Source organism: Diospyros lotus, chromosome 5 (genome assembly GCF_014633365.1).
Source record: "Diospyros lotus cultivar Yz01 chromosome 5, ASM1463336v1, whole genome shotgun sequence".
NCBI lineage: Eukaryota > Viridiplantae > Streptophyta > Magnoliopsida > Ericales > Ebenaceae > Diospyros > Diospyros lotus.
In genome coordinates, this window is record NC_068342.1 from 2396868 (window position 1) to 2523943 (window position 127076).

At 34.3% G+C, this 127076-nt stretch overlaps 10 protein-coding genes across 19 annotated transcripts; 5 read left to right on the plus strand and 5 right to left on the minus strand.

Annotated features, from left to right (window-relative positions):
• The first annotated feature begins 7652 nt into the window (after positions 1-7652).
• LOC127802852 (leucine-rich repeat receptor-like serine/threonine-protein kinase BAM1) lies at positions 7653-11319 on the plus strand. The gene is made up of 3 exons (XM_052338905.1): positions 7653-10165; positions 10239-10652; positions 10764-11319. The coding sequence occupies exons 1-3, from the start codon at positions 8008-8010 to the stop codon at positions 11138-11140; spliced, it is 2949 nt and encodes a 982-aa protein (XP_052194865.1). The 5' UTR covers positions 7653-8007; the 3' UTR covers positions 11141-11319.
• Positions 11320-24878: 13559 nt separating this feature from the next.
• LOC127802594 (YTH domain-containing protein ECT1) lies at positions 24879-40511 on the plus strand. Its single transcript, XM_052338489.1, has 10 exons — positions 24879-24952; positions 25995-26049; positions 26732-26790; positions 27813-27954; positions 30347-30414; positions 30661-31059; positions 38135-38632; positions 38802-39014; positions 39488-39661; positions 39788-40511. Exons 2-10 carry the CDS (start codon positions 26022-26024, stop codon positions 39917-39919), a joined length of 1713 nt encoding a protein of 570 aa, XP_052194449.1. The 5' UTR covers positions 24879-24952; positions 25995-26021; the 3' UTR covers positions 39920-40511.
• Positions 40512-42046: 1535 nt separating this feature from the next.
• Positions 42047-49277, plus strand: LOC127801803 (uncharacterized). The gene is made up of 10 exons (XM_052337213.1): positions 42047-42454; positions 43019-43075; positions 43595-43672; positions 44675-44728; positions 45842-45924; positions 46387-46486; positions 46585-46647; positions 47468-47749; positions 48754-48814; positions 48908-49277. The coding sequence occupies exons 1-10, from the start codon at positions 42167-42169 to the stop codon at positions 49012-49014; spliced, it is 1173 nt and encodes a 390-aa protein (XP_052193173.1). The 5' UTR covers positions 42047-42166; the 3' UTR covers positions 49015-49277.
• A 188-nt stretch (positions 49278-49465) lies between these two features.
• Positions 49466-72492, minus strand: LOC127801802 (uncharacterized). The gene is made up of 8 exons (XM_052337212.1): positions 72348-72492; positions 70859-71604; positions 70682-70759; positions 69561-69804; positions 62404-62503; positions 57497-57635; positions 51172-51540; positions 49466-50067 (listed from the first exon to the last, which is right to left on the minus strand). Exons 2-8 carry the CDS (start codon positions 71474-71476, stop codon positions 49867-49869), a joined length of 1749 nt encoding a protein of 582 aa, XP_052193172.1. The 5' UTR covers positions 71477-71604; positions 72348-72492; the 3' UTR covers positions 49466-49866.
• Positions 72493-73782: 1290 nt separating this feature from the next.
• LOC127802577 (uncharacterized) lies at positions 73783-84202 on the minus strand. Of its 2 annotated transcripts, none has more exons than XM_052338460.1 (15): positions 84065-84202; positions 82342-82987; positions 82115-82192; positions 81169-81415; positions 79935-80087; positions 79143-79382; positions 76858-77118; positions 76282-76515; positions 75932-76170; positions 75653-75856; positions 75421-75513; positions 75221-75328; positions 74783-75098; positions 74551-74598; positions 73783-74064 (listed from the first exon to the last, which is right to left on the minus strand). In XM_052338460.1, the coding sequence occupies exons 2-15, from the start codon at positions 82798-82800 to the stop codon at positions 74033-74035; spliced, it is 2712 nt and encodes a 903-aa protein (XP_052194420.1). In that variant the 5' UTR covers positions 82801-82987; positions 84065-84202; the 3' UTR covers positions 73783-74032. The 2 variants fall into 2 exon arrangements, with proteins under 2 accessions (XP_052194420.1, XP_052194419.1); XM_052338459.1 differs by having other exon boundaries at positions 74724-75098.
• A 3443-nt stretch (positions 84203-87645) lies between these two features.
• LOC127801190 (protein DMP5-like) lies at positions 87646-88485 on the minus strand. Its single transcript, XM_052336097.1, has one exon. The coding sequence runs from the start codon at positions 88400-88402 to the stop codon at positions 87743-87745; it is 660 nt and encodes a 219-aa protein (XP_052192057.1). The 5' UTR covers positions 88403-88485; the 3' UTR covers positions 87646-87742.
• A 1659-nt stretch (positions 88486-90144) lies between these two features.
• LOC127800972 (probable sodium/metabolite cotransporter BASS2, chloroplastic) lies at positions 90145-94726 on the plus strand. 5 transcript variants are annotated; one of them, XR_008022915.1, is made up of 9 exons: positions 90148-90659; positions 91066-91206; positions 91826-91981; positions 92063-92184; positions 92271-92432; positions 93404-93464; positions 93634-93899; positions 94279-94309; positions 94388-94722. XR_008022915.1 is itself a non-coding variant. In XM_052335690.1 (7 exons), the coding sequence occupies exons 1-7, from the start codon at positions 90240-90242 to the stop codon at positions 93835-93837; spliced, it is 1266 nt and encodes a 421-aa protein (XP_052191650.1). In that variant the 5' UTR covers positions 90149-90239; the 3' UTR covers positions 93838-94381. The 5 variants fall into 5 exon arrangements, 1 of the variants encoding a protein (XP_052191650.1); XR_008022913.1 differs by having other exon boundaries at positions 90149-90659; positions 93634-94309; positions 94388-94724; XR_008022914.1 differs by lacking the exon at positions 94279-94309 and having other exon boundaries at positions 90149-90659.
• A 1867-nt stretch (positions 94727-96593) lies between these two features.
• Positions 96594-105511, plus strand: LOC127801123 (protein TIFY 10b-like). Of its 4 annotated transcripts, none has more exons than XM_052335990.1 (7): positions 96594-96756; positions 99795-100127; positions 100355-100454; positions 100633-100765; positions 100939-100999; positions 101434-101520; positions 105277-105511. In XM_052335990.1, the coding sequence occupies exons 2-7, from the start codon at positions 99808-99810 to the stop codon at positions 105338-105340; spliced, it is 765 nt and encodes a 254-aa protein (XP_052191950.1). In that variant the 5' UTR covers positions 96594-96756; positions 99795-99807; the 3' UTR covers positions 105341-105511. The 4 variants fall into 4 exon arrangements, with proteins under 4 accessions (XP_052191950.1, XP_052191951.1, XP_052191952.1 ...); XM_052335992.1 differs by lacking the exon at positions 105277-105511 and adding an exon at positions 102761-102868 and having other exon boundaries at positions 96596-96756; XM_052335991.1 differs by lacking the exon at positions 105277-105511 and having other exon boundaries at positions 99851-100127; positions 101434-101779.
• A 128-nt stretch (positions 105512-105639) lies between these two features.
• Positions 105640-106982, minus strand: LOC127801124 (glyoxylase I 4-like). Of its 2 annotated transcripts, XR_008022959.1 has the most exons (4): positions 106734-106982; positions 106253-106624; positions 105806-105971; positions 105640-105755 (listed from the first exon to the last, which is right to left on the minus strand). XR_008022959.1 is itself a non-coding variant. In XM_052335993.1 (3 exons), exons 1-3 carry the CDS (start codon positions 106910-106912, stop codon positions 105929-105931), a joined length of 594 nt encoding a protein of 197 aa, XP_052191953.1. In that variant the 5' UTR covers positions 106913-106982; the 3' UTR covers positions 105640-105928. The 2 variants fall into 2 exon arrangements, 1 of the variants encoding a protein (XP_052191953.1); XM_052335993.1 differs by having other exon boundaries at positions 105640-105971.
• Positions 106983-112887: 5905 nt separating this feature from the next.
• Positions 112888-114035, minus strand: LOC127801166 (glyoxylase I 4-like). Its single transcript, XM_052336054.1, has 3 exons — positions 113746-114035; positions 113303-113649; positions 112888-113200 (listed from the first exon to the last, which is right to left on the minus strand). The coding sequence occupies exons 1-3, from the start codon at positions 113973-113975 to the stop codon at positions 113106-113108; spliced, it is 672 nt and encodes a 223-aa protein (XP_052192014.1). The 5' UTR covers positions 113976-114035; the 3' UTR covers positions 112888-113105.
• Positions 114036-127076: the final 13041 nt, after the last annotated feature.

The window sequence follows — 127076 nt, forward strand, 5'->3', positions numbered from 1 at the left end:
TAGTAGTAAATTATTTTAATAAGAGGATTTCATAATACAAAAACATGGTATTTGTTTTTTGTATAATATATTAGAGAGGCTTATGATACGCAGAAACATCTTAGGAGTGTTGTTTTAGAGTTTTGAAAAACGAAACTTTTTCGAAACATTAAAAAGGTCAAAAAATATTTTCGGGCTATTTATGTAATTTTTTTTAAAAATTGAAGATTATTTTAAAATATTTTTTCTGAAAAATATATTTTCGAATTAAAAATGCGTTTTCATCCATGAACAGGTTAAAGATGAAAAAAAATATGTTTCTAACTAGGTCTCTAACCTAAATTTTTTAATTTTTTTTTTTGAAATTTGTTTGAATGAATTATAAAATTTATATTTATTTTTAGATTGAATAATTATTTTTTATATTAAAAATTATATTTATGAAAAAACCTCTATAATTTTTTTTATTTATGCGCTTTTCCACATATCTATTTCCTACTTTTTTTAAAAATATCATTTTTTCATTTTCATTTCATATCGTATCAGTTTCTCACTTTCATTTCCATGCAATTTAAAGAGGTGGCTTATAGCCTTATACTATGCACGTGAAAAAAAAAACTTTAAATAAAATAAATTGTCATAGTGATAAAATAATTTCAAAAATTAATTATTATTGTCATGAGTTTGAATTTTTGTTAATATAGTTAATTTTTTATTTTTAAGGGTAATATATAAAGGTTTTCAAAAAAAATAATTTATTAATAAAATTTTATAACATGATAATCTAATGTTTACTTATATAATAGTATAAATATGAATTATATAATAATATAATAATAGAGATATAGATATGCATCACGTCACGCTTTGATTCAAAATTGAACTACTAAATACTATGGGTTGGATGGGAATTTCACCCTTAATTAAGCAAATGCATTACTTTATTGGAAAGCTTTAGGAGACTCTTTATTTTCTCTGATTCCTTTTAATTTCTTATTTATATCAACTATTTTAATCATGAATTGTCACCTTTTTGTCTTTACCAAAACTGGGTTGAACAGCAGAACCATTGGGCATTGGCCAGCTTCCAAAGATGCTTCCAATGACCTTTAGACGGTCATCTTTTTGAACAGCCATATAGCTAGCTTGCCCTTAATTAGGGCACCCAAGAAAAGTTGTTGAATGGCCTTTAATTAATTAGAGGTGAGAGAGAGCGCTTTATTAATTAATTTTTTTTTTATTTTGAAATAATCACCCTTTTACAATATTTCTCATTTTAACAAAAAAGATAAATTACAAATATAAGACTTTACCTTGCTGCACAAGACCAAAATCGAACTCATAACCCACCTACTGTTAAAAATTTGATATATCACTCGTTTGATCGCTCGACCGACAAAATTTCTTTTATCTTGTTTTAGGCTCAAAGCAATTATGCTTCTATGTAGTCAAGCAACGATAATGCCCTTTTTGTTACAAAAGAAAGCCATTATAAGCATTAGATGTGATCATTTTGTCCCTCTTTTAAAGTACCCTTAACTCAATCCATAGAGGCGGACACTCACTCACATATGTACATGGTTATATGATTTTGTTTCTCTTTTCATAATTGAAGGGTTGACCCCTTTGTGAAATTTCTTGCCATGCCCTTTGCTTTCATCATTTTTCTTAGTCTTGAAGTTAAAATGTATCGAAAATACTATTTCCACACTCAATAATAATATTTTAATAACACTTATATAATAATATATTGTATATTTATATTAATGTGACATGAAATATCTTATCTAATAATATTTAATAAATTTCCCTTTTATGTTAAATTTTAATAAAAAAACATATATATGTAAAAAGATAACATAACATCATATATAATAATAATAATAATAAAAAATATATCTCCATAATATAAGTCAAGTGACGGGCAAGTGATATGCTGAGTTAGTATCAGTAGGTCACAAGTTCGATACTTGATTTAGGCAAATGACAAAGGCTTGCTACGATTTATCTCTTATGCCGAAATCGATGACACAAGTAATTGGAGACCACGCAAGGCCAATCATCCTAAAAAGATAAAAATGTACTTCACTTATTAAAAATGACGTAATTTTTTTCCTATAAATAAGAATTTTATTAAATAAAAATTTACAAAAGTGTCTATATCTGACTACTGTGACATATTCCGAGCATCACAATAAAAGATTAAACAAGTAAATAACGAAAATCTTTCAAACAAATAAATAAGAAAAAGAAAACTATATTACTATATACAAGAGTCCGTCTTTAAAAGTCTGCAATGAGAAAGTTAACTCCCAATCATTTCCCGACAAATCTTTCTAAGAATTTAAACTGCGAATGTCAATATCATATATTTTAAACGAATGACAAAATAAAGGAGAGAGAGAGAGCATATGTGTATACAGAGAAGAAACAAGAAGATCGGTTGCTTCTTTGGCAGGGGAGGTTCTGATGATCTGATCAAATCAATGATGCATGCAATTATTTATTTTGGGGTTAATCTACAATTGGTGTGTACAGTATATATATATATATTGTAGTTCCCAAGAAGAGAGAACACATGTGAGGCTGAATGAATAGAGAGATGTTGGTAGCTCAGATATGTGAATACAGATAGATAGATTACTTGTGGGTTAATTAGTTTGAATTAGGATCATTAATGAGTAATAACCCAGAAAAAGGTCTTAATTTAGGATCATAATTGAGTTTTTAGATTCAATTCAGATGTTATATTTTAATAAATGTTAATGTTTAAGTGAATTTAGAAACTCAGTTTTAATTTATGGGATTTTTGCAGGGCATGAAGAGGAGGGAGTGCTGAGGGGGCTGCAGCAAGATAATGACAGTTCAAAAGGAGGGGAGAAGGGTAGGGTCTGAGCATCAAAGAAGCCCAGACAAAGACACCTCAAAAGCAATGAAATAGTCTCTCTACTGCTTTCCCCATTTCATCATATATATACCCATCTTATATAGCTTTTATATAATTAATGTATCTACATATATGTGCCCATTAATGTTTAGAAATTTATAATAAAATTTTAGTAGGCCAAGAGAAGAATCTCTTTAATTTCTCGGGAACTTGAAAGAAAACCCAAAAATTTTTGACGAAGAAAGAAGACCCTAATTGATGGGTTCTTCCATTGTTGGGTCTGTGGCAACAGTTAGCGACAGACTATCACTAGCAATTGCACTTAATTAATACCTCTTTAAATGCCAACCAAACCATTGTAGAGAGAGAGAGAGAGAGAGAGTGCCATTTGAAGCCATGCATGTTGATACAAGAGCACTCTTTCCCATGTAAGGGGGGTCATCAACTTTTCTCTCTTTTCTTATTGTCAATATATGCCACAATACTTTATAGGAATCATATTATAAAGATGATATATAATATAATGTCATTTGTTCAATATTTTTGGCTCATTTTAATATATGATCTAGCTAGGTATATATATATATATATATCTTTTCTTTTATCTTAAAAAATAAAAACTATCTATCTTAATAAATTTTAAAACAATAATGGATTTTTGAAACAATTTTATCATTACATGGAGGTTGGTTTCATTTAAAATTTTATTTAAAAAACTCAAAATTTAAATAGATATACATGTGGCAGGTTAATTACACCAATAATCACTCAATTTTGTATTTTGTTACTATTTAGTTACTGGACTTTAAATTATTATCCATTAGTCACTTATATTTCAAATCTGTTATTATTTAGTTATTGAACTTTAAAGTATTATCTATTAGTCATTAATATTTCAAAACTGCTTCTCATCCATTAGTCGTGAACTTAAAGTTCAATGACAACGAGTGACGGGTGAGAAGCGATTTTGAAATATTAATGACTAGCATGTAACATTTTAAAGTTCAGTGACTAAGTAATAACAGTTTTAAAATATTAGTGACTAACAAATAATATTTCAAAGTTCAATGACCAAACAGTAACAGAATATAAAGTTAAGTGATTATTGGTATAATTAACCCTACATGTGACACAATGAACTTTTATTTAATTTTTTTTACATATATAATATGAATTCCCTCTTCAATATATATATATATATATATATAAAGATATACGTGTGAATGATGGACTAAATTGATACAAGAATACTCTTTTTCACATGAAGATAGGGGGTATCGATCATCAATCATGGAATAGGATTCATGGATGATGGATCTTTCTTTGCTTTCCTTTTTGAAGGTGGGAAGATCAAAAGCAAGACCAAGAGTGTGTGTGTGTGTGTTCATATGCATGCATATATATTTAAGGTCTGCTTTTACTTTTCAGCCCTCTCTTTTAGACTATTCCATCTTCTAATAAAGCTCAAAGAACGCACATTTACACAAACAAGATCAGAGAGTTGGTCCCAGCAGGCCTGTAGGGCAAGCAAGGAGAAGGAATAAAGCAAATGCTGCCGCTGGCTGCTGCTGGCTGCTGCTAGCTAGCTAGCTCATCTTCAATAAATTAGCTTTGCCCTGCCCTGCCCTACTTGGTTCCTTCCTAGCTTCCATGTACATAACTAACATAAGGTAAGGTATACTCCAAGCTCAACATAATGTTTGATTATGGGATATTCAGTTTCAGTGATAAATACGAGAACGTCCCTTTTGAAAATCAAAAACTTAAATTCACACTAGTATTGATTTAATCTAAGAGACTTAACAAAATGAGACTTAACAAAATGAGACTTAAAGAGTTGGGTTTACCTTAAAATTTGACTCAATACTATCCAAACAAGAAGTACAACAGAAGGCCCGACCCCAAGCCTAATTCACCAATTGGATCAAATCCGACAATTCATGTGGTATTATCCTAGTCTCTATTGATTTTTCAACCAATTTACATAAAGAAATATTTTTTCCACGAGTCAGAGTAGACATTTATTGTGCATTTATTATATCATTCTTGAATATTATGACTAACTTAAGAGTTAGATGATCCACCGAAAGACAGAGTCCCACCATCTTTTTGTAGATAAAGACAATTCAAATAAGCTCAAACTCAAGTTTAAGAATAATTAATAAAACTTTAGAATTGAGAAAAATTAATAAAAAAAACATAATTATTATAAGACTTGAGTGATAATCGACTTCGAAACCTTCATTAATATTAAATCAAAACCAACTAGATATTTGATCACTTAACAATAGAAAACATAAAGACAATGCACCAAAGGAGGTCCAGTAAAGGAGGAGGAAGCTTGGTCTATGTATTATTCTATGTAAGTATATGTGGTTGCAGAGATGATCATTTACAAGATCATGGTAATGATATATTAATAATCACCATCTTTTTTACCGCCGGCTCCTATTGCCTTGCGTTGTTGCAGGGCACATGTTTCCAACCCCAAGAAAGTGAAAGAGATCATAATGGGTAATACAAAATTACCCATTAATTGGTGTACCGTACCGCCCCAATTTTTGTGCATCAAAGTACACAATCAACTATTAGTTGCTTGACATGTGCTATGGTCACCAAAGTTGCTAGAATCTAGCTCCAAAGATAAAATAACAATTAGTCAAAGTTATCCTCCTACAAGGTCATATTAAGTTGTCTTCAAACATAGATCGAGCTGTCAGATAAGCAATATATCAGTGTCAATTCGATAAGTTGCAATTTTGATTATTACCCTACATAAAAATCAAAGGCCGAACCTGCGATTTATCTCTTCTGATGTAATCAAGAACATGAGTATCAGGGACACGCAAGGACAATCATCCCAAGAACATATTAAGCTTGAAAATGTTATTTAAATATTTAGTTTCACATTTTGATTGATATTTTGTATTAATGTATTGTTTATTTATATTGATATAACATAAAATATAACTCATTAATATACAGTTAAACTTTAATCATCTCAGTTAGTCTTTGACAGTCAAGTTAATATTTGAGAAAGAGTTAAAAGTGAATACTAAAGTCTTTGTATAGATTAGCATATGTATTGTCCCTTATTTGGTAAGACTTTACCATTTACATATATATCAAATCTCTAACGAGTAAGCAAAATCCTCAACTCAATTGTCTTTCGAGATTGTGGACGAGATACTCTATCACATTATTCTTGAGATTTCCAAGATACGATGTACGGTGTTTTAGGCATGGGTGAATTTTACAGGCAAAGATGAAGAAACGTGACACGTGGCACTTTTTAAATCCCAAAATTAATTAACATTTTCTTGAGAGATGCATTAAACATAGATTCATAACTAAAGACCTCTCATCATGTTTCACTATTTAGATCCCAAAATAACAATAAAACTCTACTCAATAAATGAAAATATGATATTTTAAATAAAAAAATTGTAAATTGAAGACTACTACAACTCTACAACTCTAAACATTCAATTAACTAGCCAATCAATGTAATTTTCATTATTCATGTGGATTTAGGTTTGTCGAGGCTAATTTTTGTTCTAATTAGAGATTTGAAGAGTTAGTCGGACAATGTGACGACATCATTGCACTTTTTTGTGGGACCTAAATGCATCATTAGGATATTTAAATTATGTTTTTTTACTTATAACACCTTGTTTGATGCCATGAAATATAATAGGAATATGCTAGTTGTGCAAATAATGAATGATGCATATAAAATATACTTTTAATCCAATGTCATGACTCATGATCGATCTTTCACAAGCCAATGTTGCTATTTTGAGGCTCAATCTCAAGTCATTTTCAAACTTTCCCTTAAAGACATGGCAATAGTGCCATGCATTGATCATCTACCTAGCTTTCCCTCAATGACATGGCAATAGTGCCATGCATTGATCATATACCTACTCTCATAAATCTTTATTTTATCTTATTTTTATTTTTTTATTATCTTTTTTCATAACACAAAATCCACACCAATACCGTATTATAAGTAAATTTAAGGTATACATAATAACTCATAGATTATACACATTAAAAAATTAACGAGTTCATAACTATAACGATATTTGATCCCTTATAGTCAATGTGAAAAACATACTATCTGACCACCAAATCAAATTTTATACCCATATTTAAATAGTGGTATAGAGAATAATCGAAAGGAAAGGGAAACCCTTTCAATTGTTTGGACAAGATAGTTTTTCGTTATATTCTGTATCTTTATTTTGCTTACATTATAATTTGATGTGTAAGAAAAAAGAAAGAAATATATATATAGTTATTAATTTTACTATCTTACCCTTATTATTTCTATACTCATTTATTTATTTTGGAAGTAAAGAAGTATATCTATAACTTTACTTTATTTTAGATAATTATATTCGGTTTCATTTTGTATTCAAACAAAATAAAGTTACATTATATTCATTTACGTTTCATTTTTTAAATGTTACATTTCACTCGTTTGCGATTCCAGCCCTTTACGTTCAACTTTATTTTGTATTATTCAGTTTTCTACCACACTTTTCTCACAAGTATAACGTAATAGCCTGGAACGAGTATCATAATGTCATTTATCTAAACTACAAGGACTCTTTAGCAAATCCAGTACGAGAAAGAAAGTAAAGCAAGGCCCTCCTTTGATTAAAGCTAAAGGGCATTTTTGTCATCTCATAAAAGAAAAAGAGAGAGAGAGAGAGAATCAACTTTACTTTCTTCCTCCCTAATCTCAACTTTAAATTTCTGTTATCCAACGGCTGTTTTTTAATTCCTCTTCCCACTAAACCATCTTTCCTTCTTCACACTCCGAGCTTTGCTTAAAGCCTCTCTCATGGAAGATATACACAAACGCAGCTCACTGTAATCCCAGTTTCGAAGCAGTTTCTCGCTCTTCGTCTCTCTCTTTCTTCGAAAAGCAGAGGCTCAGCTTCTTCCTTGAGCTTGAAGTCTCTTTCATTGAAGATGATTGATTCTTTAAATTTTCACAAACTTGAAGCGTCTGTTTCTCAGATTCCCTTCGCTTTTCCTTCCTTTTCCGGGACATCCATTGCCCTTAAAATCCTCGGCCTCTTCGTCCGCTTCTTCCAGTTCCAGTTTCTGTGAAACTTTCCCAGGAAAATATGCCCCCACTCGTTCTTCTTACACTCTTCCTTCTCGTTGGCGCCTCCGCTTCGTCTTCTTCTCCCGTTACTGAGTTCCGTGCCCTAATTGAGCTGAAACTAGGGTTTGAGTTCGCCGAACCGGGATTGAGCTCTTGGAATTCTTCGAATCCAGCTTCGGTTTGTTCGTGGATTGGAATCAAATGCTTCAGAGGCAGAGTTGTTACCCTGGATTTAACCGATATGAATCTCGGCGGCTCTGTTTATTCCCCTGTTTTCTCGAGCCTGGATCAGCTCGTCGAGCTCTCTCTCGCCGGGAATAACTTCTCCGGTGAAATCAGTATAGCACATTTGGGCAGTCTCCGATCACTCAACATATCGAACAACCAGTTCGGCGGGAATTTGGACTGGAACTACTCGAGCATGGAGAATTTGGAGGTCTTTGATGCATATAACAACAACTTCACTGCCCTGCTTCCTCTTGGGATTACCAGCTTGAAGAAGCTCAGGTACTTGGACTTGGGAGGAAACTATTTTTCCGGGAAAATCCCGGAAAGTTACGGGAGTTTGATTGTGTTGGAGAGCTTGTCGCTGGCTGGAAATGATCTGCAGGGAGGAATTCCTGGCGAGCTGGGAAATCTCACAAGCTTGAGAAAACTTGAGTTGGGATATTTCAATGTGTTTGAAGGTGGGATTCCAAGGGAGTTTGGGAGGCTGGAAAATCTTGTTCACTTGGATCTTTCACAGTGTGGACTGGAGGGATCAATTCCTCATGATTTGGGGAATTTGAAGGCTTTGGATACTCTCTATTTGCACACGAACGTGCTCTCCGGCGCCATCCCCAGGCAGCTGGGCAACCTCACAGGACTAGTGAATCTTGATCTTTCCAACAATGCATTAAGCGGGGAAGTCCCATTTGAGCTTGTGAATCTCAGAGAGCTCAAGCTTTTGAACCTCTTCATGAACAGGTTGCATGGGTCTATACCTGAGTTCATCGCGAATTTGCCTAATTTGGAAACTCTGCAGCTGTGGATGAACAACTTCACCGGCATAATCCCCACAAATCTCGGCCAGAATGGCAGGCTGCAGAACCTCGATTTGTCCTCCAACAAGCTCACCGGTACAATCCCTCCAAACTTATGCCCTTTGGGCCGGCTCAGGATCCTAATTCTGCTCAGAAACTTCATGTTTGGGCCAATTCCAGAGAGCCTGGGGGCATGCTCAAGCCTGGTGAGGGTGAGGTTGGGGCAGAACTACTTGAATGGAACTATTCCAAACGGCTTCATCTACTTGCCGGAGCTCAATTTGGTTGAGCTTCAAGACAACAATTTGTCTGGGAATTTGGCTGAGAATGGGAATAGTTCTTCAAAGCCTGGTAAACTGGGCCAGGTAAATTTGTCAAACAATCAGCTTTCCGGCTCTTTGCCCTTCTCCATTTCGAATTTCTCTTCCCTCCAAATCCTTTTGCTCGGTGGGAACCAGTTCTCCGGCCCAATTCCGCCTTCCATAGGAGAGCTCCGGCAAGTCCTGAAGCTGGACCTCCGAGGAAACTCACTCTCCGGCCAAATCCCGCCGGAAATTGGAAGCTGCAGCCACTTGACCTACCTGGACTTGAGCAAGAACAGCCTCTCTGGCTCAATCCCACTCCAAATTTCCAACATCCGAATCTTGAATTACCTCAACTTGTCAAGAAACCACTTGAACGAGGCCATACCCAGATCAATAGGTTCCATGAAAAGCCTCACGATTGCCGACTTCTCCTTCAATGATCTCGCCGGAAAGCTGCCGGAATCCGGCCAATTCGCCTTCTTCAACGCCTCATCATTCGCCGGCAACCCTCGGCTCTGCGGAACACTCCTGAACAATCCCTGCAATCTCACCGCCGTCACCAAATCATCCAACAAGGCCTCGGGCGACTTCAAGCTGATCTTCGCCCTTGGGTTGTTGATATGCTCTCTGGTCTTCACTGCCGCAGCTGTAATCAAGGCTAAATCGTTCAAGAAAAGCGGTTCATCTTCCTGGAAAATGACGGCATTCCAGAAGCTCGAGTTCTCGGTCTCCGATGTCCTCGAGTGCATGAAAGACGGCAATGTGATCGGCCGAGGCGGCGCCGGGATCGTCTACCACGGCAAAATGCCTAATGGAACCGAAATTGCAGTCAAAAAACTTCTGGGTTTTGGTATGTATCCCCCATCGATCCCTTCATTTTCTGTTAGTTTGATTCAGCTTGAACTGACTTGAATTGTTAACAGGGAACAACAGCCACGACCATGGATTTCGAGCGGAGATCCGAACGCTGGGCAACATCAGGCACCGGAACATCGTGAAGCTGCTGGCGTTCTGCTCGAACAAGGAGACGAACTTGCTGGTTTACGAATACATGAGAAACGGGAGCTTGGGAGAGGCCCTGCACGGCAAGAAAGGCGGATTTCTGGGATGGAATCTCAGGTACAAGATCGCAGGGGAGGCGGCCAGGGGCTTGTGCTATCTGCACCACGATTGCTCGCCGTTGATCGTTCACCGGGACGTCAAATCCAACAACATTCTGCTGAATTCCAACTTCGAGGCTCACGTCGCCGATTTCGGCCTCGCCAAGTTCTTGGTCGACGGCGGCGCTTCTCAGTGCATGTCCGCCATTGCCGGTTCTTATGGCTACATTGCTCCCGGTAAGTGCCCTGTATATTCTCGCGGTATTGCAATCATTTTCATTCTTTCTATGCATTATCACATATGCATATGTGTGCGTGTAAATTCATTGGGGTTTCTTTCTATGACAGAATATGCATACACCTTGAGAGTAGATGAAAAGAGCGACGTCTACAGCTTCGGGGTAGTGTTGCTAGAGCTTATCACGGGCCGGCGTCCGGTGGGGGATTTCGGCGATGGCGTAGACATTGTGCAATGGGCAAAAAGAGCCAGCAATTGCCGACGAGAGGAAGTGAACAGCATCGTGGATCCAAGGCTGTTAGCCACAGTCCCCCAAGACGAAGCCATGCACTTGTTCTTCATCGCCATGATGTGCATCCAGGACAACAGCGTCGAACGCCCCACCATGAGGGAGGTGGTTCAGATGCTCTCGGAATTCCCTCGTCGGCAATCTCCGTCGCCCCACCACCACCCGGGTTCGTCGTCAAAGCTTCCCAATGCTGTCTAGGTTTAAGCCACTTCGGGTGTTTTTTGGGTGATTTATTGCTAGCTTCTTTATTTATTTTTGTGGTGACTTACTTAGAATGGATTGAATTTGTTAATTTGTTTACTCTTTTTTGATGAATAGTTTCTTGTTAAGTTAGGAGGATAGTAATATAGAGGACACTAATTTGGTGTTGGATAGAAGGAGAGGTAATATTTATTAATTGATGATTACACGTCATTATTGTAAGGGGGTGCATTTGAGTATAAGATTTAATTAGATATCTCACCAATTAATTTAATGAAGTTGTGCATGCTTTTAATTTGTGCAATTACACTGTATCTATACATATGTGCATATTTGATTGGGATAAATCCATATTTCTCACTTTTAACTTCAAATACAACATATTAAATACTTAACTTTTATAATTTATACTTATTAACTATTCTTGTTTAAACTAATATATGGATTACACATAAAATGAATTGAAAATAAGAAAAATGAATAATAGAAGAAGAATCGATTGGATCAATATTTCCTTCCTTCCTTCCTTCCTCTTTGTCTTTGACGGTCGTTTTTCTTCCAATCTCCTGTCAATACGAATAAAAGAATGAAGTCTCCCGTCGATTGTTACCGTCTCAACCAATCTCAATAATTACATATGAGGTGAGTTTGAAAGAATAAAAATATAAAATAACATAAAAATAATTAACCAAATTAATCATTCCACAATCAATACTGACTAGATAATTAGATACTCAATAGGTGTAAATTGTAAAGATTAAGTATTTAATTAGTCAGCCCCTAAGACACAAATCAAGTGGTTGGGATACGATAAGTTATGATTCAAACTAATAAGTTGTGGATTCGATTTTTTGCCCTGCGTAATGAGACAAAGTTTCTACCTGAGATTTAACTCTTCTACCAAAATTGAGGGCATAACCAGGATGATAGGATTTTCATGTAAATTTAAGAGAGAAAAATATGGATTTGGCTTATTTGATTGCTTTAATTTAAAATTTATGTTTCTATTATATATAATAATTTATAAATCACATATATTTTATTTGAATATATATAAATATAGATATACAAATACCTTCTTTTTCCATCAAATCTATTTATTTCGAACATCTATACTATTATACGAGTAAATACGCACTTTGTTTTACAAAACTCAGTAAACAAAATTATTTTTTATATATCTTGCATTAAAGTAAAAACTAATTACACTAACTAAATTTGAACTCATAACTTATACTTGATTTCTCGAACTACTTTACCGGTAAATTAATAATTATTTTGTTTAAAAATTTATTTAAAAAATAAAAATAAACTACAATTATCAAACGCTCTCTAATGAACTTTCATTTATTTTATTTTTTTACACAACTAGACGCAAACTCCCTAGTAAAGTAAAAATTAAGAGAACTATGAACAAAATTAATTTATAATAAACCAAGACAAGAAAGAAAAGTGTGGATCCAACTAGTTACGGATGATAAACGGCCCGGCCCACGGCCCACGGCCTCCAATTGACGCAAATGCAGCTGTGTTGGGCCCACCTTGATGAAAATTGAATGATGTGTCATGATTATGTTAGTTATTTTATTTGCCGATATTTCATTATATTTTTTCATATGAAAATGGTGTCAGAATTTATCTTATATTTCTTTCCTGAATGGTTGTGTCAAGAAGCATATTTTATGTAAAATTTTGTCACATTGTTATTTTTTATAAATTTTTGATTTAATTAGGGGAAAAAATATCGAGTACATCAAGTGTTAGACCTTTAAAAAAGTAAAACTTTATTAAAATAATTTATGACGATCAAATTTCTATTTGCAAAAGAGTTAAGATGGATACTAGAATGTTTGTGTAGGTTAGAGAATGTGTATCGTGTATTACATATTGAGACTTTTAACATTTGTATGAGTTGAATCTCAAACGAATAAGTAAAATCTTTAGTTTAATCATTCTCTTAGATTGTCAGACGAGATCCTCATTAACATTATCCTCGAGTTTACTAGGTTATGAAATAGGGAATCTTAGATGCGAGCAACTTTTTTGAACAATTGAATAATGAGCATGACACATGACACTCTTTGATACATGTCACACAATAATAAAATGTGGATTAAAGTTCAAATTAGCCCGTGACGTCTTCAATTGTGATCAATCCGACAAAGGCATGAACTCTCCCTTAGATGATAGCTTGATACTTCATCCCAACTTGCTGACCGAGTTTCTTGCTTTACTCTATCTCAACTTGGACTTCTCGCTCTATAAATTTTAATTACTGTATTTATAGCAACAACACAATATATTTTATTTTTCAATAATAAAATAATTTTATTAATTAATAATAAATATATCATATTTTAAATAATTATTCATATAATACAATGATTAAAATGAGTAACTCCATATTGTTTCAAACAATGCGCAATCATTTCATACTATTTTCAATCTTCAAACAATTTTATTAGTTTATGATAAATGAATTATATTCTAAAACATTTAATCAATCAATAGAATTGTTGGAAAGTTAAAAATAATGTAAAATTTAGCAAGGCAAGAACAATTGCCTGCAATAATATAAAAATTAAATAATAATACAAATAATATTAAAATTAAATAATACAAATAGTATAAATTAAATAATACAGATAAATTTATATTATCTGTATTATTTAGTCCATTAGTTTTTGGTTAGCTTTTGTCTAGTCTAGACCGGTTCAAACCTAAAATTTTACATATATATATATATATTCATATATAATATAGATATACATATGCATAATAAATGATATAAAATGCTCTGGAGTGCCTAATTATGAGTTGAAATTGAAAATTGATATTTCAATTATATTATTAAAAAATATTAATCATTTTGTTGGGTTGTGTAATTGAACTATATTATCACTACAAGGTTTGAAAATCATGTTTTGGAAATAGGGTTCTGATCAGGTCGAGCCGAATCGAGCTTTGAAAAGATCAAACTTGACTCATTTATAAATGAGCTTATTAATTTATAATCAAGTTGAGTATTTTGTGGCTCGCATAAAGCTTGCGAGTTTAAACGAGCCTTATCGAGATTCAATTTTATTTAATAAAATAAATAATAAATTAAACTAATAATAAATTTATTCAATAATTTCAATATTTAGTATATAATTATATAAATTCATGAAGTATTATAACTTTTCTATACATATTTTTCAATAAAATTACTTAAAATATACGATTTTGTAAATATTCTAAATAAAAATATAAAAAAATTGAAGTATATATTAAATTATTTATTAATTTTTATATGAGTTAACTCACGAACCTATAATCGAGCAGCTCGCAAGTCTTATCGAGTTAAACTTTGCCTAGCTCAGGTTTGACTCATTTATTAAACAAGCTATGAAAAACGAGCTTGAACAAGCTTTTATTGAGTCGAATCCTAAGTAGCTCACGAGCGACTTAGTTTATTTACAACCCTATTTGGAAGCCAACAAAATTTCAGAAAATAATGCTGGTGTTGCCCAGAAAAATACCCAAGATGGGGAGTGAATTAGGTTTTTTAAAAATAATTAATAATTTTAATTTTTTTAAAAACTCTTAAATTTATGATCTTAATATGTGGTAATTGCAGTATGATTAATAACAATAAAATCACACAACCACAAGGAACAAAATAAATTTATAAAGGTTCGACTCTAAAGAGCCTAATTCTATCTCTCAAAACTTAACTTGAGGTTCCACTAGGAAAAATCAACACTAACTTTTAATTAGAAGTAGAACCAACATACAATCCATTGCCTAAGCAAGAACCACTAACATACTATTAGTAAATATAATCCCCTCACATAACAAGTGAGTAAAAATAACAAACTTACAACCAGAAACAATTGCAAACAAGTCACCAACGGTTGAGAATCCACCAACCAGTACACTTCTAACACTTCGAATCTTCTCTCTTGTTTGAATGCTCTATCAAGTTTGTTCTACCTTGAGCTTCCATACTTATCATGTATATATACATCTTTCAAACACACTAGTTATTAAATAAAGAGTTAATATGAAGTTTGAAATTCAAAAAATATTTAGTTTTTCTCAAATAATAAGAAAACATGTCTCACATTTAATTTAAAATAAATTTACTTTTTACATGAGAAATCAAGATTTGAAAATTCAAATATAAGCTTTTAAGACATAAATAAATTACTTTTTGTATGAGTAAGAGAAAACATGTCTAAAAATAATTATTCTTTAATTTAAAATTTAAAAAATCAAATATAAAATTTTGAAACATAAATTATTAAAACAATAAAACATGTCTAAAAGTAATTATCTTTTAATTCAAAATAAATTTATTTTTTTACATGAGTAAGAAAAAATATTTATATCATAAAAATATTTTTATTAATAATCAAAACTTAATTAATATGAGCGAGTTGGCTCAACAGCTGGGCATAAAGTTTTTATTCCAATAATTATTTTAACTCCATTAGATCCAAGATTACCGTTCAAATTTCAACGAAAGCAATGCTCTTTGGTTGTATTATATGCTGTGTCTATTAATAAGAGTCAAGGTTAATATCTCTCTCGCATGTTGGAATTTATATGAAAAAATAAGTTTTTAGTATCGAAAATTATTAAAGATATAAATTTGTGATAAAGATGGAGAACCAACCAATTCAACCACAAATGTGGTATTTAAATAAGTTTTTCAAAATTTGAATTAAATATGTTATTTTTGAAAGTTTCGCAACAATCTTTAATAAAATGTTGTTTATATCATGTTTTAGTATTTGATTTGATTATAATTAATTAACTTTCATAGATGACTTTCAAAATCATATATTGCAATTACACATTTGGTTTAAATTTTTCAAAATTTGGATTAGCTATGTTGTTTTTTTTGTCAAGTGACAATAAATGATTAATTTTTTTTTTCAAAACTTACATTATATTAAAGATAGTGATTAATTAAAACTTCTAAATACGATGAAACATTGGGTTTTCAATACTAATTACTATTGAAATTTAATTTTTACAATAATAATAAAAACTTTGAAAATATGGATTTTGACTATTTTTCTCACTATGCATTAATTTTCTTCGCTAGTCTTGACTATTTAATTAACATGATATATTAAATCTTAATTAGCATTGAAAAACCCATGCATTTGATTACCTTAAAGAATTTTTATAAATTTGTTATTTTGCGAAGTGACAATCAACGGTGAACTGTTTTCCCTCCAAAATTTGCATAAAATTAAAGGTAGTGATTAATTAATTATTAAACTAAAAATATTTATTATATTATAATTTTGAAAATGTGATATTTTAAATCTTAATTAGTATTGGAAAACCCCTGCAAATGAAGCATGAGTTTTTCAATGCTAATTAAAAATTCTTAACATATTTTTTATAATGCTCTCCCCGTTTCTCTAAATGAGAATGAATAATGCTCTTGGAATTTGATTTTTGCAAAAATAATAAAACTTTGAAAATATGAATTTTTAAAATATGATATCTTAAATCTTAATTAATATTAAAAAATTAAAGCGATATTCCACAAGTGCATGGACTGCACAAGTAATAAAATAGTGAGTAAGAGTATCGTTCCCACAAGAATCGAGTGATAATTATTAAAATTATATCAAGCTAAATGTTATTTAAATAATTAATTAAGTGATGAATTAATTAATTTAAGAAAATAAAATAAAATAATAACATAAAAAATAAAAATGAAGAAGTTCAAATTTTGGAGAGCACTAGGCTATTTTAATTTCACCTAAATAATCTAATCTAATTTAAATAGTTAACAATCTAAATTTAATTATTTATGCAAATATAATTAACCACTCAAGTCGAAATTTTATTTCCGTTCTAATTATATTCTTGTTGTGTTTATTATCTAGATTAAGTTATAGATTTGTTCTTCCGGTCTAAATCTATATCAACATATCAATCAAATATTGATCAACTATTTGAGAGCATTAAATACAATAATAAAAACTTGTATCAAAAAAGAAAACCAATCTATGAAAATCAAATTATCATATTTAAGTTGCATCAAAATACTCTAATTATAGAGTTAGTTCATAATACAAATGATAAAATCCATAACAAAACAAATTGTTGAGCCAACTTACTCATATTAATTAACTTTTGATGATTAATAAAAAAAAAAATTATGATATAAATGTTTTCTCTTAATTATACAAAAAGTAAATTTATTTTAAATTAAAATCTAATTACTTTTAGACATGTTTTCTTGTTTTAATAATTTGTGTCTCAAAAACTTATATTTGAATTTTTAAATTTTGAATTAAATGAATATTATTTTTAGACATATTTTTTCTTATTCATACAAATAGTAAATTTATTTTAAATTAAAAAAGATTATTTTTAGATTTATTTTCTTGTTTCTGTAATGACCCTAAATTGGGCCTAGGTGTTTTTCATATTTAATTTTAACTCAAGGGCATTCTAAATGTGGGTCGAAGTATTTTAACAATTCATTTTGATGGCATCAAATGATTTTAGATTAATATGAAATTTTCTTGGTGCATGTGATCATGAATTTAAGTATATGGGTCTAATTTCTAAGAATTTGAGAAATTAATGTTTTGGACTCCATTTAAATAATTAAATGTGTTCATGGGTTTATCAAGTGGGTTAAATAAATTGTTGGGTTGGGCTTGGGCTCAATGATAAAAGAGATTTAAATTTTTTTTTATGTGAAAAAAAAAAGAGAAGAAAAATAAATTAAAATAAAAATAATTGTTAAATGTCAAAAATGCCCCAAAAAGCTTGTCTGTTACAAAAAAAAAGAGGGGCAAATCAGTCTTTTGGGAGGGGGAACAATGCAGTCTAGCAGCCTTTTCTGCCGCATCTTTTATTTTTTTCAGATACCATATCCCTACTTTTCAGCACCTATAATATACCCATGTTGCCCACTGTTGCATTGCATCTTCTTATTCACTCATTGCTGTGTGTTTTCTGTTGCTGGGGAGTTTTTGCACCTCATCAGGCAAGTTTCTCCTGTATTTCTATTACATTCTCAAGTTCAAATTTCTATCCATACACTCCTTATGCATTACGTGAAATATGATAATCTGTTGTTTTGTTTCACTATATTTCAACTATGGCTCTGTTTCTCTATTCCCTGTGAGTCTCTTTGATGTATCCAAATGGGGTTTGATTTACTCCAAGGTTTACTTCTGGAATGGCCACTTCTATTAGAGGTTTTATTCTTTTGTGGGGGGTAAATAAAGATTATATATATATATACCTATATACTCGCGCGGAGAAGCTGCAAGTTTGAAGTAGCAAGTCTGGGCGCTCTTCCCTGTTCCAAGCAAAACACACACACATCTATATATATATATATATAACAACCACCATTGTTGTACCAGTTGAGTGACCCATTAGTATTTCCATCCATATATATATATATATATATATATATATATATGCTAACAGCCCTTGTATATACATGTACGCACGCCCCTATTTCTGTCCCAACCAATCCATCCATATATATATATATATATATAAGCACGACAGTGTAATCCCGCTACTTATTCGGATACCCCCATGCTTTATTCAAATCGTATAGATATATATATATATTATGCAACCATCTTAATGTCTCCCTGTCCCAGCCGACCCACCCCATTACATTCTCATACATATACATATATATGTGCAGTAGTGTAATTGCTTGATTGGAAGCGCTATTTCTCTCTCTTAAGCCTCTGTTATGTTAATAGTCTTATGTTAACAAAAAGTAAACCCACTGAAAGCAAGGCACCCAAATAGTATAAATAATATATATATACACATTTTAAGCATCCAAATAAATAATATATATATAAACGTATACACACCCACTACAAATTAAAGGCACCCAAGTAAGTAATATATATATATATATATATGTGTGTGTAAACACATGCACCCACGCACCCTCTGAAATTTAAAGTCCCACCTAGAAATATATATATAAATATATATATAAAATGATTCTCTCTCATAATTATTTTTGTAAAGGAGAATTTTTGGGTCCAGAAGTCTTTTTTGATTTTTTCTTTAATTATATATATATATATATTAGAATACATTCTACCTAATTTTGATGTCTTAAATTGAATAATTCAAATTATATGTAAAGAAAAATACATATATAAATGTTTGGTATGCATACAAATAAATTGCAACGAATTCATTAGTAAATTGATTAAACTAATTCATGAGTAAATTATTATATTTGGTGTGCATATTTGATATAAGTGGAAAAGCTATTTAGTATTGTGAGATGGGTATAAAATATATATATATATATATAGCTATGGCATCGGTTTGTGAGATGAAATTCATGATGTTTATATAGATGTGGAAGTAAATGCGTGACGCATTTCACACACATTCAATATGATCATATTATATGGCACAATATTATTTATCTTTGCGCACCTAATATTTTGCGCGGAGGGAAAGGGTACCCTAGAGCACCTGGCGCGGGACGAGGTGGCCATAGCCCGGCAGGTTGGCTCCATATTTATTTGTGAGGTTTATGAAACTTATACACTCTCACATGCATTGATTTATGGCTTGAGAGCCAGGGATATTGATATTGGTAATGAAATAATGCACTATTGCATGTATTGATTGATGGCTTGCGAGCCTGTGAGAATGAATAATGACATTGAAATTTTATACACATTTGCATAGTGATACATGGTGACATGATATATTGAGTTGAATTAATAAATTCATGAATTACGAATCTTGTATATAATTATGGAGTCCTTGATTACTCTTCTTGGTGTCATCATGTTCTTGGATCCTATATATTGTTCCTTGTTTCTCGAATTTGTTGAGCTTTGTGGCTCACTTAATCTTTTTTGCCATTCCAGGTAAAAGAAAGACGGTTATTGGGGGCAAGTCCAAAAGGACTGCAACCTAGAGTTAGTGGTGTATAGAGACGCGTCCTAACTTTTAAGATCCTAGTTAGTGATTTGGTGAGATTTGTAATAATGAGAATTTATTATGTATGGGCATTTGAGCCTCTTATTATTTTAATGGCTATTGAGCCTAGAGTTACGAGATATTGGGAATGTAAATAAATCTTATTTAAATTTTCGCTGCTAGAAATGAAATGAGTTGAGTTCATTTTTGTTCTATATCATCTATGTAAGGACCTTCTTTCAGGTATTCAGAAGCGGGCCTTACATTTCAATCATTTATGTCTCAAAAGCTTTAGCTGCGTTCTCTTTACTTTTCAATTTTTAGTTTTAAGTTTTGAATTCATTTTTGATTTTTTGTTTTGGTAGTATGTGTTTAGAAAATTGAAAACACATTCTCTTTGTCATTTTAAAAAACTATTTCTCAAAATAGAAAATTAGAAAACGTGTTTTCTTTTAAATTTTGAAAATAATTTTTTAATAATAATTTTTTCAATAAATTATAAATATTTAATGTTAATATATTATTAAAAATATATATAGATTTTAAAGTTAATGAATTTTATAATATTTTTTCTCATTACAATAATAAAATATAAATAAATAAATATGTTTTGAGTTTAAAGTTTGTTTTGGATAAAAACACTCAAAACAACTTTTTGTTGTTTTGAGTTTTTTTTTTTTTTCAAAAATGCATTTTTAAAAACAACAAAGAGAATGCATTTTTATTATTTTAGAAAATTGAAAACTAAAAATGACTTGAAAACAGTAAAGAGAACGCAGTCTTAAATTTGAATTTTCAAATCTTGATTTCTCATGCTAAAAGTAATTTATTTTGAATTAAATATGAGACATGTTTTTTTATTGTTTGAAAGACTCTAAATGTTTTTTGAATTTCAAATTTTATATTAACCATTTTTTTAGTGGCTAAAATGCTTAAAAATACTAGCAAAACTCATTTTTTGAGCATCCAAGTACTTCCATTGTATATTCAAAACACTCAAAAGCTCTCAAGTGCTCTCAAGCAAAGCATTCAAACAATTCGAGATTCTTGAAATTTTAGTGCACATCCATCAAAGAGCCACAAGGTAAAGGGAGAAAAGTTCTTTTAAGTCTTTTACGACAAATCCAAATTTCTCCATTTAAGGTTACAAATTTATTTATTTATTTATTTATTTATTTAAATATTATTATCTTATATAATTTGTTCTTAATTGCTTATTTGTGTCAAAGTGTGGATAAATTATTTCTAACATTTAAAATACTATTGTGAATTGTATAAGTTTCCTATAACCATTAAAATCTAGGTAAATCTAGTTTATAAGGTAAGATATGAATAAAACCTTGCTGTAGTAGTTGCTTATAACCCATTGTAATCTACGTGTGTATCTAGTTTTTAAGATAAACTAATGTGAAAATTTTTGTGATTTTGATTTGGTGGAATCTCAAGAGTGGTTAGACTTTAGAATAGTGGATTATGTGTGTGTGTAACACCGAACCATTATAAATTGTGTTGTACCTTATATTGTTTATTCTTATTATATTTTGTGGCTTGCATTAATTATTAATCTTAAATATAATTTATTATATTTATCAAATATATATTCTTAAATAATTATTAATTAAAAATATTTATTAAAAGGGAAAAAAAATGTAAACACTCAATTCTTCCCTCTCTTGAGTTGCCATATCTTAAGGGACCAACACAAATAAATGTAAATATAGAATTTAAAAGAAATGGAATAAGGGAAAAAAAACTCTTTTAACATGCATAATTTCTTTATCCAAAAACACTGTCACAAATTTTTGAAGAGAATACAAGAAATCATCCACCAATAATGCTCCAAGTTATCTCACCTTCAACTTCTCCAATTTCCCAGCATTCATTCTCTTTTTATACTTATCATTTTCTTATTTTCCTTAATTTTCTCATTAAAACATGGATCAAACCATACATTACTTCTCTAATTTTTTCCTCCATGTTTTACTCCCTAATTTTCTCTCCATGTTTCATGCTAGCCATGCCCACTCAAAATTTTAGGCCCCATGCTAAAGGAAAAATACAAAATAATATTTCAAAATATAAAGAATTATAATTTAGGAATTTTTGTAACATATGAGTTTAATTTGATTAGATTTTTGGGATAGATTTATTTGGTTAATTTGGGCCTAATTCTTCGTGAAATATGCAACTCAAATAACCTTTAAAAGCCCCCTTAATCCGTTTACAACTCAACCCAACTTATTGAAAATGAAATGAAAAATTCATAAGTAATGCTATTTTTTTAATAGGTTTGACCTTTTGTCACTCCAATAACCATAAATTTTTATAGAAAATTTGGATTTATGCACCATTTGAAGCGTATAAAAATAGACATATAGAGATTTTACATATATTTTTTAAAATTCTAATTAGTTCAATTTTTATTTTTAATTGAACTCTTGAGCAGTGAAAATCCATAATTTTTGCTCTTTTTTCTCTCTTTTAATTCAAATCATGTCAATATGATAAATTACCTAAAATTAATATAAAAAACATATAAAAGTATGAGAATTAAACATAAAATTAAGTAAGAATGATATAAAAAATATGTAAAAACTATTAGCATATAAAAAAACCCATGCATTTGATTACCTTAAAAAAAATTATGGATTTATTTGGTATTCACGGGTTTTCAATACTAATGAATATTTAAAACATTACATTTTTAAGACTATAAAAAAAATAATATATAGTTATTGATTCAGTTAACTATGTAAGTTTCCATACGAAATTAATACCATGCAATGCATGGGGTAAAACCATTTATTTATTAAATCATGACCCATCATATTTGCAGGAAATAAGCATATTTGCTCCAACTCTTGAAGTCATTGAATTAGTAAATTAATACATGGTTTCCTTTATCCAAGTGAGGAACAAACATATTTAAGTTCTAATGGAGCTTGCAAATCATATTCCAATATTGATTAACTAGAAGATCTTCATGCTCCATAATTTTTAAATGGTATCAAATGCTTTGAGGTGTCTAAAATGAGTTAAAATTGAAAGTTGATATTCATGTTATGTTATTCTGCTAGATTGTATAATGGGATTAGATTAGTCATTAGAACGTTTGGAAATTATGTCTTTGAAGCCAAGATTATTTCGGGAAATAATGTAGGGTATAAAGTTTTCATTCCAATAATGATTTTAATTCTATTAGATACAAGATTACCTTTCAAGTTTTAACGAAGGCAATACATTTTTGTTATATCGTATATTCATATATTGTGTTTATTAGTAAGAGTCAAGGTCAATCTCCCTCGCATGTCATACTTTATTTGAAAAAATCAATTTTTAGTTATGGACAACTTTATGTTGCAGTCTCCAGAGTTACAAATAAGAAATAATTAAAAATATTAATTTGTGATAAAGATAAAAAACCAACCAATTCAAACACAAACTTGGTATTTAAAGAATTTTTTCAAAATTTGGATTAAATATGTTGTTTTTGAAAGTTTCAACAACAATCTCTAATAAAATATTATTTATATAATGTTTTAGTATTTGATTTGATTATAATTAATTGATGACTATTAAAATCATTTATTGTGATTACATATCTGGTTTAAGTTTTCCAAAATTTAGATGAACTATGTTGTTTTTGAAAATTTTTGATAATAATCTCTAATAAAAAACTATTTATATGAAGCTTTAGATTTTGATTTGATTATAATCAATTAACTTTCATAGAAGAGTATCAAAATCATATATTGCAATTACACCTTTTGCACAGGTTTAAGTTTTCCAAAATTTTGATTAGTTATGTGGGTTTTGAAAGTTTCACTAACAATTTATAATAAAATATTATTTATATGATATTTTAGTATTTGATTTGATTATAATCAATTAACTTTCATAATTGATTATTGAAATCATCTATTATGATTATATTTTTGGCGTATCGACGAGATTAATCGTAGTTGTTTATAATAATATAAAAATTAAATAATTACAGATAATATAAATTAAATGTATATTATATGTATTATTTAGTCCATAAGTTTTCCGATTAGGTCCTATTTAGTTTGAATTATGTTACATGTACATTATTTTTGTACATTTTGACCTACACAATGGGTATTATGATCAAAATACCCTGCGCCTCTTCATGTGCCTCATGAGAGATATTTTTGTCATTGATACACTTTTGTGTAGCCCAAGACATATACAAAAATATATCAATAACATTATTCATTTAGTTTAGACCAGTCCAAGAGCTAAAATTTGACGCGCGCATATATATATATATACATATGGTAAAAGCTTTGTAATCGTTACAATATAGTAAAAGCTTTGTAATCGTTACAATAAAACATGACATTTCGTATTATATGTTTTTAGCGCGCGTACGTTCCCCTTTTTTTATTTAAATTAAAAATGTACGTTTTTGTCGTATTACTGGGAATTGGACCATTTTCAAAAACTCCGAGCCCTCGGCGCACGGAATTCCTTTGATCCCAATCCGACGGTCCACATTTCTCCTCACCGGTGAAGGGGCCAACGCAGCCCGTTCGATTCACATTCCTCCGCAACACCAGCCGTCCGATTCGAGTCAAGGGGTTCTTCTTCCTTCGCCCAACCTCCACCAACGCTCCTCTCTCTCTCTCTCTCTCCCCACTGTGACACTCTGTGATTCACTTCACCTCTCACTCTCATTCTCTCTCTCTCTCTCTCTCTCTCACACACACACACGTACGTTTTGCAGCCACTGCTGAAACGGTGTTCAGAATTAGGGTTTGAAAGCGGGGGGATCGGAATCGGCTGTCTTGGCCCGTTGTTTCGGCCGTTGCGGCTCGATTTCGTGTGTTTTTTCGACTCGTATGATTCTTGTCCTTTTCTTCTTCTGTTGGCTGTTGTAGAGATCGCGGCCGCGCTTCTATACTACGTTCCAAGAACGTTGGAGATTTGCTACTTACAAGTGCTGCTTTTTCACACTGTTTATGGAACGAACGTACATAATGAATATGGACATTTAATCATTTTAATGTGTATATTTTGCCATAATTTTTGAATCCAAGTTCCTTCGTTCTGCAAATCATTGATTACTCGTTTTTGGTTCAGTGTTTCTTCTTCAGCGCTGTCTTCCCCGAGTCGGGGGAAATATAATTTTTTAGTCACTATCACTGTAGCTCTACTCTATTTTTGGAATTATCTTTTTTGTCTATACTTTCCCATGCTGTTTATCTTCCCTCTCTTTCGTTGCTAATAAAAAAGTGAAAAAAACTAGGCACTTGGCTATGTTTGAAGTCATAGTTCTCAAATTCCTGAAGTTTCTTTTCTTTTTATTTTACAGGCCACCCATTCCGGATCATTTAAAAAAATCAAATGTTTACGTAGGTCCAATCTGTACTAAAAGATTTTCATATTTCTTGGGTTTGTGAATTTTCTTGGCGTGAGAAAAAATATATTTCGATCTTTATATAAAATCCCATTAATAACTTTTATTCTTTATTGGTGTGGAAATTTGTGGTTTTCTTTGTCAATGTTTAAATGGGTGCATACAACTGTGCCAACCATCCCTGATATCATTTGTCGAGTTATATCTCAATGTGTATAATGGGAAAGAGAGAAAACTTGAAGAATCTTGTTCTTTCTGTCCATAATGGAAGAACAGAATCTCCTTTTTGATGGATAATGCGCGCTTGGTACATGATGGAACCTGCTTTGTTTGTTTTTTTGTTTTTTTCGTTTGTTTCTATATTTTGTTTCAATTATTTGGAGAAAGTATCTTATGGTGCTTAAGTTGATATCAATTGTAGAATTTTCTTTGCAAATTTTCCAATTGGAAGAGTGATGAACTACTTGATTAGCTTTCTTCTTGCTTAACACATACTTCTCATATTCTCCTGTCTGATCCTAGGGAGGAACTGCCTCTGGAAGATTGACAATGGCTGGTGAGAAAGAAATTGAGAAATGTATCCTTGTTTTTGGGGCGGTTGAGACCTTTCTCTGAATTCCTTTATTCAATTGTTAAGTATTACAAGCTCCCACACTCATAAATTACATGAAACACAATTGAATGCAGCCATATAAATTGTGAGTTTTTGCACAATTTCCATGCTTTGTGTGTCTAAAACGCTAATTTTGCTATCTTCATCAAAGCTCCAAATTATTAAGGCCTTACATATTCGTATTTATGCACATATATGCACGCATATTAAGTGGAAAATTTTTTGGATTATTTTATTTATGCTATTATTTATTTATTTTCTTGTGGTGGGGGTTGGGGAGGAAGGGAATAGGGTGGTGACAATGAAGATTGTTAAGTGGTCAAGTTCCTTGACTTCTTCTTGTTCCGGACTAAATAATTTTGAGTTATATTCTATGCAAGAAGTTGACTTGAATCTGTTTGGTTATGTAATGTCTGGGTGCCTTGCAATTGGTATCTTGGTGTACATCCAGAACTCTAACGATTCTTCTAGCATATGAAGTTGGTTTCTGCTAACATCTGTTGAATTGCAAGGGAATTTATCTGTATGTTTATTTATTCTGTATTGCTTGAATAGAAGCTTCTCATTTTGGTACAAGATGTGACGGGCTCCATGTAATTATGTAATAAACATTTATGCATTGTTATTTCTTAATTCTATGATTCAGCTGAAGCAGTGGCTGCTGAATTGAAGTCAGACACCTCTAAATTAGCTGAGCAAACTGTGGTAAGCCAAAAATGACAGAATTGTTCTCCACTGTCTCTCGTTTAGGTTTTTTGCTTTATTCTTTTTCTTTTCTTCGTTCTATTTATTGAATGATGACTTCTGCTCTTCCCTGCAAGTATTTTGCCTTGTGGAACTGAATACTTTTTTATTTTGTGACTCTTTGGTTACCCTTTGAATCTAGAAGGAAGACATAAACAGAATAAATATGCGTGTTGTTTAGAATCCATAATTTAAGATTTGATGATCTTAACATTGACTATCGTTTACTTAACACTACGCTCCTTTATCGAGCTTGGTATTGGCCTTGATTGGGAGAAGTGTTGGAGGGGATTACTCAATCCTCTGGTGATGAGATTCTGGCAAATTATTATTGTTTAACCTTGGTTGTGCACATCTTTGATTAGTTCTGATTCTGTTGTTTCTTCTTGTGATCTTAATTTGGTAATTTTACTTTATTAGTGTGGGTGAGGTATAGCTTGTAGGTTGTCATTGCAGTTACAAAACAATAAATGTGGTGGTGGATCAAGAGGTTCCTACTTATTTTATGCTCTTTATAGCTTCTTAATATAGAAGAATTACACAGAAATAGAATCTAATGCTCAGAATTATTGGATTCATCAAAATCTAATGCTCAGAATTATAGGATTCATCAAGTTTGTTTGTTGCTTTGGCAACTTGTTGAAACCAAGAGTCTCTTTAATTATTCATTGTTTGCACTTGGTTAAGAAAAAACCATTTTGCACAGAGCGCTGGCTCTAATCTGGACCAAGGTAGGAATTTATGTTAGCCTTTGGTTTGATAAGTCTGGGGGTTGTAGTTATCCATCTCATCCCTTTGTTAGCATACTGCAACAAGCTGCTCTGGCATTATCCATTTTTGGTTAAAAAGTTTTTTAGCTGGTGTTGGATTAATTTACCTTCACTCAAACTGATACTTGTAGAACTTAACTTTTTCTAGCATCATGGGCACTGCATGCAACTATTTTTGGCTTATCCTGCTGTTTTGCGATGATTTTCTGTCAGGCTTCTCGAAAAGATGGAACATCATCTATTTCGTCCTCAGTGGGTGCTACATCTAGCATTAATGGTGAGACAGCTCAAGAGTTAGTAGCAGAACACGATGTTCATTATCCACCTACAAGCTGTTATGACTATTATTACCCAGGTTAGAAGGATTGGTTCTATCCTTTAGTGTTTAAGTCTGATTTTCATTAAAGTTGTCAAACTCCATTAAAGATAATAACATGGATGTTATTTCTTCATTTTATTGTCTTTGCAAGCTCTGTATCTGCTGCGTTATATTTTTTTATGAGCAGGCCCTTTTTTTTTTTTTTTCTTTCTATGCTTGTGGAAAGAGGAGAATAGGTGGATGTACATTCTGGACGTTAAGGTACCTACCCAATGTTATCTAGTGTTTACTTCGTCTTCTTTCACTTTTAGTTTGAACAGAGGTTCTTTGAAAATTGCCAAAAAAAAGCCTACCTTTACTTTTGGTTTCAATTTAGGACTGACATTTTAGTTTTTTCAATAGTAGCATCCAACTCTCATTTTGTGAACCAGTAGAGGAAGAGCATGCATGGCAGATGTGAAAAGGTTGCTTTCTCCATTGTTGAACAGAGATAAGAGGGATTGCAAAGAGAGAGATTTTTGTTAAGATGGGAGTTTTGGGAAGAGAACAAAAAAGGAAGCCTCCACCACTCTGGTGGTTTTCCAGCAGCGGGAAGTCTGTGTTGAAAACCCCCACCATGGCAGGGGGTTTCCTTCACTGCTGCTGGGGATAGACAGAGATGAGAAGGGGGGGGGGGGGGGAAGACATGATGGTGTGGCAGCCACTTCAATTCAAAAATCCACATCAGTGCTCCACATCATCAAATAATGATTGGAGTTAATGGACTTTAACGGTGGTATACAATTGAATAAATTAAAAGTTTGATACCTCCATTGAGGAAAATCAAAATTTTAAGTTTAAATTTGAAAATAAAGTCAAGGTTGAGTATTTTTTTAGGTAATTTACCCTTTTTTTTAATATTTGCCCTTAAAAATAGTTATAAAGCTATATATATGAGATGCAGAAAGGTTTGCAGATTTCCGTATTAGTTAGGGAGTGCTTATACATGAGATTATTATTAGTCAAGGCTTATACATGAGTCTGGTGATGATGTTAGTATATGGTATGCTTGATGTATAATTTGGCAAAAGGAAAATGAATAAATTTTTTACTTAGGATATTCTATGTGGAAACTGTGAACTGATCTTCAAGAAATAAATTTCCATTTCTTATTTATCCAAATGGGCAAAAGGTATTTGTTTTCTAGGGGACTCACACAAAACAGTATTGAACCTCTAATTGCATTTTTCTGTAGGAGCACAATGAAACTTGTGAAAATTGTGCAAAATATTTCGGGAAACACAACAAGAATTGGAATATCTGACAATTTTTAGAAGAAAGGGTGCCTTCAGTACAGTAGGCTGAGGTTCGTTTTTGACAATAAATTTATTCTAGAGCAGAAATAATAAGCAGTCAATGTGGCTACCGGCTAGTCACTTTTTCTATAGCTTTACCCTCCATGTTTTCATTTCATAAAATATTTGCCATCACATGCTTTTTTTCTCCATGTACTAGTATTATCTATGAACCATTCTCCCCTAATTAATCTTTTAAAATCTTCATCTCTGAGTGTCTAATATATAATGTTTTTTATCAATATATTCTATAAAAGGAAGAATAGTATTTTGGTATTCCTGCTTTTGAAGCTGTTTGTAAGATTCATATATATTCTCTTATGTATGCTTCTGTTTTAAGTACTTTTTAATTATTTATTTGGGTAGTTATTAAAATTTGTGCATATTAGTTATAAGTTATATGGTTAACTGTATTACTTCCTGTGGTAACCTTAATTGCAAACAGGCATTGTGTGCGTTTAATCACTTGTAATGAAAATCGAGGAAAAAGAGGGTTTGAAATGTTCACACTAAAGAGCTGCTACACTTGAATCGGTTGACTTTGTTTTTATAATACTAATTGTTATGACACACAATAACTTTTTAAAATTCATTTTATTGAACCTTGTGCATATTTAGAATCATGCATACTTGATTGATTTGTTTGTTATGAATTATAATTTTGTAGTGTATATTCTTTCAAATTGTTACTTATACCCTTGCGTAAAAAATTGTGTAGATCTCAAGCATGTTGATTTTTTAATCACTCAGTTTGGATGAAAATTTTATAGGTCTTAGTTTTGACAGGTACATCCTAGTATCCTTTGTTGTTTCCCTAATTCACAAAAATGTTTCCGTAGTATTTTTATTTAGAAGCTGACTAAGGACAACTCTAATCAGTGGCAATTTACTTGCAAATTGGTACAAATAGCGTTCTTAACCAAACTTTCTAAATGAAATGTTAATCCTAGCCTATTTCAATGCTTCGCTGTTGCTTTTTAAAATTATATCACTTACCGAAATACAGACAACTCACATATCAATTGGTTTCAGATTTTCAAATTCCCAATGCATGAATTTCATAGTATTTTGGAAATGTTATTTTGTTTCTGTAGGGTATAACGGGACCTTTTCTCAAGTGGACAACCATAATTATTTTAATGCTGGAGCTGGTTCTTATACGGTATCTTCTCTTAAGTTATTTCCTTTTATTGGTTGGTTCTTTTGTGTGGCTAATTCTATTTTTTCCTGCTAAAGAAGCACATAAGAGTTGTACTATGCACAAATTACTTGTAGGAATAGGTAATTGCATAATTTACTGCTAGAGTACCTATGCAACAAAGAAAATAATGTTTACCATTTACTGTGTCAGTTGTATTATCAATTCCAGTTGGTTTACCTTTTAACCTAGGTGCGTTCTTCCATGCAGGGTTTCCAATCAGACAATGGTTCACTTGTTTATTATCTGCCTGGTTACAATCCTTATGGTACAGGTTCTTTTGTGGGTGCTGATGGGCAACAGCAATACTATTCTTCACAAGGGTATCTTCAGCACCCTGTTTCTCATGGGTCAGAAGCAATGTCATGTTATTCAGGGGATTCTACATATGTTGGAAATGTAGGCAATGGGACCACTGGTTCATCTGGGAAGGCCAAACCTATTCATGGTTCTAGTGCTTCAATGAAGGCTGATAGTTGTAACTCCAAAAAATTAAGTAGCACAATTGCTGGAAAGTATTCAACAATGTCATTTGATTCAAAACCAAGAAAATCTACCATGCAATCTATGCCTGTCCTTGAAGGTCAAAATCTTAAAACATTTGGCAAGGTATGTGTTGCTTGGAAGCCGCAACGTTCATCTGAAGGCCATTTTAGTTTTTTTCCCCTCATAGACATCACTGCTATTACAGAACTTACAGTAGGAAAACTGGATTTCTTTATTCGTTGTTCATAATGTGTTCTAACTGTTTCTGCTCAGATTTTTGATAACTTAGTTTCTGACTGATAAACTAGAAACTGGTATTATTTCTGTCTCATGGTATTCATTCAGTTGTTAATTCAAGGAGTTAACTAGTATTTGATTGGAGTTTTTACCAATGTCTGTCTTATTTGAATGCTTTTTGATATCTTATCATTTATTGATGTGTACATTGAAATTTTTTAACTCTTTAGAGCATGGTTTTCGTTTCTCATCATGTTAAACTTTTCATACTGCCTGTACATTGCATTGCCAAAAGTGATTTGTGCTAGTAGCATAGTTTTTGGTGATTATTGTATTAAATAATCTTTTAAGGGTGAATTGCCCTGACATCCTGTGTGGTTTGGGCTTTTTGTTCGGACACCTCTTGGGGTTTGTTTTTAGATATAGAGGTCCCTGTACCTTTTTTTATTTCCAAGACATCCCTCTGTTAGTTTTTATCATCAATGATGTTAATTAAAATATAATTAAATCAAAATTAATAGAAATTTCTCTAATCTTTGTTTAATTATAAAAAAAAATTTAAAAAGAAGAAACAGTGGCTGTGGCTATGGCACTGCTGCCAACAGCAATTGCTGACAGGGAGGGAGGGAGGCAGGCTAGCCCAGCAATGGAAGAACACATCTGGGTTCCATCGCTGGGCTGGAAAACCCGGAGGGGTGAGGGTTTTGATGTCTTCTCACAGCAGTGTTGCTTTTCTCCCAAATATGTCGAATCTACATAAAACAATCTGTAAAAAGAACTACTCTCTCTCCCTATGTATATACACATCCATGTAAATTGTTAAATTACTGGTTGCTTCAGCTTTGTAATGTGAAGAACTTGCTTGGTGTTGGACTCTTGCTCTTCTATGTTGATATGTATAACATTATATATGCTTGTCCTCTTGTTATCTTATTCAGTTAGGGCTCTCTCTAGCTTCTAAGCTTAAGCACAGAGGGGTTTCGGGAATCAGATCAGAACCTGCTCATGAAATCAGAAAGAGATGCCATATACCAAGTTGTGTTTCTTTTTTGTTCTTTAATATGGGTGATTATTTTCAGCCAGAAAAACCTTCGGAAAGGAACCCTCCATTGCTAGGTTTGCTGGCCTGCAAATCAGAAGAATCCCAATAATGGTCTCTCTCTCTCTCTCCTCAGTTGTCGGCGCAGCCGCCGGCAGTAACTGCTTCTTCTTCCTTCTCTTTTGTTTATCTTTTTTTTTTTTTTGTAATTAAACAGAGATTAATTTTTTTTGTTAATTTTGATTTTGATTGGATTTTAATTAACACCATCAGTGATAAAAACTAACGGAAAGGGTGTTGTGGCAATAAGTAAAAGTACAGGGACTTCTATGGCTAAAAACAAACCGTAAGAGGGGTGGTTCAACAAAAGACCCAACCAGAAGGGGTGTCGAGGCAGTTTACCCTCTTTTATATTATGTTTATGCATGCCAATAATGTGTTATGAGTAGGTTAAGTGAAATCATAAATTGATTTTTTTAATTGACAACTTTTATTTGAATACAATAGATGTATGAAGATTTTTTTAGTTACAAGTTTAATGAATTTACTTCTAATGATAGGATTACCTTTGTATTTCAGATTGTTTTATTGGTTCCAGTTGGGGAACTCAACTGGATACTTTATAAGTAAACTGTGTCAGCCTATAACCAATTTTTTTATCAGGTGAATTTTCATGTCAAATATTTTTATTAGGTTTTTTGGGTCAATTTACTGCCTGCCTTTGCAGGGTAGTGTTTTTTCAAGCAATATAATGCCATTGAGCCTTAAGTGGGCGTTTCTCCTCTGACTTACTAGTAAGGGAGAACTATAGCTTCTAGTTTTTTGTGTTATTATATGGCTCAGTGATAAGTTTCTAATGATCTTAGAGTGTTGGCTAATAAAACAGAGCAGTATCTTCTTAATTAAACTAAGGGAATTTAGTCCCTCTCTAGTTAATTTTTATGTTGTTAGGGTTGTACAGACACCCCTTGAGGTTTAGTGAAATGCAAGGGACACCCCCTTGATTTTGAGAAATTACAATCTACCATGCGGGAAAATTTCAGAGCAATTTAGTTCTTGCCTTTAGATAACTGCCATTAAATTGTGTAATGCCCTAAATATCCTCACCTTTTTTCTGTCCCCTATCGCTCTCCATCTTCTCTTCTTCTCTGGTGCTGCTGGCTTCCCATCCCCCAGTGTCCTGTCTCTTTCTTTCCTTCCCTCTCTCCTGGAGCATCAACCCAGCAATGGACCTAACCATTCAAGGTTTTCCAAACCCAGTGACAGCTGTGATTAATACCTGGCCACTGCTGGTTGTTGAGAGCAATGGCTTGGTTTCATTCCCAACCATCATTGTCTCTCTTTCTCTTTCTCTCTCTCCCCGCCCCCACCCTAAAAAAAAAAAAAATCTAGTGTGAAAATTCCAAAATAAAAAAAAAACAAAAAACTTGGTGGTGGCCTGCGATCCACTACTAGTGTCGGAATAACCCCAGCAACATTCATCATTGGCTGTGTTTTCCTGTGATGAAGATTGTGAGGTGCTGGGATAGGTTGCATGGAAATGGAAATGGAAACGGAAACGGGAAATGTTTTCGATACGAAATGGAGACGAAGAAATTACATTTTTCAAAACTAGAAAATGAAAACACTGGGTGAAAGCGTAAATAAAAAAATACCTTTTGTAAATATAATTAGTATAAAAAATAGTTATTCAATCTAAAAATAAACATAAATTCTGTAATGCATTAAAACAAATATAAACATAAATTCCATAATGCATTCAAACAAGTGCAATATGAGAACTTTATATATGCTTGTCCTCTGGTTATCTTCTATTCTTTAAAAATACAAAAAAAAAAAAAAAAAAAAAAAAACCTATAACAAATTCAAACCGGCCTCACTCTAGATTTTAGATTATAGAAAACCCCGAGACAACAAACAATTCATTAATGTTCCTATGGAAGACCACTGCTGTAATGGCTCTCAACTATACCAAAATTGCAGGAACCAACTTAATTAAGTAGTGCTTATTCTCTTTTGAGTTTCCAAGAAATCGAGAGTTACTAGAAATAAGACCAAGAAACAGGCAAAAGAAGAAAAACAAAAGAAATCGTATCCTTTAAGCTAAATCAACGATTCGTGTTGCACGAAAACGATGAAACTAAGCAATTAGAGATGTGACGTACTATTGCACGGAAATGGCAGCATTGAGCGGCGACATTGAGCACAAAAATGTCAATTTGTGTTTGTGAATCGACAACGGCTTAGTTCAATTTGTGTTTGTGAATCAATGACGGTTCAACCCAGTTTGTGTTTGTGAATCGATGGTAGCACTAAGCAATTGGAGTTTTGAATTGATTCATGTTGGACGTAAACGGTGGCACCAAGTACGGAAATGTTGATTCGTATAGATGTGACACCAAGCAATCAGCGACGAGGGGGTACCGAGCAATTAGAGTTGGAAATGTGAGCAATTGAGCATCGAGCAATTGGAGTTGTGAATTGACGGCGACACCAAGCATTGAGCACCGAGAAACCGGGCAGCAAGGGGGAACGATGATAAAGGGATGGTTAGAGAATCGAGAGTCAAAGAGGGACTAGGGTAATTCAGGCCTTGAATGAGAATTAATATGTGCTAGTTAGAGACGAAATTCCATCTCTAACCAGTGTTTGTGGATAGAAACATGTTTCCAAATTAGAAATGCATTTTCAATATTTTCAGCTTATTGCGAAATGGCCTCGAAACATTTTCGAAATTACAAAAACGACCCAAAAATGTTTTTGGACCTTTTGAAGTTTCAAAAACGTGAAATGTTTTGGAAATGCTAGAACATTGTCTTTGAGCTGTTTTCATGCATCACATGTGTTGGGTATTGGTGCCACCACCAATTTTTTTTTTTTTTTGCTTTCTTTTTTATTTTCTCTTTAAGGTAGTGTTTGTTAAAATGAGTAAGATAATGCTCTATAAGATAAGTTATCTGTAAAGTTTAAGATAAGTTATCCAAAGAGGGGAAGGGATAAATTTATTTTGAACGTTCAAGATAAGAAGTCATGTGACTTCCTTTTAGAAAATTTAACAAACACAATGGAAAATACTTTTGTTCAGGATGCTTTCCATATCCCATTTTTTTCGGTCTATATTTTGGTTAACAAACGCTATCTAAGTAGATAGATGACATAAATAGGGGTAGAGGAGAGAGAAAAAGTTACGGGTATGATCGACCTCATTTTTTAACGGTAGGGGGAGGTCATATTTTTTCAAACTTGAGTAGGTATCCCTTGAATTTCACAAAACCTCAAGGAGTGTCAGTACCATTTTACCCTTTATGGTAATATGGGAAAGTATCTACATGCTCTTGTTAAAATCTAATGGGTGATGATTCCTGACTTCTAAAGGGCCATTTCATAAGGCTATGAACTTGCAATTTTATGTTCTTGCTTTTACTTTTATTTCTCTTTCTATGCTTTGTGACTAAGATGAAAAGCAAATATGTTGTTTATTACTTGTGTCGTTCTGTTTTAATTTTGAAAATAAAAGTAAAGTTTTTTAAATATTTTGTTTATTTTATGTAGTGGTTAATATATGTAATATTTCATTTAATTTGGAAGAAATGCTATTGGCCAAGAATTTTTTTTTATCTTTCCTTTTCTCTTTTTATGTGGAGTGTTTACTTTTATTTTTCTCTTTTTTATTTCATTTTCTGTCTTTTTCAGTCTGTGGGTCCGCTAGCTTCTAGTCGAAACCTAGATCTAGGTTTGAACATGAACTCAAACCGGCTAGCTATTCTTTTTCATTTTTCTCCCTTGCTGCCCTCATCTTCTTCTTGTGTGGGCGGAGGTGGGTTGGTTGAATCCTGATCTTGTTTGCTGGTGTTCGATGATGAAGAAGAAAAGGTAAGGTTTGTGTTTGAAAATGTTTCCATTTCAATAATTCTGTTCATTTACATTTCTGAAAGCGCAGACCACAGCAACCGCGTCCCTGTGTGTGTGTGTGTGTAGGCTCCCTAGCAAGCACAGCAAACCTAGATCGAGGTTTGTCAAGCCCCGATCTGGGTTTGGCAACATATGTATGGTATGTACTCTGTGAAATCAAACGACAATTACAAACGAATATGATGGCCCCAGATCTGGGCTGCTGAGCCAAGATAGGTTCAACGACCCTTGATATGTTCTGTGTGGGTGTGCGTATAGTCTTTGCTAATTGAACATGGCAGCCCCAGAATTGAATCATCAAACCCAGATCTGGAGTTAATGACCCCTGATCTAGTGTATCTCCCGTGTATATATACACACACACCGCGCACACACACATGGTGAAATGGAGGGAGAAAGGGCATATTTCAGATTTTTTTTTTAATTTTTTCAAGAATTTAATAATCTACATTTTTGATAAATTCAATTCTGGGATTTTCTGATGTTTTGCTGAAATTTTGTAGGTGAGAACACATTAATAAAATAAAAAATTTAATTCTATAATGTTTTTGAGAAATAGTCATGTTTCCATATTGTACAGGTTGGTTTCACAATATCAACTATGTGATGAAACACCATCATATTAATTATCTTTATTCTCTGCTATGACCTGAAACTTCTATATAAAAGTGGTCTTGGAGCTTTATCTCATCACTCCCTCGCTAAAGGGGTTGGGTTAGGAAGGGCATTTGGCATAAAATTTTGCCGTATTTCTCTTTTGCATGGATTTGTATTGTGAGTTTGACCTTTAGGAGTTTCATTTCTCTTTTGCATGTAATTGAACACCAACTAAGAAAATTAAGCAAAGTTTTCAGTTTTTCTTTCATTTCTCTTTTCAGTTTCTTTGGCAATTGACTGGTAAATCAAACAATAGGTTTAGTTTCTATTTTTTCTTACTCAAATGAACACAACATGGATGAAATGAAACCCAGCAGTGACAATGAGCACCCAAAAAAAAAGAAAGAAAAAGAAACTGACATTATTTTCAAATGGCTCCCAAGGAGTTGACTAGTGGGGAGAAGGTCGAGGGTGGCCTTCAGTTGCATTGGGAGAGGAAGAAGAAGATGGGTAGCTGAAGGTTGGGGAAGAATAAGGGAATATGAATAAGTTGGGGTGCAGAAATGGGAAAGGGGGAGCAGCTGCTAAATGTGGTTGTACCTCATTTCACTTGTTATTAAGTTTTGAATGGCTCAACCCTGTATATGAAATTTACAGTTTTTAATGATAAATCTCAAATTAGACATTTCTGGGGTCTATTCACTTGTCAGTTCTAGTACAGTAGTGAATTCTTTTACCTTGGTATCTCTTGACTGGAGGGCACTCGACTTGACTTACATTTTCTTACGAAACTGTTTTTATCTTTGTTTGGCTTATTGTCATGAGTAGTTGGTAGGTGCCTTATACTGTACTTTTGATTTGTGATTGATAAAGAAATAGAGGGTAGAAGAGAGAATCTGGAATAGGTGGTATGAATTTGAGAATGACTATAGGCTTAGGATGAACATCCATAAGCTTAGGTGAATATCGAAATTATGCTACCCTGACAGGGTAAAATAGTATTACTGGATTTTTCTGTTACCAAGTTAAGCTATTTCAGCAGTTCCTCTTTGAGATGGAAAGATAGGTCTATTTTTCAAACCCTTTACCTTTCCACCAACTAAATATGTTGGTCTTTTTTACCTTTATATTTATTTTTTCTGATATCACTTTTGTAAACATATATGTCCACTTCTGAGGTGTTAAGGGCCAACTTTTATTGGAGTTAAAATATAAATATGATTGTTTTTTGTATGTGTTTCTCTTTCTCGCATGTGTTTAAGGACTCCCCCACCTCCCTCCCTATTTTTACAAATTGCATACATCATATTCAGTATCTCTGATTACTTGATAATTGGAATTAATTATATAATTGAAATACACATTCTCTCTAGTGAGGTTTTTGACTTCTAGTAATTTTTCCATGTTTTGCAGTTAGGCGGTGGTTATCAATCGGCCAGTGTTGGGAAGGGGTACAACCCTGTTGGTAAATTCTCATCATATATGAATCAAAATCCGGGCTTTTTTATGCACAATAGTCCAATGAATCACCGAGCTTATGGTAGGGGATGGAGTGGGAACAACAGAACAAGAGACAGACGTGGAGAGTTTAATGCTTCGTCTGAGCTAACGCGTGGTCCAAGGGCCCAGAGTGGGTCTAATCTTTCAAATTCTTCAGCAGGTCAAGAACTGCTGAGGGAGACCACTGTTTGGGGGGATCAATATAACCTAGAAGAATTCCAAACTGAGTATGAAAATGCAAAGTTTTTTGTCATAAAGTCATATAGTGAAGATGATGTGCATAAGTCCATTAAGTATGACGTTTGGTCAAGCACTCCAAACGGTAATAGGAAATTAGATGCTGCTTTCCATGATGCAAAAGGAAAAGCAAGTGAAACAGGCACACAATGTCCAGTCTTCCTCTTTTTTTCAGTTAAGTTATATTCTCTTCCAAGAGGTGAACATTATTTGCTTTGTTGTTTTTTTCCAGGACAATCACAGGCTGCGGCTTCTTCAATAGGCTTGAGCACATTACTTTTTTCCATCTTACATTGTGGTTGGTATTAATTGTTTTCTATAATCCCTCGTATTGGAATTTCAGGTGAATGCAAGTGGACAATTTGTTGGTGTTGCTGAGATGGTTGGGCCAGTGGACTTCAATAAAGATATGGATTTTTGGCAGCTTGACAAGTGGAATGGTTTCTTCCCGGTGAAGTGGCATATAGTTAAGGATGTCCCAAATACTCAGCTGCTGCACATTATCCTTGAAAACAATGAGAACAAGCCTGTCACTCATAGCAGGGACACTCAGGAGGTACCTTTTCTGCTCGCTTTCTGATTTTAATTAATTTAAAATTGCCTTGAGATTTTTAAGGCGAGTTTTGAAATAAATGAAGTTTGTAGCAAGTGAACGGAAAGGGAAACCATTGAAAACTTGATGGGACCTTTAAACATGATACGGAATATTATAGCCTTAGAGGATATGGCCATGGTTAAGGATTGTTGAAGGTCTAGAATTCATGTGGCCAAGTTTTATCTTATGGGATTAAGGCCTGTTGTGCCTTGAAATTTGGAAGTTATCAGTCCGTCCCCCCCCCAACACCCAAAAAAAAAAAAAGAAAAAGATTTTGAGGTTTTCCATCGGAATGGCAGTTAAAAAATTGAAGTTTCAGTTGACGATTTTATGCAGATATGTCTGCTGCCCCCTTAGTAAATGAGCACTGTTTAGTCTGTTTATAGCTTGGTTTGCACTGCTTACAATTTTTTCAATCATTATTGCCATTCCAGATTGGACTAAAGGAAGGAGTAGAAATGCTCAATATTTTCAAGAGTTATGCTGCGAAGACATCTATGTTGAATGATCTCAGCTTCTATGAGGACCGTGAGAAGTTGCTTCAAGCTAAAAGGAGCAACAAAGTAGCCTCCCTTCGAACTGAGGTCTATGGAAGTAGTCAAACCTACGTCAGTCTCACCCCTCAAACTCTCTCTATTCTATCTCCAATCGTGCTGTTTGGTTGTCAACTATTCTCATTGTTTAATCGTCTTTGGCTGTACCCTGCACATGATATATTGTTTTCCCATGTCCAGCAGAAGCAGCTTAAACCAGGAGGAAGGACAAGCGGAGAAGCAGCAGATAGGATGGACAGTTCCTCTGACCCGGCTGCTTCCCTCGTCAATCTGACCAAAAATCTCTCCCTCAACCCTCAGCTGCTGAAGTGATGATCCTCTGGAAGAAGAAATCTCGAGTGCCTCTTGTCTAATGCCCAAATTTATTTTGAACTTCAGGCTTCTTCAATATCCATCATAGGCTTTTCTTTTGGTTGGTTCGTTCGGTCCAAGTTTAGTTTCAGAGAGTAAAAACTCAAGTAATTTGGTAATTTTTAGATTTAGTTTAGTGTTTAAAAGCCTTCAATTTCTTCTGTTTGTCCTCCCCATTTTATGATTCAATTTTGGGATCATTTGTCATGTCTGGGGCTTCTGCACCATTCAGAATGATTCTCTCTGGTTTGCCTTATCATCAATGCAAGATTTAAGCAGCCCTTTAATTCCAACATAAAATTTGATTTTTACAAAAGGTGATTGCTTTAATTTATATAACAGGTAGAACTTGGAAAATGGGAAATAGTTTGTTTCTTGGTAGCTTGAGTTACCGTAAGGCAGTGAGTTTGAGTCTATTTCCGTGCAGATTGTGATAATTTGTGTTTATTCGAGAAGTCAAGACTTTACAGGTTTTGATTGGGTCATATGTTTGTACACCTTGTGTTAAGGTAAGACAGTCATATGTTTTAGAAAAGAATGGACCGGATGTCTTGAATTTTCTATAATAAAAAAAATAGTTTGTTTTTCTCTTTCTTAGAACAGACTAGTTCGATGTTCAATTATTATTTGGTTTTTTTTATGCTAATTGCAGAGTTGAATGGATGATGTTTTCATTTAATTTCTATGTTCATCACTTTGCCTAAGAGCCATATATACAGGGCACAACAGCAAAACACATCACATTTGGGGAGTAGAAAAGCACTGTAAAGGGCAGTGGATTTCATGTTTTGACTTAGGGTTTGGGATTTAAGTTATTCTTATAATTAATAATTATGAAAAATGGATAAATTTTGATTAGGATAATTGTTAAAATTAAAAATTAATTTTGAAATTAGAACAAATCCAACAATTTGCAAATATTATGTTCAAAAAACTTCTAGAATTTGTGAGTTTTTATCGACAAAGTATAAGTAATACCTTAAAATAAGAACGTTATAGCACAAAACAAGAATGTTATGACACATTGGATAAAAAGAATGACACATACACTCAAGTTGGGCACATAGAAAATGAAAGTCTGTAGATTTCTTCTTCCATTTTTAGTGGATATTAGTTAATTGTGACAACAAAACTCATTATTTTGAATATTAATTTTTCATTATACAATTCCTAATTATACTTAAACTCACTATTGGAAAAAATAAATTTTATTAGCTCAAACTCCACACTGATATCCTAGATTGTATAGAAATATAAATGAAAAATATATAATATGAAACAAAAAAGAAAAAAACAATATTTTTTAAAAAATAAAAAAATAAAAACATAAAAATATACGCAAGTAAAAAAGATATAAGATTTTTTTTATAAATATTATTTTTAATATAAAAAATTATAATCTCTCAACTCTTGGTAGACATGCATATAGTTAATATTATAAAATAATTTTAAAATTATAAAAATATTTCAAAAACATTAAAATAACGCATTAATGCCTTTGGTACCCAATCTTTCTCCTGAGGTTGTTCTAATGGTCGGTAGAAAGTGATGGATGACTTGAATTTTCAAATTTAAATTCATTCTCTGTGCCGTCATTTTAGATTATATTTAAATTTATCTCTCTTATTAAAAATAAGTGAGACCAAATATCGATACAAAAAGAAAGTCATCCCAAAAAATAAATTGATGTGACACTTTTATAATGTTGTGTTAGAATCATGTTAGATGTACATCCATTTTGTACATTTTAGGCTACATAAGGGGATATTATGACCAAAATATCATGCGCTCACGCGTCTCTATGCGCCTCATGAGGGTTTTTTTTGTTATAATATCCCCTTATGTAGCCCTTGCGTCTCACATGCGCTTCACGCGCCTCTATGCGTCTCATGAGGGATTTTTTTGTCATAATACCCCCTTATATAGTCCCTGCACCTCTATGCGCTTTATGAGTGATTTTTTTTATCATAATACCTCTTTATGTAGTTCAAGATGTAAAAATGAGTGTATCAATAACATTTTTTTATTGTGTTAAAAATGTCTGAAACGAGTATTATTTTTTTATTGATAATATTATGTTTAAGAAATTCTCAGCCAATGGTAGCCAAAAACCCTAAACCCTAGCTCCAACGCTTGGGCCAGTGATACTCATCGAACCAAGGAGATTGGGCTAGCAGCAATCGGCCGACGGTTAGCTCATCGAATCCGATGACAGGCGAGAAGCCAACGGCGTTGGTTGCGGAGAGCCCCAAGCATTCGCTCGATCAACGGCCTGCGTCTCCCCAGCGCCCTCCGAAGATCCCGAGAATCGCCGGCGAAATCGACGACGGCGACGGAGAAGAAGTAGAAGAACAGAAAGAGTCGATTCTCAGTGTGGACACGATGAGCCAAAACCCCAGACTTCAAAGGTACTTGGTCGCGATCGAGTACATTGGGACTCGATTTGCTGGTGCGCAGAGGCAGCCTAATTGTAGAACTGTTGTCGGTGTACTCGAGGTAATCTGAGCTAATCTCATCTCTCGATACTGGCTTGTCTTAGTTTGTTCAAATCTCTTGAACGTGAGCAAGCATCAGGAAACAGCACTTTATAGTTTCATTGTTGGAGGCGCAAATGAAGCAAATGTTGTCTCCATGTAATTCTTGAATGACAAATCGGCAATGATTTGATAATTTTTAAGCCAAATGAATCCAATCTGTGTCTTGGTTTCCTTGAATTCTTTCCTCAATTCAAACTAGGATATAGGCCATCTGTTCAAACTTAAAAGTTATGCTTGCAATTTTTTATGGACGATCAAACTTAAAAGAGGCATAAGCACATTTATTTGTTTGCATGCCAACCATAAGCAAAGAAAAGAAAAGAAATACTTTTGCTTCTATGATCGTTCCATCATTTTCTCCTCCTACTGTTTAGGGTTTGTCAGCGTTCTTTGAGTTTGCTACTTTTCATTCTCTTATTTGCAAAATATTATATATTTTTGGTGAATAAATAATTGTTACTTATCAGAAAAGAAGATGAGTAATTAATTGTTTTTAGAATTTGTATTTTCATGTTTCATGCAGGAGGCTTTTCATAAATTCATTGGACAGCCAGTTTCTATCTTTTGCTCAAGTCGAACTGTAAGTTGGTATTTTAGTTGTTTTTAGACTAAATCACATGCTGAATATTGTTTATACATGTTTATCATTACTTAAGTTTGATATAATGGAATATTTGTGGAGAGTTTGAACTTATACAAGTTAATTTGGTATTGGCAGTGCAGTTTCATTTGTACTGGAATGTTATATTAAGTAATATCTTCTAAATTTTATTTGCTCATGGATTCAATGGTTGTTCAAAAGAAACCTTTATTTTTGCTGGGAAAGAAAATATACTTGCATATTGAGTCCTGTCAATTTATTGTTTCCTCTCAACTTGTTTCTTACTTCTAACAACATTCTACTTATTTTGATGAATTATGCCACGAAATGTTGGGTAGTAAGCACTAATATGTGCAAAATAGGAGCATAACATAGATGAGGATGCTATTTTTATATTACAAGAGCTAAAATGTTTACATGTGGTTGAGTTTGCATCGCATGTGTTGGTTTATCTTAGACCTGTAATAGACATTCAGTTTGTCAATGTTGCTGCTGTAGGATGCAGGTGTACATGCCCTGTCAAATGTGTGCCATGTTGATGTGGAGCGCATAAGCAAAAGGAGACCTGGTGAAGTGGTATACACCTAAAAACTGAACTTCATTTTCTTTCATTTTTTCTGGAGGCTGCTGATTAAATTTTGACAATCAAGAAAGCGTTGTTGCATGCTTCTATGCAAGCATTTTGTAATCTAATGTAGCTCCCTGTTTTAATATTAGAAATTGCCATTTACTATATTTTTACTGCATTATTCACTAAGGTTCTTCTGTGAACTGGTTTTTGGCTGCATTTATTTATTTATTTATTTTTTGCTACATGTTTGGCTTTGAAGAGCCATTATGTTGTCATGATACATATCTTGATGTGTTTATTCCTTGACATGTCATACAGGCTTTCTTTGTTGGTAATTTAAGTTAACAGTGTATTTTGAAAATTAGACAGTAATGACAATGCCTTTTTGTATTGCAAATAGATAAGCACATTTACACTTAACATTTCAATACAATTAGTGATCCTAGTAATCCAGCAATAATATTTGCTCATATTTAGTTTCTTAGATTTGGACACTCCTGTAAGGTAACCCCTTTACCGATGCAATGAATTAGGGTAATACCTTTCTGATAGTAGCGTGTATGTTTTTGATGATGTATCCCAGACTTCTATTATTACTTTATATGGAGGACTAATCTCCTGATTTTAACATAAGCAATGGAAGGTTAAGTTCATAATGTTGACATGTATCATTCCGTACATCCTGTCAGTTCTACTACTTATGCATGGTGGAGATGCAGGAGTTCTATGTCCACGATTATGAGTTAACTTTTGATACTTGTTTACATGTAATTGCATTAAAGTAATTTGTCAAATGCTGCATTAATGAAAGAGCATAGTTTCTGTTGTATATTTTATTGCATGAAGAGTTTCTTCCTAATTTTGTTTCCACATCTTACATCAGCTTTTCATTGAAGACAAATGTTGGTGTGACATTCTACAACTGGAAGCAACAAAGAGAAATTTAGAGTTATATGTTTCCAAGACCTGAATTCTGACCAGTCCCTTTGAATGTTGTTGACATGCAGTTGCCGCCTCATGAACCTGCTGTGGTGAGAAGAGCTGTCAATCATTTCTTACAGGTTTGGTGTCCACTGCTTTTATAGGCCTTGAAATTCCAACTATGGATGCATACCAGTACTCTGACCATTGACTTGAAAATTTATTTCTGCTTCAAAATACAAAATGCTGCAAAAAGTGTAATATTCATCATTTTCTTTTCTATTTTGTTTTTATGTACTTGTTCAGCTTACTGTTCTCTCTCCAATGCGCTTTAAACAAACAATGTGACATCAAATGTTTCTAAAGTTATTTTGTTTCTTTATTTGCTGTCAATCTTGATATTTTTTTTTTAAATGAACCTAAATAATGATGCAGTCTGTTTGATATTTTGGAGTGCCATATTTAAAGGGTTTATATTTATTCGTGTGGCATATCTGTGATCATGTTTTCCAGAGATGATTTCAATATCCACTTATTACAGGATCAACATGGAAATTGTTTCTTAGGTTGTTGCAGCCTGTTTGTTTTTGCAATTCAGTTAGGCTCTTTGTACACTTGATGCTAAGCGTTGTTAGACAAAGTCGTCTCTTTTTGAGCTAGTAATACGTGAAATAAAATCTTAACGCCTCTACTTTTGTTGCTTCTTGTGATATGATATTGATGCTTGTTATGGTTGATATTGTTTTTTGAGATGTTCATTTTTTGATTGGATTGTGCTTATGATAAACAGGCTGCTGAATATTATGTTGTTCTTGTTCGTGTCTAGGGGAGGATGGTGAGAGTTGAGCCAAATCCTTTGACAGACCATATCTGGTTAAGAGATGTGTTGGTTCAATGAGTTATTTATGTTGCAAGACAAAGCCAATTAGTTGCAGTATTCAACATGTTCTGATTTCAAACTTTTTTTCCCCTTTTTCCATTTTTTGTGGAATTTGGTTGAAGCTCAATTCTATTATGTTTCTTTTTATGAATGGTATATATTGCAAAAGGGAAACTACCAGAAGGGGCAAACCTTGTACAAACATGTGAAAGAATACAAAAAGCGCCTAATTTGTCTGCTGGTATATAGGACTACTTATTTTCCGCTGGTACATGCCTGCATTGTAAATATGAATTGGATCAATCTCAGACCTAATAATTCCAAAATATCATTTTGAGGAGAAGCTTACACAGCTTTTCTTGTTTTCCTGCAGAAAAATGAGGGTGATATAACGGTGATAGATGTTCGATGTGTACCACCTGACTTCCATGCTAGATTTAAAGCTCAAGAACGCACGTAGGTATCAACAAAATTTTTAAGCTGTGTAAAAATATAAATTGCTGCTATATGGAGATAGTTTCTAATTGCATGCGTATAGTTTCTAAGTTCATGCATGGTATTCTGTGTACAATAACACTTAAACGTTGGGTATTTATTTTTGTTATGTCAAATTACAACTGAGAACCATGTGGCTGTTCTCTGCTTTTACTGATGTAATGCTAAATGCACAAGAAAATAACTCTGAGATTAAGGCAATATTCTGACTGTATGAGCTTCAGGGTTCGAGTTTCATTGATATAAGAAACAATTGACCTTTTAAACATAGGATTGAAGTCTGGTAGTATTAACTTTGGGTCTAATAGTAACAGTAACATTGATATAAGGGCAATTGTATTTGCTTTTATTGTTAGGTTGTGTCATAGATGTGTTATTATTAGTCTATAAAATATTTCACATAGTTTTAACAATTTGCTTCAGGTACTTCTATCGCTTGCTGTCTGGGCCTGAGCCTTTGTCAACCTTTGAGAAAGATCGGGCCTGGCATGTTCCTGAGAATTTAAATCTTTCAGCTATGCAGGTAAGCAAACTGTTTGAGAAAGTTCTCTTCAAGTTCCTTTAGTTGTTAATTTAATCACATATAATATAAAATTCATTATTTACTGAAGTGTTGTCCAGGGAGCATGCAGAGTTCTTGTTGGCCACCATGATTTCAGTTCCTTCAGGGCAGCTTCTTGTCAGGTCAGTAATGCAGATAGTTATTTTCTAATTTTGTTTATCTTTACAAATTCCAAGAGATGAATTTTTGTTATCTTTGATGTTGCTTGCTTCCCTTTAATCTGATGGTATCTCATGCCCTATTTCCCATGCCTTGATATTTTATATGCTTGTCAGGGTTCTTATTCCTGTCATCACATCTATGAGGTTGGATGTTTAAACTTTCTATTGTTTCACTTTCTAGCGAGAGTCAAGCTCCAGAACTAGAACATAACCTTGACTGATTGGGAAGTGTTTGTCAGCTTTATCAGCATTGGCATCAGAATTCGATAGGTGTCATAGAAACTTGTTAAAGGATAATGACCACTTAAAATTGTGCATGTTCAGTTGCATTTCTCAATCTTGGATCTGAGAATCCCCTGGAAAGATCTGAGAATCTGTGATGCGTCTCTGATGAGGAGACATGAGGTTTGCTTGGAGTATAACTGTCTGTTTAGGAGTCCATCTTTAGGAGCATATATATGAAGTTTGCAACCAGAGGCTGAACTTTGTGGTTCATGAACTGCAATATTGTCTCTCTGCTTTATGAAATTGAAGTAGCTGTTGGAATGAGCAGTTCTCATTGTTCCACTTTTAGATCCTTTTGGTGTTTTCTAGGGAGTCTTAGAGCAATGTATGCCATGGAGATGGTCCATGCCATTTTAAGCATAAATTTTAATGAACTTATCCTGCACTGGTGCACTGTGTGACTGTTTCCTTGCTTTAGTTGGATATTATACAGGTATTTGCATATTATATTTGTTCCAGACTGGAATACATTATAAATGTCTGAATGTTTTGACAGGCGAAGTCACCTATCAGAACTTTAGATGAGCTCAGTGTGACTAGGGTGGTGTCTACTCCATATTTTCCTTCAATTATAGTGAGGGATGAAAGCAATTTTGTGGGGCAAGAACCCTCTGGATGCTTAAGCGAGTTGAAGGCTGATCTACCTCATGTTTATTCGATGTCTAATCAAGAGAAAATAACAAGCTCAAATAGTGGATCTAATTATGGATTTGGAACCCAGAGGAGACATTGTTGCTATGTGGTCACTGCAAGGGCACGGTCTTTTCTATACCACCAGGTTGGAATTATGCTGCTTTGTTTTCTCTTTGTATCAGCATGTTGCTGTAAGCTCCTAAAACTAGAATATGAAATACGATAAATTGAACTATGTTATCTATATATGAGAAATTAATTCAATATTTGGATTAGTGACCATTGCAAATAAATGGATTAAGATGGAGACATGAATCATCATGAAAACGAAAAGGCGATGATTCCTTCAGAATGGGGCCTTCAAAAAAAGTTTTGTGGAGGCCTGCCTAAGGGGCCTATTGTGGTAGAAACAGGCTTTTATGTTTTTTCTGACATTGATGAGGTTGGGGATTTAGGGTCTAAGAATTCTTTTGGTAACTAATTGGGGGCATGTTGTTTGCGAACTTTAAGCTTCTGATAGAAATGTGCAAAAAAATATCATATTTCATAAAGTACAGACATAGATGCACTCTTATGAATGTGGAAAATAGACTGGATTAGATTATTTCAATTAGAATGGTCAAGACATCCTCAACTCTTTAGTCAAAATAAATTTCTTTTTATGAGTTTGTAAGATGGATGCGTGGTTATGCAATAAAAGGTAAAATTGAAAATGAGATTATTCATAGGTTGGAGTAGCTCCCTATTAAAGATCAGATGCATAAAACACAATTAAGATAGTTTGGTCATGTGAAAAGAAGACAAAGGCTCTTGTGAGAAGAGTGGATAAAATAAAACAAATCTTTAACAAAAGAGGTCAAGGAAGACCAGGAAGAACTTAGTTGGAACTCTTAGGTATGATATAAGTTATAAGAACATGCAGGAAATATGACTGTAGATAAAAATGGTTGGTGAGCTAGAATACATGTAGTGATTCCACCTAGTGGGATTAAGGCATGATACGTTGTTCCAGTTATGTTTTCTTTGGTATCACAATGGTAACTGATGAGCATTAAATTTAGCCATTAATGTGGATCTTTTGTCATGGATTTGGGTGCTTGCGATGTTCTTGGTTCTGTTCTGAAAGATTCCGTCCAAATTTTGCCCCAGGTCAGGTTACTAGTTGGTGTTCTCAAAGCTGTTGGCACTGGAGAACTAACAATTCCGGATGGTATGCATCGGTTATCTTCAGTCCTAATAACAACTGGCTTGAATTTTTATTTTCAACTAAACTCGTAAAGGTTCAAAAATGACATATTTGCAGTTGAACGAATCCTGGATGCAAGGACAGTGACTGCTGCATCTCCTATGGCTCCTGCTTGTGGCCTCTATCTTGGAAGTGTGAAATACGTTCTGCCTTCAGATCTGTGAAAGAAAACTCAGTAGGAAACATCCTAAGAATTTGAATGCTGGATGCAGTTGTCCTTCATAAGCAGCTATGCACTTGGGGACCACCCTCGCATGGTTTTTGAGGCAAATCTCAGACAAGTAGACGTGGAAAGTGGGTGATTCTACTTGGATATGTCCACACTATTATATCACATTGTACACCATGCCCAGGGGTATATGGGTGAAATTAAAACCTTATCCATTTTAGAATGCAATTAAATGCCTTCCCCAGCTGCCGTTGTATCCTTGAATCTTCATTTGACAAACACTGGACGGATCTTGCAGTTTCCCAGATTGAGGATTAGTTACTTATGTCCCCTTGGTTCGGCCCTTTAAAGAAAACCAAAAAAAAAAAAAAAATTGCATTTTTGAGTACTTCTTTCTATATGTTTTTGATATTTATGGGAAAGGATTTTTTGATTAAAAAAAAAGAAGGAATAGGTTTAAAAAGCAAATTTTTTTTCTCCAATGTGACGTACATGTACACACATTCTTCAAAATAACCAACTGCAATACTATCCACTAATGCAGAGATCTACTTCTGTACATATACACAAAATAGGGTAACTAGATAACTATAGATATATTCAGATTATGATTAAATCCCCCAAACTTGAGCTTCTGGATCTGATTGATTGCATGCATGCATGCACATATTCACCAAGAAAGCCGATGCACATGAATGCCATCAAATCCAATCCAACATTAATCTCCTGCTGTACAAAATCCAAAACCACATTCTGAAAGTTCCCTCAGATTATTTCCAGCAACAAGAAGAAGTTATATCCCTGATTGCGCTCTACAATTCTAGGGAAACTAGACAGCCACACCCAACTACTTCATGAATGTCTTTATAGCTTCATGAATAGAACTGCTTCGACCATCTTCCCTCTGCCCAGCCAATGAATGCTGCCCACTCCATACAGATTTCGGATTGTCAGGGAAAAGAGTTCCACATAACTTCAAAAGCTTAGGATTTTCAATACTCTGCAAGTTCTCCAATATTTTTGCCTTCCTTTTCTTCTCTAACAACTCCTGTAACCACAAGACAACAAAACAGCGATCACCTTACTTCACTTACAATTCATGGTAAGGCATAATTGAAACTAACAAATATATGTCTTAAGAATATCAGAATTGTAAAATTTTACCAAATCAGTATTTTTACTATATTTAGGAATCAATTTTAGTAGTTTGTTCCACTTTTGTATCCAAGATCATGAGGACATCAATATGAACCTTTAGAGAACTACACCAAACTTTCCCAGGCTTCCAAGCAAATTACTTTTGTTCTCCAACAATGAAAGCTAGCAAAAGCCATAAACTATATTTTGATAATATCTTGGCAGGATGTGCTCCATGTCCAAGGCAAATCATAGATTCATTTCCAAGAGAAGAAATTGGATCACAAAGAAGACAAGCAGAATAAGCACCCGACTTGCAAGAGACACCAATTAAAAGTAAGTTCTAGCAAGTTCCAGGGTGCACTCCCCTAAAAGTAACTTCTCTGTCTTTTCTCCAGAAAAAAGCCATCCTACAAATGTGATATTATGTCCTACATTAAAGTTCCTCGTTAGCAACACTAGAACTTTACTAGAAGTGCCACATTTCAATTGCTAATAGTGAGAAACGAAGGAGCCTACCCAATACAATTAGTTACCAATAACAAAACTTTTAGACCTATAATTGGGTGTGTGAGAAAATGCAATAATATTTCCTATATCAAAATAAAACAAAAAGCCTTTAGTTATTCATCAAGAAGCCATCCTGTTTAATATTTCCTATAATCTCCTCCTGTAGGACAGTTTTAATTTCCATAGATGGTATAGCTTCTGAATATTTTGTATACTTCGAATTTCATTCTTCCAGCATCCACAACATAGAAGTGCAAGTTAACATCCAGAAATTTGAGCAAACAATGGCCATGTGGTTGTCTTCATTTCCTCATGTGACTTTAGCAACCATCCTTGAAATGGGTTATTCCAACAGTTTGGCAGCTTTATTATCAGTTAAAAGTTTTTCCTCTCATCCACTGTGGAAATTATTCTGAGCATCATAAGAAGCTAGCAACCTATGATTTTTGTCCCTGGTAGAGAATATACTTGATTATGAAAAAAATGCCAGAAAACAGTCACATACCTTTGGCGTCTGTTGCTCAACTGCTGCAGTTCCATCATCATGCTGCACGGATGTATGTTCTATCTGGGTATCGACCTGCATATCACCACTAGACTCCACATTATGTGTTGTGTAGTTCCTAATATGCTCCTCTCCAGATCTTTCACCAGGATGTGAATGTCCAGATATTTCACCTCCTTTTGTGTGGGTCTCCATTTCGCTTATCTTTTCCTCATCCAGCTTCTCCTGTACCGGTCTATATAGCTGTTTGGTATCTTCCAACCTAACCTCTCCTTTTTCTTCCATGTCCGAAGCTGCATCTGGTCCTGCTGAATTATCCATATTCGATGAAGTGTCTTCACCATAGGGACTTTCTGCAGGCGAAGGTTCCTTTCAGATAGGAACAACAGGAATGTTAATTATAAGGCAAAAAATATACAATAATATGGTGACTGAATTTTGTAAATGGGATTATGCTTCCTTAATATATCATATAAGTCAAAACACACTCCTCAAGAATGCCACCAATATTGTAGATGAAAGAGGAAAAAAGTCGATGATGAAAAAATGTGGACATGCTACTTCTCATGACATTTTTATATTCCGGGTAGCAAGGAACTCATTAAGCAAAGTCCAGAGGGACATTCAAGGGTTCTGGTAAACCTCAACAAATTATAAGAGCAGTTTCCTGGTCATGTTGGATAAAATGCACATGGATAAAGGTTAGGCCCATTAGGGAACCAGCCCAAACACCTTGTACATCTTTGGGACCATTACATCGAATTAACTAGTTCAAACTAAGAATTTAAGAACAAATAATTCCATACTTGAATAGACTTCAAAGGATTGTTCCCCTTCTAAATCTCGCAACTCGCTTAAGAGAAATAAACAAATTAAATTTTCATAGAACAATGGAAATTTCCAGATGTTCATTTTATAGTCAAACATGGAATTTGTCAAGAAAGATGTGAAAGGGCTTTCAATATTATTTCCCTTTGAAGGGATAGATGGAATTATATACAAGGCTTCTTGCTAAACTAGGAAGTTTCTAAAAAACAGAATAAGAAAGTTTCCAAATCTGAATTTGGAAACCTATACAATTTAGGATACAACAAACTATAGACAGTTACAACAATCTATCTTCTAGAAGATACACACTCCTGTTTTAGAAAGAAAAGTAATCAAATAACAATCAAGTTGATCTGATCTTGCCTGAGAATGAGGACAAGATCAGTCATTCATCGTTGACACTCCCCATCAAGATTGTAAGTGGATGTCATACATTCCAATCTTGTTAATCAACCTGTGAAATACAACTGCAGGTAATCCTTTAGTTAACACATCCGCCGATTGGTCACTTGAGGAGATATATGCGGTACAAATTAGGCCATTGTCCAATTTCTCCTTAATGAAATGCCTATCCACTTCAATATGCTTTGTTTTGTCATGCTGGACTGGATTATGAGTAATGCTTATTGCTGATTTATTATCATAGTAGAGCCTCATAAGAGCTGTCCACTTGATCCTAGGATTATCCAACAATATTTTTAGCGATAGTAACTCACACATCCCTAGAGCCATAGATTTAAATTCAACTTTTACACTTGATCGAGCCACTACACTTTATTTTTTGCTTCTCCATGTCACAAGATTACCCTCTAAAAAAGTGCAATAGCCTAATGTGGACCTCCTATCCACAATGGATCTTGCATAATCAGTATCCGTGTAAGGCTCAAGTGACATAGTCTCTCCCTTCTTAAATAGAATACATTTTCCAGGTGTTCCCTTCAAGCAGTGTAGTATCTTATACACTGCCCTTAGGTGAGTCTCTTTTGGGTTGTGCATGAATTGGTTAACCACACCCACTGCATAAGCAATGTCTGACTGTATGAGCCAGATAAATTAGCCTTCCAACCAGCCTTTGATAGGAGCCTTATCAACCACACTATCTTCCAGAACTTCCCCCAACCAGTGGTTAGGTTCAATGGGAGTGTCTATTGCCTTACGGGCATTCCAATTTTAGTTAGGAGGTCTACTATGTACTTTTGCTAAGAAATAAAAATTCCCTCTTTTGAATGTGTCACTTCTATGCCAAAAAAATACTTCAATCTCCCCAAGTCTTTAATTTCAAACTCACTAATTAAACACTCCCTTAGCTTATTCATGCCTTCCTCATCATAGTCGGTGACTACAATGTCATCCACATATACTATTAGCACTGTCACTCCCCCTGTGGCCGAGTGGTGGATGAATAGGATATGATCCCCTTGGCTTTGCCTATACCCCATACTAAGCGTCACTCTTGTAAACAAGCCAAACTAGGCCCTTGGGGATTGTTTTAATCCATATAGGTCCTTTTTCAGTTTGCACACTACCTGCTCCTGTGTTGTTGGGCTATAACTTGGTGGTAATTTCATGTAAACCTTCTCTTCTAGATCCCTATGCAAAAATTCATTTTATACATCATATTATTGTAGTGGCCAACCTAGATTAATAGCCAAGGATAGAAGGACCCTGACTGTATAAAGGTATATATGTATCTAGGTAATTTACCCCATACACTCGTGTGTACCCCTTAGCCATCAGCCTTACTTTGTACTTGTCCAATGACCTATCAGACTTATATCTCATTATATAAACCCACTTACATCCCACTGGGTGTTTCCCTTTAGGCAACTAAACAAGCTCTCATGTTTGGTTCTTTTCTAGGGTTGCCATCTTAGCCTCCATGGCATTCTTCCAATTCTTATTCTCTATTGCTTCAGAAAAAGTTTTGGGAATAGGAATGGTATGAAGACTGATGAGAAAGGCTTTGTGTGGGGATGATAATTTGGAATAGGATAAGAACAAGTGTAAGGGATGTTTGGTGCAAGTTATAGTACCATTTCTAAGTGCAATAGGCCAATCAAGATCACACTTAGAGCTTTTTGTTTCAGGTATGGGTTTAGTAGGTTCAATAGGCTCATCATCAGGTATTAAAGGTTCAACAACTGAATTACCTGGTGAGTTGTCAGGAGGGTTGTCAGAGTTGTCAGGGTTGGCAGTAGCAGGATTGGGAATTGAATTAGATGTCGAAGCTTGCATAGGGGAAGGAGCTAGCCTTTTTCCCCTTGAGAAAACCTGCAGTGGACGAGGAGTATCTGGTGAAGGCTCCTCTAGTGTCATACCCGATGAATCCTTTGGAATAGTTGATGGGAGAGAGCAAGATGATATATCAGGATCATGAAGAGTAGGAAACTGATCCTTATCAATCAAAAATGGACTCTCTCCCTAAGGATTAGGATGGCCAAAATAGGGGATATTCTCTACAAAGGTTACATCGGTTGACATAAAGAATTTCTTGAAATGAGGGTGATAGCACTGATAGCTTTTTTGAGTAGAGTATCCCATGAATATACACTTTAGAGCATGAGGGTCTAATTTACCTCTGTTAGCAGTGGGGACATGAGCAAATGATACACACCCAAACACCTTAGGTTTCCAACAACTAGAAACATGAACATCAGGAAAGTGCTTGGTTAGAAGTTGAATTGGGCTAGAGATTTAAGAGTTTGTGTGGGCAAACTGTTGATAAGGAAAGTAGTTGTTAGAGCTGCTTCTCCCCAATAATATTTAGGAACATTATAGTGGAATATAAGTGCTCTGGTAACAACTAGGAGGTGGTCATTCTTCCTCTCAGCCACTCCATTCTATTGAGGATGAATGATGCCTTTTTGTTGAAAGAAAACAGATAGAGATTGGTTGAAGAAATCCTTGGCATTATCAGACCTAAATCTTTTTATTTCTACCCTAAACTGATTCTTAATCATGTTGTAGAATATAGGAAAAATGTGGCCCACCTCAGATTTAGTTTTCAACAGATATAGCCACACTACCCTTGTGTAATCATCCACAAAAATAACAAACCAACATGCCCAAAAATATTGGGAACAATTGAAAGGACCTAAACATCACTATGAATTAGAGAGAAATGAAGATTAACTCTTTTATTAGATGGAGGAAAGGACACTCTCTTGTGCTTTGCAAATTCATATACAACACAATGAAAATTTCTAACATCTAGGCCCTTAGATAAATCTGGAAACATCATCCTAAGAGTCAAAAAAGAAGGGTGATCGAGTCAATAATGGTGCAACCACAATTGATCTTTGTTAGACTGAGCTAGGCATGACACAAGGCGAACTTTCTCCTTTTTGTCCTGCTTATCCGGTTTCTCAAGGTAGTGAAGTCTGGCCCTAGCTCTAGCCAGCCCAATCATCTTCTTCATCCCCTATTCCTAAATCTCATAGAAAGTTGAATGAAAAATAATACTACAATTAGTGTCCAAGATGAGTTTTTGGATAGAGATGAGGTTAGTGAATAATTTAGGAACATGAAGAACATTTTTGTAGGGTGAGATGTTCATTAAGAAGAACATCCCCTTGACCAGCAACAGTGGTTAAAGAACCATTTGCCATTGTAATTTTTCTGGAGCTTGAACAAGGACTATAGGTGATGAAAAGATGGGAGAAAGGAGTCATGTGATCCGTAGCTCTAAAGTCTAGGATCCAAGAATTAGGGTGAACAATTTTTGAAGCATGTAGAGTAAAAGAAGGGGAAGAAATACCTATGAATGCAAGAGAGTAGGTACCTTTCTCAGCCCTCTTGTCAAGAGATTCCAAAAAACATCTCAACTTTTCAATCTCAGCCTTGTTAAGCTCCAAGGCATCTCCCTATTCTTGACCCTTCTACTTAGGTTGTTGGTGGTTGTTGGCCATGCACACTTGTCCTTGCCCTTGGCCCCCTCAGTTGTCCTTCTTTGGATGGCTTTCCATGGAGCTTCCAATATTTTTCTATGGTGTGCTGGGGCTTTTTGCAGTAGATACGCCATAAGGAATCCCTATCCACAACCTTCTTCTCCTCTCTATGTCTTTTACTCTAATTAGGAGCCTTCTGAGACACCAGGGTAGGGCTTTCTATTCGGGAATTCTCCAACATAACTCCCATTCTTCCTTCTTCTACACAAACTATAGAAATAATTTTATTTAAAGAAGGTAAATCCTCCTTACCAAGGATTTGTACTCTTACCGCGTCAAACTCCATATTGAGGCGGACTAGGAAGTCATATGTCCTCTCCTTCTCCACAAACCTCTTCTGTAATGCAACATCTTCACTGCACATCATCTTCAGGCATTGGAAATGGTCCAATTCCTATCATAGGGTCTGCAACAGGTTTGCATGTTCTGTAATGGACATTGTACCTTGCTTCATGGCTACCACTTTAGTCCTTATCTCATAGATTTGTGCTGCATCATGAACCATGGAATAGGTAAGCTTTACTGCCTCCCAAATATCCTTGGTTGTTGTTAGGAACATCACGGTATTGCTAATCTTTGGGACCATGGAGTTCCATAGCCAGGACATCACCAGGAAATCTTCCTCATCCCTTGCTACAAACGTGGGATCTCCCTCCTTAGGACCGATTCCCAAAAGATGGCTTAGCTTCCCTTTTCCCTTTAGGAACATGCAGATTAGTTGGGACCACTTCAAGTTGTTCTTACCGTTCAACCGATAAACTGCTTGAAGATTCTTCAATTCTCCCCCTAAGCCTCCACTATTTGTTCCAACAAACAGAATCTCTGTTGTATTGCTAGAATCGGCCAAATCCAGCATAGGGTTATGAGTATTGGACATATTGTCTTATGAAGAAGATTGATGAAGGCCACAATAGTCACAAAGAACGGTGACTATAATCCTATGGCTCTGATATCATGTCAAGAAAGACATGAAAGTGTTTTCAATATTATTTTCCTTTGAAGTGATAGATGGAATTATATACAAGGCTTCATGCTAAACTAGGAAGTTTCTAAAAAACAGAATAAGAAAGTTTCCAAATCTGAATTTGAAAACCTATACAATTTAGGATACGACAAACTATAGAAAGTTACAGCAATCTATCTTCTAGAAGATACAAACTTGTTTTAGAAAGAAAAGGTAATCAAATAACAATCAAGTTGATTTGATCTTGCCCGACAATGAGGACAAGATCAGCTTCTTCATCATTGACATCTAATTTATAAATGAGTGAATTCCAAATTGCCTAATTCACATCTTTAGAATAGCTAAATCGTCCTAAATTTTTCTTTTGATAATTCAAATTAAGGAAATATTGAATGAATTGATCGTAAATTATGAGATCTGACTACTACTTTTCCTTTTAGGGAAGACAATAATTATAGGGAAAATGCTTCGAATTGAATCAATTTCTCCTCAACAACTAAGTGCTTGGGCCACTAAAATCCTACCAAGAAAATCCACAAATTACTAAAGAAAACTTTGAATCAACAGGAGAGAGATTTCAATATACCTCGGGCTTCACCTCTTGGGTGAGATGAATGCTAGGAGTCCCTATCTGGTCTTCAATTTGAGCGCTCGCCTCTCGCTCCTGCCTCCGACGCATCATAACACATATAGCACACAGACAGTCATCCTTGTGCTTTTTAACTCTGTTGACGTAAATGAACAAATGATAACTTAAATGATCTAACAAAATAAATACTTGTAAGTACAACATTGAGGGTAAATTACACTTGGCACCCTTGGGATTTAGTATAAATACAAGGAGTACTCGTCACTTCACAAAAATTACACTAATTACCCCTATTGCTTAAAAGCTAATATCATTACCCTCAAGGTTAAATTTACGTTACATGGAGTGCCCCTGCAGTTTTATAAAGTTATGATTTCTTAACAAATATTTGACTGAGGGAAGGTCAGTGTAATTTCCAGAATGAGGGGGGGGATCCATGTCATAAACTTAGTGAAACCTCAAGGGTGCCAAGTGTAATTTATCCTAAAGTTGCAGGAACTTTTTGTTCTAAAAAACCATACTACAAAATTCTGATGTATTTAACATAAAACAATAATTGAAGAAAATAAATGTAAACATCAATAAATAAATCTTATAAATTCAACTAGATTTCAGATTTAAAATTACAAGTTAAACTCAATTAGAAAGAAACTGAGCCACTTAATACAAACGTACAGCTTGGAAAGTATAAACAGAACTAACAAGTTCATTAGTTTCCATAATAATCACTTCGAGCACAGTTTGACCAGAAGTAGAAGATAATTGTTTTAATCTGAGAACCCTGACAAAGATGTGGACAAAGATCACAAAATTCAGAAGAAAATATGACATGCTATCGAAGTGCTAAGGAAAAGAAATCAAAATTAAACACAATGAACAAGAAGTAATCTAAATATAATTTACTCAAAACAAGTATTTCAATATTATAAATAACAGCAAGCTGTGACTTCTTAAATCTTTAGGAAGGATGAGAATGAGATGAAACCAAGATGATATTGCACTTTGAAGAAATAATGTTGGTTGTCTTTTTAGGCTTAGAAGCGTTTTGAAAATGTCGTCATTTTGCATTTTCCTCATACTTCTATTGAGGCCATATTAGATATCCAATGAATGGGCTGTGTTTCAAGAGGCTTCTGTGAATTTTTGAGATTATGTATAGCCTATAAAGATGCAACAGTATGGCTAAAAGGGAGGGGGTGAGTTAAAATAAAATCCAATCTATCACTTCTCCTATGTTCTCTCCTTCAAATCTACTCTCTCCATTCACCTCTAGTCTTCCTCTCTGAGTAATATCTGTTTCTATCTCATTTATTTTCTTCCTCTCCTCTCCCTCTCCTATATATATATATGCAGATTCTATTACCCTCTCATATGCAGGTTTTTCTTTGTTTCTCTATTGATTGTTCTATTATTCTCTTCCTTGCGCACATTCTTCTCCTTTATTGTGGTACTGTTTGATGCATTTTCTCTTCTGTGGGGGCCAGAGGGCAACATTTATCTTTTGTGTGTGTGTTTGGCTTGTGGGGGGGGGGGGGGGGGGGAGTATGCCCTTACAAAAACCATAAATAAATTCTAAATAACATGTGATTAAGCAAAAAAATTCTAAATCTTATTTGGAATCCATAATATTATATAGAAAAATTTTCCCCCTTGCAGGACCCACCCATCCTTCTATGTTTCTTGGGCTAAATCAATTTGATATCACCAACATGGTGGTAGCCCAGCAGTTTGGGAGTTCTCCTGTGTCTCCTAGGTCTAAGTTGGAACCTTAAAAGCATCTTGAATGCAGGATGACCTAGACCCATAGGCTAAAATGAGTGGTGATGCAGCGCTTGACCCTACGCATTGCAATGGGGCCAGGGTGACAGGCTCACCTTCCCAACAGTAGCTATGGCTCAACTGGACACTTCCTAGCAAGAAAAGGCCTTCTTTGTCTCACTCAAAGGCAGTTGCTACCCTGGTTGCCCCACCTTCCACTTTTATTCAACCAAAAAAAAAAAAATGATATCAAATTAGAATATCCTTAGATGTAAAAAAATCCATAGGAAATCTTTTCAATGTGAAAGTTCATCATTCAAACACCCGCTATGTTAGCATCAAGTTCACAACTAGTAATTTCCCTAAAAATGGGACATATATATACACTAGCTAATGAGCCCACATGAAGTGCAAATTTAAATATATCAATTATTTTTATAGAAAATTATATTAAAAAAATTTATAATATGAAAATGTAATTTAAACATGTTATTGTTAATAAATTATTTTTTTGAAATTAAAGCCAAAATTTTAAAATAGTAATAAGTATTGAGTGTAATATTTTATATATTTGAAAATCTCTTAAAGGAAAAAAACAATTATCTAGTTTGAAAGCTCATAAAATAAAAGTAGTCATTACTTTTTGATTTAAATAAATTTATTACATTCATAAAACATTAAAATTCTTTTGAATTTATTTTAACACAATAAATTCATTTTAATAATAAAAAAGAGAAAATTAAAAAAAATTCATTTTAATGTAATTTCTTAGATCTAATAATTTGAACCAATGTCTTTCAAAGCTCAATTTATTTATTCATTTAAAGTCCTTTAAATAATTTTAAAATTTATAAAACTTCACAAATTCCTTTAAATTTGTTCAAGCCCTACAAATTTCTTTCGATCATTTAATAGCTTCAATGTGATTTAATAAAAATTTCTTTCAATAATGGAAATAAAAAAAGACATTAATTTAAATAAATTTAATGTAACTAATAGGAAAACTAAGATGAATATTAATTTATACTTGATTTATTAGAGTTTTATTACTTTACTACATTAATTTATGACATTTATCCTTTTATCTATTTGTTTAATGTTTCTTACATAATTTTTTAGTTGATCAAACTTATAAAATCCTTTTAATTCTTTAAGCCTACAAATTCCTTCAGATAACGAGAATGAAAAAAATGAAACAACACTTATATAAATTATTTCAATTTAATTTAGTAATTGTAACGATGTAAATAAATGTAAATAATGTTGGTATAATTTAATGTAATTAATGTGATTTAAATGCTATAGGTTGAGCTTTATATATCTATATATACAGATGTATTTTCAGATCATTGAATCTTCAGAGATAATCCAGATTAAAACTTTTCAACCTTGACAATTTGAGAATTGTTTGTAGATTCCATGGTTGTATGTAGTTCTGCAAAGTGAGTTGGTTTGAGCAAAAACATTCAGGAGCAAAACAGACCACCATGACAGCAATAATAACCACTACGCATCAGTAACAGCTGTACTGACCATTATAGCTAAACCATTACAGGTTTGAAATTCAATCTACCTGTAGGAACCATTACACAATGGTTTCCAGCATCTTTATCTTTAAAAAACAAAATCTACTTCCTACGATGAAATAAACTCAGATTAGATATATAAGCTTATGCTGCTTTTCTCTATCTCTCCCCCATGCTTGATGCATTCTAGCTGGTCCAACATTCATGAAGTTGATAGTGAAGTAATTAGATTTTAATAGGGAGGTTTTTTTAAATTATGGTGCTACATCTTATTTTTTGTTTTTTGAGGGATTCCGAAGATGGACTTAAGAAGCCAGTTTGTAAAGAAATTACATGTTATTCAAGTGTTAAGGCTTACAAAGTAGCCCAAATGGACATAACATGGTTTGAGAATTAATAAAAATTTAAATATTTTGAAGTGTGTTGCTTCTCCTCCCCCCCCCCCCCCCCCCTCTCTCTCTCTCTTCAATCTTTTTTACAGGTGTATCTTTGCCATCTCAATCTTTGCCCTATCTTTCTCTACATTTCCTTATTCCATGATTGTCCAAATACTTTCTCTCTTACCAGTTACATCTCTTTTCTTCCCTACTGGAACATCTCTCTAACTCTCTGTGGTGGTTTTCTTTCCCTCACTGCTTCTCTTTCCTGATCTATTACATCATTCCTGTCCCGTTTTGCTACTGCTTGTCTCTGCTGCAGCTTCTTTCTACTGCAATTAATCATATTCTTCTATAGTTGCCATGTTTTCTTTGTCTATTGTTGTTTCCACTGCTATCACATGTTTTTCCGAGTAGTGCTGCCACTACAGTTTACCATGGCTATTGTTTGGTTTTTCCCTCTCCTGTTGTTTTATAACAGCAGCAACAACAGCAATCAAAAGCCTTGCTCCCATTGGGTGGGGTTTGAAGCAAAGAATAAAAGAGAGACATGGAGAGAGAGAACTTCCCAAATACTATCATCCCCACAAAACTCATCCAGGGACAATTCCTTTCCCTTATGCAACTTCTCAAGGCTCGATTAGCTGGGTCATCCTTTACTTCATCTTATCCATCTTCTCATTACATCAAGTATTTCTCTTCATGTCACCCAAACATTGAGCGCCATATTCCCTCTTTCCATTCTTAACTCTCTTCTCCTTTCCTCCGTGTTTTTTTCTCTTTACTCCTTTTGGCAGTTCATAAGATGTGTCCACACTTATTCCTACCACCTAATGTTCATAAAAATCAATGATCCCATTCAAGCACATTGCAGTATATCAATTTCCTTAACCACGAAAGGCAGAAATTGCATAAAAAGGTTTGAAATACTTCAAAACCAGTAATACTGTAAGACAAAGTGCTCTAGGCACAACACATAAAAGCCAAAGATATGGAGTTCTCAACATTATGTACATGCACAAGAGTGACAGGGAAAACCAGAATGGCCTGGCTGCAATTACTAGTAATGCTGAGAGGACATGATAAAAGCTGATTATCAACTTTCACCAACTTATGGAAAACCTGCCCCAGTTTAATTTCTCCATGGATCTTACATCATTTGGAACATAATTTCTTGAGTGGTCAAATGAAAGAAACCTCACCTACAGCTCAGAATAAATTACATAAAAGAGGCAAGACATACCCTTGTCGCTTCCGTATCTTATGTTTATAGTGACCACTTTTCAACTGAATCTTTACACCGCTGGTAGGTGCAACATCCTTGAACTGAATGCTTTCTACACCTAATAAGAAAAAATCTTGCTGTCAATAACACAAGATGTCCATATTTTAAGTAAAGAATACATATATTTTTAACATGACATGCATAGCTAATGATCCCAATAATCACCCATGTCAACATATTAGGAGCAAACAACAAGCTAGTTAGGCAAATAATCGTAGTATGCAGATCACAAAGAGTGAGAAATTTGAATTACCTATCAAGGTAGTTGGCAGACAATTTCATCAAAAAGGGAAATTCAAATATCGGAAGACATATAAGAAATTGGGTCCTAGTTGTCAAAAAGTTTTTTAACTCCTTTAACCACAACAATAATACTTTTCAAATCTTCCTCTTGAGTTTATGTTTTGTTTCTTTTTTCTTGGTTCATCATTTTTTTGCTATCAGTTCCTGGCATATAAAAGCTAATTGCATTATTTACTTTTTTATGGTTCTGCAGTGCTGTTTATTCACATGCAAATATATAGTAATAAAATTTTTAAGAAAATAACCATGATCTTCAGAACCTTAATATGCATATAATACCAATTCAAGGAAACAGGAGGGCATTAATTGAATTACAATAGTTATTTGAATCATAAGAAGAAGAAGAATATAGAAGAAGAAGAATAAGCAACTATGAAGGCAAAAAATAATCTGAATTCATATTTTCATCAATTAAAGTAAAAACAGTTTGCAGACCATACTTTTCTAAATTATGCTAGTATTCAAATATAGAGAAACAATTTCTAGTTCCATCTTTCAGTGTTCAAGTAGCCTTTTGTTACGGCCCAGGGGTAGATTAGACATTGGGGGGAATTCTTGTAACCAACTGTAACAACAAGAGGTTAAGTGGTTATAGGCGGTTGCAGACAGGTGGTAGAATAGTTAGAACAGTTACAACTCCTTCAGCTGACAGTTAGCTATCTAACTGAAAGGAGTAGCCTTTAAGAAGGTGGTTGTTGAAGAGTTAAAGCAGTTTTTGGAATAACATAACTCTCTCACTCTCTTCCCTCTCAATCCCTTTAATTTTTCTCTCTCTCTCTCTCTCTCTCTCTCTCTCTCTCTCTCATTCTATCTGTTTCTTCCTCAACTTCCATCCTCTTTCTTGAAATTTCACCCAAATTTCCAGATTGCCCAACTCGAGGGTGTGACAATTTCGTATCAAAGCTGGCGATCTTCGGCGGTCTTAAGGTGCAACTCAAAAGCAAGGGCAACAATTGGCGGATGGCAGCAGCTCAAAGCAAGGAAGGCGATCAAGACCAAGTTCCCGATTTGATCAAAGAATGGCTTAAGGGACCCAAATGAAGCAATTGGAATCAAGGATGGAGAAGCTGGAATTTGGCATGTCCCAGACCCAAGAAGCTATGATCTAGAACCGGGAGGATATTGTGGCCATCAGGGAAAGTGTGTGAGAACTGGAGAAGAACAAGGAGATGATGGAACAATATGGTTAGAAGATCAACAACATGTTTAACATGCTAGCCGCACTACCCCAATTCCATCTACCACTTGATTTTCCCCGAAGAACGAGTTATGACCAAATCTTAACCTGAGATGACATTCTTCCTAGACTTGATGAAGGGCCGGAAGCAGAAGATCAGCCTGCTTTGGAGCAAGGCAATCAAGTAAAAGGAACTCCTTCCCAAACTACTGTACATACGCCTATGCCCCGACTGGAAATTCCAGTGTTTGGGGGTGTGAAACCATGGTGGTGGATCCACTAAAGATTTTTTCAATTCTATTGTATTAATGAGGAGCAGAAGGTTACCTTGGAAGCAGCCTATCTCAACGATATGGCTGACTCATGGTATCAAGGTTGGACACAAGCCAAGGGTGGTAAGTCTAGTTGGGCGGAATTTTCGAGAGGAATTATGTGACCGGTTTGCAGAAAAGAGTATGGTAGATGTAGTCAAAGAATTTAACAAGCTAAGGCAAGAGGGTTCGGTGATAGAATACCAAATGCAGGTTGAGGAACTGAGAGCATTGTTGTGGACCTCTCAACCGAGCCTAAGTGAACCATACTTTGTGTCCAGTTTCATTAGTGGATTAAAAGATGAGTTGAGACCTATGATTAAGATGATGATGCCTATAACGACGAAACAAGCCGATAAGAAGGCAAAGTTACAGGAGCTTACTCTAGAAGCAATCTTTAAAAGGCACAGAATGTCGTTGAGTAATAATCCTCCCACCAGTCGGCAATTGGAAGGAAATCCCAAGGTTAACTCTAACCTTAATATAGTCAAAAATCCTATGCCAGAGCAAAGGAGGCAACTAGGATCATGCTATAAATGTAGAGACAACTTCCATCTAGGCCACCAATGCAAAAGATTGCTATTGAACATGGAAGGACTAGATGAAAAGGAGGAAGAAGAAGAAGAAGAGGTCGTTTTCCATGAAGAAACCGGTGAGTGTAAGGTGATCACCAGGGAGGAGTTGCAGAAACTATTACAGAAAGGGGCTCAGGAGTCACAGCTGCATTCTATACAGGTCGTTGAGTTTGAAGAAAGGGTTGAGGTGGAGAAGGAACATTCAAAGGCTGTGAACACCGCTACACTTATATTACTCAAAAGGGGAAAAGCAAAGGAGAAAGAAGGAGAGAAGGAGGCAGTAAGTATTGAAAGTAGGGATTGGTTGAACCGTAGCCCGTCGCTATAAATTCTTGGGGTTGGGGACAAGAATTTTCTCATCGGGGAGGGGAATTGTTACGACCCAAGGGTAGATTAGACAATGGGGGGAGTTCTGGTAGCCAATTGTAACAACAAGAGGTTAAGTGGTTATAGGCGGTTGCAGACAGGTGGTAGAATAGTTAGAACAGTTACAACTCCTTCAGTTGACAATTAGCTATCTAACTAAAAAGAGTAGCCTTTAAGAAGGCTGTTGTAGAAGAGTTAAAGCAGTTTTTGGAATAACATAACTCTTTCACTCTGTTCCCTCTCAATCCCTCTCTCTAATTTTCTTTCTCGTTCTTTCTCTCTCTCTCTCTCGTTCTATCTGTTTCTTCCTCAACTTCCATCCTCTTTCTTGAAATTTCATCCAAATTCCTAGATTGCCCAACCCTCAACTCAAGGGTGTCACCCTTTTATTCTTTCAAAAAGAACAATTGTTGATAAGTAAATTATCCTCAAATGTTAAAAAATATTCTTAGCTATTCTATGATTTGTTTTCCATGTCAGGACCCTACAGTGGTTAAGGAAGTTAGAGGTTGTAACAAGTAGAGGGTAGTGTAACTAGAAGTTGTTAGCAGTAGTTGATACGATTGAAGGTGGTTGTAACAATTGAACCGCCTATGAGGATGGACCTATATGAGGGCCTTTCCCTCTCAATAAGGAGGCATCCATGAATTCATAATAAAATTCTCAATTCATTCTATCTCTTTGTGTAATGACTCGTAAGAGGGCCTAGATTTTATTGAGATTTATTTATTGCATTTTGAATTTTTGGGTTAAAAAGGATTTTTGCAAGTAAATATTTAATGTGAAAAAAATATATATATGGGCAATATAAGAATTAAAATAGGAGGGATACTTAGGAAATAATAAATTGGAAGATAACTAGAAAAAGGGGAGATTTGAAGATAATTTGGTGCGTGAAGATTAGGTGATAGAGTTTGAAAATTTTTAAGTTATTAAAGGATAAGGACTTACAGGCGTCCAGGATTTTTCCTATATATATATACCCATATAACCCATATTTTCCTCACACCACAAGAAGAAGAGAGTTCAAGAAGTTGCAGCCACTGTGAGGATCTCCATAGGAGAGTTTGCGTTGCACTTGTTGAGTCCAGTCAAGAAATATCAGGGAAGTTCTTCATTCTTAGATTCAAGCACAGTTCAATAGATATATATGTGTGTGTGTGTGTCTCCAGTGAGTTTATCTCCCTCATTTGATTGGGCAAGTCCCATATTTTTCTTCTAACGATTTCTCCCAAAGTGATTGTTGTATCATCTTAAATGTTGTTTCATATCAGTTGGGTTTTGATCTCCCCAAGTTTCTTCATAATGGTGTAGCATTGATAGGGTTGTATTTGAATGTGAGTTGATATCCGAACATGTTTTCCAGATATTGTCTATGATATCCGAATGCTTGTTAATGATATCTAAATAAGTATGAGACATACTTGTGTGTTATCTCCGAATGAGGGCTTGGACATTCGAATATGTATAAAGTTTTTTTGTGTGTGATATCCGAATAGCATCATATATATATATATATATATATCTGAATACCACCTCTCAATCTTGAGTCCTATATTCGAATGCAGGTGTACCCATCCGAATATTAGTGATCTTCATATCCAAATACACATTGATGATATCTGAATACTCCTTATGCATGAGGTTTGTAGCATCTGAATATATATTGCACATCCTAATGCTTGCCTTAATCCATCCGAATACCCTTGTGAGATATCCAAATATGTCCTTGATGATATCCGGATATGGTTATGACATCCGAATAGCTCTCACATACATAGCATTCCCACATCCGAATGACTTGAATTATATCCGAATGTGTGAGCCATGCATCTGAATGCTAGCATATGATATTCGAATACCCTTGTATCTAAAATCCTCACATCCGAATGCTCCATACGATATTCGAATGTGGTCCTAAGTATATCCGAATGCAAGTTTTTATTTGAATGCAAGGTTAAATATTCATGAATATTGAATCTCATATTAGAATATGATAAATCTCTTATGCTTATGCCACTAATCAAGAATCCTAAGAGTTATACAATCTAATAGTTTGATGATGGTTATATTGTGTGCCTTGCTTTGTTATACGACATGTATGATATTATGTGCATATATAGCATGAAGCATGACTTTATGTAGAGCACTTCATATTATGTGTGAGCATGTATATGTGCATTGCATTGCAGTATACGCGCGAGATGGCTTAGTTCGCGGGGATCCCGTATGTTTTAGTTTCAGTTTCAGTGCAGGGGCACAAGGCCCACAATTCAGTTTCAGTTTTTCTCTCTTGGTGATGACTAGGTGCTAGAGGCACAAGACCTACAGTATGTGTTTACAGTTTTTATGGTTGCAGGTTTCGTTTCAGGCAAGTATGTATTTCAGATTATGTGGGCCTAAGGGCCGAAGTTGCTTACCTACACTATACAGTTTATGTGCATCGATACTTATCATATATGTGCAACCATACAATTGATTAATAATCCCTCAATGCAAGAACAATTAGTATTTGATGAGTATCGATGTTCCTTGACTCAACTACTATTTAATTTCATGTTATTACTTGTTGAGCCTTGTAGCTCACCTTGTATTCTTCACCATTTCAAGTCCTAGCAAGGGAGTTTCAGACGTTGGGCCTAGCAGTGCCGATCAGTAGAGTGTGTACGGGGAGCCGCTCAAAATCAAAAGATTTCTGGGAGTTATTCTTGTGTCCAAAGATTTTTGGAGTATTTATTATTTTCAGTTGAGGGGTTCCCTTAGTCACTAGTATCAGTTAGATATATGTCCCTCGAGGACTAGTGATCATTGTTTTAGTTTATGTTGAATCCACACAGTTCAGATCTATGTTATATTACAGTTTGAGGTGTTTTTCAGTTATGATGTGATCAGTTTAGAAAAAATTTGATGACTCCAGATTTTCAGATTTGTTGTGAGATTTATTTTATTCTTTTATATATATTTTTTTAGTAGCACCTCTGCTACTCCAGGAGAGGGGGTGCTACACTTTGTTCTCTCCCAAATCTCTCTGTTCACTCTCTCTCTCTCTCTCTCTCTCTCTCATTCTTTCTTTCTTTCTTTCTTTCCTAAAACCAAACCCTAATTCTCCTCAAGGAGAATTCAGTGGTCAGGTCGAGAACCTAACATTCCATTATAAATTCTGTAAACTGGAGAGATGCTTACCTAAACAATGGGAGAAAGAGTAACGCACTTTACACTTTCAACCAAAAATACATATATTTATGAAACCGTCTTCATGCTTTTGAATGTAGCAAATGTATCAATCATGCATTCCTCTATGTCTGTGTCTAAATAAAAATACAAAAGAACCTAGACAGGTAAAAGTTGTTTTGTTTATGACAGGAAGTGCACTGCCAAAAGACCTAAAAATGCTTATGACAAGGAACTAAATTTTGTATAGAACTCCAAATTCCAATCCATTGTTCAAATATGAGAGTGAAATCAACAAAGCTATAACCAATTTAACATTAAAATTGCAACAACATGAGCCTCCCCAAAAGCACTTGCTAGAGGCAACTCTTGGATTCATGGGACTAAGTGACACAGGAGCAATAAAAAAAATATATTATTAGCAGGGTTATTTTTGTTATTTTGCATATTTATTATCTTCACAGCTTTCTGGTCATGTTATTTTATTTGGGTTCAAACTATGTTGTTATGGTTTTTTAGGGCCTTATCTTAAATCCCATGTTCTCCTTATGGGACTAGGAATAGTAGAAGGTGTCTAGCCCAAAAGAATTAGTAAACTAATCCCAAATCCTTGTGGGTCAAGTTAGGAGGACTTTTTGAACAGTTATAATATTTTCCCTAGGGTTAATTTTTTTCAGCAGTTTAACTATCAGAAGAATTGTCTTCCTCATTCCTGGATGCTTAACCAGATGCTGGCCCCTGCTTGGCTAAAGAACCAGTCACTTTAGGCTGTGTTTCATATTTATTCTACCTTTCTTCTCTCAGGATTCTCTCTCTGCAACTTAGTAAATTCAATTCTACTCCTTGTTCTACATCACTAAGTAATATATCAAAACCTCCCAGTAGACTACCAATGCGAGATTAGGTTGTGACAAACTCCTCTCCTTTAATTTTGGATGTGCTCGCTAAGCCAAAAATCCTATATCGCATTCTAACCCAAGTCAAATTAAAAACTTTCTAGGTTGGCACCTACTTGGTAGTGGTCCTAGCTTGACTCTAGTGCCACTTGTAACACTAGGGGCCCTCCCTCAAAAGTTCTAGCTGAATGTAACTATTGGGTTAATGAGATTAAGTAACATACCTAAGACTTCCCCAGTAAACTACTAATATGAGATTGGATCATGAAAAAAATAATGCAATAACAAAGGGACAGCATGACCATGAAACCCTCACCGCTAATGCCTTGTGTTTGATCAGAGTGCAACCCAGCTGACATCCAATACTTCGTGAAGTTCTTCTTCACACGCTTCATGAGCTCAACAACATAATCACCTTTATTGTTATACTTATAACAATTTTCCCATATATACTGCACATCCTTAAAGACATCTTCTGAATTCAGGTATTTAACACCACTTTCAAGATTGCTGCATATTGTCCCAAAGTCCATAGGTGTATCAATGATGTCAAAGTAATCCTGGTGGCCAGATCATGAGAAGGAAAACAGTATTAGCCATATAAAATGAGCATATCAAACAATTTGGCATAGCTTACATACATAAAAAAACTAGCAAATAAAAAAAAATCCAAAAAAGCTCATGTACTTGCTTCAATGATTTCAACCAGCATCAGAAATGGCAAGACCTTTGAAAATTCCAAACAACTTGTTTTTATGTTTGAACAAAGATAGAGACAATAAGAGAAAGAATGAACAAGATCTCAAAATGATACTAAGAAGTGATGGCATAAATGTCATTCAAAATAAACAGTACTCAACTCTTTACAAAATACCAATGTACCCCAATCCAAAATAGAAGTAGCAACCAGAAGCTAATTGCTAAGAAATTTCAAGAGATTATGAATTCAAGAGATTATGACCCTATTCAGTTTTGGAAAACATTTTCTAGTTCTTAACTCTAATTTTAGTATTTTACAACTGAACATGTCTTAAAATTTTATGATTCAAAAAGCCATAGCATTCATTTTCAGAAAATTTAGAAAACATAAAAAATGATGTTTTCCAATTCATAGTATAAAGTTGAAAAATTAGAAATTGATTTTTCTATTCTCAAATGGGAGATTCAATCATTCAATACAAAATTGGAGTTGAGAAAAAGAAAATGTTTTCTACAACTGAACAGGCTCTATACTTCCTCAAAAATGCCATTTAGGTAGCCCATAAGAAATGCAATTTAAACAAATTTTCAATGATGCCAAGGATTGTGCCAAATGTGAAAATCTTTTTCCTCCCAGACGAATTCACAAAAGGCATGATGAGAGAGACTATATCAAATTGGAAATAAAAGCCAAAAGCACGCCCCTTCCACATAATGTATAAAACACTTCATACTCACAGGTATTCCCAATGCAATAGGATTCACCGGAGCATTGAATGGCTCAGCAGCATCCATTTTCATAACCTTTTTAATTACCTATTTAGGAACAAAAGAAATATCTCAATACATATGTAAGCATGCAAACAGAAATCAAATTAAGAGCATTAATAGAACAAAGGTACATTCTCATGATACCTCCAGGGCAGCATTCAATTCTTGCTCATCATAGCGAGGATCTTGATGAAGTAAGTCAGGATCTTTTGGGGGTGTGTGCTCAGTCTGCAGCGGCACCGCATTACTACATGGATTAATACCTGAAGAACCAAAGCCCCTTGACTTAATTTTTATGCTCCCAGCTTTCTTGGATGGGTTCGCAGCAATAGTTGTATTTGTATCCAGCAATGAATTGGCACTGTCTTCCATTTTCTCACTAACAACTACATGCTTTTCTAGACCCACCTGCTGGGTACTCTTGTCAGTATCACTTTGTGTAGGAGCATCTGAAGAGGTAAGCTGAGAGTCTAAAGTTTTTGAGGCCTTGATTTTCACTTTAACCCGCCCATAAACCAATTTTCCACCAGGCTTATCAATTAACCTCTCAGAATTTATACTTGCAAGTTTCTCTGGCTGATCAGTTCCAGTTGAAGATGGTGTCTCAGCCTCCATTCCAGAGTCAAAGTCATCATTGTCAATATCACCAAAACCAGAATTATCTTCTGTATTTAGGCTGGTGACATTTTTGGCTGGCTCATTTAATACCCTCACAGGGGGTTTTTTTGACTTGCCTTTCTTATTCCCACGCTTGCGCTTCATGTTTTAACTACTGAAATCTCATACAAACTTTTTAAAGAACCAGATTAGTTACCAACGTTTGATTCTGGTAAGAGACCTCCCTCCAACAACAGCAGCAATTACAAGCCTCCTGCCTCCGAAAATGCGTGCTAAAAAAAGCAGGATTCAAGTTGTAAGCAACTGATGCCATGACAGGCAATGATGTAAAAGAAAAATAAATCACGCCATATTACTTGTAATTCCTGTGAAACCACTTAAAAACCATTAATGGATTGACTATAATACAATACGCATTCGATTGAAGAATAAGTTGGGAGCAGAAGAGAATAGAAAACAAATTGGGTCCCCACAAAATAAGCTTTGTTTTATATTTAATTACAGAAGAAAATATTTAACACCCAGAGCATTGACCTATATCCTGGCTTTAGTTAAACAAGATTTTGCAACAAGTCTCCATTAATGCCAGTACAAATTTCACAATTTCTAATTCAAACCATCCCAGTAGCAACAACATTCGCGTGTTGTAGGTAAACAATCACCGCAAAAGGAAATTAGAGGGTTGATTTTATTCTCGTTAAAAGTTTCTCCCAATAAACATTTTCCATTCAATTTTCTTGAAAGAAATTTCCGCGAGGGCGGCAAAGAACGAAACGTAGAAACCTCGCCAAGTTCAGGACTTAGCGACAAAACACGCATGTGTCATCGCATGAACGAACTCACGCCACGAATCCACAAGACAAAAGCGAAACATCCATAATTCGGTTCAAACATGACAATTTCTTGATTCAACCGACCGGATTCTCCCAAGTAAGAATGGGAATCGCAAATTACTGGGAAATACTAAGCCCTAATCTAATCGAAGCGGAAATACTGGGAGATGAAGAGAGCGTACCGAGGCAGAGAAGCCTTCTCAAAGCCTTTTTATAGGCTTCGGTTCAGAAAGCCGAAACAAATTAACAAATCGAATCCAAACCAGAGGACCGGAGGGGCTTGATTGAGGCAGCGCGACCCAGCTAGGTGAAAGTGAAATTTTCTTTGGTTTCTCGTATTGCAAAATTGCTAGTTATACATAGGAATGCTAATTACACTTGCACCCAAGAAGAATGTCCATATGCACTTTACGCCCCTCTACTTCATAAAATTATATATGGACCCCAATAGTATTCTATTATTATTATTATTTTCAAGATGCTATAAAAACTAAAATAGTTTTAGGTCTATGGTTTTATAAACGTGACGGTAACAATGATTTATTTTAAATTAACTTATAAAAGGACATCTTAATACATAAAATTTATTTCTCTCTAAAAATTAACAAGAGTTTTATATTTATAGTGCGACATTATCGTATAAAAGTTAATTTTTCAAATAAAATAGATGAATTTAAATTAATTTATTTTGTCTTTTTTCTTTTTTGTTAATTCAATTCAATTCTATTTTAAATTTTCAAAAGTTGTTTTTTTTAGTTTCATTTTGAATATTATAATTTGATTTTTTTTTAACTGAATAGACCAAAATTATCAAAATAATTAAATTTGCAATAAATACTATTTAACTTTAAGCTATTTACAAAGCACCACTAAATAAGCATAAATTTATGACAATAATTACATTCATTAAAATGACTTTAACTTCCTGCTCTTTTGAAGATTGTTATTTTGATAAAATTCAATCATTTTGATTAATTTTGGTTAATTTAGATATATTAAAATTTTAAATTTTCAATTCAATTCAAGTTTGTTATATATAATCTAATTGTTAATGAACTAAATTAATAGAATACTCACCTTTATATATTTATAAGCAATATTTTTCTTAACTTTAAAAAAAAAATTACAATGTCTTATAATACTTGTAATATATAAAAAAAAATAATATTATTGCAAAGCAAATACCTCATTCTAGCCAAGTATAACCAATGAGATATTGATCATCATGTGAATATCACTATTAATGATCTCCAAAATTTGCCTGATTATTAAATAAATGTTCTCTCCCCATTCTAGCAACCAGAGTAGTAGAAATCAAACATCTCTAAAAACATAGGTTCATCCACCATTGATAGACTTAGTTTGTGTGACTTGTGAACTATTGCGTATACCTAAGATTTATCCAATACATACCCTTAAAATAAAGAAGAAAAAAAAAATCATCACCTCACATGAAGATTGTTTTGCCACCACATTGCCACAGCCATTGACAAAATGGCACCTTTCCGAGACAAGCAATCTTCTTGGGCAGCCAAGTGCTACTTCCCCACCATTAGGACAAGAAAAAGGAAAATCACTAAGCCTAAATCATCTCATATTTGGAAGTTCTTTGAGAAAAGTTCAAACTTTATCATCCCTGCAAACCATTCTTATAGCTTGTTTCAGCATTCATATTCACAGTTGGCATCCACAACCAGAAAGCCAAACACAATATCTTTAATCATCACATCACAAACTCTCACGGGGTTGCATATTATATGCATATAAAGTCTCCATATTTATAGCTTAAGAACAGAACCACACGACAGTTCCATCCTCAGTGATTCAATCAACGAGTGCGCCGCATCTCCCCTGAGAAGAGGATCAACTAGCAAATCATCACCGCTTTCTGCGTGCTACCTGCAAATAAAATCAGATGACTATTAAAAAGGTGAAATTAGCTTATCATGCCAAAAAAAAAAAAAAAAGAACACATTAAGTGATCCATTTAGATGGACTAGACCCTAGTTAAATTCCAATCAGCACTTCAGTGAACGAGCGTGCTGCATTTCTAGTTGTTTCATTCAGTTCCATTTGTCCAATGGCTTGGTTCTATTCCCAACGTTGAAAACCGACCTAAGTTGGTGTATTTTACATAGATGTCAACCAGAACCAACCTAACATGTACACCCTACTGATGGTTTAGGACAAGAAAGCCTTCGCCAACAAGCAAGACGAAGAATTGTACATAAAATACTTGTTTATTGTACAATGAAAGTGGAACATAGTTCCTTGTAACATCCTAGCAACCTAGGCAGCATTCCCCAATAAAAATACCGAGGCAAAGTCCCAATAAATTAGCTAACAAAGGAAAATAGATGCAACTTCATTTCAATGAAAGATTACCTTGCCAACACTTGTATTCTGCTTCCTTCCTCTTATACTTGAAGATCTCTGTTTCCATGCAGCAATGACAGTTGATTACCATGAAGAACATATACTTTTTAATTATAATAAAAAGGGGAAATAACTTTTTCATCTAAGAGATGGAACACCCTGGAGAAATGTGAATGTTATACCTGCAATTCTTGTGATCCCTCAGAATTGCTAGACACAGCCACATTAGGAAGCTGCTTACCAGGGAACTTCATCTGCATGGTTGACATCATTGACATCATGGTAGCCATTTGAGCTGCCATTTGCACACATGTCTGCTCCATGACCATCATTCTCTCTTTCATCTCACGTACCTCTGCATTAGCCTCTGAGACAATTCTCCTGGCTTCAGCAGGACTAGGTTTTGGACCCCCAAGATCAGATGGGACAGGACCCAACCCATAAGTGCGTGCACGTCCATTTCTATCTTGCCCCATGACTTGAAAGAATACATCATCTTCAACAGTAGTATTTTGTGAGGTTCCCTGGTGTTGAGCAGCTAGTTCACGAAGTTGGGACTGTATAAGAATAGAGCATTCTAATTATACAATTGATCATATAAAACAAACCAAAGCATAAATAAAATGGAATAAAATCTTTGAAAAAAGGTTAAATTGCATAATTCAACACCACAACATACAATTATTGATGATGAAGCCTCATTCACAGGCTGACCATCTTTGCGAGTACGAGTCAGTATGAATAGCTCTGCCTGGGACAGTTCCTTCCCATCAGGCCTCTTCTCACGCTATGATTAACAACAATTATTAGAGTGTCAATCTATCCTGAGAAAACGTGCAGCAACATTGCAATTTTAAGTTTCTTCAGTTGTGAAACTACCTGCTCCTCACGTATTCGGGCAAAGCTCTTTGTGCCTGTTGTGTGACTTAACTTCTGCCTTCTGCGATTGGCCTTATTTGTGACACTGCGATCCTGTATAAAAGCATGCATATACACAATGGTTTCAGTTTCCATTGACAACAAGAAACAGATAGTCAAATGTCTTATGTAGCATCACATAAGCACACAGAGGACTAGCATGTGAATTCTGTAATCATCAGATAGAACATACCTGTGCTTCTTTCGAATTCCAAAAAGAAACAAGGATCCTCCACTGATCTGGAAGGACCCTTGCATCACAATCTGCAAGCCGCTCCTCATTGGTCTCGTGGAGATCATAATGTACAACTTTTAAATTAGCTTTCCAGTTCCTCCATTTTGTGCCAATGGACTTCAAGATCCAACTTTTGCTTTTTGGGTCAATATCAAACTTTGACTGGACATGTAAGTGACAAATGTCAGTTTACTAAAAATGTATATGTAAATGTGTGTCAAGAACTATCTTCAATACCTGAACTTGCTGCCACATTTTCTCCTTGTTCTCATCTGGTAATGCCCTCCAATCAATATAATTAAGGGGCGCCATGTGCCCATTCCGGGCAATGGTGCCAAGGAAGTTGGTCAGTTTGGGAGCTTCAAGGCCAATGGGCTGCCCAAGCTCATTGGTGGCAATAAGTATCTTGCCTTCAGTATTCCATACATTGAGGCAGCGTGTTGGGCCACGTCCTTTCCTCCTAATGCTGCTAGAAGCTATCAAATTAAAGAAAGAGGAAAGAAAAGGAATGAACAATCATGTCTAAATTGGAAGCTTCAAAAGGTACCATGTTCATAAGTGAACATACTATGCTTGAAATAACATACCTGCATTACCCGTATCTGTGGCAGCTTGTGTCTGGCAAGAGCTCATCAGGACTCTGCAAGTCCCATGATGAGAGTCATGTGGTGGACCACAACTTGATGAGGGTTGATGGAGTTTCATTTGGCTTGGAGTTCTGTCACTCTGCTGTGTCATTGGGCTGGCAAGGTACCTAGGCTGGTGTTTGCTGCACCTTATCATAGACTCTGCAGGTGGCGGTGAAGAGGAAAAACGTTCTTCTACAAATAGGTAAGCATACGGCTATTATTAAGCAAAGGACTCGGATTTATTAAAAAAGCAGGCATAAACAGTTGCATTTTCAGTATTGGAGAGTGACAAAAGTACTGGGCTGTATCTAAAAAATTGAAGGTAGGGTCACCACTGATTTATTAAGTTATTAAGTCATAAGCATGAAGCTGCTAAAGGTTAACTTGATTCCAGATGTAGTTGAGATCCTACATTGGAAAAGGCATACTAAAGCATGGCTCTAGGCTCCAGCTGTTAGCATGCACAGAAAATCTGGTTGAAGACATAAAAATTAGCTATGCTCCTGATCAAATCACAAATCTGACACAACATACCTGCACTATCTATTTCCACACCAGGATCCAGCTGGACAAAGCTAGGATGCAGCGGACTAGAGATAAGGCAGCCCTGTCCCTGGGGTTGATGTTGCTGGCCTCTGCTAGGTGGGGGCCGATCTGGAAGTGTATTGCCTGAAGTTATCTGATCTTGATGTCCTTGGCTGATGTAGTCATTCATTGGGCCAATTGGGTATTTACGCCCACGTTTGGTGAGTCTTATCATGGACTGTTCAGGAGGAGATGAGTAGAAGTCTTCTCCTATAAAAGGATTGAAGTTGGCATTATTCCAAAAGAACATTACATTGATGCATTCAATAGACAAGGCCACACATGGCAATAGATCAAGTTAATGTTGTAAGCTATATGTAGCTTCAAGAGGTTACATGATAATAAACAAACTTAATTGAGATCCTAGGAAGAGAAAAGTATATATAGCATGTTTAAACAGTGAGCCAATTCTGCACATGCACAATATAGCATCAGGTTATCATAAAAGACTCGCCCATTTAAATTCATTCACTGATCGAGACTTCTTTTTCCATTATTAATAGGGTGGAAAACTTCACAGGTATTCTATATGGAGATAATCATAACAAGTTTAAATATCATTTGATCAAGTGGAACCATGCTTGCCTTAAACAGAATAAGGGCGGTTTAGGTATTAGGACATCAGACCTTTCCACAAAATGTTAATTACTAAGTTGTTATAGAGGTTTGTCAGCAAGGTACATGGTATGTACATGACAATGATGACTTCCAAGTACACCTGAGAGTCAAGGGGTCCACAAGTAAGATTTATTCCACTTATGAGATTGGTTTGTGAAGGTAGGAGTGATGTCCATCAAAGATAAGAAGAGGGAGACACAATTAAAATAGTTTGGCCATGAGAGAAGAAGACAACTACTAGCACATGTGAGAGGAAGTAGAAGAAACTGATGAAATTCACAACTTTTAGATAATTTACTTTTGCATGGATTAAAACATCAATCTTTGCAACGTGACCAAGATGAGGATGCTAAGATGGATGTGCCATGTGCAGCTACTGTAAGAAAAGTCAATTTAGAATGGTGTTAATTTGTAATAAGATTGGAGTGTCTCTTCAATAGAGCGTGAAACATAGTTAAAATAGTTTGGTCATGTAAGAAGAAGATCAATAAAGGCTCCTGTAAGCAAAGTGGATCGAATGAAACTAGTATTTAGCTAAAAAAGACACAGAAACATGGGGAAAAACTTTGTAGGAGACACTTAGGTATGATATTAGTTATAAAAGTCTTGCAGAAGACAAGGCCATAAATAGAAATGAATGAAGAGCTAGAATTCATGTAGCCAACCCCATATAGTGGGACAAAGGTTAGGTATAGTGTTGTTAACTTTGCACGGACCCAGGTAGAGGGATCTTCTAGATTCCTGCATATTCTTTTATTGAGGTTCCCCTCTTTAAGCATTCTTTTTAATTATATATGCTTGTTTATTTAAAAAAAAAAAAAGGACTAGTCGTTGAAAAACCAAAACTAGACATTGTGCACAAACAGACAAGTGCTGAGGCTCAGTACAGTCAACATGGCGTTTGAAAAGCAGTGAAAAAACCTATTTGGTTCTCTAAGCAAATGCATGGCACTTAACAATGCTAAAGAAATTGCCCTGCCTAAAAGCTCTGTTGGAGCCGCATACGGATAATGTCTGAAAAGCAGGAAACCAACTGTATGCTACTCAAATTAGCAAGGATTTTATCTGTACATTGCTCTACATGGAGGGCCTCCAGCTTTGATGTTGAGGAAGGAAGAGCAGTCCCCACAAATACTATAAGCAACAGCAGTGCCTGGAGAGATTGTTTGTATAGTGCTCAAATAATGGAGCACTTACAGAAGGCTAGGTAGAAGAGAGGATTTGGTTTGAAAGGATAAATTAAAGTGAACATTCAAACCCCATATAGATGTTAGAATGAAGAAAGCATACAGGTAATTGACCAGTCCTATTCTCAAAACATTAATGATATAACTTCTTTCATTTTCTTTTTTCTACTCTCTCTCTCTTTTTTTTTGGAGGTACATCATTACTTGATAACAGTAACAAGTATCATAAATGATGCATAGGCTTGTTTGAATCAGTGTTCCATTATTATCATGTAATAAGAAAGCATATCATAAGTATTTGAAAACATACCACAGGATCTCAACATGGTTAAAAATGTGCATGGATAGTTATTATGCGTTTTATCATGCAAACTGTTGAGCTGTTAAACTTAGCTGAACTACAGCAATCTTGAGTTGAACATGTGTTACCTGCATTGCTGATATCTATTCCATCAAATGGCTGAGAATGCTGCAGCTGCCCAGAGGTTGGCTGGCACTGGCAAGACCTTTGGCGGGATTCATATGGATGGCCACAGCTCACTGATGGCAGGTGCTGCTGGAGTTGTGGTTGGCTGAGCCATAAAACTCCCTGCTGTGAGCAGGTTGGTCTGTCATTTAGAGGATCCACTTGACACCTATGTCCCCGTGGGCTCCGTCTCAAGGTAGAGCCTACAGAAGAAGGTAAATGTGAACGTTGTGAAAAACAAGAATAATTGTTAAGGATGAAATAGTATGCACAGTTACCTAGCAAAAATAAAATAAAATAGCATGCACAGGATGCAAAATAAGGTGCATTATATACAGGCAATGCATTATGTAATTAACAATTGCCACCATAGAGATAAATGCAATATGAAGGAGTCAGCAGATTATAGTAGCAACTATCAAGTTATGATTATAAGGGGCTGCATGTAGCATCCAGAAGTCAAGAAGTATTGTTAGTTAATGTGGTTCATCAAAAATGTTTGAAGCCATAAGATCACTCTATCCAAGGCGGAAGGCAAATCAAATGAATGCTAAAACTCACAACAACTGAAAAACACAAGGAAACAAATGTGTTGAATGTCAATAGACAAACAGCTAGCCCATCCCTACAAAAGCACAAGCATATCACAGAATGCACCTCAGCAAGGTGCAAGTATATTTGCAGTATCATTCAATGCATGGGAAATTCAAGTTAGATTGTCCCAGATAAAGCTGGAAAAATAGCATACAGTATACCTTTGATGCCAACACTTGTACCAGCCTGTGGATTGGAAGTCTGCCGCCGAACAGAGCCCAACTGACACTGGCAAGTCCTCTGCATGGACTGATATGACTGGCTATGTTCATGCATGCTGCACCTTGTAGTTGGAGGAGGTAAGTGTGAATGTCCTTCAGCAAAGAAACACATATAATTATTTCATTTTACATGTTACATTTTTTAGTTTGATAATGATAAGTAATAGGACTTATCTTCACTAGCCATCAAAGGGATGCAACCCATATAACCAAAGGAGCAAAGGTGCGATATTATGCAGCAGGAATGCACCAATGAAAGTTGACAAATTAGTTTTAGAGACTCCACTAATGTATTTCCTTAATGGTCCTCCATGGACTTCGTCAAAGCAAAATATTTGTATGCAATGTTTGTCTAAAATAGAATTGACTGTTCCCCACCTTTCCTATAAATATTTTGAACATTCACTTAGGGTTGTAAGTGAAGGGCATTGTATATTTACCAACATTGTTCCAAGAGTTTGTTCAATGATGATGTCAAACATTTTGTGTGCCCAATATGCAAGAAAAATATGCTCAAGAATGATAAAGACCAAAAAAAAAAACAAACAAAACAAAAAAACAAAACACATCTACAGCCCAATATACATTTTCACTTCTTCAAAACTTAGCTAATTCACCACCAATTAATAGTTAATAATAATCACAAAGAAAAGCTAGTAGGCATGATGTTCTGCAATGCCTTCTGCAGCAAAAACAATATTGCTAAAATCATACATTTAAGGAAGGGTTACAGTGCATCAAATTGTAATGTTGGCAAAAAGTTGAAAAAAAAAGGAAGAAAAACAAAGAAAGAGAGAAAGAACTTCTCAGAAAGTTAAGGAATAGAATAACAAATTACAATGGGAAAAATTGTACATGGAAAAAGATTGCCAGGACTGATGAAATGCAAAAAAGCCCAAACTGGCTATTTGTTTGAGAGATACAATATTGCATGTGATATCATGTTTAAGATGCTCAAAACCACAACTGCACTCTTCACAACACAGAGAAGAGATTGGATTTTTGTATTCACCAAACTATATGAAGATACCATATTGTTGTGTTCCACAACCAATTGAAATCCATATTTAACTGGCAAAGCAAGAATTTAATGACCTACTCAGAATTATTAGCCAATGTTTGCATGTTGAAGAAAATCAAATTCAAAACTTGAGAATGAACCATCAAGCCTCACCACCAATATCCTCCTGTTGTTCCCAATATAACCCAGCTTCTGTCCATAACTGTGTGAAACTTTTCTTCACCTGCTTCATGAGCTCCAAAACATGGCCTTTTCTATTATACTTATGACACTGATCCCAGATATGCTGCACATCTCTTAAAACATCCTTTGAGTTCTTGTACTCTACACCATTTTGAAGGTTGCTGCATATTGTGCCAAAATCCACAGGTGTACCTGTATTAATAAGATCAAAATACTCCTGGTTCCAGCGCCACGGCACGAACCACCAAAAAGAAAAAAATAAAGATTAGTTAATAATACAGAAGGAAGACATGAAAGAGTAGCACATGACAAAGCAAATTCAGTGAAAAATGTACAACACACCAAATATTCATAATAGAGATTAGAAAACAACCAACATGCCAATACTTAATAATACAAAAGGAAGACGGGAAAGAGTAGCACATGACAAAGCAAATTCAATGAAAAATGTGCAACATACCAAATATTAATAATTTAATAAACAGACACCGTCTCAAAGTAATCTATCTATACTTCCCCTTCCTGAGTTCAGAAGATAATAGTTTAGCATAAGCCTTTCCAACATCCTGTTATTCTAAGAATAGCAAGAAGAAAAGGTTGATTGTAATTGAAGGAAAGAAGATGATGCTCAGACATGAAGAAATGATATGTGCAATGGTGTTCTCCATCCTTGCATAATTAATTCACCATTAACTCTTGCAAAGATAACAACATTGATTAAACAATAATATTCCATCCTCCCACCCCTAACTAAAGCCCTTAATAACCAACATCAACCACTAGACAAAAAATTCACAGATTTACTTCCCCCAACCATTTTGGTTCAAATATATTGCATCTTAATGACCACATACATAATTAAGAAAGCAGCTCTTGTAACAAATCTGAAAGCATATTTAAAGTAGTTCATACTTACAGGTATTCCCAGTGCAATAGGATCAGCTGGAACATTGAAGGGCTTAGCTGCATCCATTTTCATAACCTTCCTAATCACCTATGAACAGACAAGATGATTCATGAATAAGCATGGAATTCTAGAAGAAATGCCATTTGTTCGTTCACTCAATAGGTACCAACAAATGGGCAATGCATAAACAAATATATATGTATATTTCACTATGCATTGTTACTTATATGTCATACCGCCAAAGCAGCTTCTAATTCTTGCTCTTTATATTGTGAATCCTGAGACATGTTTGGTTCTTTTGGGTGCATCTGTTCTTCCTGCTCCAGGACTGCATTAAAACTTGGATTTATGCCTGATGAAGAAAGACCCCTTGATGATCTAGTCATTCTGCTCCTAGCTTTCATTGAGAGATCAGCACATTCCACTGCATTTGTTTCAGGAAATGACCTCATGCCATCTTCCATGGCCGCATCAATTACTTTCTGGTTTTTAGAGCCTCCTTGCTGCCTGCTTCTATGGTTGCCATTTTCTTCCATTCCAATTTCTATTCTATTGTTAACTTCAGTATCATCAGGATCTTCCAGGCCCAAGTTACCTCGAGTTTTTAGACTCACAACATTAGGAGATGCCTCCTCTGCACCCATCACATGGGCAAGTTTTGGCTTGCGTCTGCCACTACTACACTTACGTTTCATAGTGTTGTTACTGACTAGCTTTAAGAAGTATAACTTTTTCAGGTGCAAAGTTTTTCAAGTGCCAAAGCTTCTGCCAAGCAGGTATTAGCCAACTTGGTTCAGATCCGCAGCCTCATCCCAAAAGCCACTAACCAAAGTGACATTCTCTAAATGGTCTTCATTTCCAATAAGCATTTCATGTGCAAAGCTGCAAAAGCATAGCAAAATAAAGCTCCATGAATTCCCCAGATGATTCACCAAAAAATAAAAGAGGGACAGCAAAGGAACAAGAGCTATGTTCCCCAAATAATGGACTCCAATGTCAATGTTTTTAATGGGTTTCCTCTGGCATAGAAATCATTTCTCATAAGATAACTCCAAGTATCAGGGTTCAAAGTTATGTCTCCCGTCAACAAGCAAACAAGAACTCTTAGTGGCTGCCATGGTCAGAAAGAAAATTTAAAAAAAAAAAAAATGAAAGAAAGAAAGAACTACCAGTGGTTTATTCACTTCCAGTAACAATGTTTAAGGTGTGTTTCTCAGAAAACTAAGTTAGATTTTCTTTTCTTTGCTAGGAAAAACCAAGTTAGTTAAAAGTTCTTAGATAATATTCGTTAAATATTTTCACTGCAATTTCCATCCCAATATAAACAAAAGCGCATGCATCATCAAAAGATCAGACTGGCTTATCCGAACCTCACTTCTGTATAGAAAACCATTTTCAGTTCTCACTTTTTTTCTGTCAATGACGGTATAAACAACGTGAAGGGTAAACTCTGTAAATCATTGTGAACCATTTTCAACACCTCTTGCATTAGACTAAAAATCCCATTCAGAAAACTTTACTCTAGAAATACCTCCTAAATTGTCGGTCACTATTCTTGTTATCAAATAGCACGAAAAGAGAGTACATGCAGAGGCCCACGCAAATATCAAATGAATAGCAATTCCTAATCAAATAACGGGATGAAATATAATCCCATTTCAAGCATTGATGAAGAAGGAGGAGGGAGGGGGGGGGGGGGTGGAATACCCTAGTATCCAACAAACTAACCCAGTATATTGGAGTAAAAAACAAACGCAGGCGCCAAAATAACAGCCATGCAAGTCGCGATCGCTTGATAAGTCGAAGTAAAGGACGATTCCGAGCGATGAAATTGAAAGGAAATCAATTGAGCGTACTATCATCTGATCGAAACAGATTGATCCTGTAAAACTAGACAAAGCACCGAAGGAATTGACGCCCTAGTCTATCAAAGCTGCATAGATGAAGAGATTATCATACCTCTTCTCAGTGATTCACAAAGGCGTCGACGCGAAACCCTCGAGAAAGCGGCTCGAATGAATGAGAGAGTACAATTGAGAAAGGGTGCGGGGAGAGAGAGAGAGAGAGAGAGACAGAGAGTGAGTGAGTGGAGTTAACAGGAGAGGCGCATTCAGTTTATGTATTTAACGGCGTTTGCAAAACAAACGTCGTTAAAAAGCACATTCAGCCGCGAAACGCTGCGAGTACGTTATAGCATCGCTGGCGATTTTTATATTTTTACACATTTGTAATTCCAAAATACTATTTGTATACTTAAATTTAATATTTTTATATGACATTATGTATTAATATATTATATATTTATATTAATAAAATATATAATCTAATATAATATATTAATATATAAATATCACTTAAAATATCCAATTTGAGTATTCAAATAATATTTATATTTTTTATTTATTTTTTAGTCTTTATAGCTTAAATGTGCCGGACAAATAAAGTAAGCCCAGCTTTAATATATCATGCATAATTGTTAATTATATTATTATGAAATTAATATCATCAATACAATACTTTTTTAAAGTTATGTTTTAATGGTAATGATTGATTAGTAATATTTATTATATTCAAGTGTAACTAAATTAGAATAATACAATACAGATTTTTTGAGTTAGCTCACCTATGTAGAATCGTGATTTTTTATCCTTTCATTATAGCGTGTGTGTCACTCAAGGTATAAGAGCATAATAACTTGATGTCATAAAATTGTAAATGTATGCTACAAGCACCATATCTCTAATATTGTTAGTATTTCACGTTAATGATGACCATTAATAATTTTGGTCGCAAATTTCATTTTTAAAATTTTAATTCTTTTATTATCATGTACCTTCTTTGTCTCTCCTGTTCCCTGTCTCCCTCCCTCACATTCATCAAAAACCTATCACATTAGAGGTCTCCATTGCAAAGCCCCAAATGCTAAGTGACTTCTAAAGATAGTCCATGTTATTTTTGATAAAAAAAAAAATTATTGACCCCGATTGCTGACCCCGATTGCGTTTCTGACAATACAAAGAGTTTCAAATCAAAGAGTTTCAAATAATTCATGTAAAATGTCCAAATATTATTAGTTGACATAAAGTATAATTATGCCCTCAAACTCTTCTCTTATAATTATTTGGCTCCTCAAATTAAAAGTGAACCTATCATGTCTTATCAACTTTTAATTTTACTACAATCACACATCTCATATTTTAAATAGGAGTGCGTGAGATACATGCGCACTATCAGTGGATCACTAGCAAGGGAGGGGGGAAGAAACAACAGCCTTAAAAACTAAGGATATGCTTTCAATGACATACGTGGTGAGGAAAAACAAATTGACAAAAATTGGCTATAGCTTAGCATTTTTCTCATCAGATTTGGCAATGGAGAAATATCACACTCCGGCAATGTTGGTGAGATCAACATAGACATTCCAAATGTGGTAGCTAAGATTTGGAGTTTCACAAAATTGGAAAACGAAGCGAGATAGCTCAAATTTGGAGCAACATAAGGGTTCCAAAGGTAGATGATCTTTATTTTCTCCTATTTTCCTTATTGACGATCCATTGACAATGTCTCACGCACACTCATTTAAAAGATAAAAGTATGTGATTGTAGTAAAATTGAAAGATAAGAGAGATGATTGGCCCATTTTCAAGTTGGGGAGAGGGGAAAATGGTTACAAGGGAAAAGTTGAAAAGCATATTTATGTCTTATGTTATTGTTGATTTAAGAGAGGTGCATATCCATGTTCTCATGCACGCATTCCATAATTTCATCATCATATAGTAGTGAGCATAAGAGGCGACTCTCATTTTAATAGTCACATCACTAATTTGTGTTTTCTTAGACTTTCTTAACTCAAGTATCTTTCTCCACACATGATCTTTCTCTAATACCAATATATATTTATTCTTTCCAATTTGATGATTGCATAACATTGAGTTTAGTTTTATTTACTCAATTTTTTCAAACTGCTTAACTGTTAATTTTGATTAAATTGATATATTTGTGATGGCAAAAACGATAAAAAAATCCTAAACCTCTATAATATAGAACCTTCCTACAACTCAATATGTTGAGATATTGCACTAAAAACATTTCATTGCAATTGGGGGCTTATGTTGGAGACCCCAACTTTAATAGGGGTCTCATGAATTAAGAGAGAAAGATGAAGAACAACAATATAACAATTGCTTCATTGCTAACCTTGTACATCATAAGATAATTGTAAAACCTAGAGTTTTTAACAATAATTTATAATTAAATTGAAAGTAATTAAATTTGAATATAGATATAGAAAATGATAAAATTCAAATATTTAAATAAGTTATCTTATAATATAATATTATATATATTAAATAATATATCATATAATATCTTTATCCAATTATCTATATCTATCTACCTTCTATACTTAAGTGATTTAAAAAATTAGCTACATTAACAAAATTTAAACTCACACCTCTAAACAATGATTAATTTTTTTAAAAAAACTTACCCTTATAATTTATTTTATTTAAAATTTGCTTAAAAAAATAAATTGTTATTATTAAATGTTACCAAATAAAATTTTATTTATTTTTGTTACATGTATATAATGCTGACCATCCTTTTATTTTGTCAACCTATTATATTATTTGAGCAAACAATCACCTTAGTTATTTTGACTAAAGTCGTAGGTCAAATTCAGTTTAATTTCTAAATATAGTAATTTTGATTATTTTGATTTAAATCGATTTTTATATTAAAAAAATCAAAATAATCGACTGAAATGTAAAAATAATATCATTTTTTATCCTTCCATTTGGTCTTTTTCAGCTTTTTGACTTTTCTTTTTTTTATTTTTTCGATTGGTTTGGCTTTTTTGATTTTTGGTTTATTTGATCAATTCAATTTAATTTTTAAAATAATCTTAATTTATTTAATTTAAGCAATTCGATCCGTTCAATATGTTTGCCATTAACGACGTCACACGTTAACAACCTTTCTTGATTGAATTGTTCAAATTTTGAAAATGAATACAGAATATTGAAAACATTAAAGAGAAAAAAAGAAGTTGACAATTCCCAGTAAATACGTTTCCTCGGTAAACGCGTCGGCCAATAGATCTCTTTCGATTCGGCACGTTGCTTAAAAGTCATCAGTCCAGACTTGTCAAATTCTACCTACTCAAGACTAACCCACATTTTCATTTATGTGTTAATAATGCGTTATCTATTTGTATTATCATATATTATTAATATATAGGAAAATGCTATTGGTACACCCATTTTGTACACCTTGAACTACAAAATGGGGTATTATGACAAAAAATCTCTCATGAGGCGCATAGAGGCGCGTGGAGAGGCGCAGGGTATTTTAGTCATAATACCCCTTGTGTAGTCCAAGATGTATGTACAAAAATGGTGTACATGTAGCATGATCCTAATATATAATTGTCACGATAATAGTGTTTGAACAATATTTTAAGATAAATATTATTATATTAAAAAGTAACCAATGACAGAACATACACGTGTTGGCCGTTGAAGGCATCTTTGAAAGGTCTGTTAAATTAAGGGAATTTATTAATTTAGACAGGTGTTTACAGGTAATTAACCAAATGGATGGGAAATTAATAAACGAGAGCCGGAGAAGGCAATCCAATCAATTGCCTGAAGTAAGAGGGTAACCAATGCCGTGCCTTCTGGTCGGGAAAACCATAAACAGCAAGCTGCAGATGACGCCGATTCCGATCGGAACGATGTCCAGGACCTCCCGAGTTTCACGCCCGGGCACCGGGTAGAAGCAACTCACCACGTTCTTGTCCCTCAAAGCCACCGCGACGAACACGAGCACTGAGAGAACTGCGTGAATCAAATCCATGAACCTCATCCTGTACTTGCTCAGATCGGGAAGCCGATCGCCGGACGAGCTGCTGGGTTGGTAGACGTCGAAGAGATAGAGGCCTTTGAAGGTGGCGAAGCCGTAGAGGACTTGGCCGTCCGGCGACTTGACGCTGTCAGTGAAGGAGGCGAGGAAGCTGGAGAGGCCGAGCAGGAGGAGGAGGAGAAGCGTCAGCGGCCGGGTGGCGCCGTCGCAGACGCCGTTCTTGGTGAAGATCGGGGTCAGGAGCTGGAAGGCCAGGAGGGTGCCCGTCGGCAGGAGATTGGCCAGGTTCGCCGTGCTGGTTAGCGTCTGCGACAGCGCCCGCTTGGACAGTGACGACCGCGCCGGCGACTTGGGGGTCTCCGGTGGCGAATCGGAATTCAGTGCATCGGGTCCAGATGTTTGCTTGGAGGGAGCTGGCCTTATCCTCAGAGACATTTTTTCGGCGAAGGTGGAACAAGATGAATCGTGGAAATTAGGGCTTATGGAGCTAAGGTTGTACAGACAGAGACACACAAACATGTGTATATATAGCAGCTGGTCGCTTGCGGTGAAGGGACAGAGCAACTTCCCATCATTTTGTAGATATTGCCGTGCTTGTGTTTTCCATTAGTCTAATGGTTTGACTGTTAGATTTTAACGTGTCCGTATAATTTCCTATTTTATGGGCCTCAGAGCCTATAATATATTTAATATTATAATTGCCTTCTAATCATGCTGATGCTGATCTGTTTTTCTTTTAAATTCTATTAAAAAATTATTTATCCCCATATATTCATCAAAACGCGAAAATTCTATAAACAAAGGCAAGATCGATCCACCTGCCAATCGACTCATTCATTGGCCGACCAATTTACTACTGGATGGTGATCGACTCATCACCTCTCTCTCTCGACGATGACCTTTATTTTCTTCCCTTCTCTCGTTGTCAATATCTATTTTTTTTTTTCATTGTCCACTCATTTAAAAGATAAAATGTGTAATTATAATAAAATTTAAATTTAAAAGACATGGTATATTCACTTTTAAGTTAAGAGAGAGGGGACAAATAGTTATGAAAAAAAGAGTTGGAGGACATATTTATAACTTAATTGGACATGACCCAATTATATGAAACGAAATTGAGCAGGTTAGGGTTGGGATTAATCTGATTTATGGTCATAAACGAGTCAATTCATTTATGATGCGATTATTTTCGTGTCTTAGATGAATTAACCCATTTACACGTAATGACATGTTTAATTAAATGTGTTAGCGAGTTGACCCGAATACGTTAACACGATTATATACGAAATGATACGTTTAATTAAAATGGCTAGTGAGTTGATCTGAACATGTTTAAAACTAAATAACACATTTAATAAATGATACAACACGATCTATTTAAATTAAAAGGGTTAAACAGATTAACAGGTGATATGATGCGACACAACACGTTTAGTTAAACGGGTCGTGTCGTGTTACACGTTTAATAAACGTGTCGTATTCGGGTTTAAAAAATTTAACACGATTATTAAACGAGTTGTGTTCTGGTTAACCTGACACGTGTTATACGTGTGTCTCAACACGACACGATTACGACCCGTCAACCCATATTGCCACCCCAACTTAAGCCTTCAAATAAATATAAACATATTTTTTATCATTTATGAACCATAATTTATTAGTTAAAAATAAATAATAAATTTTAAAATAATCAAACATAATATAAATGATAAATTTAAAATTTTCTTACTTTTTAAAACAAACAATAATTTTAAAAATTTTCAGTTAAAAACAAAAGAAGTTACGAATTTTTTTTCCTGAAATCTCTAAACTTTTTTGTGAAAAGAAACATATTTATGATATTTTTTAAATATTACCAAAATCGTCTTAAAATTTTTTAAAATTATAAAAAAGGTTTGAAAATATTTTTTTAGTCTTTTTTTCACATTTCAGAAATGAAAACGCTAAAATGGTGCTCCGGATACGTTTTCGTACATCACAGTTTAGGAATTAGATTAACTTATTTTAAGATTATTTATATAATAAAAAATATTATAGTTTGTTAATTATTAATATTAGATGTTATTTACTCTAATCGAATAAAATTATTTAAAAAAATCAATAACTGAGCCCCACAAGAAGGATTGAACGGCCCGGGACATCCCGCTGGATTTCCATGGCACGACACGCTTCCATGCCGAGATTTTTTCTTTTTTAATTTTTCCGAGAAAGTCGAATAGAAAAGGACGAAAGGCTAAACAGTTAACACTGGCCGGCGGCGATCAGGAAGATGTCTGCGTCCCTTTCACTCTGCTTCACCGCTTCCACTTCAAACCTACGATTTCGAACTCAACCAAGTGTTCCTCTATTCGGGCCCATCAAATTGAAATGCCCCGCCATTTCCAATCCCCCAAAGCTCCCAAATCTGCTCACCGTCAGATCCGGGCACGGAAACCCTAGCTCCGATCGCGCATTGGGCGGCCTAGCTGAACCCAGATGGCAAAAATTGCTGTCCACTGCAGCAAGCCTTTACCCTCTCTATGTTGCAGTTGGAGGGGTGGTAGCTTGCTTGAGACCTTCCACTTTCTCGTGGTTTGTGAAGCGAGGGCCAGCTTCTTATAGCTTGTCGCTTGGTTTCATTATGTTGGCAATGGGGCTGACATTGGAGCTCAGGGACTTCTTAAATTTGTTCATGCAAAGGCCCCTTTCTGTGAGTCTTCGATGTTTCCCCAACTGGTTTTATATTTTATTTTTGTATAGTAAGGCTAGATTGCCAAGGGCCCCTTTCTCAAACTGGTTTGTTTGATATAAATTCACTGCAGAGAGTTTTTGAAAAAGGGTTTGGGAACAATTTATCCGTTTTTTGTTATTTGGTTCCAAAATCATATAACAATTTTTGAAAGAATAACCAAATGGCTCTTGGGTTCGACTCCGTTTCTTCCTGATAAGAAACAGACAGTTCTATTATTTTACTAATCGAAAAGACAATTTTATTTGCTTTTGGCAATGATCAAATATGGGCCACTAAAGATATGGGCATAGCCAATCTAGAATGTGTGAAGTTGAGCCCACCTACTGGGATTAAGGGTTGATATGTTGTTGTTGGCTATAATCAGATAATTTTTGGATGCGTTGCTCAGTATACAATTATGCCATCTCTTGGATTTATCATTAGCAAAGCTTTGGGGCTTTCTCCTTCGGTTTCAGTTGGTTTAATATTGCTTGCTTGTTGCCCTGGAGGTACAGCGTCCAATGTGGTAAGAGTAATTTCCATTTTGACCTTGATCTATGTATTATACCAATATATTTGTTGGACATTTTGAAAGATGAGGTTTGGCGATTATGGCCTGATTATGTAACACATTTCTAAAACGTGCAGAGTTCATAAGTTTGGTTTCTACCTTTTAGTTCTCACTCAGTTTTGTTGGTATCTGGTTCTGATGTTCTAGAGGTCGTTCTGTAACAGTTGAAGTGGGCACAGCTTCAATGTTAACATTGGGATTGAGGCCTTGAGTTCAAGGAACTATGACGTAGGCATTTTTTGAGTCTGTTTATCTACAAAACCCACTTTACATAATTTTAGATCTAATAAGACCTTTGAAGTAAAATCCAGGATGTAGTGTGAGGTCTTAGAACAATAAATGAATATGAGTTACTGACTGCACTATTAAATATTTGACCAAAGAAAAAGATCCAAAGTATGCATTTCTATTGTAAACAGATGGATGGGGGCTTTTATGTACAACAGTATAGGAAATTATGAATGCAGTACACCGATTCTATGAGTGTCTGAATCAAAATCAATGTTCTTCAAACTTTTCATTAATTTGTATTGCTGTTTCTGCTTATTTCTATTTTTATTAAGTCTTGGTACAGGTGACCTTAATTGCTCGAGGAGATGTTCCCTTATCTATTGTAATGACAGCTTGCACAACTCTTGGAGCTGTACTTCTAACTCCACTTTTAACGACAATTCTGGCTGGAACTTATGTTCCCATTGATGCTGTTAAACTTTCCATCAGCACTCTGCAGGTAAATTTATATTCACTTCAAACCTTTTCACATTCCTACATTCTGTGTAATTATGGCATTGCTGTTTCTTTTCCTGTTTAGGTGGTGGTTGCTCCAATTCTACTGGGTTCTTATATACAGAGCACATTTCCTTCATTTGTGAAAGTTGTGACACCTTTTTCACCCCTTTTTGCCGTTCTAGCTTCATCTCTTCTAGCTTGCAGGTATTCTGGTTTATCCTTCTAACTTGTGCTGTAAATATGGAGCTTTTAGCCTCTCTCTAAATTGTTTGTTTTTGGTTATTTCTTAGTGTATTCTCAGAAAATGTCATTCGTCTGAAATCTTCTATGGCTGTTGCATCTATAGCATCTGGGACGTCTCCCTTTCTTATTGCCCAAACAATTCTATCTGGTGAACTGGGGCTTGTAATACTTTCCGTAGTACTATTGCATTTTGCAGGATTTTTTTTGGGGTAAGAATTGCTGCCCTATTGTCTTTAACTCTTTTGATTTGATAACCTGTGTCGTGTATTAAGATCTTAGTGTTTGTAATGATTATGATCAGTTGGCCTTAAAATCATTGTGGCTGTTACTTTATTTTCCTTCACTACCTTAGGTGCAGTATTGAGTGTATAAATGGTACAAATACAAACTGAGGCGTCCAATATTCTTCCATTATGTGTAAACTTTACAGCTACCATTAGTATTATTTTTTACATTATGCCTATAACGGGTGCAAATTATACAATAAAGGGACAGAATGGCCTCGATGAGCTCTAAGTAATACTTGAGTTGGACAAGTTTTAGTATTTGCACTTGAAAAAACATAGTATCAAGAAGGGTTTATGTCAATGTACAAGTTTAGGGTCTCAGAGTTGTTATATACTAGGGATTTACCTCTACCCATGACTGTTATGTTCGAGAACATCATATGTTGACTTGTCATAATTTTCTTCAATTTTGCATTTATCCTGCTTCACAGAGAAAATAGCAAGGACTTTACCATTTTTCTACCCATGCTCGTTCTTGATTCATGCTAGTCTTCTAAGGCATTTCAGTAAGATGAATCTTGAATTTCTTTCAAGTCAATCAAAACTCTTTGTAATGGCCCTTCTAAATTTTGAGAACATTCAACCTCCAAATAAACTTTATGATATACGTATTCAAGCCTTCATATTGCACACCAGATTCCATTAAGTGTCAAAATAACTAAAAAAAATAAAAGAAGTTACTTCAAGCTACCCTTCAGATCTCTGGCATGCTGGTGCCATATAAAGTCTTCAGATGGTGCTCTCCTCCGTGCTTCAAGACTTCAATGAGAAAATGCATCAAAATCCCCTGCAATATTCTTACTTCAGCCAATGGAATGCAAAATATTCTCATCTCAGTATTTTTGTTGATTGATTAACTGATCTATAGCGGTAATCTGGGATCTTTGTGCCAGGTATCTGTCAGCAACTCTTTCTGGGTTCAAGGAGCCACAACGGCGAGCAATATCAATTGAGGTACTTATTACGCTAATTTTATTATCTATTAAAACTGATAAAGCTTTACAGTTTTTTGCACAATGGAGTCTGTGCTCTTGCTACATCCTGTAGAAGTCCAACAGTGGTAATGTTCTCTCTGCTGAGGAAACATTTACATCTAATTTTTGGCTGCTTAACACTGTTTCAGGTCGGCATGCAAAATTCTTCCTTAGGGGTGGTTTTAGCAGCCTCCCATTTCACCTCACCGATGGTTGCATTTCCTCCTGCCATGTCTGCTGTAATAATGAATATTATGGGAAGCAGTTTGGGTTTCTTCTGGAGATACATTGATCCATCTGACTCAAAAACTAACCGTGGAGTTGATGACAGCAACCATGAAACGACTAGTTGATGATGGTCAAAACTAGCCACGAAGTTGATGACAGCGACAATCAAACGACTAGTTGATGATGGGTAAATGATGAAACCCTTTTTTTTTTTGTCAATCACCATAAGGGTGTGTTTGATTGCACACATTTATCATAGAAAATGTGTAGTTATTATACATATTTTCTATTAAAGCAATCAAACATTCTTAATTTTTCTGTGAAAAATATGTGTATGGTACAAATATTTAAAGTTTCTTTCCATGGAATTATTTTCTAAGGGGGTGGGGTAATTTTTGTTTTCTAAGTAATGCAATCAAACACACTCTAAGATTCTTTTCTCTTGCCAAAATTTTCGACCAAGTGTTATTTATCCGATTATTTTGCCTCTCCTCTGAGTTCAAAATATCTGTTGCCCTCATTTTGGCCGCCTGCTGTGAACGTTACTTGTTGGATGACTTGAGCAGACTGACCTTTCTAACAGATTGATTAATGAAGGTTTTTCTCTGAAACTTGATTTCCAACCCCAACTTAACCAATTAATCCGCTTATGGCCACTATGTTTTTGTTCTCTAGGGTATCAAAGGGCACCGGTCCGTTGAGGTGTGCGGTGCAATGCAAAAGGGGCAGGCATTGATATCTTTGGATATCCTAGAATTTGCCCCAACGGCAGCAGCTAGAAGTCCCTTTCTTGAAGTAATTATTGCATTAGTTTGTGTTGGCAAAGAGGAGAGGGGAGAGATGCTCCAGGTTTAGGTGACATTTTGTCCGAATAGGGTTTGGTATTCTGGTCCATGGGTTAAGCTCAAAGGTTTAGAGAAATTGCTATTTTGACACTCCTTTATGATATTTTGAGAGAGATTCATATATTTTATATGTATTTATGTCACATCAATATAAATGTATAATATATTCATTGTACTTGTTTTTAAAAGTGTCACAATTAACCTTTCCTAATAATATAAAGTAAAATAACTTTCAAACAAAATTCCGTATAGAAATTTTATACGTACACTGTAACAATATTTCTATAAATATAATTAATACTATTATAAATTACATCATCATTGTGTGTATATATATGTGTGGTTAAATTCATATATTGGTTTTTATATTTTTACATTTTTTTTGTGTAGTCATATAAATTTTTTTTTGTTTCAATTTCACTCCTATATTTATATTTTTTAGTTAATTTAATTATTATATTTTGATTTTTTTTTTTGGTAATAACTTCATTTTTTTTATTAATTCATATTTATATTTTTGAATTAATTTAATTTTTATATTTTAACGTGTAAAAAAATAAAATAAAATGTATTAATTTAATTTTTTTATATATTAAAATATATGTGTTAAATCAATTTAAAAATAAATATAATTGAAATTACGAAAAATTTGGATATATAAAAAAAAGTTAAAATTTAAAAATTAAATTTATTCAAAAATATAAATATATGATTGTAATTAAAATAATAAAAATTTTAAATTATTACACAAAAAATAGGTAAAAGTTGAGGCACAAAAATATGAATTTGCCCATATATATATATATATATACACACACTTTAATCCTGTAGCATAATTCAAAGATAATTTGTAACCGTGGTGCCACAAACAGTGCAATTGGGATGGGCCGCCCTTCAGGGGACATGACGAACACATGAGCCTGCACGTGCGTATTAAACTTTATAAATTCCTTTTCTTAATTCGAATTGGTTTTAAATTAAATTTTCCTCACCGATGGTGACACGGACTTTTGAAGCTACCAGTGCCATATGGAAGAAATATTTACGTTGAGCCAGAAGGTTTGGAGATTAGTTAGTCATAATTGTTTGCAAATCACAATTATATAAAGCTTTTATGTGAGTTAATTAACACAAACTAAATATTTTTTAAAAAAAAATTACATTCAAGTATGAAATAACCTGTACTTTGCACATTTTCTTGTATTCATCTTATGAGTGTTCAAAAAAACTGGTGCACCGCAAAAATTGGTCAAACCGAACCGAACCAAACCGATCCGATTGATTTTTTTTTTGGCGGTTGAAAACGGTTTGGATTCTGTCCAAACCGTGCGGTTTGGGGTTTGGACAGTTTGCGGTTCGATTTAAAACCGAACCGCCCAAGAAAATAATAAAAAAAATTATAAAAAAATTATTATTATAAAAATTTAATAATTGGCGGCTCATCCTATTTATTTTTTAGACTATTTTGTCTTTATTTTTTGCTCATATTTATTTACATTTAATTGTCTTTATTTACCAATATTTATGTCTTTATTTACCTTTTTTAAATATCTTTTTTTAGTGATTTTAAATAGCATTTCAAATCGCGGTAAACTGCACCAAACCAGACCGGTCTGGTTTGGTTGAAAAATTGCACTAGCGATTTGGCGTGCTGAAAATGATTCAGACCGAGCAAACTGCATTGCGAACACCCCTAATTCTTTCCGTTAGAAATAATTAAAGCAAACAATTATAAAATTAGCCATTTTAATCATTATTAAGGCGTTAATATCACTTATCTGATATGGTTATATTGTTATTATATTATTGTTATTATTATTATCTTTTATGTATTTTTATTATGATTATTGTAATTAGAGATTATTTATTTTTTCCTTTGAAACAATAGTTTGTTGACGAATTCACGGGCCTTACCGTCAAACACACTACTGTGTTGGTAACCCGGTTCCTGATCCGTACACGTGGCGTCATCGGGTGGGAACTGCATGAAAAATACGTACACTGACTTGCACACGTAACGCACGGCCGGACGATCGTGACCTAAAATTTATCGCTTCGAATCCATCGATCAGCTCTAGCGGTTACTCTCTCTCTCTCTCTCTCTCTCTCTCTCTCTATTTATGAACCCCTTTGGCAGATTTAGAGTGACACTGCAAAACTGATTCTGGAGAATCTGATCTGCAGAACGAAGTTGTTCAGGTGCTCTCTCTCTCTCTCTCTCTCTCTCTCTCACACGCGCACACACACACACACACACACACACGCACGCACGCACAGAGTTTCTCTTTTCCTTTTCTAGGAAAGACTGGTAGAGCTCCTTGAGATGTAGTTGCGATCATCAGATGAAATAGCATTTATTGATTATATTGGCGTTGGAAAGTTTGGATTAGAACCTTAATTTATGTGGATCATCTGTCTATATATATATGCATTAGTAGCCGAACGGCGGGCATATAACACGTGCTTAAGATTAAATCGTTTCTTTGGATTAGATCAACTGGAACGAACGGCATATAATATACCATCTGTGTGCTTTAATTACTGCTTAGTTCTTCGGTTCTGATTAATTTGCTTTTCTTCTGTCCTTTCTCCATCTGTAATTTTTTTTTAGTTAAATCTATTTGTAAAATTTCGAAAAACGAAAAAAATGGAAGTTTATAGTTAGATATTTATTAATTTTTAGTTTTATCTTGGAATTGATCATATATAAATTAATTATTTGAGACAAAATATTTAAAAGGGTATATTTTGCAAATTAATTTTCTAATTAAATTCCATATATATATAAAGTTTTGATTCTGAAACGGCAATTTGCCAGCATATATCCCTTTTAGTTTTAATCTCTATGAAGAACTTATGATCACAAGCATTATGAATAACTTTTTATACATAGAAATTCTCTTCAGCAATTAAATGACATGGTTTGGGTGGATAACTTTCACCCCTTGTCGGCGTACCCATTCAACGAGATGAGTTAATTGAACAATCATTTTCATACCGACAATACTTGTGCATAGTAAAATTGTTTTTTAATTAAAAAGAATTCCTTCTCAACACCCATCCTCATCATATTATTAATATATATTATTGGTTAGAATGACAACAGACTGGATATGGATTAATATGTATTTTTTCTTGTACTTGATTTTAAAATAAAAATTATATTTATTCATTTTTATTTCAATTTTTTTTTTTATCAAAATTTGGAATTATTAAAGTTAATATTTTTGTTAAATATTTATTTTTACTTGGTTAAATTAGATTCAAGCTGTCAAATTAAGAGTGGGTGCGGGCCTACTTTGTAGCTAGAACCAGTCTTGAATTAGGTAAGTGCTTGCACGTGATTTTATATGCATAATACATTAATATTGTGTTAAACAATATATATATATATCTCTCTCTAAAATATGCGGATGAAAGTGTTCTGCATTAGTGTGTACTTGCAAGAGAAAGAAAAATCAAGTGAAATGCATAAAAGATGATAATCAAAATATTTTAATAAATGAGAGAGCGATTAAGGAGAGATGGAATGAGTATTTCACAAAATTATTCAAAGATGGTGGTGACACAAGAGTTAGGTTGGGACATCTTAGTAACTCCGAAGGGAATGTGAGCTACACATTCTATCAACGCATAAGTTCAAATGAAATAAGGCAAGCTTTAAAAAAGATGAAAAATCATAAGGTAGTGGGACCAAATAATATACCAATAGAAGCATAGAAATACATGGGAGAAGAGGGCATCTCCTGGCTAACGCAACTATTTAACGCCATCCTTAAATCAAAAAAGATGCCAGATGAATGGAGGAAGAGTACTTTAGTTCCTATATACAAGAACAAAGGAGATGTTCAAAACTGTGAAAATTATAGAGGAATTAAGTTAATGAGTCATACCATGAAACTTTGGGAGAAAGTAATAGAGCAGAGGCTCAGAAAGGAAATAAAGGTGTTAGAAAATCAGTTTGGTTTCATGCCTGGTAGGTCAACAATGAAAGCTATATATTTACTGAGGCCTCTAATGGAAAGGTATCGAGATCATCAGAAGGACCTACATATGGTGTTTATAGATCTAGAAAAGGCCTATGATAGGGTCCCTAGAGAAGTATTATGGAGGGTTTTAGAGAAGAAATGAGTCAAAATAGCCTATATACAAGCCCTTGAGGACATGTATTATGGTGTAAAGACAAGGGTCAGAACATGCGGAGGGGATACTGAACCATTTACAACTACAATAGGACTGCATCAAGGTTCTGCACTAAGTCCATACTTATTTGCCTTAGTAATGGATGAACTCACTAAAGATATTCAGACAGATGTGCCATGGTGTATGCTATTTGCAGACAACATAGTGTTGGTGGATGAAACAAAAGAATGAGTGAACACTAAGCTTGAGTTGTGGAGAAACAATTTAGAATCTAAGGGATTTAAATTAAGTAGAAAGAAAACAGAATATATGGAATGCAAATTTAGTAAAAATGCAAGAGTGGATGATGTTATAATAAAATTAGAAGACCAAATCTTACAAAGAAAAGACCATTTTCGATATTTGGGATCAGTGATTCAAAAAGATGGAGAAATCCACGAGGATGTCGCACATAGAATTAAAGCAGGTTGGCTAAAATGGAGAAATGCATCAGGGGTGTTATGTGATGGTAAAATCCCATTAAAATTGAAAGGAAAATTTTATAGGACAGCTATAAGACCAGTCTTGCTGTATGGCTCAGAATGTTGGGCAACCAAATACTAGCATGAGCAAAAGACGAGTGTAGCGGAGATGAGGATGTTAAGATGGATGTGCGGACATACAAGAAAGGATAAAATTAGAAATGAAGTTATTCGTAATAAGGTAGGATCAGTGCCAATCGAGGAAAAGATGAGAGAGACTAGACTAAGATGGTTTGGTCATGTGAGAAGGAGACTAAGAGACGCTCCTGTGAGGAGAGTTGATGAAATGGAACAATTAGTCACAAAAAGAGGTAGAGGTAGACCCAAGAAGACTTTGGGAGATACATTAAAATTTGATATGAAATATATGGATCTAAATGAGGATATGACAAAAGACATAAATACATGGAAGTCTAGAATTCATGTAGCCGTCCCCACATAGTGGGATAAAGGCTGGATATGTTGTTATTGTTGTTTATACTGGCCCTGTTAAATAATAAAATTTTAAGTTTATATCATGAATCTGTTATATACCCATTGGATGAATTTGTCATAAATTTCATGTTTTTGTAGGCAATCCATAAAAATGGCTTGCGGCTCACTAGTTGAAAAGGATTTCATGAATGCAGAGATGATCAACAACTCTGACCCTGAAAATTGCCATAAGGATGAACTATTAACACCTTCTGATTCGGAGAAAGAAGATAGGGAGACAGCTCAAACCCTCCATTTGTTTGAAAACAACTCTATTGCAGAAAGTTTTACTCCACATAATACCAATCACGATGAAGGGCATAATTCAGAAGCTATTAAACCTAAAATGCCCTTGTTGCCACCAGCATTTTCCTCTGTTGGCGTTCGAAAACCTTCACTTCTGGAGCGAGCATTATTGTTTCCGGGACTCAGGTAACACAGTTTCTGCACATATATAGAACTCATTGTACAATCATTTTTGTTTTATTTTATTGTACACTGCCAAGAAAAAATAATGAGAGATTCTTAGATAAGATATTAATTAATTAATTTATATTAGTCTACTTCGATAGTGAGATAAAACTTGATTTTTTTTATCGCCCTTGTCGTACCCAATGCTCATCGGGGATGGTTTTTCTTTTCTTTCTTTGGTTATATAGCCGAGATGTGATGCTTTCCGGTGACAAGGCCGCATCGCCACAGCTAACTATCTTTTATGCTGGGACGATCAACGTGTACGATGATGTTCCCTTTGACAAGGTATAATTGCTTGATTTTGAAGTTTCTAACAAAAATGTTCACTATTTGATGAAAAAATTCATCTCGTTGACAATGAATTTGAAGGATTACAAACTGGTTGTTTGGCTCCCAATTAACTTTGCTCTTGCCTTTTTCTTTATTTAATTTTAAATTTTACTATCTGCAAATCATATGGAAGGCACAAGCCATCATGCTTCTTGCTGGACAGAAGTCCGTATCAGCCACTGTTCATGAAAATATAACAAAAACCGATGTGAAAAAGCCGCTGAATCCACATAACTTGCCTCCAGTTTGTGGCCAATTAAATGCAGGTACATTCCAATCTCTAAATCTTAATTATCTCCTTCTTCCCTGAAAAAAAACAGAAGAAAATTTCGCAATCTAAATCCGCATGTTCATAGTTGGGTTTGTCATTCTGAATTTAATAATTTCCTCCACTCCAAATTGCTGATATGAATTCTTACCATTCGTTGCCTTCACTCAGGCGTCCTTCCACTTTCAAGAAAATTCTCCCTCCAACGCTTCCTCGAAAGACGCCGTGGCAGGTACACCCTCTTAACAATAACATTCCTACAAAATCGTGATATTGAAATCTCCATAAGAAATTATTTATAATGATGATTTTAAAATTTTGGGCAAATTAAAAACAGCCCGTTTTGGCTTGAAAAGTTCAAATCTTATGACCATTAAGTAGACAGATATATAGTTTTGTACCCAAAAAAAAAAAAAACATGTTTCTATTTGCATGTCTTGCTTTTAGAAGTTATATTAATTCTTATGAGAGTAATAATTTTGAAATTTTGAACCGGAATGGTACTATACTTTATTTCTACTACAAGTCTTGTATTATTGTTGGTATTAGGGAACAATTTTATTTTTAGCTAATAAAATAATTTCTAAAGCTAATATATGCAATGTGCTTTCATTTAATTTCATAATGAATTAAATTCCTGTGGAATTGCAATTGTTTGTTTGGCAGGATAACAAACAAGGCTCCATATGCCACTTCCAACACAAAACATGATGAGCCAACTACTGCAACCAATGACTTGAACCAAAGAAGAAGGTTGACTCTCTCACCTTTCCCTTCAAGATCAGCAAATTTTTATCCTGCTTGCATATACCCATAAATAAAGCCGCCTTCTTATTATTATTATTATTATTTGAGCCGAAGCTTAGGTTTAATTACTTCCTTCTCTATCTATCTATTCATATGATGTATTTCCTAATTCCTCCTCTTTGTCTTGTACAAGTAACTTTAGTCAACAAATTAAGCAGCTTTTAACAAACAATGAATAAGAAATCTAGGTTGGGTTCGGTTTTTATATTCGATCATGTTATTCAATTTTTAATCGTATCTTATAATTATCTCTATATATATTAAGGTCATAATTAAAGAGAAAAAGTACAGAGTAACTAATAAAGACAATACAACCACGAGCATCTAAAGTTTAAATATAATAAGGAATTGATAAAAAGATTATATATAAAAGCAAGCATTATATATTTATAAGCCTCAAAGGCGGATAGACGATAGCAACAAGTCATTGTTATCATCGAATTTGTCTAACGACATTTTATTCTTCTTTATTATATGTTATCTTCATAACAAGTCGCCTTTGATATAGCCAAATAGTTATATATTTTTTTACACAAATTAACTGCACTTCGTTATAGACTTGACGGGTCTTTTAGGAATGACTCAAGTCTTTCTTATAACTTTTAAGGTTAAAACCAATATATGTTAAAGAATTGAGCGTCTTCTCCCATCAAGCTCATGGTCCATAGGATTGGACAAAGAGCTTTGCCACATGGGTTAGCTATATACACACACACACAATATTTTGAAGGGGAATGGTGAGGAACACTGAGAGTAAGTCCACGTTTTCGGTCGACTCGAATGATATGTGGTTGTCTCGAATGATATGTGGTTGTCTTCTGGGTTGATTTTGTCTCTCTCTGGTGGCAAAATCATGTCCTTTTTCGCTTCCAACAGATGGATCCCAATTCCATATATAGTTGTACAACTTGCACACACACATAATACACGGTTTTAGTTTACCGGCAATGCTACGTTGCCTGGGCATTTGCCAGGCAGTGTGCATGGGGCCCATGTGCATGGGCGTGGCCCCACGTACATGGGCTCACGCCCCCTTCATTGTCGGGCAAATGTTATGTTGCTCGGCAATGGACAACATAGAATTACTGTAGTTTACTACTTTATCATATATCAAATATATATTGATTTGATCGAGATAGAGAGAGACCAAGCTCTGTTAATACCAATATCGGGGCGTTTGATGCAGTTGAATCCGAGGACTTTTTCGAAGTCGACAGAGCGCTTGGAAGATTTTCAACACCCACGTGGGGTTTCTCACCAAACTAACACTCATTAATTTTTGGCTACTATGTAGTCCTCCGAGAGCATTATTAGAGGACTTTTGTAGCCATCCTAACATCCCTTAATAATTTTGGGCCACTCTTTCGTTCTCCAACGATATCATTAGAGAATTTTTATAGCCATACTAGGGGGAAGGGGAGTGCAAATCTCATATCTCCTAAAGGATTATTACATTAGTTATTCATCGCTACCTTCTACTTTACAGAAAGAATTACCCAACCTCAAAGTTATAAAATAAAAAATAATAATCTTCAATCCAAAATATCTTAAGCAGAATAGTGTGTGTTTGTGGAGGGTTATGATTTTTTATCACTATTTTAAAATAAATTAAAAGTGTTATGAAATTAGAAAAAAATAAAAAAAAATGAAGTGAAAACTAGCATTTTTTAATTTTATAAGTAAAATTGAAATTAAAAAATTAATAATAAAAGTATGTTATAATTTAGAGATCACGAGTTTAAATTTTATTAATAAAATTAATATCTTTCAAGTAAAATAAATAAAAAATATTTTTTTAAAATCACTATGCACTAAAAAGTGTGACATCATTTGTTAATCATCAAGTCTCCTTCAACTCCCTTTTATGCAAGGAAAGGAAGAATGGGCCATTATTTAGTTTGAATTTGATGAGTGTGAATCCAATATTATGCAAGGAAAGGAAAGGAAAGGAAGAAGACATTATTTGGTTTGAATTTGAGTGTGAATCCAATTACTTACTCACAGAATTGAGCATATTTGGCCATATATAATATAGATTCAAATATAGAGTCTATATTTGAATAGCAATATGAAAAAAACATTAGTGAGATGGCAAAAATAATTGAGATAGTAGTATTCAGATGAATAATATTTAATAATTTTTGTTAAAAAATTATTAAAAAATTCAAAAATTAATCAAATACTAATATTACAAAAATTAAAAGTTTGATCTAAAATTAATATAAAAGTAAAAGTTTTTCTTTAAACAATTTGCCCATTTAACAATTATGTGTATTTGATAAGGGTAGGGATAGGGGTTTGTCAAGTCATTTAAAAAAAAAATTAACAGCAGTACATAAGAGCTAATTTTATAAAATGAGCACCAACTTATGAGTTGCATATAAAAAGAAATCTTGCAAATATTCTATTCATTTGGGTTATTTTTAGGAAATCTGCATTAGTATTTTATTTGATGATTAAATAATAAATATGTCATAATTAACATTATTTGATAAAAAGTATATTTTATATTTTTGATCAATGAAGAAGGTGTGATTAATTAATCAATGAATTAAATATTGATCTATAAAAGTGGTTGGATTGAGGGAGAGACAACTGCTCGGTCATTAGGCCTAGGCCCAGACTCAGCTGGCCGGCTTATGGATCATTAACTGGGCCGTTGTTTGATACTGTGCTTTGGATCTCAGCCTTGAGCTTTGTTGGGCCCTGAAATATTTTCTGGGCCGCTTCTTTCTCATTGTATAATTTGACATTTAATAATAAATACATTACATTTTTAGATAATATGAATTTATTTTATCTTATTTTCAACATTTAAATAATTCCATTAACAAATGATAAATGTATATTCATTTCAACCATTTAATCAATCAATAGAATCATTGAATGTTAAAAATGAGATACAATAAATATGCAAATAAAGAGATACTAATTCTCGAAAAATTATGCTTTTATATAGGCTTGCTTTAGAGTTGGTCTCCATAATTATGTCAAGCGGATAATCGAATCTAATCTCTTTTAAGTAAACTTGGATAATTAGTGATACAATGTGGGTGGGCGCATGGACCCAAGCCCATTTTGTCACTGGCTTGATAACTTTAGGGCTTGATTTTGAGTCATTTTCAGCCCAAGCCTGGTTCTTTTGACTAGTTTGAGAGAATGGACTTTTCACCCATTAAACCAATTAATATTGCCAATATATAAAATGTAAGAGACCTGCACTACAGTTTAACCAACGACTAGGGTTGAAAGAGTTTAAAAAACTATTAAATATTCTATAAGTTTTAAATAGAATATTAAATATTTAATAAATTTGTAAAATTCCATTGTTATCCTCATGTTACTAAGATGATATTACAAATCAATCATCTGCCCTGATATATATATATATATATATTTGAGATGTCATATGATATGGGGTATCATGGCATTTATTACAGTTGAATTATGGTATCTGGAAGAGCCATACAGCCAACCATGTTGTCGGTGCAAGCATGCTTTTGAGGTCTGTTTGTTTATGCATTTGATTTCTAAAGCTAATATATGCAATGTGCTTTCATTTAATTTCATAATGAATTAAATTCCTGTGGAATTGCACGATTGTTTGTTTGGCAGGATAACAAGCAAGTCTCCTTATGCCACTTCCAACACAAAACATAATGAGCCAACTGCTGCAACCAATGACTTGAATCAAAGAAGAAGGTTGACTCTCTCACCTTTCCCTTCAAGATCAGCAAATTTTTATCCTGCTTGCATATACCCATAAATAAAGCCTTATTATTATTATTATTATTTGAGCTGAAGCTTAGGTTTATTTACTTCCTTCTCTATCAATCTATTCATATGATGTATTTCCTAATTCCTCCTCTTTGTCTTGTACAAGTGACTTTAGTCAACAAATTAAGCAGCTTTTAACAAACAATGAATAAGAAATCTAGGTTGGGTTTGGTTTTTATATTCGATCATGTCACTCAATTTTTAACTTTTAATCGTATCTTATAATTATCTCTATGTATATTAAGGTCACAATCAAAAATAGAGTAAATACATAGTAACTCATAAAGATAACACAACCACAAACTTTTAGAATCTAAATATAAGGAACCCACACAAAGATTACATATAAAAGCAAGCACCATATATCTATGAGCCTCTAAGGCGGATAGACGACAGCAACAAGCCATTGTTACTGTGGAACTTGTCTAATTACATTTTATTCTTCTTTATTATATGCTATCTTCATAACAAGCCACATCTGTTATTGCCAAATAGCTATATATTTTTTCACACAAATTAACTGCACTCCAAATCCCGTCCCCTCTCTTCCACGTCAGATACTCCAAATTGGCCTCTACTAAGCCTGCGCACTGCGCACCATATCATCGGGCTCATTTTTCCTGCAATTGTTTTCCCAAAAGAATGAAATCATCAATAGAAGAAGTTGACTTCAATATACATATATATATAGTTGAAGCGTGGGACCCTCATAATTATTACTATATTTTTGGTAAAAATTATAACTTTTAAGGTTAAAACCCATATATATATGTTAAGAATATAGAGCATCTTCCCCCGTTAAGCTCATGGTCCGTAGGATTGGACAAAGAGCTTTGCCACATGGGTATTGGCTATATACACACACACAATATTTTGAAGGGGAATGGTGAGGAACACTGACATTAGTAGGAAGGCACAGCATGAGCAGGGGACATGAATATCAGTAGAGGGGGTGAGTGAAGCTGAAGCCATGAGGAGTCTTCTGGCGCCAATGGGTTCAGTTTTGAACTTGTAGCAGTTGCAGATCTCAATCATGTAGCCGTCGGGGTCGTGGAAGAAGAGCTGATCCACCACCTCTCCTTTAAATGGCACCGTCCTCTGCTCGTACTTGATGCTCATGGCCTTCAGCTTATCTATTATCCTCCCCACGTCTTCGGTCTCGAATGATATGTGGTTGTCTTCTGGGTTGATTTCGTCTTTCTTTGGTGGCAAAAGTTCAATCATGTTCTGTTTCGCTTCCAGCAGATGGATCCCAATTCCATAGTTATACAGCCTGCACACACACACACATATATATAGCAACACAGTTTAGTTTACTACTTCATCATATATCAAATATATATTGACTTGATCCAGACACAGAGAGAGAGAGAGAGAGAGACCAAGCTCCTTTAATATCAAAGTCGGGGCGTTTGATGCGGCCGAATCCGAGGACTTTCTCATAGAACCTGGCTGAGTCCTCGGAAGATTTACAAACTAAGGAAACATGGTTCAATTTCAGAGACAGCGGAGGAGCCTCCTCCTCCAGCTGATCAGTTGAAGTCTCCTGCAAATCCGTCATCTCTCTCTAGCTATCTCTCTCTCTCTCTCTCTTTCTCTCTGGTATGGGTTTGTGATAGAAGATAATACATAATGCTTGCATTTGCATGAATATATACACACAACAAGTGGAAGACTGGAAGGGACGACGAAGATGATGACGTTTTCTCTGGTTCGGGAGATGACGTAAGCTATCCAAATGAGTAAAGACGTGTGGAGAGTGTAGATTTGGGCATTTGCCACAGCCTGTAGTTGGGAAAATAGTTTTTTGAGAAAATTATTTTATAAGAAATTAGAAAACTTGTTTAATATTAAACATTTTTTAGGTAAACAAATAGTCATTTAGAAAATTGTACTTTTTAAGAATTTTGAATTAAATTTAAAAAACACGTAAAAATGAGTTTTTTAAGTTTTTATTATTGATTTGAAGATTTAAAAAATATAAATTAATATATTTCTTTTTTTGGGGGGGGAATATATGTCTGAATTTTCTAGCAACATTCGAAATTATTTATTTGTATTTTTAATATTTGAGCACCTTTTAAAATTCTTTATAAAAATAATTTTTTTTATAAAACCTAAAAATAATTTTCAACACCCACATGGGATTTCTTACCAAACTAACACCCATTAATTTTGGGCCACTCTCTCGTCCCCCAACGGTACCCATAAAAGGACTTTTATAGCCATTCTAAAGTATTATTATTGCATTAGTTGTTCATCGCTATTTTCTATTACTTTACAAAAATAATTATCTAACTTCAGAGTTATAAAATAAAAATAATAATCTTCATGAAATTAAAAAAATTAATAATAAATGTATATTATAATTTAGAGATTATGAATTTAAATTCTATGAATAAAATTAATTTCTTTCAAGTAAAATAAATAAAAAATATTGTACAAAAACCACTTTACACTAAAAGGAAGACATTATTTGTCAAACATCAAGTCTCCTTCAACTCCCTGTTTGTTAGCAAGGGAAGATGGCCATTATTTGGTTTGAATCTGATAGTGTGAATCCAATTACTTCTCGTAGAATTTGCCATATCTGGCCATATATGATAGATTCAAAGAGGGAGTCTATATTTGAGTAGTAATGTCATAAAAACATTGGTGAGGTGGCACAAATAATTGAGATGGTACCCAGTCACGTGAGTAATATTTAATATTTTTTGTTTAAAAAATTAATAAGAATTCAAATTTTAATCCAATACTGATATTACAAAAATTAAAAATTTGATCCAAAATTAATATAAAAGTGAAAGTTTTTTTTTAAACAATTTGCCCATTTAACAATGATGTATATTTAATCAGGTCGGGATAAAGATCTCTTATGTTGTGTAGAGAAATATCTAAATAACAAAATAAAATAGGTAACTTTATAAAATAAGCATTGACTTATGAGTTGCATATATAAGGGAAATCTTTCTAATATTGTATTCATTCGGGATTATTTATGAGCAAATTAATTTTCGCACTCTCTCTTTATAAAATGTCTACTGCACATATTTCCTATTTTTTCTGTATGACTTACACATTAGAGGACGATTTTGGAGGTATCTCGAGTAATCTACTTTACGCCATACTCACATGTTGATTACTTTATGCCATTCTCACATGTTAATTAAGGTAGTTGTTGAAGAAGAAAATAAAGATTAAACTATATACAACTCAAATTTAAAAAATCTTATCACTGTGAATTATCAATCCATATTAGTATTTTATTTGATGATTAAATAATAAATGTGACATAATCAAAATTATTTGATAAAAAGTATATTTTATATTTTAGATCAATGAAGAAAGTGTGATTAATTAATCAGTGAATTAAATGAAAGTAGTAGCGGATCGGGTTTATGTGGCCCAGGCCCAGACTCAGTTGGCCGGCTTATGAATCATTAATTGGGCCGTTGTTTGGTACGTGGAACTGCGCTTTGGATCTCAGCCTTGAGCTTTGTTGGGCCCTGAAATAATTTCTGGGCTGTTTCTTTGTTATTGCATAATAATTTGACATTTAATAATAAATACACTTCATTTTTAGGGTGTTGAGAAGGCTGATATTACACTTCACCTCGACTGGAAATTCATTTTTAGTTCTCAACACCCCATCTTCATCGTATTTGGGTTTGGGCTGGGTTCTCACTTCTTTGACTTCTCTAGTAATCTTCTTCTTCCTTTCTTTTTCTCCTCCTCTCTTCTCTTCATCGTGTGCAATGGGGCCAAAAAATGATATCATTTTATAATCACAAAATAATATTATTTTAAAATTCAGTCAATATAGTTAGTTTGGTTATTTTTAATAAAAAAAAATTAACCAAAACCAACTAACCAAAATTTTTCAAAAAATTAACAGAACTAAACCAAACCTGCAATTTCAATAAGTTGTTCAATTATTTTGATTAGATCAAAATTTTGCACAACCCTACCAACCATTGTGCAGTCTTAGGGTTTGGCTTAAATGCATAGAGTAGTCCTCCTATTACATTTTATAATTAGAATTTACATTGCAGTGATACTTTATCATTTTCTATATTCAAACAATTTTTTTATCATTTATTTAGCAATGAGAAAATAAATATAATTGACAAAAATTTTAAGATCAATCATCATCACCTAATTCGTACAATGACCATGCTCTTAACTGACTTTTCTTGATTCAGAGTAATTCCTAACAATCCTCAAGTTCGAGCTTGTCTGAAACTTGCTCTATTTACAAAAGAAAAAAATAATGTTTAAGCCAGTCATTGTATTTAAGATTAAATAACAAAGTAATAATGCAATTAACATGCAAATAAAGAGATGCTTGTTCTTGAAAAATTGTGCTTTTATATAGGCTTACTTTAAGGTTAGCAAAGGACCATGATTATGTCAAGTAAATGGTTGAATCTAATCTCTTGAGTAAGCTTGGGTAATGGGTGATACAATATGGGCATGAACATGGACCCGAGCCTTTTTTGTCGCTAGCTTGATAACTTTAGGACTGGATTTTGGGTCATTTTTAGCCTAAGCCTGATTCTTTTTGCTTGATCTTCTTGAGCCTTCGGATTAATTAGATCTAGCCTGCTGGCTTAGATCTTACTCCCATGAGAGGCTCTTTTGTATATGTCACAGAATAATAAATATTTTATAAAATTATAAAATCCCATTGTTATATATATATATATATATTTGTGATGTCATATGCTATGGGTATCATGGCATTTATTACAGTTGGATTATAGCATCTGGAAGGAGCCATACAGCCAACCATGTCGTCGGTGCAAGCATGCTTTTGAGGTCTATAGTTTATGCATACAATTAATTTCAACCTGTTGTATAAAACGTGATTCATATTGCATACCATATTATTTTTTATATTATATAAAATATCAATACTCGGTATAACATTTTCATAATGTAAATATCAAAGATGAATATTTTTTTTTTCTAAGAAAAAGACAAGGCGAGGCCATCAATATAGCAACTCCAAGTAAAGGGGAGATCGTCACTATAGCCCCACTTACGTGTAGTCTCCCGTCCTGTAACACAATTACTATCTAGTAAATGAGAGCTCGTCACTTTAGCCCCCACTTACGTGTATAGGGACGAGTCTCCCGTCTTGTAACACAATTACTATCTAGTAAATTAATTTATTGGGTAAAGTAAATTAATTTTATAATTTTAAATAATTGATTACATCACATACTTGAACTATTATCCAGTCGTGAAATACAAATGTAATACATAAATATAATAATTTAAATTTATCTTCTCATAGATTATTGGAATGGTTTATGAATCATTGAACTAAAGTTATTTATTTATAAACATTAAATCATAATTACAGCAAAATTAGGTTTTTAAACTTATCTTAATTCTCTCATTAAAATTAACATATGATAAAAGATATATTTTATTGATCAAATTGATCTTGTCAAATAAGATAATAATCTTAATCAAATTAAAATTTGATTAGTTATCCCAACACTTTCATACCAAGAAGACCACTCTCTTAGTCATAATAAGGGAAGGCAAAAATTTGAAAATGCTTATTTAACTTTGACATTTATATATTAACGTATTATATTATATATCATATCAATGTAATTATATAATACATTGATATAAAATATTGATCAAATTTATATTTTTGTTTTTATATTTTTATTTATAATTTTTTAAATTAATTTAAATTTTATTTTTTATTTTTTTATGATAACCTAAAAGGACGTAATTAAAATAATAAAAAATTTAAATTAATACATAGAAAAAGTTAAAAGAATAAATGTTAAATTAGTTCAAAATTTAAGATTAAATATATAATTAAAATAATAATAAAATGTACAAAAAAAAGTTTGTTGCGGCGGCGGTGGTTGGGAGATGGCGTGACAAACGTGACGCCCACCAAACAACAAGCACAAGGGAGGGCGGGGGGGTCAAACGCGACAGAAATCGTACAATTACAGGGCAACCCGCCGTACAACAAAGCAGCGGGCCTTAATCGGAGGGAACGAAGCGAAGGGGAGCCATGGGTTCAGGGCAGCGGCACATGGGGTGGGCCCGCCTCTTCATTGCGGGGCGGTGCAGGTGCAGGTGCATGTGCATGTGCTGGCCTTATCAATCAATCCATCAGCTTATCAAAAACGTGCTTCTTATCATCGGCAATCCACTCTCTGCTCCCCTCGCCTGCATGTGATGCGAATCAATTTAATATCTCCTACTCTGCCTATCATAATGAGTACTCCACATGAATAACGAACAAGTGAGTTTTTTTTTTTTTTTATAACACAAAAATCAAACTGTACATAATTAACATTGAGGCATAAACCGAGCATAACACAAAAAAAAAAAAAAAAAGAGAAAAATTGACACTCAACAGGATTTAAAAGTTAGAACTCCATATCACGAAAACTAACATGTTTAACAACTATCGAAAACTACCGAATGCATTTAAAAAGGAGGCGCCAAATATAAACTAAAGCCAACCCTTATAGAGATCGAGAAAATTTGAGAGTCGGGAGACGAGTACAAATCAAGTTTTGAATTGAATGTGTCAACTTTGACTTTACACGTTTTTTATAACAAAAACACTTATTATTGTGCTAGTATTATAAAAAATAAACCAAACCTTTGAAATACCAAGAAATGTGGAATCTGCCATGGACCCTTTTCTTTCCATTTGACAGGATCCCACAATGCTCCTTAGTCCATTGTCGCCGAGACCAAGCAAATTTAGTTATCCTTCAAAAAAAAAAAAAAAAGATGAGAGCTTTCTTGCATAAGAATATCCAAAAAAATAAGTGGTTGTGCTTCTCTGTCGTATCTTTGCACAAGAAATATCTATTTGTATGCATTGTGTCTCCTATTTAAGAGTTTTTGTATATCGTAATTTACCCCTATCATGTACATAGAATAATGTGTGAGAGTCCTTAAACAAGAAATTTCACTTTTTGTAGTCAAGAAAGATCTATTTGTTGAAGACACGTACAAGTTCATATAATCCAAAGTAAACAATTTTTGTTTGTTGGCCAACCAGGGGATGAAGGCATGCCAAGCGACCTATTTTGACCGAAAAACCTCATCCTTCGCCAGATTAACTGAAATTGTTAATTCAGTTCAGCTAGCTTTTTAGTACAATTTAATTTGGTTATTTTCTTTGGTTAATTTGATTAGACTTGGTTCGGTTGATAAAATAATAAAATTGACTAAAATTTAACAAAATATTGTCAATTTAAACTTAATTTTGTGTTGAATCTTTTTGTTTGGTATTTTTTTATTTAAATTGTTATTTGACGAAAGAAATTTTTATTTAACTCGACCCAAGTTAAAAAACAAAAATATGTATCATTTTAAAGATTAATTTGCTTGATTAATTGATCGAGCCCAATTTTTTTTTAATTAATTTGATTGATTAAAAAATTGAACAAAAAATCAAATACTCACCTCTACCTACGTAAAACAGATCATGCCCAGTTTAAATAAAGAATTAAAGGGAGATCATTGGAGACAAAAAGCTTGACAAGAAGGGGTAGACTTCATAAATAATATTTCCTCTCACAACCAACTGAGGATTAATTATTTAAAAATATTGCAAGAAGAATAGCCAAATACCTATTTATATAAATACATATATAATATTTCACATAAATTAACAGCACCCTCTCACTCTCTCTCTCTCTCTCCAATATACAAAATAAAGAAGAAAAAGCAAATTAAGCAATATTAATGGTCCTTCAAAATGAAATCTCCATCATGTCCACCACCAGATATTCCATCAAATTAGCCTCCACTTGTCCTGCGCATCGAAGCTTCCATTGATCCATTTTCCCTGTAATATTACAAAAACCCATGTTAAATAGGCAACTCTTTTGAATCATACCATTCGAATTAGGGATTAATTAGTGAGGATTCAATTAAATAGGGGGCTGACCATGGAAGGAGTTGGCAGCAGCAGCAGCTGCAGGTGGCAAGGCCTTGGGAAGGGGACAGGCAGCGGCGGAGGACAGGGGAAGTACGGGGAGGTTCTGGCAGTTGCAGATCTCAATCATGTAGCCATCGGGGTCGTGGAAGAAGAGCTGATCCACCTCCACGCCGCCTTCCTTCACCACCGCCGTCACGTACTCTATCCCCATCCCTTCCAGCTGCTCCATGATCAGCCCCATGTCCGGCGTCTGGAACGATATGTGGTTGTCCTTGGGGTTGATTCGCCCTTTCTTCGTCGGCACATCAATGGCTTCCACTTCCAACAGATGGATCCCAATTCCATAGTTGAACAGCCTGCAGCAACCAACATTGATTACTAACTACTACTTTAATTAATCTGACAGAGAGAGAGAGAGAGAGAGAGAGAGAGAGAGAGAAAGAGAGAGAGACCAGGCTCCTTCGAAATCGAAGGAAGAGGGGCGTTTGATGAGGACGAATCCGAGGACATCCTCGTAGAACTTGACGGATCTGGCGACAGATTCACAGACAAAGGAAACGTGGTTCAAAGACAGCAGAGGCTGTTTTGAAGAAGGTGCATTATTTATATTATTGAAGGATGACGAGGATACCCATCTCTGCAAATCTTCAATCTCTCCTTCCCCGGCTATCATCCCCACCATGTCTCTCTGCTTTCTCTCTCTCTCTCTGCGTATATATGTCTGAGTGATATGCCTCCTATGTGATAAGAGGATGCATATATATATAAGTATATCAAAATTTGCGTTGGGAGAGAGGGGTTGGTGGGAATGTGAGATAAATGTCGACCTCACGCTGACAGGGATTTAATTAATTGCAGGGTATGGATAGTCATATGCAGGCAAGAAGAAGAAGAAGATTTCGAGATCCAGAGAGAGTCATTAGTCATGGCATGGGCAAGCTTATCCGCTCTGCTTATGCCACGTCGTCCCGTCCGTACTAGTGCCCCTTTCAAGGACAGAGAGAGTATGGACGGCCATTCGTTTTTACAACAGTCTACTTAATTTAATAACTTTTAAGAGTATTTTAGTCAATTTTAATATTTAATTTTAATGTAATTCTTGCTCCATCTTCACCTCAATTTAAAAATTCATTAAAATTTTCAACCACTATGCATCGAAAAATTCTATTTATAATCACCCAATTTACTCTCCACAATTACATTTTAATATATCTAAAATATTCTCATTTAAAAATTTATTTTTACCTTTCTTATTGTACCTACTTTCTCCCTCAATGAATGATGAATGGCTTGCCAATTGTCATACCTAATCACCTATTTCTGCTAGAGACGATGTGACAAAAAACGCAAGATACGATGGATCAAAATAAAAAATAAATTAAAATACAATTATAAAATATAAAAATAATAACGAAATATTTAAACGCATGCATAGACACATATACACATTCAAATATATAAAGATACATATATATATATATATATGATGAGGGAATATTTTACTAAGGACAAAAATACTATACTACCTTTAGAGATTCCCAATATAGTGCCGCCACGTACCTGCCTCAAGAAAGTGCCACGTGTTACCTATATCTTCATCATTCATCTCATATTTGATTTTGAACGAGGTTGACTCAATCAACCGAAATTCTCTCCAACGTCCGGTTCAGAAGTTATCTTATCTCTTCAGAGTGCGCTTTACCTCTCTTTAAATAGAGGTCGACTTCTACAGGTACGGATCATCTGACTCCTAGTTCAATTTCGATTTCGAGCATATTTCTTCTACTGACTTGAGCGTCGGAGTTCTCCCGAGAGATTACAGCCCCGCCCCTGCAGGTACTTGATTCGAGGCAGACCTCGATGATCGGTCCAGTATCATCAATATAAATACACAAAGACACACACAATTGACAGCGGTGACCATACTCCCCGACAAGGGCCATGAACACTACCCCCGAATCCTAGGGTTCGGGGGACTAGTATGTCTGTGTATATATATATATGTATATGCGCGTGCGTATGCGTTATATATGTGTGTTTTTTATTTTTATAATTTTCTCTTATGAAATTCGTAATTCGAGTTGTTGAGATTTGAAAATACATTTTAAAGATCAATGTGTAAAAATGATTGTGGTTATGTGCAATTGTAATAAAAGAGTATTTTTAAAAAATATTAGTTGCAAAAGATTATTCGCATGGCTAGAAATAAAATTTCTCAAAAAGAAAATTACCTATATAAAATTTGTTATTTTTAAATTACAATTATTATCCAGAAGGGCATCAAAGTCAATGTCGATGACTTAAAATTTGTCTCATTGCTTGCTTTAATCATTGGTCATGATTAGAATATTTTTATATTTTTTATTGTGTAATAATTTAATTTTTTATTATTTAAATTATATAATTAAACTTGATATATTTTTGCATCTATTTCAACTCTGTATTTTATTTTTTTATGTGACAATTAATTTTAAATTTTTATTATTTTAATTATACCTTTAACTTATATTTTTTAATTAATTTAATTCTCATAATTTTATGTATAAAAAAAATATAAAACCAAATAACAAAATATTTATATCAAAATATAAAGATTAAATTGATTCAAAAATATAATTAAAATAATAAAAAATTTAATAATAACACATAACAAATATAAAAAATAAGAGATAAAAATATAAATTTCACCATGTCAGGCCATGTATTCATTTCCCTCAAGTCAAGTCACCTCAACTCATTTATTCTTCTTTTTCGTAGGGATCCATTCAAGATAATAAGACAATTGCTTGAGGGGTGAGGTGATATACAAATATGACTAACCAAGAATTAATCACAAGTCAAATGAAGCTGAGCTCATAATTTTTGTTCAATAATTACCATATCAGGGGTGGGTGGTTCAAGTAGATCTAACAAGATTTGAAAAATTGACATCTGCTAGTTTACTCATCACACATTAAATAAGTTATATTGGTCTAAAAGGTCGTATCGGGCGCCCTCAAATTCGATCCGACAGAACGTGAGAGAGATTAATCATGATGACTCAATCAGACGCAGTGTGTAACATCTCGTTCGAGCGATAGGAAGGATCGGAACAACTTACCCTGATGGGCCTACACGAACTTCCCAGGGGATCACCCATCCCTGGATTACCCCAGGTCAAGCACGCTTAACTTGAGAGTTCTTTGCCAACATTCAGCCCAAAAGATATTCAGCTGGTATTGTTTCCTTCCTTACACTATCCTCGATATATACTAACTTCTCTGAGCTCTTGGGGTATTACACAGTGGCTAGATCCGATCTCACCGAGCACAAAGAGCCCCCTTCACTTTGGAGAGAGGTACCCCACATTGTCGCTTGCGAGACTCGATCCTCGGTCTTGATCCAAGATTTATCACGGAAAGCACTTTGTGCCTCCCTTCTTGACCAACTAAGCTGCCTATGCGTGTTTAAATAAGTTATATTCATTTTAATTAAGTTTGATTACGAAAATCCTTTATTGTTAAGAGATATTTGATTTGAGCCGTAATCATGAATAGAGATATGAACTTATCATCCTAATTCCGTTATTACAATGTAAAAAGTCGAACCTTACATTTATTATTATTATTATTATTATTTTGATAACCCGAACTCAAAAAATATGAAAAAGAAATCTTCCAAACTACTGGATTGCAAATGTGTTAAAGTCAATCACAGTAACTTGTGAAACCTATCAATTAGACAATGGAAGGGTGGAATATGTTGAGGATTATTTTGAATGTTTCAAAGACGGAAGAGTGCGTGCGAGATAAGAAAGCCCATCTCTGAGGAGAATAAATGGTTCAATTCAAGCCATCCAATTGGAACCCAGAAATGCTAATCCAGAAACCCTTCCTCCCACAATAAATTACCCAAATAATAATCCAATTTTGTTGTTTCCGACACGTCTGAATGCATTAACCCTTGAAGCTTGCCAAAGAAAGGGTCAACTCAAGCTTCTTTTCAGACAGCCACAGCTACATGAGAATTCTTCTTTTCTTTTTTTAATAATTCTTGAGATACCCATCTTGGGACTGAGGCTTTGTCGTGTTTTAGTGATAAAATTAAATTCGTAAGTATATTTAGAAGAGTTAACTTAATTGCTACGGGTTTAAATCTGTCACTATTTAATTGGTTTAAAACACAAATGTCTTCTATTGGCAGTGTCCCATAAAATAATTTAAAAAAATTAAAATTCAAATAGTTACTTTAGAACGTCATGTAATGAATTTTTATTTAATTTTTTATATATATACGTGACAAGGGCCACTTTTTTAACATTCTTATAAGGAAACTTTATGATAAGATAGCAAACACGAAATTAAAAAAAAAATAAAAAAATGTAGGAGATGGTTGCCCTGCCCACAAACGTATGGTCAATGCTGGTAGTTGGCGTCCATAATTAAGTATGTGACGCAGAATGGGTGTACAGCACAGTAAAGGCCCCATCCCCTTCAGATTAATAATAAGAATAAGTTTTAAAAAATGATGTTTAATAATGAGTGGGGCTACCGAGATATAGTTATTTTATTTTAATTTTTAAATATTTTTATTAATTGATAATAAAATTATTTTAAATTTAAAAATAAAATAAAATATATTTAATGTATTTTTAAAAAAAATATAATATATAATAAGTAATAAAACAATGTTAAAAAAAATATGGAAGAGATGGCCAATGATAAATGATGTTGGTTACGGGGCCGCCTCCAGGGCCCCATAACCACGTGATTTTGCTTCTGAACCAAAGCAAAGCAAAGCAAATAGCCAGCCAGACACTGCCCCACTGCTGGCTTTGGATAATCATAACAGCTCAGCCATTCAATTTAACATGTGATATTTGTAACCCCTTTATGGGAAAGAGTAATGCTATCCATCCCCACATTAATGAATAATAATTTATGTAACAATCACGTGATAATATTTTAATTAAAAAATATTTAATAAATTTTATTATAATATCTAATAAATTTATCACATATAGCATTACTTTTTTAAAAAAAATACTGTAAATCTTTTCAAAGATCCTTCTGTCAAATAGATGGACTAATGTTGCAAGAACTATCATAACTAAATATCCAAATTATATTTTAATTTCAGAAAACATCTGGACCCTGAATCTTATTTTCAACCATTAACTTCATTTCAGTCCATTGTATATTGACTTGTTACTAGACTACAGTCTACAGTACAGTGCCACATCTGACGAGGTATACTCTCAGCACTAATCAGCATATGATAGGAAGTATCAATTTATCTTCTGATAAAAACTAACAACTATACATACAAACAAGCTTCCTACCTGAATATTCACAAATAGGACAACAGCAATTTTAAGTCCAAGTACCTTCTTTTACAGCTATTTACTTCAGCCCATTCACTAGGCCCACGCCAGCTGTTCTAGTTCTGGAATCTTCCTTTCTACCATAATCAGCTGTCATAAATTGGTACCTAACAAATGAACAAAAAAACAGTGTTAAAAGAATGCAGCCATCAACCCACGGTTTGAACTGCTTCCCGCAAGCTCCCCACTTTATGAGGGTAGAGAGCGAGGGGGAATTATTTTTAGAAAAATGCTAGAAAACTCGACGGACTTATCGATAAGTTTATTAAAAGGGGAAAAAAAAGATGATTTTGCCCCCACGTCCTGCTCTCTCCCTCCCCCTCTCATAGATTTCCCCCCCCGCTCTGCACATCTCCCCTGTCATGGCTGTCGTCTCGCCTCTTCGTCGCACCTCGCTGTAGTTGCCTCGCCTTGTCTTTGTCGCTTCTCTGTCATCGCTACCTTGCCTTGCCTCGCTAGCAGTCGCTGCATCGATTGTCGACGAGGCGAGGCGGTGATGGCAGAGAGGCGACAGAAACGAGACTAGGTGACGACAACGAGGCATGGCGGAGAGGCGAGGCAGTGGCCATGGCAGGGGAGACGCGCAGAGTGGGGGGACAGTGGCCCGCTTTACAAATTTGCAAAGTGAACGGGGACAAAATCATTTTTTTGCCCCCCTTCTATGAGCCGCTCGATAGACTTGTCGGGCCCTATAGAATGACTCTTATTTTTATACCTAACTTTACTTTTGCTTCACAAAAAGACTGACAAGTCTACGAACCCGAAGCCATAACCATCTAGTCACAAAGGAGGGACAACCTCACCAGGCTCACCCTCGACATGTTAACTAACTTTGGGACTTATTTTGAAACAAATTTGTAAGCGCACAGAGGAGAAGGCCAAAGTTTGTGTGTTTGTACACATTTTCCAATGATTGCAAAATAATTATACAAAAATAATAACTACATAAAATAATTGTGTTTTCGAAGTCTTCACAACTATCAGCAGTTATGAGAAAAAAAAAAATCAAAGAAACTGAAAATACAAACTCCATAACAGGGCTCTGGAATGCTGATATGCAAAACCAGCCACAAAGTGACCATGATGTGGAGTGATTATTCTATAGACCTAAAGCATGTGAACAACCTGTCTGAAATTGACAGATAAGAGCAAGTTTGGATGGATATGGAAAAAATTTGCCCATGATGGATTGTGTCGGGTCTTTCTCCCTGTAACTGCATAGTCTTTTATAGCTGGCTGCAGTAGCTATACAGGGCAATTGTTTACTAGAGATGTAAACTAATTGAGGTTACCTAAAAGCTTGGACTTTGACAAATTGGCGAACAAGAAAGTCAGGTCGCTCTATGTTTCTATACAGGTGAATTGCTTTCCTCAATGTTAAGGATCTGCAGTAGTTAAGTTTTCTAATCTCGGGAGAGGTTTCTAGGATGTAGTTGGAAATAGATTTGTATGTTTATATTTTATATGTTTAAAATGTAACGAAAATAATTTCTATAAGTTATTTTTTATAGTCCTTTTATTTCCTCTATTTTGCATATAAACCCTTGTTTGTAATTGTCTCTATCTCTTATAAATAGAGATAGATAGATTCTCGGTCAAACTCAACATTCATTCTTTTTGATTTTATCTTGTATGGGCTCTAGAGAGATATTGAGAGAGAGCATTGCTCGGTCCTTGTATTCTCGAGAGGGAAGGCTATTGATCATAGCCAAGGAAATGATCACAAGTGTAAGGTACTTCCAGGAAATGATCATGAGTGTAAGATCCAAGGAATATGAGAAGTAAGGTTTAAGATGCATGACAATACCTATAGGACCCTTCAAGTTGTAAGACACATCTTGGAATTAAAAAGAAACTTGATCTCCCTTGGTAAGTTAACTAGGGAGAATGAGATACCCTTAAAATATCCAAATGATCCCTAGTGCATATGAAGGTCAATCAGTAGAATATGATATATGTTTTGCAAGTTGCTGCCTTAAATAGGGAAGTAGTAGTGGTAGGTGATAAGGCAACCACAATATCAAGATTGTGGCACCTTAGAATGACTCATATAAGTGAGCTTGACCTTAAAGAATTAGCCAAACAAGAGATGTTAAAAGGGAATCAAGTGGCAGGCTTAGATAAATATGAATCTTGTATTTATGAAAAGACCACTAAGATAAAATTTAATAAATCATTTATAAACTCGTCTAAAGGACCCCTAGAATATATCCATAGTGATTTATATGGACATGCCCAAATTGTTACTTATGGTGGAGTTAGGTATTTTTTATCCATAATTGATGATTTCTCAAGAATGGTATGGGTTTATGTTTTGAAAACAAAAGAACATACTTTTAATGCATTCAAAACTTGAAAAACCATGATAGAGAATCAAATGAAAAGGAAGATAAAGACCATTAGGACTGACAATGGTCTTGAATTCTGCAACAAAGAGTTCACAGACCTATGTAAAGATAGTGAAATAGTTCGGCATTTGACTGCCCCAAGAAACCCTAGACAAAATGGCCTTAAAGGATGAATAGGACATTCTTAGAGAGAGTTAGGTGTATGCTATTTCATGCGAACTTATCAAAGGCATTTTGGGGAGAGGCTGTAAACATTGTAATCTATGTTCTAAATAGGTCTCCATCAATAACCATCGAGTTTAAGACCCTTTACGAAAAATATACATGGCATAAACCTAGCCTAAAACACCTCAGGATATTTGGGTGTATAGCATATGCTTATGTAAAACAAGGAAAATTGGAACCTAGGGCACAAAAATATATTTTTATAGGATATTTAACTGGGGTAAAATGGTATAAGCTATGGAGTTTAGAACTTGAAAACCAAAGGATTATAGTTACAAAGGATGTCATCTTTGATGAGAAATCTATAGCTAAGGGACTGCATGATAATGGTAGTAAGGAGCCAACATCTACAATAGAAAATGTGGATATAGAATGGCAGGAAAATATACTAGTGCAGAAACATTTGGTTCTCAAAGCTAGGATTTGGATCATTAGGTAGATCTAGAGGAACCCATAGTTGACTAAGATTTTGAACCTCATGAAGAAAGAATAGGGGGGTTAGATGCAGGAGATGAGCCTGACCAACATAGGTATAATGTTGCTTGAGATAGGCAGAAAAGACAATCCAAACCCCCTAAGAGATATGAATTTTCAAACTTGGTTTCCCATGCATTTACCAGTGCATCGGAGGTAGAATGAGATCAAAAATTAATGAGACCTGGACCTTAGTTGAAAGGCCTAAAGGTCAAAGAATAGTAGGTTGTAAATGGCTTTATAAGATAAAAGAAGGAGTTGGGAAGGATTCTAAGCCTAGATATAAAGGTAGGCTGGTGCAAGAGGATTCACACAGGTTGTAGAATTTAATTATAATGAGGTATTTTCCCTTGTGGTTAGACACACCTGAATTAGAATATTCATTGCAATGACAACCCACATGGATCTGGTGCTGGAACAAATAGATGTCATGATTGCATTTTTACATAGAGAATTAGAGGAAAAGATTTTCATGGATCAACTAAAGGGGTTCGACCTTTAATCCTTATAGTCTCTAAGGATTATAGTAAGTGGATTGAGGCTATGAAATCAAAAATTAATTCATTAAGAAAGAATGAGACCTGGACCTTAGTTGAAAAGCCTAAAGGTCAAAGAATAGTAAGCTGTAAATGGCTCTATAAGATAAAAGAAGGAGTTGGGAAGGATTCTAAGCCTAGATATAAAGGTAGGCTAGTGCAAGAGGATTCACACAAGTTGCAGAACTTAATTATAATGAGGTATTTTCCCTTGTGGTTAGACACACCTCAATTAGAATACTCATTGCAATGACAACCCACATGGATCTGGTACTGGAACAAATAGATGTCATGACTACGTTTTTACATAGAGAATTAGAGGAAAAGATTCTCATGGATTAACTAAAGGGGTTCGAGTCTAAAGAAAAAGTAGAGCAAGTTTGTCTTCTTAAGAATTCCCTATATGGATTAAAACAATCCCCAAGCCAATTGTATAAAGGGTTTGACACTTTTATGATTGAACATGTGTTTGTTAGGAGTTCATATGATTGTTGTGTATACTTTAAGAAAGTATCAACCAGCATATCTTTGTACTTCCTATTGTATGTTGATGATATGTTGATTGCAAGCCAATCAAGGGAGGAAATCCAATAGTTAAAGCTAGACTTAAAATCAGTATTTGAAATGAAAGATCTAGGAGAAGCAAGGAAGATATTGGGAATTGAAATTAAAAGGGATAAAAAGATAAGAACCCTAGGACTGTCACAATAAATTAATCCAAAGATTTAGAATGGCTGAGGCAAAAGCTGTTAGCACACCATTTGCCCAGCATTTCAAGCTATCAACAAGTCAATCTCCTATAAATGAAAAAGATAAGGTAGAAATGAGAGATGTACCATACTCTAGTATTGTAGGAAGCTTGATGTACAACATTGTCTATACTCGGCTAGATCTTGCACATGCCATGAGTGTGGTTAGTTGGTTTATGGAAAATTCAGGGAAAACTCATTAGAGTGCAGTTAGGTGGATGTTCAAGTACCTAACAGGATTATTAGGCACTGGTTTGGTTTATGGTGGAGCAAAAAAAGGAATAAAGATCAAAATCCTAGGATACTTTGATGCAGACTATGCAGCGGATCATGATATGAGAAGATCAACCACAGGTTATGTCTTTAAGATTTGGGATGCCACAGTGAGTTGGAAGGCAAGTTTACAACATCTTATAGTCTTATCAACCACTGAGGTAGAATATATTGCCATAACAAAGGCAATAAAAGAGGTTATGTGGTTAAAGGGGTTTCTAGGAGAATTGCTAAGGAGAGAGGTAGATACAACCCTGAAATGTGATAGCTAAAGTGCAATTCACCTAGCAAGAAATCAGGCACACCATGAACACACAAAACATATTGATGTGTAACTCTATTTTATCAGGGAAATTCTTGACAGAAGAGTGCTGAAGCTAGAAAATGTGGCAGGAGAAGACAATGCAACTGATATGTTCACCAAGGTTATCCCAGCAGCTAAGATGAAGCACTACATGAGGCTACTCAACATAACTTGAGGAAGTCTAAGCAATCAAGCTTAGAGGGAAGCCGAAAAATGGAAGAAAGAAAGCAAAAAAAAGACCTGGAAGATTGAAGATTAAAGCTCAACCATGCAAATGGTAGAGAAATTGTTAAGATTTGCAGTAGTTAAGGCTGCGTTCTCTTTGTTTTTCAATTTTTAGTTTTGAGTTTTGAATTCATTTTCAGTTTTCTATTTTGGTAGTCTATTTTTAGAAAATTAAAAATACGTTCTCTTTATCATTTTGAAAAATTATTTCTCAAAACAGAAAATTAGAAAACGCGTTCTCTTTGAAATTTTGAAAATAATTTTTTAATGATATTTTATTTAATAAATTTAATTATTCAGTAAATTAAAATTATTTAATATTTATAAATTATTAAAAAGTTAATGAATTTTGTAATATTTTTTTATTATAATAATAAAATATGAATAAATAAATAAATAAATGTGTTTTGAGTTTATTTTAAATGAAAACACTCAAAATAACTTTTTGTTGTTTTGAGTTTTCTTTACAATTTTTTTTTTTATTTTCAAAAATACATTTTTAAAAACAGTAAAGAGAACGTGTTTTCATTATTTTAGAAAATTGAAAACTAAAAATGACTTGAAAACAGCAAAGTGAACGTAACCTAAGTTTTCTAATCACTATAAGAAGTATGATGCTTGACTATATTTTTTTTAGTTACGTTTATGAAAACGTAGCTAATAGTTCACATTTTGCTACGTTAACGTAGCTAAATCTTTCAAATATTGGATGCAAAATTTTATGTGATGAAAAGTTTTTATTAACTACGTTTTAAAATGTCACCAATACCTAAATGATAAGGCAACGTAGGTATAATTCTAGAACGACCAATCAAAAATGTAGCTAATTCTATTATTAGTATTAACTACAATTCTTGAAACATAGCCTATACTTTCATATGAATTATCTATAGCTTGATTTTTCTTTTAGCTACATTTTAGAAAACGTAGTTATAGTCACTTCGATTGATTTGCTCTTTTTTTAGCTACGTTTTCGAAAACGTAACTAATAGTCAATTTTTTTTTTTAGAGGAAAGATAATAAAAAATTAATTGAATAATTATCTCATAATTGATTTGCTCAAATAAAAAATTAATTATTTGAGATAACAAGCTAATAATAAATAATATAATATAATTATATTTTTAAATAAATATTAATTTGAAATGCAATAATTTAAATTATTTTATTATCACATTTTAGATGATTACAATAAATTATTATTTGAATTATTTAATAATTATCATAATTTAAATTATTTTATCAGCTATCATAATTTTAAATTATATTATTTTTATCAATTGAATAATTATTAATATTACTTGTATGAATTATATTATTTTTGATTTAATTATTAAATATTAAAAAAATAAATGAATTAAAGAGGTCGAAATCTCCTTGTCTCTTTGCTTGGCCAATCCCCCTCTTCTACAAACTCTTTCCTTCTCCTTCTTTGCCTTTCTCGTCCCCTTCTTCTTCTCTCGCCCTTGCTCTAGCCTCTCACTCACTACCTTGCCCTCGCCTTTGGCCTGTTTGCTCGCGGCTCACCCTTGCCTCTTGGTCAGTAGCTGAGGACGTCATCTCATCTCGATCTCGCGCGAACATGATCGGGTATGGTACATCAATGCATTTGATTTGAGATTCTAATTCTGAGCATGATTGTATGGTACAACATAGATTGATACTATGATTAGCTTTTTAATCCTTAGTTTATTTTGAATGTCTACTCATAAAATTTGAGGGCATACTTGTGATGTTTGTTGATGAATGTCAAAACAAACAGAAGAGGAGACGAAGGAAAAACATGCTTGTAACATCTTTTACTTTCTTTCAATGAAAACGAAGCATCAAGTTATAGGAATTCACGGCATGTGATATTTGTTCTGACAGGAGTTTTAGTAAACAATTTTGTAAATTTTTGTTTTTCTATGAAAAATTGAAACCTGCCCACATCAGAGACAAAAAGTTAGTGATAGTTACCATAATGTGACAATGAAAACCAGTTAAACATCACCAAATTTTGTTTAATTTATAATCATAGTTTAACCTCTAATGATTTCCAAATATGAAATTCCAGTCTTGGCACTCTTCCTGAGCGTTGCTCAATCTGTTGACACTTGACACTGAGGGTTTTTTTTTTCTCTTCCTCTTATGTCATCTTCTTTTCAGAATAAAAGAATATGCATTAAATAGATACCTTCAAGGTGCCTTTAGTACAATATTTCCAGTTTTCTGGTAAAACAAAATTGAGAACTTGTCACAGGAACCAAATTCGTATGAATAATCCCAGGGGAAGAGTGTTGTACACTTCATGAAGTCAGTTCCCTAATAATCCAAGATTCAAAATCATTCCTCGTTATTCGAAATGAATATGTAAGATTTATTAGTATTTACTTAATTTTATTAATATTAAACTATATTACCCTTTTATTATAACTTCAAAATTTTTTTAATCAACGTGTCAAAAGGACTTAAATGAGGAACAGTGTGATATGATTATGCTGTTAAAATCACTCATTTCAAGGTGAGTAAAGGATGGTCTTATCAAAAAATAGAAAAAAAATTATGTAATTTGAGAAGTTTTACTTATTTTCTTATTACTGTACCTTACCTCCTCGAAAGACTCTCTCGGAGAGAACTTTTTCGGAGATTCTCCCTCCAAGAGGGTAGATCTTTCCGAGAGAATATGTCCAGCAAATGGAAGTTCTCTCGGAGAGATCCTTTTAAGGAAGAAGTTTTTCTCGAAAAGACTTTCTCCGAGAGACAAATCACTCACCCACCACCAGACTTCTATAAAATGCGAGACACAACACAATTGAAGGAATTCGAACAACTGGTAACCTACTCATATTATCTAGAATTTCTCTTTCCGAAGCCTTTGAATTCCTTTCTATGGCTGTTTCTCTTTTCGTTCTGCTGACTTGCTCATCGAAGGGTCTTCACGGAAGATTCTTCCCACAAGCCTTCTAACCTTTATCTCAGGTAGCAGAACTTCTAGAAGACGCGTCCCAACCTCCTCGTTCTCTCCTAGAGAGCATATGTTCTCTCCGAGTCCCTTTACACCTTCCCAAGAAAGTCTCTACTCTCTCTAGAAGCCGATTAATCATCTCCAAGATGTGTATCAGACCCTCTCCGAGAGCAGTAGCCAAGCCAAACGACTATCTCTTTGAGAGCTTCATTCTCTCTAAGATAGCTATAGCTCTGCAAGATCGACCGTTCTCTTCAAAAGGACTTTCTCTGCCAGATCTTCTCTCCGAGAGGACATTTTCTCTAGGAGAACTCCCTTAGTGGCTATTCCTTCGGTCGTT

What these genes read in the sequence shown, in the direction of transcription:
- LOC127802852 (XM_052338905.1), top strand. Translation starts at nt 8,008, where the DNA reads ATGCCCCCACTCGTTCTTCTTACACTCTTCCTTCTCGTTGGCGCCTCC. An exon ending in CAAAAAACTTCTGGGTTTTG is followed by an intron (nt 10,166 to 10,238) that starts GTATGTATCCCC and finishes AATTGTTAACAG; the next exon opens with GGAACAACAGCCACGACCAT. An exon ending in TTATGGCTACATTGCTCCCG is followed by an intron (nt 10,653 to 10,763) that starts GTAAGTGCCCTG and finishes TTTCTATGACAG; the next exon opens with AATATGCATACACCTTGAGA.
- LOC127802594 (XM_052338489.1), top strand. Translation starts at nt 26,022, where the DNA reads ATGGCTGGTGAGAAAGAAATTGAGAAAT. An exon ending in AATTAGCTGAGCAAACTGTG is followed by an intron (nt 26,791 to 27,812) that starts GTAAGCCAAAAA and finishes ATTTTCTGTCAG; the next exon opens with GCTTCTCGAAAAGATGGAAC. An exon ending in TTATGACTATTATTACCCAG is followed by an intron (nt 27,955 to 30,346) that starts GTTAGAAGGATT and finishes TTGTTTCTGTAG; the next exon opens with GGTATAACGGGACCTTTTCT.
- LOC127801803 (XM_052337213.1), top strand. Translation starts at nt 42,167, where the DNA reads ATGACAGGCGAGAAGCCAACGGCGTTGGTTGCGGAGAGCCCCAAGCAT. An exon ending in CTGTCAATCATTTCTTACAG is followed by an intron (nt 44,729 to 45,841) that starts GTTTGGTGTCCA and finishes GTTTTCCTGCAG; the next exon opens with AAAAATGAGGGTGATATAAC. An exon ending in TCAGGGCAGCTTCTTGTCAG is followed by an intron (nt 46,648 to 47,467) that starts GTCAGTAATGCA and finishes ATGTTTTGACAG; the next exon opens with GCGAAGTCACCTATCAGAAC.
- LOC127801802 (XM_052337212.1), bottom strand. Translation starts at nt 71,476, where the DNA reads ATGAAGCGCAAGCGTGGGAATAAGAAAGGCAAGTCAAAAAAACCCCCT. An exon ending in CTATTGCATTGGGAATACCT is followed by an intron (nt 69,805 to 70,681) that starts GTGAGTATGAAG and finishes TCTGGCCACCAG; the next exon opens with GATTACTTTGACATCATTGA. An exon ending in CCCAAGAGGTGAAGCCCGAG is followed by an intron (nt 51,541 to 57,496) that starts GTATATTGAAAT and finishes CCTATCTGAAAG; the next exon opens with GAACCTTCGCCTGCAGAAAG.
- LOC127802577 (XM_052338459.1), bottom strand. Translation starts at nt 82,800, where the DNA reads ATGAAACGTAAGTGTAGTAGTGGCAGACGCAAGCCAAAACTTGCCCAT. An exon ending in AATAGATATCAGCAATGCAG is followed by an intron (nt 77,119 to 79,142) that starts GTAACACATGTT and finishes ATCCTTTTATAG; the next exon opens with GAGAAGACTTCTACTCATCT. An exon ending in GGAATTCGAAAGAAGCACAG is followed by an intron (nt 75,514 to 75,652) that starts GTATGTTCTATC and finishes GCTTTTATACAG; the next exon opens with GATCGCAGTGTCACAAATAA.
- LOC127801190 (XM_052336097.1), bottom strand. Translation starts at nt 88,402, where the DNA reads ATGTCTCTGAGGATAAGGCCAGCTCCCTCCAAGCAAACATCTGGACCC.
- LOC127800972 (XM_052335690.1), top strand. Translation starts at nt 90,240, where the DNA reads ATGTCTGCGTCCCTTTCACTCTGCTTCACCGCTTCCACTTCAAACCTA. An exon ending in GAGGTACAGCGTCCAATGTG is followed by an intron (nt 91,207 to 91,825) that starts GTAAGAGTAATT and finishes GTCTTGGTACAG; the next exon opens with GTGACCTTAATTGCTCGAGG. An exon ending in TTTCCATCAGCACTCTGCAG is followed by an intron (nt 91,982 to 92,062) that starts GTAAATTTATAT and finishes TTTCCTGTTTAG; the next exon opens with GTGGTGGTTGCTCCAATTCT.
- LOC127801123 (XM_052335990.1), top strand. Translation starts at nt 99,808, where the DNA reads ATGGCTTGCGGCTCACTAGTTGAAAAGGATTTCATGAATGCAGAGATG. An exon ending in ATGATGTTCCCTTTGACAAG is followed by an intron (nt 100,455 to 100,632) that starts GTATAATTGCTT and finishes ATCATATGGAAG; the next exon opens with GCACAAGCCATCATGCTTCT. An exon ending in TTGTGGCCAATTAAATGCAG is followed by an intron (nt 100,766 to 100,938) that starts GTACATTCCAAT and finishes GCCTTCACTCAG; the next exon opens with GCGTCCTTCCACTTTCAAGA.
- LOC127801124 (XM_052335993.1), bottom strand. Translation starts at nt 106,912, where the DNA reads ATGACGGATTTGCAGGAGACTTCAACTGATCAGCTGGAGGAGGAGGCT. An exon ending in TTTGATATTAAAGGAGCTTG is followed by an intron (nt 106,625 to 106,733) that starts GTCTCTCTCTCT and finishes GTGTGTGTGCAG; the next exon opens with GCTGTATAACTATGGAATTG. An exon ending in TGCTGTGCCTTCCTACTAAT is followed by an intron (nt 105,972 to 106,252) that starts GTCAGTGTTCCT and finishes AAACAATTGCAG; the next exon opens with GAAAAATGAGCCCGATGATA.
- LOC127801166 (XM_052336054.1), bottom strand. Translation starts at nt 113,975, where the DNA reads ATGGTGGGGATGATAGCCGGGGAAGGAGAGATTGAAGATTTGCAGAGA. An exon ending in TTCGATTTCGAAGGAGCCTG is followed by an intron (nt 113,650 to 113,745) that starts GTCTCTCTCTCT and finishes TGGTTGCTGCAG; the next exon opens with GCTGTTCAACTATGGAATTG. An exon ending in TGCTGCCAACTCCTTCCATG is followed by an intron (nt 113,201 to 113,302) that starts GTCAGCCCCCTA and finishes GTAATATTACAG; the next exon opens with GGAAAATGGATCAATGGAAG.